Source organism: Bubalus bubalis, chromosome 8, assembly GCF_019923935.1.
Source record: "Bubalus bubalis isolate 160015118507 breed Murrah chromosome 8, NDDB_SH_1, whole genome shotgun sequence".
Classification (NCBI taxonomy): Eukaryota; Metazoa; Chordata; class Mammalia; order Artiodactyla; family Bovidae; genus Bubalus; species Bubalus bubalis.
Window position 1 is genome coordinate 63,366,875 of NC_059164.1, and position 104,772 is coordinate 63,471,646.

General features: G+C 40.5%; 2 protein-coding genes and 3 long non-coding RNA genes across 9 annotated transcripts; 3 read left to right on the top strand and 2 right to left on the bottom strand.

Annotated features, from left to right (window-relative positions):
• The first annotated feature begins 2,182 nt into the window (after window positions 1-2,182).
• On the top strand, window positions 2,183-42,599 carry NT5C3A (5'-nucleotidase, cytosolic IIIA). Of its 5 annotated transcripts, none has more exons than XM_006066288.4 (10): window positions 2,304-2,436; window positions 27,536-27,590; window positions 33,396-33,494; window positions 34,480-34,549; window positions 35,534-35,580; window positions 36,543-36,628; window positions 39,224-39,313; window positions 40,426-40,588; window positions 41,126-41,326; window positions 41,890-42,599. In XM_006066288.4, the coding sequence occupies exons 2-10, from the start codon at window positions 27,555-27,557 to the stop codon at window positions 41,989-41,991; spliced, it is 894 nt and encodes a 297-aa protein (XP_006066350.1). In that variant the 5' UTR covers window positions 2,304-2,436; window positions 27,536-27,554; the 3' UTR covers window positions 41,992-42,599. The 5 variants fall into 5 exon arrangements, with proteins under 5 accessions (XP_006066347.1, XP_006066350.1, XP_044802616.1 ...); XM_044946681.2 differs by lacking the exon at window positions 2,304-2,436 and adding an exon at window positions 21,862-21,901; XM_006066286.4 differs by lacking the exon at window positions 2,304-2,436 and adding an exon at window positions 23,440-23,576.
• On the bottom strand, window positions 15,128-23,110 carry LOC123334731. Its single transcript, XR_006552805.1, has 2 exons — window positions 22,879-23,110; window positions 15,128-15,380 (listed from the first exon to the last, which is right to left on the bottom strand). It is a non-coding gene; the product is annotated as an uncharacterized LOC123334731 (long non-coding RNA).
• Window positions 42,600-44,342: 1,743 nt separating the features above from the next.
• LOC123334732 lies at window positions 44,343-47,127 on the top strand. The gene is made up of 2 exons (XR_006641325.1): window positions 44,343-47,029; window positions 47,080-47,127. It is a non-coding gene; the product is annotated as an uncharacterized LOC123334732 (long non-coding RNA).
• FKBP9 (FKBP prolyl isomerase 9) lies at window positions 46,360-90,068 on the bottom strand. The gene is made up of 10 exons (XM_006066290.3): window positions 89,641-90,068; window positions 75,767-75,912; window positions 75,060-75,249; window positions 74,625-74,770; window positions 69,598-69,787; window positions 65,368-65,513; window positions 57,044-57,230; window positions 53,083-53,228; window positions 51,412-51,575; window positions 46,360-48,050 (listed from the first exon to the last, which is right to left on the bottom strand). Exons 1-10 carry the CDS (start codon window positions 90,051-90,053, stop codon window positions 47,874-47,876), a joined length of 1,905 nt encoding a protein of 634 aa, XP_006066352.2. The 5' UTR covers window positions 90,054-90,068; the 3' UTR covers window positions 46,360-47,873.
• Window positions 58,820-61,278, top strand: LOC112586498. Its single transcript, XR_006552807.2, has 3 exons — window positions 58,820-59,040; window positions 60,856-60,958; window positions 61,056-61,278. It is a non-coding gene; the product is annotated as an uncharacterized LOC112586498 (long non-coding RNA).
• Window positions 90,069-104,772: the final 14,704 nt, after the last annotated feature.

Here is a 104,772-nt window from a genome sequence, read left to right on the forward strand (position 1 = left end):
TTTGCATTGATTGCTGAGGAAGGCTTTCTTGTCTCTTCTTGCTATTCTTTGGAACTCTGCATTCAGATGCTTATATCTTTCCTTTTGTCCTTTGCTTTTTGCTTCTTGCTTCTCTTATTTTCACAGCTATTTGTAAGGCCTCCCCAGACAGCCATTTTGCTCTTTTGCATTTCTTTTCCATGGGGATGGTCTTGATTCCTGTCTCCTGTACAATGTCACGAATCTCCATCCATAGTTCATCAGGCACTCTGTCTATCAGATCTATTCCCTTAAATATATTTCTCACTTCCACTGTATAATCATAAGGAATTTGATTTAGGTCATACCTGAATGGTCTAGTGGCTTTCCCTACTTTCTTCAATTTAAGTCTGAATTTGGCAATAAGGAGTTCATGGTCTGAGCCACAGTCAATTACCTGTCTTGTTTTTGCTGACTGTATAGAGCTTCTCCATCTTTGGCTGCAAAGAATAGAATCAATCTGATTTCGGTGTTGACCATCTGGTGATGTCCATGTGTAGAGTCTTCTCTTGTGTTGTTGGAAGAGGGTGTTTGCTATGACCAGTGCGGTCTCTTGGCAAAACTCTGTTAGCCTTTGCCCTGCTTCATTCTGTATTCCAAGGCCAAATTTGCCTGTTACTCCAGGTGTTTCTTGACTTCCTACTTTTGCATTCCAGTCCTCTATAATGAAAAGGACATCTTTTTTGGGTGTTAGTTCTAAAAGGTCTCGTAGATCTTCATAGAACCGTTCAACTTCAGCTTTTTCAGCGTTCCTGGTTGGGGCATAGACTTGGATTACTGTGATATTGAATGGTTTGCCTTGGAAACGAACAGAGATCATTCTGTCATTTTTGAGATTGCATCCAAGTACTGCATTTCAGACTCTTTTGTTGACCATGATGGCTACTCCATTTCTTCTAAGGGATTCCTGCCCACAGTAGTAGATATAATGGTCATCTGAGTTAAATTCACCCATTCCAGACCGTTTTAGTCCGCTGATTCCTAGAATGTCTACGTTCACTCTTGCCATCTCCTGTTTGACCACTTCCAATTTGCCTTGATTCATGGACCTGACATTCCAGGTTCCTATGCAATATTGCTCTTTAGAGCATTGGACCTTGCTTCTATCACCAGTCACATCCACAACTGGGTATTGTTTTGGCTTTGGCTCCATCCCTTCATTCTTTCTGGAGTTATTTCGCCACTGATCTCCAGTAGCATATTGGGCACCTACTGACCTGAATAGTATTACATTTGATGTATTCCCACATTTTCTTATCAGTTCATCTTTGATGGACATTTTGGTTGCTTCCACATCTTGGCTATTGTGAATAGTGCTGCAATGAACATGGAAGGGCTAAAATTTCTGTGTCTACTTTCGATTCTTTTGGATATATACCCTGACATAGGATTGCTGGATCATATGGTAATTCTATTTTTAATTTCTTGAGGAACTTCCACACTTTTCCCACAGTGGCTGCACAAATTTACATTTCCACCAACAGTGCACAAGAGTTCCAATTCTTCACATCCTCACCAACATTTTTAATTTTCTGGTCTTTTTGACAGTGGTTGTCCTAACTTGGGTGAAGTGATATCTCACTGTGGTTTTGATTTTCATTTTCCTGATGATTAATGATATTGATAAGCTTCATAAACTTCTTTACCAATTGTCTATTCAAGTCTTTTGCCTATTTTTAAATGGGTTTTGTTGTTGTTGACATTTTTAACATAAACTGGATATTAACCCCTTGTCAATTAAACAGTTTGCAAGTATTTTCTCATATTCTGCAGAGTGCTTTTTACTCCCTTGTTACCTTTGCTGCACCCTGCAGCTTGTCATAGCACTTTACAGCAAGCTACTGCGCAAGTCAGATAGCAACGCCCCAGATGCCTTCTGGGGGTTGTAGTCCTGAGTATCAGAGGCGGGTGGAAGGCCGAGGATTATTTTTGAGTGTGGTTGGCATCAGATTTCTAGTGGGCGGGGCTGGAATGAACCACTGCCTGGTCCTCATTAGCAGAGGGAGAGATTTCGATCAGTTCCCCTTTTCTGTCCTTGGGCAGTTCCTCGGACCCGGGTTCTGAGAAGACCCTCTTCCCCACCTTGGCTTCCGGTGCAGGCGAGTTCCTCCTGCTCCCTCCAGCTTCCCGCCCCTGGGCCCTCGTGGGTTGGGCCTCCCTGGGGGCGGGGCTCGTGCAGGAGGGGCGGGGCGTCCAGGCTTGTCCACCGGCCGGCGTTGCTGAGGCCGGTGGCTCTCCAGCGACCTCTTCTCGAACAGCTAGGCAAAAGAGGCCAGGTCCATGGATCGAGCGGCGGTGGCGAGGGTGGGCGCGGTAGCCAGCGCCAGCGTGTGCGCCCTGGTGGCGGGGGTGGTGCTGGCCCAGTACATATTTACCTTGAAGAGAAAGACAGGCCGGAAGACCAAGATCATCGAAATGGTGAGTGTGGGGGCTCGTCGTGCCGGGGCGCGTGAGGGGTCGGGGTGGTCCATCCAGCCTCGCCTTCCCGCGCCGACCGCTGCTGGAATGCTGGGGGCCCACTGGGGACCCGTTCGTCCCGCCTGGGGCGACCCCGCGGGCCCGATGACCTGGTCTGGACCCTTGACGGCAGCGCTCGGCTTCCCGTGGGCTTAGTTATGTCTCTATTTGAAACAAAAAGGCAGCAAATAGGTAATTCGGAAAAAAACTACCTCCCGCAGCAACACCCGCTTTTTCAAGAAATGGAACTTCCTGGGGATGTTTCGCCCTCCTCCTGGCATCCCGGGTCAAACCGTTGCAACAATCCAATTCTGACGGTGGTTTTTGCATCGTGGCCAGGATGAGCTCGGTTATGACAAGATGTAACTTGTCAGTGGTTAAAGAAATGACAGTTAATCCAGTTGGAGCTCAGAATAGTTTATTTTGTATTTGAAATGTTACTCCTTCCTGTCTCAAACTGCTGGGAAGTATCTTTGTGTTCATTTTTTCCCCCCACCAAACCTCTTACATAACGTTTTAGAAATTTATTTCCAATTTTATTGTAAGACAGTATTTGAAGAATTCCATTTGAGATGCATTATAGGCAATATTTGCTCCAAAGTTGGGGATGTTTTGTGTTTTAGTTAGAGCCCACTCATCAAGACAATTTTTCTCAGTGAGTTGCATTCTTTGGTACTTACTGGAGTGAATAATCCTGTGTATACTCCCAATAATGTACTACACAGTGAACGTCTAGGATCTAGTATTGTCAGGTCAGTTGACAGTTTACCACTGTACTAAATAATGTAATTTTAGGTTCATGTCTGAGAATACTTAGCTTCAACTTTATGTTCTAATTGAGCACAGAAACTATTTGTCCCAATCTTTGCTCTTGGCCTTGGGCTGAATACAAAAATATTCTTTCATAAATAAAAGTTTAAAAAATGTTAATTCCCCACATGTTTCTTATGCTAGGATTAAATTAGTCTTAGATTATTATTGCAGTCTTTTCTCCATTTCTGTACTCATAAGAGCAAATGTTGTTAATCTCAAAATTTTCATTTTGTTTATGTTGCTATCCTGCATAGAAAACATTGGTGGCTTCCTTTTGTTCCAGACCAAAAATGTATAATATATGTGTGGGGAAAAAAAACCCACATTACCATACCTTCTTGTATGTACTTGGACTGTGCATTGGTCTATCACTTCTCTTCTAAACCAAGTAGAGATAAAAAAAAGTCAATGCTTTCACAAAATCCACAATGAAGCCATAATCTTTAAATATACGTAATATGTAATATTAATTCAGGCATAAGGACAAGTTGTATTGTGGCTGCAGCATAATATACAGATGTGTATTTGGAAGGAAGAGATAGGGAATGTGGACAAGGAGACAAAATTGTAAAGGAATGTTGTAAAGCCATTCCAAACAGTTTGCCCTTTATTTTTTAGGCAGTGGGGAGCCATGAAAGGTAGTTGGACAGGATAATTGCATGTTCAAAAATTTATTTTATAAAGATCACTTAGGAGAAGTTGAAAGGGGAGTGCCTGGAAAGAAGGAAATAATTTAGGAGGATGTTGGCAGTATTCCTTGTGAAAGATGATTAGAGCCTAGACTAGAAAATGAGAACTCAGAGGATGAACATCTCAGAGATAAAATCAAAAGGACTTGGCAGTACAAACTCTGGACTCCTACAAACCTAGCGTTGAATCTAGGCTTTCTCATTTATCAAGCTATGTGATCTTGAGCCGGCTTTTTAACTTCTCTGACCCTGCTCACCTGTTAATTGGAAGATCATAATACTGCCTACTTCATGGGGTAGTTATGAAGTTACATCAAATAACACAGTGGGCATAATTGCTATCATTTGGGAGCTTATCATTATTTAGGATCATTAAAGAGATTAATCACATTGTGGGGATTGCAAACTAAATGGTAATAATGGCTACATTATTAGCCAAGATCAAAAGGGGGAGAGAGAGAGCAGACAGGGACAATGTGGAGCAAATTCACTTTGTCCTGTTTAGCCAAGTAGAAATGTCCATAAATTAGTTACATTAAGTAAAGAGCTTTGAAAAGCAATTATTGCCGTATAGTGGCTCATAGTAATATACAGTATATACTTTACCTGTTGCTATTATTAGCAACAGCAACTGAAAATATAGTGCTGGAGTTGAGAAGATAGATTGGGATTAGCACCAGTACTTTCTGAAATGTCTAACTTACTGGCAGTAATAGTGAAAATGGTTATGATTTCTCATCCATAACTTTGCAGCAGGATGAAAAGAGAAACCTTGAGAATACTGACAAATAACGGGTATTCAGTGAAGAAAACAGAGATCTCAGATGTGGGAAAAGAGAACACGTTACCAAAAACAAGGGGCAGTCAGCAGTGTCAGTCTGCACAGGTCACATGTTGAGCTCAAAGCCATGTGCGTTAGACAGCCACTAAAAGAACAACAAAGTGAAGAAAACCAGAAAGTGACTATTAAATGCAAAAATACTCATGCCTTCAGCGTATGTTGTTTTTTGCTTAGGTTTTGAGTGGTTGGCAATGTGACCATTTTGGCAGGCAGGACAGTGAGAATGCTTAATGAAGTGAGAGGAGGAAAGGGAATAATAATCAAGCTGAGTACTAGAGAAGACAGGAAGGCTGGGGATAGAGAACACAGGTGGACAGGTAACCTTTTAAAGAACTAAGGAACAGTCCTCTCTCTTTAAGAATGTGCAATAGTCACTCACTATCCTTGGGCGGCTGGTTCCCACTCCTTTGGATACCAAACTCCCAAGGATGTTCAAGGCCCTTTTATAAAATGGTAAATAGTTTTAATTATAACCTATGAACTATCTCCCGTATATTTTAAATAGTCTCTGCTGCTGCTACTGCTAAGTCGCTTCAGTCGTGTCCGACTCTGTGCGACCCCAGAGATGGCAGCCCACCAGGCTCCTCTGTCCCTGGGATTCTCCAGGCAAGAACACTGGAGTGGGTTGCCATTTCCTTCTCCAATGCATGAAAGTGAAAAGTGAAAGTGAAGTCGCTGAGTCGTGTCCTACTCTTTGCGACCCCAGGGACGGCAGCCTACCAGGCTCTTCTGTCCACGGGATTTTCCAGGCAAGAGTACTGGAGTGGGGTGCCACTGCCTGAGCCCAAGTCAAAAAAAACTTATATATGTATCTGTATAATCCCTTAGCCAGATTCAGTTTCATTGCTCAGAGTTAAGTGCGCTCTGAAAGAATTTTATTAACTTGCCTCAAACATAGTATAAAAAAGGTATACTTCTAATATCTAATACAGTGTAAATATTATGTAAACAGTTGTAAATACAATGTAAGTGGTGTGTAAATTGTTGCCAGGGAGGAGCAAATTCAAGTTTTGCTTTTTGAAAGTTTCTGGAATTTTTTTCCCACTTATTTTCAGTCCTTGGTTGATTGTATCACTGATGTGGAACATACTGAAAGGTTGTTGTTGATTCACGCGAATACACCGGGATTCTTGGCCCCCGGAGGAGAAGAATTCAATCCAGGGCCAGAGACGAGGCTTGATCGCTCAGAGCTTTTGTGTAATAAAGTTTTATTAAAGTATAAAGGAGATAGAGAAAGCTTCTGACATAGGCATCAGAAGGGGGCAGAAAGAGTACCCCCCTGCTAGTCTTCAGCTGGATGTTATATAGTCACTAGCAGTCTGTTAATGAAAGAAAGGAATGTCTTAAAATTCAGAATGGCACCAAATGGTTTATCCTGGGCCATAAAATAATTAACTTGAATCCTAAAGAAGGGCAGACCACTATACAAATAGTTTTATTTACATAGATTAGGGGAACAATATCTGAGTATAACATACTGGTTTGTCAAGTAGGTTCTGGGCCAAGAGGAGGAACCGACTTGAAGACAGAGTTTGGGGTAAAGGCATAGTACATTAGCATAGCTTAAGACAAACATTTCCATAAGAAAAAGGCATTGGTTATCTCTAGGCTCAAGAATAGCTAACTTCAGGCGAAACCAGGTGTCATTATGGCAACACAGTATTTTAAGAGAAACCTCCCTTTAAATTTGTATAGAAAAGGAAAAAAATATTGCTAGTTTGTTTCCTCCTGCGGCTTAAGAGATAAAAATGTCTGACACTTGGCAGGCTATTTCTTCCATTTGGAGACCCCTGGCCTTCCTGCCTGTTACCCTCTCAATATAGATATGGATGGCTGACTGTACCACTCACTGGTTTATAGGTGCTTATTTCAGCATATTTTAATTTACATTATGTCTTATTTTCAGCCTTATACCAACTGCGTCTACTTACTTCATTCTTTATTTCTGTCCAGTTGACTTAATTTCTCCTACTAAATGGCACCTCTTTCCAATTTTTATATATCAACTCTTTTCCTCTTTTCTTCATTAGCAGAGTATATTCTAGTCATACTTTTTACCAACAGATTAACACTTATTTTTCTCCAATAGGAAACTAATTCCAAAAAAGGAAATGAGATGGTTTAATGTCATTCAGGTTTTCTCATATCCTTTGTTGAATTCTCCCAAAGTAATTGGAAGGGGGGGAGGGTCAGAGGTACAAACTTACAGTTATAAATAAGCACTAGAGTTGTGATGTACAAGCCTAGCTAACACTGTGACTGTAGCTAACGCTGCAGTAGGTATATAGGAAGGTTAAGCGATTAAATCCTAAAAGATTTTATCACAAACTTTTTTTTCTTTTGCTTTCTTACTGTATAAGATGATGAATGCTGAGTAAACTGATTACGGTATTCATTTCACAATGTACATATGTCAAACCATTATGCTGTATACCTTAAATTTGTAATGATGTATGTTACTTATATCTATATAAATCTGGAGTGGGAAGATTCTCCCAAAGTAGGCATATCTAACCAATGAAATAAAATGGGAACACAAAACCAGAATAAATGTATAGTCTTAACACTATTCCCTAAAGAGCAACAGAGAAGGTGGAAATTGTTTGGACAGCAGGAATAAGGGAGATGGAACTGCCACTTGAAGCTCTCCAACCAGTTTAAACTGTCATTTCTAATTTAAACACATCTCAAGTATTTATGGCTTCCTCATGAACATCAGCAATTACTCCTTAAATAGCTGGTGCTGTTTTTGAAACCTTAGTGTGTTTCCTTCCTAGAGATAAACTTCTAACAAAATCTTCCTTTCTTCTTTCTTAAGATAATATCAGATGTTTTCTGAGTGCTAGTCTGTAAGTGGAAAGCCCACTACTGAATCTAAATTTAGATATATTTAGAATATATATATATATTTAGAATATATATATAGAATACATATATAATTTAGATATATTTAGAAAAAGGGCAGGGAAAAACCAAGATTTAAACAACTGCTTCAGGGGGTTAATACTATCACATAGCCTTTTAAAATATTTTGATAACTCAACTTTAATTTTTATCAGTACAGAAATTTATGACTTCTTAGCACATGTTTTACATTCTTGATTTGTTCTGTGAAGCGTATTCCCTGAATTCCTGTGGCATTTCCTGATGATTTCTCATAATTTAGCAATTTATGCACTCTCTTATATTGTTTACTAGAATGTATGTTCTGGTATGTCTGGATTGGTGCATGGTTTTTTTGTCATCCTTTTTTATTAGTTGCACTTGACTAAGAGAAACAGAGACCCAAAATCGGTGGCTTTATTAAACAATACAGATTTTATTTTTCTAGTGTAACAAGAAATCCAAAAGATAGCAGTTACTGGTGTTAACTAAGGGATATAAGGTATGAAGAGGCCTTTGAAATGTCCTTGGCTTTTCTCACGATCACAAGCTGTAGTAGTCCTGGCCAACATCTCCATCTTCCAGACAGCAGAAGGGAGGGAGCAAGGAGGAGAATACTTACTCCATAAGCAAAACTTTTTCCTTACATGTGCTTGGAGGGAACAGTGTCATATGGTCACCATAACTGTAAGTAAAGCTGAGGGATTTTGTCTGTTTGAGCAACTTAACCACCTTCTGACAAAATGGATATTCAGTTAGTAAGAAAGGAGAGGGCATGTATGAAGGTAATCAGCAGTCTACCAGGCTACCCTGTAGTACCTGTTCTTTTTTCATATCACTGACCATTCAGTAAGTATTCAATATTTGATCAAATGAAAGTACATATAATATTACAGGTGGTCAGTCAGCTGATAGAAAAATAGAGCATCCCAACTATTCCAAGTACTTGGTAATAATAGCAATAGAGGATATACATTCTGAATAGCTTTGATCTTCTGTCCACCCAAAGAGTAAAGATTTATTCATCCACACCTGAAGTAGCTAGATCTTAGTATTAATAGTTTCTGAGATATGGCCACTGCCTTCATAACATGCTAATGAGATTTAGAAGCTAACCACCCTAAATAGGTGTCACTGCTAAGTCGCTTCAGTCGTGTCTGACTCTGTGCGACCCCATAGACGACAGCCCCCCAGGCTCCCCCGTCCCTGGGATTCTCCAGGCAAGAACACTGGAGTGGGGTGCCATTTCCTTCTCCAATGTGTGAAAGTGAAAAGTGAAAGTGAAGTCGCTCAGTCGTGTCTGACCCTCAGTGACCCCATGGACTGCAGCCTACCAGGCTCCTCCGTCCATGGGATTTTCCAGGCAAGAGTACTGGAGTGGGGTGCCATTGCCTTCTCCGAAATAGGTGTCACTACTAGCTTAAAAGCTAAAGTCCTAACAGTATTTCTAGAATGAAAGAATATAAATGTTATGAGAGAGAGATCAACAGAAAGCTTTGTGGCGTTCAAAGGAATAGGAGGTAACATTGGGTAATGTTTGATAGACATGGTGATATTTGAGGGGTAGAAATCATGATGTGTCCAGTTTGCGTAAAATATATCTTCAAATAAGGAAAATACATTAAACTCTTAACTTTGTCAAAGAAAATATCCAAGGTCATCTTGAATCTCCAGATTTGCAAGTATGGAAATGTTTGTGCCAGGCATATGGTTTTTGTCTTCTCAAAGCACCTTTGTCATGTTTCCTGCGTGTTATCCTCATGTGGCAAGTTAACCACATTTTCAACTGCAGTGACAAGTTTGATATCTTATCTAGTGAGCTATTTTCATGTTAGCTAGAACAGTTCCTGAAAAAAGTTTTAGCTTTACAAACTGGGTTTTTTTGCTTATTCCTTTTGTTGTGAATTCATTTACATGACAGATGAAGCCATCCTTGGACCAGATATTAGGTTGACCAAAAACTTTGATCAGGTTTTCCATAAGGTCTTATATACTAATATTTTTAATTTATCCAATAATTTTGTTTTCTGGCTAAAAGGTATCATATCCTTAAATCCTTTTACTGTCTTCATTTAACAAGTCCCCCCCTCTTCACATGATTCTGAGGCTTACAAAAATTTGAGAACCATTGAAGTAAACAGTTCAAATTCCTGCCACCAGCATAATTACAAATTTTACAAGTCACAAAACTTCCAGGTTAATTGCTTACAAAGAGTGAAAATTGAGGCTGCCAGAATTTACTGTATGAAGAAGAGAAAGCAGAGTAATGAGAACATAGGAAAATGAGCACTTTCATTTACTCAGGAGGTGGTATACATTGGTTAAGTAAGTAATAGTGCATGATTAAATTATGGTACACATATATAATAAAATATTGTGCAGCTTTGAAAAAGCAAAAAGTAAATCTGTATGAGTTAACGTTTTAAAAAGCTCAAAAGATAGTAATTAGGGGAAAACAGCAAGGTGTGGGACAGTTGTAGTTCCAGAAAAGATATATGTGTATGTGCTTCTTGAGAAACTATACCAGAAGCTGTTGATGGTTGTTGCTGGTGACAGTTGAACTTGGGAGGGTGAGACTATGGAGGAAACCTTCAACTTTATCATCCTTTAATGTTTCATAATGTTTGAAGTAACATGAGCATGTATTTTATTAATTTTTTTAAAACTGGTTAATGAATAGCAATAACATTTTAAAAGGTGTGTGTTGGACCACATTTTAGAAACATCTCCATTATCAGGTATTTGTAAATAATTTGCTAAAGATCCCTTGAGCTTGTTTTTCTTTTAATTTTTTAATAAAATCTGGAATGTGTTTTAGTATGAATAATCTGGTAGCTGAGATACACTAAATTAGCATTGCTAGAATCAGAAGGAGAAGAGTGTGGGAGAAGAGAGAAATAATTTTCCCTCCACCTTTCTAAATTCTCCACTGGGGACCCCATAGCAAGACAAACTAACAAGAGGGAAACAAACAAGCTCACTAACATGTACAATACCAAGGGAAAGTGAGTAACTCCTGGATGGCTTAGAATTATACCATCTGAAGCTAAAGGCAAAAAGAAGAGTGTAGAAGAGGTGTGGAAGAAGCGAAGTTGATAAACCTGACCTAGGTTGATACTCAGATTGAAGTGCATTCTCCATTGATAGATTTCGTGTGCTTTAATCATCTTCTCTTCCTTGTTCAAAGGGCGATGCAGATGGAGATTTCTTTTATTAAAAAATATAAATTTCCCTTGAGGTTTAGTCGCTAACTTATGTCCGACTCTTGCAACCCCTTGGACTGTAGCCTGCCAGGCTCCTCTGTTCCTTGGGATCTCTAGGCAAGAATGCTGGATTGGGTTGCCATTTCCTTCTCCAGGGAATCTTTCCGACTCAGGAATTGAACCCAGGCCTCCTGCATTGCGGGTAGATTCTTTACCAACTGAGCTACAAGGGTAATGTCTACTCTGTTTTCTAAGCTTCTCTGTGTCTGCTGTTTCTCTGAAATAATCAGCTCAAAATAATCCTTATGCAAAAAAGGTACACCTTGGGGTGGCAAATCTGCCACCCAGGAGGAGCAGGAATTAAAATAAGCCTGGAGTAAAGAGAATGACTGTGCTCTCTAGACGGCCATGGGAGCAGCAGAAAGAGGAGGGCTGAAAGTTGACACGTTGCAGAAGTGAAATATATAGGATCTGAAAGGGAGCAGAGTTTGTAACCCCAAAATACGCCTCTGTGGTATCAGGGTTATTTTAGGCTGTTTCTCTGGTTTTTTTTTTTTTTTTTTTTAAAGGAAAAAGAACAGCTGATGCGAGAAAAACTCTGAGAAATAAGCAGAAGTTACCCTTTGATAAGAGCAATTTACACTTCTAAGGAAAATTTCCATTTGTAGGGTTGTCTCCCTTTCTGTACCAGGAAGAGGGCAATGACTGAGTCTGTTGAAACTCTTGGGCTTCCCAGGTGGCTCAGTAATTTAAAAAAAAAAATCCACCTGTTGATGTAGGAGAGGCAAGAGATGCGGGTTCGTTCCCTGGAAGATCCCTGGAGGAGGAAATGGCAACCCACTCCTGTATTCTTGCCTGAAAACTCCATGGACAAAGGAGCCTGGCAGGCTGCAGCCCGTGAAGTTGAAAAGAGTTGGACACAACTGAGCACATAAACACATAAAAACTCTTAAAAATCTCAACTCCACATAACCATACCCTTGTTTATTGAGCTTTGCCTGAAAACCTGGCTTTCCCTTCCCCCGCATCTTTTGTCTTTAGCTAAAGATGGTATGTAGGTGATGCACTGTGCTTAGTCACTCAGTCGTGTCCGACTCTTTGTGACCCCATGGACTGTAGCCCCCCAGGCTCCTCTGTCCATGGGGATTCACCAGGCAAGAATACTGGAGTGGGTTGCCATGCCCTCATCTAGGGTATCTTCCCAACCCAGGGATCAAACCCAGATCTCCTGCATTGCAGGTGGAGTCTTTGCCATCTGAGCCACTGATGGCTTGGGTCATTGTGGAAGTTAACTCAGTTTTCCTGGGTATCTCTGATGTATACAGGAAGTATACTGTATATGTTACTAAACTTGTTTTTCTCCTGCTAATCTGTCTTTCATTACAGTGGAGTCTCAGCCAGTAACCTAGAAGAGTAGAGGGAAAATTGATTTCCCTCCCCGACAGATTTTATAATTTTGCAAAGTGTTTTGGATTATCCTAAATTTTTCATAGCAGTTTAAATGTTCCCTATAATTTATTTAAAACATTTCCATGTATTCCTCTTTTACTTGTTTTAAAAATAATTATTGAATTAAGCATACAGAGAATCTGAAATCCTACTTCAATCTTTATTCTCCTTTTATAGGTTGTAATTTATGTCTTCACATAATAACTTATTTGAAATCTAATGTCGTGAACCTTACCTGATAGATCAGTGCAATTGCTCACATGGACTGCAGTACACCAGGCCTCCCTGTCCATCACCAGCTCCTGGAGTTTACCCAAACTCATGTCCATTGCATCGGTGATGCCGTCCAACCATCTCATCCTTTGTCGTCCCCTTCTCCTCCCGCCTTCAATCTTTCCCAGCATCAGGTTCTTTTCAAATGAGCCAGTTCTTCGCATCAGGTGGCCAAAGTATTGGTGTTTCAGCTTCAACATCAGTCCTTCCAGTGAACACTCAGGACTGATCTCCTTTAGGATGGACTGGTTGGATCTCCTTGCAGTCCAAGGGACTCTCAGGGGTCTTCTCCAACACTACAGTTCAAAAGCATCAATTCTTTGGCGCTCAGCTTTCTTTACAGTCCAACTCTCACATCCATACATGACTACTGGAAAAACCATAGCCTTGACTAGACAGACCTTTGTTGGCAAAGTAATGTCTCTGCTTTTTAATATGCTGTCTAGATGGTCCCCCCTTAAAAAAAAACAGCGATCAGGAAACTCATGCAATTCTGCTTTTCTGCCAGCAGGTGGCAGACTTCCCCTCTCATGGCACAGTGCTTCATTTCTAAATTCCCTTTCTTGTTAATGCACTTTTATGTTTACTCTTTGTTGCTTTAACCTGAAATGAAGCAGAAGTACCACCCCACAATGTGCCATTTTGGTGTATGAAATATTTGGCGTTGAAGGCAGTCAAGACGCAGCCGACTCAAGAAAAGCTTTTTACCTCCTCCCAGTGGAAACAGTGTTAGACTTTATTTTTGGGGGCTCCAAAATCACTGCAGATGGTGACTGCAGCCATGAAATTAAAAGACGCTTACTCCTTGGAAGGAAAGTTATGACCAACCTAAATAGCATATTCAAAAGCAGAGACATTACTTTGCCAACAAAGGTTCGTCTAGTCAAGGCTATGGTTTTTCCTGTGGTCATGTATGGATGTGAGAGTTGGACTGTGAAGAAGGCTGAGCACTGAAGAATTGATGCTTTTGAACTGTGGTGTTGGAGAAGACTCTTGAGAGTCCCTTGGACTGCAAGGAGATCCAACCAGTCCATTCTGAAGGAGATCAGCCCTGGGATTTCTTTGGAGGGAATGATACTGAAGCTGAAACTCCAGTACTTTGGCCACCTCATGCGAAGAGTTGACTCATTGGAAAAGACTCTGATGCTGGGAGGGATTGGGGGCAGGAGGAGAAGGGGACGACAGAGGATGAGATGGCTGGATGGCATCACTGACTCGATGGACGTGAGTCTGGGTGAACTCTGGGAGTTGGTGATGGACAGGGAGGCCTGGCGGGCTGCGATTCATGGGGTCGCGAAGAGTCGGACACGACTGAGCGACTGAACTGAACTGAAACTACCTGCCTAAAAATTTAGAAAGGGGTCCTCTACCATTAGAGAGCTAAAGAGCAGTTTTCATCTGGGACATTTCCCTACATAGAGGGACAAATGTTTGCTTACCAAACGTTTGATCTTCCCCTCTTCCTGGGAATTGCCTTCCTCCCCTTTGAAGCCCCAGACCCCTGCCTCTTTCTCCTTAGCTCAGCATTGTATAATATATAAGCCTTGATCAATTGCCTGGCTATCTTTGTGGAGGCTCTTGTAGCTACGAAATTAATTTTTTCTGTTAATCTTTCTTTCCAGTACGGGGGATCTCGCAGGAACCTAGAAGGGTAGAGAGAAAATTATTTTTCCTCTCCTAAAAACTATTAAGCTTTGAAATGTAAGCCAAGTAAGACAGTATTTTGCTATTACAGATGTAAATACCATTTGTCTCCTTTTTTCCGATATGTGTTCTTCGTTTTCAAGGTGCTAATAGGTTACAGAGTTGTTTAGCAGTTGATAGGAGAGTTGCTCAATGTGTTTGGCAAGTTCCTGCTTGTAATTAGGTGGAAGTAGATGATCACAGGTTTAACATGATGTGGGTTCCTGCAAGATCCTTCCTGCCTCTGTTGTATCTCCTTTGAAGACTTGTCATGGTACAGCCTTCTCATTTACCTTACCTCAGATGTCCTACTCGGAGTCTGGGTTCAAAGTAACACCATCAACAAAAATAATAATAGTTGTGTTATTATACAGTCTTCCCCCATGAACAGTTAGTCAGTTCATCTCAATTTCTTCAGTCACACTTTGAGCATTCAGAGGGAATGAGACAGGTGATTAATTTTAATATAGGGAGATAGGAAAAACTTGAGAACCTAGCCTAGCTTTATAGCATAGTGAAATGTTACAAGGAAGAAACCCACCGAAGTTCCCTAAGATAAAAAGGGACTACACCAGCATTAGAACTAGGAATGAGAGACTGAGCTGCATTTGGCTTAGTTTGGCACTGTCTTATGATCTTGTATGTCCAGATTATGCCAAACTATTTTTGCCACATGCTAGTTATTCAGTAAATGTTAATTCTTCTATCTTCTTCCTTCTATATTATAATAAAGCTATTCTTTTCCCATCTTGATTTTAGACATGATGTTTTCATGTAGTATGTTCATACTAAGTAATGCATTTAAAAATTATCTCTAATTTTATTTGATAACAGTATTTTATTTGAGACCTCAGATTTGGAGATTAAAAACTGAATGGTTTTATTATATCATACATCTTTCTCAGAGTTAAAAATATTAAAAAGAATGAGAGATACACAGCATTATGCCAAATTTTGAGCAACATTTTTTAATCTGCATTCCTGCTGTCATCTTTGTAGATGGTTCAGCTGGCCTGGGAAGCACATGTGGAGGATTGGCACACACCATCACGTCATTTTCAGTTAATTTCACTATAATTGTACAAGAAGCATGAGTTACTATAAAGGATAAAGCTACATGCGTTTGACTCACTTTTGAGTCCCCTCTAGTATACTTACAGCACGCACAGGTCTTGATCATTATAGATTTAATTAACTCATGGGGTCTACACCATGTGTGGATTTCCAGTCATTTGATTCAGCTTTAGGGGAGTTTTGATGATTGACTCATGAATACCTGAATTACGATTAAGCTTTTTATAAGGAATTTCTCCATTTTTAAATTATTTGCCTATTTTATACTTAATCTCCCATTGATTCTTCCTCATTTTATTTCTGAGATAGTATATGCTGATACAAAATTAGTATATCTAGATGAGGGGAAAAAAAAGTAATCTGCAATTTTCACCAACCAAAAAAACCCATATTTTAGTAAATGTACTCCTTTCTCTTTCTATGCATATAACTGTTAAGTATCATTTTTCCCATGGGGTCATACTATATAACATTGTTTTTTAAAAGATGATTCACTTGTTAATTTATGTCTTAATAACAAACTTACCCTTATTTTAATAACTATATTATGTTACTTCAGTATTATATATGAATATCATCAATTATTTAGCAAGTTCTTCATTGTTGAGCATTTAGCTTGTTTCTTGTTTTCTGTTATGATAAATAATGGATCAGTGAACATTCTTGTAGCATCTATGCATGTCCATGACTGTTTAAATGGAATTCCTGGAGCAAAGCCTTTTGAGTATGCTGCCAGGTTACCCTCTGGAAAGGTTGTACCAATTTATATTTTCACCAACAGTATATCCAAGTACCTAGCTCCATGTTTTCCTGGAAGTAGGTATCTTTTTTTTCCTCATCTTTGCCAAATGATAGCTTTTTAAAAAAAATGTTTCTATTACTTTTGAAATTAAACTTTTAAAATACTTGGCCATTTATTTTCTTCTTTGCTGAATCATCAGTTCTTTGTCTTGAGTTGCAAGAATTTTTATAAAATGCTTTTGGCCACGAGAGTATGTTAGAAATACATTTTTCCAGTTCTTTTTTTTCTTTTAATTTCACTTCCATTTTTGAGTAGCTAAATATGACCCTCCTTTTCATACCTTTGTACTAATTCTTTATAGAATGTTTTTCTGACCTCAATTTGCACATAACTCCTCATTTACACATTATGACTTCATTTTATAGCCAGGGTAGGAAAATATAGCATATTGTTTAGTTTGTATAGCTTACTCACTAATTTATCCTCCCACTCATGGAATGAGGAAGGCTACTGAAGAAAAAATAGTAAAACATTATGATTTTGTCCCAGTAGATAATTTTCATTTCACTTCATAAATATGACTTAACATATACTGCCCATTGCTTCTAAAGAGGTGTATAGTAACATTATATACACTTTCACTTTCATTTTGGAACATATAAGTTTTAAAAAATAATCTTTATTTTCTTCTAAGTATATTATTCATTACAGAAAATTTAGAAAATACCAAGAGTATGAAGAAGAAAATATAGTCATTTGTGACCCTGTCATTTCTCTTTGATAACTATTAATTGATTTTTGGAATATATTTGATTCAGTCACATTAGATGGTTATTATATTAAATTTAGTTTGTTACTGGTTTATTATTTAAACTTTTATATGTTTATTCAAAGTGAAATTAGGTATGTTTTCTCTTTTTGTCTCTTTTTGAGAGACTTTTGTCTTAGAGTTTTATACTAGTTAGTTCAGAAAAGAAATTGGGATAGTTATTTCATGTGTTATAGTTTATCTGGCATGGAGCTATCTGTTAAAGTTTGAAAGAGCTCACAAATACAAAACTGACCTTCAACAAAGCTTTTTAAAGGCCACTTTCTACCAAACTTATTTTTATAAGTTCTAATAAGCAAGTGTTCCACTGTTGGTTTGGTTTGGTTTGTTCAAGTATAGCTGACTTATAATGTGTTAGTTTCCGGTGTACAGCAAGGTGATTCAGATATATTTTTATGATACCCTTTTTCAGATTCTTTTCTATTATAGTTAATTACAAGATACTGAATGTAGTTCCCTGTACTATACAGTAGGACCTTGTTTATTTCATAAGTAGTGTATAAAATATGTACATTTTATACATAATATGGTATATATATAAAATATGTATATTTTATACATAATCCCAAACTTCTAATTTATCCCTTCTCCTACTCCTTTCCCTTTTGACAACCACAAGCTTGGTTTCTGTGTCATACATTTCATACTGAATGTAATATATGTTATCAAGAGGCTTCCCAGGTGGTGCAGTGGTAAAGAATTGCCTGCCAACGCAGGAGATGCAGGTTTGATCCCTGGGCTGGGAAGATCCCCTGGAGAAGGAAAAAGCAACGCACTCCAGTATTCTTGCCTGGAAAATTCCATGGACAGAGGAGCCTGTGGCCCTACAGTCCATGGCATGCAAAAGTCAGGCATGACTGAGCGACTGAGCACACATATGTTATCAAAACTTTTCTAAGTTATTTGGTTTGCTGTGTTATTACTATTCAAAGAAGTTTTCAAGGGGTTCTAGTTTATGTTTTCTTCTACTTGAAGAGAAGTTGCTCAGTCATGTCCAACTGTTTGCAACCCCATGGACTGTAGCCTACCAGGTTCCACCGTCCATGGGATTTTCCAGGCAAGAATACTGGAGTGGGTTGCCATTTTCTTCTACTTATAAACTTTTAAAAACTCAAGTTATCAACCACTGATATCATCCATTTAATTTTAAATAATTCTTTGTTATAAGTTATTAGTTTATAAACTTGAATCTCTTTCAATAATTTTCTTCATTGTTTTCTTACCTTATTATTTTTTGAGTGTGTTTAGCATAGCTAAAAGAAGGGATAGTAAGTCCAGTCTTTGTACTCTCCTTTTAGGTGTGCTGGATATAATACACCAATAATAAAAGCCATTAGTAGCATAACTGTTTCTTACCATTTTTAATATAACCCACACCAAACTAGTAATCCCAAGCAATACTGTTTCCTTTCAACATATAGAATACCAACTGTGTGATGTGGAAAGAGTCCAAAATTAAAACAAAAGTTTTTCTTGCTGTTACATTTCAGGCGCAGAAATTTAGACATAATAAACGGGAACATCAATTTCAGTGCTGAGCATCTTGAATGTTTACTACTATTAATAGTACAATTGAGAGGAGAGGAAGGAAGAAAGACTTCCTTCATTTATGGCATTGTCTTACACACAGTTTTCTTGAACTTGACCTACTTATTACAACATAATGTCATTTCCTCTAAAGGAGTTTACAGAATTTATTACTTTTTAAGTGAAAAAATAAAAAGATATAGACTATGTTCAAAAACTTCATTTGAGTTTCTGAAAATTAAGTTCCTCAATCCTAGATTGTTGCATAGAGTTTTTAAGAAATGCATTGAGACCAGACCCATGGGTTTTCCGCAGTTGGTGTATATGTGTGCGAATTCTTAAATGCAGCAATAAGCTGTGCTAACAGTCACCAAATAGGATATGTTTTTGAAATTACTTTAAATGAGAAAAAAACTTACAGGAAAATCTTTATTTACTGTTCATTTTCCCAGCATGTAATAGTTCATTATTTTCAGCTCTGTTTTTGCTCATTAAATATTTTAAGCCATATTCATATAAACATTTATATCATTTATTTCAGTTTTATTTTGACAGTCACCCTGTTGAAGTTAGTTGACTTGTTTTTTTCAGAGAAGTTTTGATAGAAGTCAGATACCTAGACAGGTGTTTTGCGTGTTTAAAAAAATGGTCTTGCTGTTTACATCATGCAACAATTATCAGGAACAAGTTTTGCAAGAGTCCTTATAGAGAGGATTACATCTCATCTATGAATTGTCTTCCTTATATGACTTTATTGCTTGGTTTGGAATAACTTCCTAGGGTGTCAGTCAAGTTCAGGTTGAAGTTTAAAAATACATTACATAGAGGAATGATAATTGGATTATGATTAACTTTAGTTAAGTCATAGGCTGGATTATTGAGAAATAACTGTATGCCACAGGTTTTATGTGGGATTATGAAGTGGTTTTTTTCATATAAACTGTTAATTAATGCAATACCTTTATTCTCTTTACTCCCTGACCAAATAATAAAAATAAAATCAATTAATAAGTTATTAAGATTTAAATGGATAGATTTTCTCTGGACTTTTTTTTTTATTATTTCAAAACTTTTGATGGCAAAGTATGCAGTGATCATTTTTAGCTTTTCAAGTTAATTGAAAATTGACAACATCTAAACATTGTAACAAGTTATTCAGAAGTACAAATGAATACCCCTTTCTATAGTGATAAAGACAGCCAGTTGCAGTGTTACAAGGGGAGAAAAATCTGCCAAATATTTGACTCCTGCATGATTCTTTGCTCTTTGATATATCAGTTTCAGGTTTAGAGTTTCATTAGGAGTGCTATGAGTAATTACTGTTTCTATGACAGTGAATAAAGAAACTCCCAGGCAACAAGGCCCAGTCATTGTGTCCAGAGATGAAAGTCCACTGTGTGCTGTTAAAAGAGTCTGCCTTTATGACTTTATGACTTTTTCCTGGATCTGTTAAATCTCCTCTCAAAAAAAAAAAAGATCCTAGAGCTATTTGAAACAAAATTCATTTTCTTTCATTCAGTATTTTGTGTCTATTCTTCTTCCTTTTTTCTGGCAAGTTTCAAAACATTGTTCTTATTGATACAAATCTTTAGTCCTCTCATGTAAGTGTTATGCAGATATTATTTCCTAGAAACAGTGCTGATGTAGTAAGAAAAAAAAGTCTTCCAGTTCATCTATGTAAGTAATAAGTGACTTCTCCCAGATCTTAGATTCCTTATCTATAATGAAAAGGGAAGTATTATCTTTCTGTTAGGGTTTTACTGATTAAATTACGCAGGCATACCTCGTTTTACATATTGCATTTTTTACAAATTCAAGGTTTGTGGCAATTCTACATCAAGCAAGTCTGTTGGCACCATTTTCCCAACAGCATTTACTCACTTTGTGTCTCACATTTTGGTAATTCTTGCAGTGTTTCCAACTTTTTCATTGTTACTGTATCTGTTAAGGTAGTCTGTAATCAGTGAACTTTGATGTTACTGTTGCAAAAAAATTCTGACTTGCTGGAGGCTCAGGTGATTAGCACTTTTTAGCAGTAAATTATTTTTAAATTAAGGTATATAAATTGTTTTTTTAGACATAGAGGGACACCTCACCAGACATACAATCCCATCTCCATGGCATATACTCACCTACTGGATGGAATTCAAAGGCAGACATTGTTTTCTACATACAGTCAGGAAACAATATGCATGTTTCGTCTCTTCTCTACTCTCCTTCGAGTAACAGGACAGAACACCAAAAGAGCCAAAGCCATCTATCCCTTAGAGACCAGAATACCCCTCTTGATAAGAAACTAGCCATCTTGGTTCTCATGATGTATTTTGTTTTGTTTTAGGGTCAACTGGCTGAATTCTCTGCTTTACAAATATTCTTCAAAATAATCCATCCATGTGATGTTGACTGGTTCTGATTTTTTTTTTAAACTTTCTTTTCTGATTATGGACATGATTGGGTCAACTACTATAACATTTTAATAAGCCATTTCCCCCCAAGGAACTCATTTATTTTATAAAGCTCAGAAAATAAAAATGGCCCTTTACTTCCATTACTGATACTGTCTTTTGTGTTCTACTTTAGATTTTCCTGTGCTTATTTAAAGATTTTCCCCCCAAAATTGGACTGTGGCTATCGATACTCTCACAACTCGTTTCACTCAATAATAGATCATGTATATCTCAGTTTATCTGTAAATATTGATCTCACAGAGCAGTACTGTGTATTGATTTACAGGCATGGATTCTGAAGTCACAGGAACCTGAGTTTGAATCCATTTCTGCCATTTGCCAGCTATGAGGATAATAGTAGCACACACCCTCTCGGGTTATGAGATGAGATGAGGTGAGGTGAGGTGAGGAATGTCAAGTGCTTAAAAGTGTCTGGCACTCAGTAAACATACAGTAGATTGTAACTATTTATAGTAATCATCTTTGAGAACTGTATAATTTTTATGTGTATGCCACAATTTATTCACCTCACCTATTCACCTCCCTTGTATCAATAAACATTTAGATACTGGGCATTTAAGGTGTTTACAGTTTCCCAGTATTATAAAGCAACTCTGCCATATACATCCTTACAACTAAATCTTCATACACTGCCCTATTTCCTTAGGGTAGAGTCCTTAGGACATAAAGTTGGTCTGTTCAAAGGGAATGTGTATTTCTAAAGCTTTTAATAGTATTTCTAAATTCCCCTCCTAAAAGGTTGTGGAACTCCAACTCCACCATTTTTTGTTGTTTTCCTTGGAGATGAAGAAGGAAATGGCAACCCACTCCAGTATTCTTGCCTAGAAAATCCCATGGATGGAGGAGCCTGGTGGGCTACAGTCCATGGGGTCGCAAGGAGTCGGACACGACTGAGTGACTTCACTTCACTTTCCCTTTGGAGATGATGCATTTGGAGTGATCTTTTAAAAAGGTATCTTTAAAATTCTTGTCAGTGCTAAGCATTTTAATCTATTAAAGGACAGTTTAGTCAACACATTCATACACAGTACAGAGGTGTTTTCAAAATGGATCACCTAGCTGCCCTTAAGCCTCCATTGTTGTTGTTGAGCCGCTTAAGTGTCTGACTCCTGCAACCACCTGGACTGTAGCCCACCAGGCTCCCCTGTCCATGGGATTTCCCAGACAAGAATACTGGCGTGGGTTGCCATTTCCTTCTCCAGGGGATCTTCCCAACCCAGGGATCAAACCTGTGTCTCCTGCATTGACAGGTGGGTTCTCCACCACTGAGCCACCAGGGAAGTCCTGAGACTCCATTACTAGAATATAAAAGATTTTCCTCTAAGAGGAATATTATGTTGTCAATCTTCTCATCTTACTAAAATAAGATAGTAATGCCAAATTTTTAACATTTGGTAGATATCAAGTTTGGGTAATTTGTTAGTGGCCTTTTTTAAAAAACACTTTTAAATTTTTTTGTATTATTTGTAGTACAGAGTGCTACTTCACAAAGTTTGATTACTGAAATGTTACGTTGGTTCAGTTTCCTTTGAGTATAGACGAGAAAAGGCTAGTATACAAACTTATTTACATGAGTGTAGCGTAGCCCTGTTCCTAATGATAAAGCTTCTCAGAGCCAGTAACATAACTTATCTATCAGGCCCTGCCACATGGTATTAGCATATTTAATCCTACGACTCAGGTTAAAAACAAGACTGATTTCTCTTTAAAGGTTAAAAATATTTATCTTCACAACGGTTTGCTTTCATTTCCAGTAGGAAAGGAGCTTTTTCAATTTTTTAACCATACAAATTAATTTTCATTCTGTTCAGATTTTTTAGTAGATCCGTGCATGGCCTTGTTGAAATGTACAGTGTAGGAAATATGAAGAAAAACATAAAAATCACTTTAAATCCCACTACCCTGCAATAAAGATTGTTAACAACTTACCACACTTTAATGCAGATACTCTTTTTCACATGTCTTACATGAGCTAATCGTTGTAAGACTGTAAAATACACATGACAGAGTTTACCCTTTTAACTGTTTTTAAGTGTACAGTTCAACGGCATTAAGTGTATTGACATTGTTATGAAACCCCCACCACCGCTGCCGTCCATCTCCAGACACTTTCCGTCTTCCAAATTGAAACTCTGTACCTGTTGAGCAATAGCTCCCCGCTCTCCCCTCCCCCAGCCCTGGCAAACAGGACCTGATCTTTTTCACTCTGTATTAAAATATAATATTCATACAGAGAAGTACACATACTACAAGTGCGCTGACAATTGAATCCCACGATGAGGAAGAGGGTGTTTTCAAGTCTTAAAACTACTGAGGTTCCTCTTTTCTTTGCAGAGCAAGTTGGCAGTGCTCTAATAGTACAGATTTACCTTCTCTTTCTTAACTGCCACATTATTTTATTTGATCCTGTTCTCTAGACTGACTGGTGACTAGTGCAGAGCTAGCAAGCCTGTCACCCAGAGCATAATAAAGCACTGTGTAGTAATGCGTCACAAGACTGATTTTGCATAGAGCATATTAGCCAAGGCTTCTGGGACCGCCCTCGGCTGCACCTTGTGCTATATTAGTACTCCTCAGACAGGAAGAATTTTCTTTTGCTGCTGTAGCTTGTCCGGTTACTTTACAGGGTAAGTGTCTACAGTTCATATAAACAGTGAGTTTCTCTTGTTGAACTACATCTGATTCTTAACTTGATTCTGTATCTTGTTGAAATTTTAGGCATTTAAAAATCCAAATTAAGTAAATTAAAGTAGAACGATCCTGTGTAACACAAAACTTCTTTATAGTTTGCAAAGATGTGAATATGGAGAACTTTGCAGTGTCTTGTGTCTCAGAAATTCTAATTTGTAGGATCTAATTTTAAGAGCATCTTGTTTCACACGTTGATGTTAAGAAAAAGCCATGTACCCTCAGAAATCTCTTTTCAGGGGGAAGAAAAAATCTAATTTTGTTGTTCATTTAGTTGTTGTGTGACTCAGTTTTGCTGATAGCCACATGATTTGTGTACCTAGGATTAGGAACTTTTTATTATTGCTAATAATAAAGATAATTAATTTTTATTTTGTTCCTATAAGCTTTATCCAGGATATCATGGAATGCTTTATATTAGTTATGTTTTATAAATTGATAAAAGCTGGATTACTGTCTGTAAGGATTACAACATACTGTATGATGAAAATTAAGATTCAAACATATACATTACCATTGATTCAAACATATGTATTACTATAACAGCCTAGAATGTTGTGGTTAACTGAGATTTAAATAATTGAATTGCCTTATTTTTTATAGTTAGCTAATGCAGCAGACCACTTCTTAAAGGCAGTTTACTTGGTTTTTGTTGGCAGCCTGTATCCAAGCCCTGCATCTCCAGATATTGTTTACTACCTATGCTTTTGTTGTAGGACAAATTCAAGGACAGAGTAACTCAAGAGTTTTCTGAGGGTAATCAGTATAAATTATCTATTTTCCCTGTGCCTTGGTTTTCTTATCTTGAAAAACACCATTAGGTAGTAGGGCAGAGGCGGTGTGGAGGATAGATGAATAAACTCTAAGCTCTGAAATTGGGTATTTTCATAAGTATCTATAATATTCTGAGAAGCCACGTTTTGCTATATAAGAAAATTGGTATAAATTTCCAATTTTTAAATAGCTAAGCTTTGAAATCTGTTTTCTTCTACCTTCTTTTACTCTCCCACCTTTTGCTATTCAGTTTCATTTTTGTTTTATGTTTGTATCAAGAGACAGTTTCACTTTCCAGTTGGTACTTTTTGTTGTTGCTATTTTTTTTACTGCTGCCTTGAAAATCTAATTAGGGAGAATTCTTTAAATACCCCCCAAGAAACTGATTTTATAATGTTTTACAAATAATGAATTTATAGTTCAATTTTCCATGTGCTGATCACCCTAAGTGTCATTATTAAAAACCCAAGCTTAGGACAAGTGATGTATATTGCCAGAGATATGCAGTAAGATTTTTAGTACTATTGCTGATACCCTGTCATATTGTAGTAATACATACCTTTTCTTATATAAGTAGTATATAGTTTATCATTCAGAATTTCATTACTTTATTGTATAGTTTAAATGTTTCTGAAAGTAGCAAACTTAAAGCAGAAATCACAGCTTTTTAAGCTAATAATATCAATAAATTTTAATATTTTTTCACTTTCCTATAAGACAGTCAAGAGGGGCTTTAAAAGTATTCAATTTACATTCAGATACTTTAAAACTGTATAAAGGCAAGTCAGATTTTTCACTTGATATAGACATTTTCACTCGTTGATTTATAAATAACTTCAAGGGCTAAAGATACTCATCTCAGAATGAAATACCACAATACCTAAAACTTGTCAGTTCTCAAGTTTATGCTATTCAAGTGAAGTTCTTACCTCTCGCTTCAGTCTTTAGCCTTGTCCTACATATTCCTCGTAACGAACACTGTTACAGTAGAGACCTTAAACTCATAGCAAAAGAACACAAAGTAATTATTTTTCCAGTTTCCACATTTTCCAGTCCACATTTAAAGATTCCAAATACTTTGAAACTTCAAAACTTTCTTTGGAGTTCATAGTTCAAGGGTAATATTTTCTATTTTTGAACAAGTCTTCTGCACTCGATTTGTTTTTTTTCAGCAACTCTTCTCTTGAAGCATCTGCAACAGATGACTGCTGGCAAAGTAAGCCAGAACTTTATATACTGAGTATAGGTTTACAAGCCTATTGGTTTAAAAATACTCTGCCCTCATTTTCAGTGTCGTCCTTAAAATACTGCCAGAATGCTGACATTTATACCTTAGTCTGTACACTTCTGTAATGATAGTGATTTTTCTATTAGGACTGTAGTATCACTTGTGTGAGATTATCTTTGAATAAGGATAAGTTCTGGTCAGATTGCCATTGAGGACTAGGAAGAATGAAATATTGTCACTTGAAATTTTTGTAGTATCTAGTAAGCTATTTAGGTTTGCTTAGTCCTGAAGTTGGCCTTTATTTATTATCAGATCAAATTTCTGATCACCCTTTGTTTACATTTGTATTTTGTTTAAATAAAATTAATGAAGAGATCATGAGAAAGATGATTAACTCTTTTACCTACTAACACTGGCTTTTTTTTTTCCCCCCTTTCCTTTTCTACTGAACATGAATGAAAGCTCCAAAAAGAGTCATAGTTGAGGATGGAGAGTGGAGAGGAACTGGGTCTGCTGGGCTACACATAACAAAAGATTTTAGATGCCCAGATAGTAAAATGTATTCTTCACTGCTTGAATTGTTTTGTTTTAGGTTTTTCAAATGTGTCAGAATACGTGATTTTTTTTTATATAAGCTTCACTTTGACTTTTTCACCTTCTCCTTCCTCTTTTTCAAGCTAATAAAATGGTTTTATTTAAATAGTGCCTTCTGAGAAATCTAGAAACCCTTTTCAGATATTAAACATTGAAGAAAAGCCATAAGCATTTCATAGTTTATATTTTGGATTCCATAAATGAAGAAACAGACTTGCCAGGTAATTTCAATGACAATATTTTTCACGTGTGAAAAAATGGAGGTATCCTACTATTTAAGTATTGTTTATCAATATTTAAGATATTTAAGATATCATCAATTATAAGATCATTTAAGATGCCATCAATTATAAGATCATCGACTTACTAGCAGCCCTTCTGAGAGGTGTGGGAAATACTTTTTCAGGAAAGATATTTCCCAGTTTTATGTACTTTAAATGGAATAGGAGGTGGGTTTTAGAATTTGAGAATTTTTTTTATATCTGCTACACATGTTTTAATTATAAAGAACATTCATCTAATGTTCAACTTCTGTTACCAGAGTCTAAGAAAAAGTCAGTTTTTCCTCTCAGCTAACTTACCCTTTTTAAGTAGTGCTTTCATTATAAAATTTTGCTTATCTAGAATAAAGTGAAAGTAGAGTCATTGAAGAGCAAAAATAAATAATCTTCCTTAAGATTTATACTGCAAAAATGAAACTTAGTATAATAAGATGTCTTATCCAAAACCCTTAAATGATCATTCAGTTAAACACTATCACTTACCTGTTTTGTGTCAGACACTATGCTAGATTCAAACACAAGTCAAATCTTAGTCACAGCATTTCACAAAATTAAAGATTTTAATATGAGAAAGTTGAAGAATAAATTTGACTTCCGTGGATTATGTTTCTCCTTACATTCTGTTTGTATATTTCTTCACTGATTCAGGATTAATAATGCATAATTTTCCCACAAACTTCATCCTTACATGTAGAGCAGATGTTGATAAAGTACTCATGCAATACAACATTTTTTTCCAAATATATACTTCACTTTAATTCTTTATTCAAATCTTATTAAACCATATAAGTTCTTATAGGAGAGCTGCAAGTTCTCCATACAAAATTTTTAGCCCCAAAGTTTGTCAGATAGAGTAAAATCTTTGCTGAGCTTCTTAGGAAAGAAAAAAGCTGCCTTCAATAACTTAGTATTGCTGTCAAACCAAAAGTGTATTAACGTACAGGAAGAGCCTGAAATGTATGTGTGTCACATGTACCTTTTTTCTCTCTCTTTTACTGTGACATCACCTGGGAAAATCCAGAAGATTGGATAATCAAGAAATGCTTAATCAAGATTCTGCTGTACATGTGAAAATGGTGGGTATTTGAATATTTCCAGTTCCATTTATTAATGGTGAATCTGCACCACTTTTACCTCTGTCTTTAACCAGATAATTAATTATGGGACTATAACTTTACACAGATCTTTCTTCACAATGTTAGACACACAACAGAATTTCAAATACTTGTTGAATTGAATTTCCTTGGAATTTTTTTTTGCTTGAAATATAATGTGCACTAAAATGTTTTTCAGCAGATAAAATGATTACCCCATTTCTTTTTGTGCTAAATTTTCCTTGCTCAGTAACAGCACAGTTATATCATACAACATGAGATCTTTCATCTTAGGCCTCTGAGTTAAAATTTTAACTAATTTAACTAAGCATTTAACTAATTTTTTAAAACTTTTTGAACAGCAGTAGCTTTCATTGCATTATAGACATTAGGATGAGGTAGGGAAAATAAAGGCTTTGGCTTCAGAACTGGCTTCAAATCTTAACTCAGTCCTTATTAGCTGTGACACCCTTGAATGCAGGCAACCATTTCACCTTTAAGAAATACGCATGAAACCACCAGCCTCCTGTTGTCCTTATTCATATCTTTTCCCAGCTTTATTAAGATGTAATTAACCAATAAAATTATAAGATATTTAAAGTGTCCAATGTGAATATTTGATATGCGTATACATTGTGAAAGTTTACCCCCTTTAGTTACAATATCCATGACTTCACAAACCTACCTTTTTTTTTTGGAGAATATTTGAGTTATACCTTTGGGGTAAATTTCAATTATATAATAATAATCACCATGTTATACATTATATCCTCAGACCTTATTTATCTTATAATTGACATGTCCTTATACATATTTAATGAAAAAGTATATATAAAGTACTTAAAAGCACACGGTAAGCACTCAGTGAATGTTAATCTCCTATATTATGTTAGTGTTTTATGTAAGTAGGATTTATTTGTAAATGTGGGGGAAATTATGTCTATCCTTATTCAGTCACAAAATTTTAAAAATCACTGTTTCTTTCTCTCTTTTAAAGAGGACAGCTGCCCCATGATCTCTTTCTTATTTTCTCTTTCTGTTCTTTTTGTTCTTCTTTTTCTCTATTTTTTCATGCTTTTTCTTTCTAATTTCCTTTTTCTGGTTTGAACCTATAAACCAGAACTTAGCATGCAAGCAGCTTTGTGTCAACATTAGTAAATCTCTTGTTTCATTTAACTTTCCTCATCCAATGTGTGATGGGAGGTTAAAATTTATTCAGAGTGCTGATTAAGCTTGTCAGCAGTGTACTTAGAGCTCTTAGGATGAAGCATATGAAATTGCTGGTTCTTTAATACATGAAATAACAGTCTAATGTTGGCAGTTTTATATAGTTCAGTCTAATACTTGAACATGATTGGCATTTGATTTATTGATACTGAGCATATATATCTCTGAATTAAGTCAGTCTAAACTCATTTTCTTGCTTGAGTTGATTTTTTTTTATGAAAATGAATACAAGTGATATAAAAAATCCTAATTTGTTGTTACCAGGATCCTAGGACCTTCTACCATGTGTCTCCTTTAGAAGCAAGTTGCAGTGTAATTGGGGCTTCCCTGGTAGCTCAGCTGGTAAAGAATCCACCTGCAATGCAGGAGACCCCAGTTCGATTCCTGGGTCAGGAAGATCCCCTGGAGGAGGGCATGGCAGCCTACTCCAGTATTCTTGCCTGGAGAGTCCCCATGGACAGAGGAGCTTGGCGGGCTACAGTCCATGGGGTCGCAGAGTGGAACACAACTGAGAGGCTAAGCACAGCACAGCAATGTAGGTAACTTACAAAAGCACTGTGGAAGGAAAACAAGCCTTTTGAGATGATGTTTAAATAATTTTTATTATAGTCTGGATTTATATAATTTTTACCTTTGGTGTGCTCTTCTAAAAAATTGATAACATCTTTTTAAGTTGCCAGCTGTACCCTCAAGTTCTAGAAAAACAGAGCTATTTATCCTTTTCCCACATTAGAACCTGTACACCTCCCCAGTCTCAGCACACCCAAATCCTGCTTCTCTCCAGAAGCCCAGCTCCATGGGTCTCCCTCCTTTAACCCCAGCAGAAGTAACCTTAGTTTCTTCTTTTTCTCTTGTATTGTATATGGACATCTTGACAATGTTTTTATTATTTGGATTATTTGTATTACAATCCATGTTAGAGAAGATGAATTTGAGTATAAGATGTATATCTTACTCAAATTTCTGTATCTCTTACAGGGTTGCTTAACAGAGTGCCTTACACTTAATGACTATATGGTAAATGAAGGAAAGAATTTGGCCTACACTACTTTAATGTGGAGACAGGCCAGATATGTGGTAGGCAGGAGAGACGGCTATCAGTCAAATTTTGCAGTGCTTAATCTTCAAAATAAAGCAAGAATCATCTAGGTGCATGAGTGAATAAATGTACCAGTCTGCATAGGTGGTTTTAAAAATCTATACTTTTTATGCCATCACACAAAAATTGTATTGCCCACTCCTTTGTACCCGTAATAAAGACTTCTGTTTGTACCATATTTGACCATTGGAAAACAAAGGAAAAATATTTTCATTGAGAGCTTCAGACAGAGATTAAGTAATTCAAACTCATTTTTATGTGAGCTATGTTTAGAAATACACAGGTAGACATCATTAGGACAGTTTTGTGACTACTGGGCCGTATATTGTCTCAGTGTAGCCACAAGATAGTATCAAATAATCACATTATTTGTTCACAATACTGTGAACAAAACTGTGTAACTTCGATATCAATTTCTTTAGAAATCATACCTTCTGAATATGGAAGTAGACTAATAATTAGGAGTTCATTTCATCTGTACAAGTACAGTATATTTAAGATTAGCCAGAATAAGTGTATTTTAGGTTTTCCTTAGTTATCTTTAGCATTGATTCAGCTTAGGCTCTCATCAGCCAGAATACCCTGATTCTTGTCAGGAAAGCTTTGCTCCTTCCCCAGCATTTTACATTATGACCTTATAAAATGAATTTGTTTTCTTTTGCTCATAAATGATGGAAATTTTTAGTCCCTTATTTATTTTTCATAGCATTGTATTATAATCAAACTGGGAAGTTTTCAAACAATTTAAAATAATTTGCCCTTCAAATTTCAAGTATCATTATTTTATGTACCACGAAACAGGTGGGTGTATTGTGTCCAAGAGGACTATGAGGGAGGAATTTGAGGGGGTAACAGAAGTATGTGACATGTGATGAAGTGCATACTCCTGTAGTCTGCTTCATAGTGTTCTGATATTCTGATATTCATTGATACATTTCATACAGTAAATTCTATTTCTTAGGCTGTATTCTAAAATATTTGAGTAAAATGTCTAAATGTCTAACATCTCAAGTTTTTGAGAAGTATTCATCATATATTTCAGTAATATATGTGTACTGTGAAAAGGGGAGATATGGTGTTTTACTGTATAATCCAAGGCAAATATAATTTTTATATTTCTTACACCTGTGTCCTCCGCCCTCTTGTGTTCTCTGGAAACAGTAGCTGCCCTTTCATCTGTCTTCACCACTCTTATTTCACTGTGGTACTGTTTGGGTATTCACTACTCATTTATCTGAAAATGAATGGTTTTATGTTGTGCAGAAGCAGGAATATGAACTCCTCTAGCCACTAGTTCTCTTTATTTTCACTGTAAAATAAACCAATCTAATAGTTGATAGCCTAGCAGAAACCAGCCTAATTAGAAGTCCTGTTTAAATATGGGTTTTTAAAATCAAATGTATTGTAGGATGTGATTTGCTTGAGGCAGGACATCTTCCTTAGTATGGACACACTGAAACAAAATTTCTCATTTTTTTGGTGAAAATAGAGTAAGTGACATATGCCCTCTGTTGCTTTCAGTAATGGGTTAGTTATTAAATAAAGCATATGCTGTTTATTATGCATCTTCCAGTTAAGGCAGATGTAAGAGCAGAATTTGATTAGGGGATCAATTTACTCGCTAAGGTATTTGTAAGGGAGCATCAGAAGTGACAGCACTAATTCCTAAAATTCAACAGGAAAAGAGTATGAGTATCATATCCCTAGTTTCTTACGTCTGATACAAAGTAGACACATGGTAAGTATTTATAAAACGAATGGGTGTTAATGAATGAAAAAAAAGGAATATAGGAGCAAGTGCCTATTGATTTTTCTCATGTTTAAAAAAATCACAATAAAATACGTAGTGATTTATTTCAGTTCAGTTCAGTCGCTCAGTTGTGTCCGACTCTTTACAACCCCATGGACTGCAGCACACCAGGCTTCCCTGTCCATCACCAACTCCCGGAGCTTGCTCAGACTTATGTTCATTGAGTCGGTGATGCCATCTAACCATTTCATCCTCTATCGTCCCCTTCTCCTCCTGCCTTCAATCTTTCCCAGGATCAGGGTCTTTTCCAAGGAGTCAGTTTTTCACATCAGGTGGCCAAAATTTTGGAGTTTCAGCTTCAGCATCAGTCCTTCCAATGAATATTCAGGACAGATTTCCTTTAGGATTGACTGGTTTGATCTCCTTGCATTTATTTAGATGATTTAAATAACCTCTATTCTTTTGAAACACTTTAAAGTCCATTTAAGTTAAAAGGATCACTGTATGAAGGTTAATTGTATTGCAGGTTACCCTCCTACCCTATTTAAATATGACTTTTTGAAATTAAGTGTATTATAAATTCAGGTCTTTCATTCATGAAGACAAATTTAATGTTCTTACTTCCGTTTCCTGTCTACTTCTGTATTCATCCTCCAATCTCAGGAAGACATGTTAACTTTTTTCTGATTTTCTGATTTTGTCCATTATGTAGGGACAGCTTGGAACCTAACAGATTTACCTGGTCAGATTCTCTTATAGCCGAGATACAAGGCCTGGGGAATTTTTCATAACTGTGTCCATAACACACATGGAATATGTTAATATTGGAGATAGCACACATATAATAAAGAATATAAAATAAAGTTTACTGGATACAAGCCACTGTAGAATCTTAATTTGAGGTTCAGTTATTGTCTTTTTGTACTTGGAGCTGACTATTAAATGATTCGTAGTTTCCTCCCCCGAGTCTTCTTGTGCTAATTTTACTCTGATCAGTTTCATTCTCTCTGTGACATGGTAGAAAAAATAAGCTATTTACATAATGTTAAACTGTTGAGCAAAACTAAAGCCTGCATAAACCAGCCTAAGTAGCAGCCTCAGCCTAGGTGGTCTAATATTTAGTAGTAATCTTAATTTGGAATAAGTCCATTATAAAATTTATGTCAATAACAATGAAGTTTGTGGGGGTATAGTATAATAAAGGAGTAAAGATCTTGAAGCAGCCTTTCAAATTAAATGCATTGATATTAATTTCAGAAAGCCAGATGCAAAAGTGTATAATGTGAATGAGATAAACTATGTGCATATACATGCATGTTGCAATCATAGAAATGAAATTAATGGAAAACATTAAAATGCTTACTTGTTTAGCTTTGGGCAGTAGAATTCCAAGCAATTTTTCTTTTTTATACTTCTGTTTTTTTCTGTTGTGAACATGCATGACTTTTATAATTAGAAAAATTGCATTTTCTGATAATGTATTTCAAATGTAGTTTTGTCTTAATCTTCTAGATAGAAATAACTGATGTGCTTTAAAATGTTTTGGCTAGATAAATGGCAATTTGTTATGGTGGTTTGCTTTTTTTAAAATAATGCCTCAACAGTTTTACATCTTTAAATAATATAAGCTTTTTATATTACTTTGTTTGGCATCAAAGAAACCTGGGGAAAAATAAATTAAAAATAGTTAATTCATTTATTTGATTATTAGATGCCGGAAATCCAGAAAAATTCAGTTCACATCAAGAACCCTACAAGAGTAGAAGAAATTATCTGTGGTCTTATCAAAGGAGGAGCTGCTAAACTTCAGGTGAATCATTATCAAAAAGCCTTTAGCATTAAACCTCTATTTTTCATTTTCAAGCAGACTCATTGATTTTATGTCTTGCTACAATCTGAATAAAGAAAGCTTAGATAGACAAGCTTTCCCTGTCCTTTTGGAATGTAAAATCTAAGACATGTATCTGGAATTGGTCTAAAATATGCAGAATACTCCGCTGGAAACAACAAAAGTTAATAACCTTGAAATAATTTTAGCTTTTCTTTAATATTAAGTGCTCAGCTAACTAGTACTATGCATTAAGTATTAAACCATCTTAAGTAAATTGATTAACTATGATTAATAATCTTTAAAATGTGGACAGTTTCAAAGTGTTCTTTTAATATAATAAATCATAGTAGTCAAAGTAATGTGTAACTATTAGGAGATAGCTAATTTTTCTAATTCTTTTTTTAAAGGAATGTTTTACATGTAAGTTAAATAATCTGGATATTCACTAAAAACGTATTCCCTTTTTAAACATTTCTGAAAAAAATATTTAGCCCAGTCTCCTAAGTTTCAAGAGCTGGTAAACTATTGCTGTGTCTCATTCATTCATTCATTGGTTTAGTTTATTTAAATAGACAAATCAAGAACGCACAGTTTCAATAACTAGAAGCATGGCATAGTTTATTTCCACTGCACTTCTGTACAGTGACCAAGGAGGTTGAAATTGTGCAATGTTTTATTGCTATCGGAAATAGTAACCGTATTGCCTGCAGTTTCAAATTCCTATACTGATTAGTCAGATTTTATTTGGGACTGTGCTGGGGTACTTAAGGTTCACCCTGTAGTTAAGGAAATTCTCAAGACTTGACATATGAACTCCTTTAGAAAACTCAGTGTAGACAGAATAGCCTCCAGTGGAGGGCAGGAACAGACACTCTAGAGGAGTCTCATTCTTCTAGAAAATGTGCATTAAGTGTCTGGCCTTGGTGGCTGTGATTTCATAATGCCTTTTCCCCTTTTCTTATAGATAATAACAGACTTTGATATGACACTGAGTCGATTTTCCTACAAAGGAAAAAGATGCCCATCATGTCATAGTAAGTGTGGCATTCATAAATAGATTCACAAAAGTAATCATTAAGTTCCTTGTTTAACCTGTGATATCTGAGATTGCTTGTGATTTTTTCTTCTTTATGGACATTGAAAGTGAGAGGGGCCTTCTTTTTTTATTATATTTTGAGGATTTGTTTTCCCCATGTTACATAAATGGCTATTTTCCTGTACAGTTTTGGTTGCAAGAGGAATGAAGACTTCTGAAATTTTCTCTCCAAATGTGGTCTATTTATTCAGGAAATATTTAAATGAATTTAAACTTTGAAATAGCCTAAAGAAACAGATTTATCAAATACTTTGTGTTTTCTAGGAATGTTATTAAATTTTTGTGTCATTGATAAATTAAGTAAAAGAGTGAGTTACTAAATAAATAGGAACTTAAAATGTGTTGCTGGAATAATATACCTTTTTTGTTTTCCAAACTTGGAAGTGAATTTTTAAAATAATACTCCTCAACCTGACAACCAGAGATATTAGCCTTCTCTTACTTACTGTTGGAACGTGTAATTTGAGAAATCATTGGTAAATTTATTTTAAAAACCACTAAAAATTACACCCTTTGGCCCAATAATTTTTCTCTGGAAAATTTCTAACTAAGTAATCCCAAATGTCGGGAAAAAGCTTTAGATCTAAGCTTTAGATTTTAAAATCATTAGATTTTCTGGGAATGCCATGTGGATTATAACACTAAGACCAGAAGTTGTAATGATCATGCTTCTTGACCGGGCATTTAACAATAGTAAGTTATTTATATTACTGGTAGCATCAATCAGAGTATTTCTTTTCTTATCTTTTAATTGAAGTACAGTTGATTTACAGTGTTATGTTAATTTCTCCTCCACAGCAAAGTACTCAGTTATACACATATATATATTCTTTTTAGTATTATTTTCCATTATGGTTTATCCCTGGATATTGCATATAGTTCAGAGTATTTTTTTAATGCCTAGTTTGCTTTCTTTCTTTAGATGTCATTGACAACTGTAAGCTAATCACAGATGAATGTCGAAAAAAGGTAAAGACTAACTGTAATCCAGGGTTACTCAAAGACGTCATTACCTTTTTGCTGAGAATTTTTTCAGGTTCATGCACACAAACAAGAATAGATGCAAAAGTTCTTATAGCCATATCTGGCACAGAGTAAACACTCAATAGATCTTAGGCTTATTGTATGGATTATATGCTCCCAACTTATTTTAACAAAAATAAGTAATAATAACTTTTTAACAATATAACTTTCATGAGAAACTTTTAAACTGATTACCAAAATAGTCTGATGTCCTTACATTACTGGAGAATTAAAACAAAAATATTGGGATGGAAATTCCCTGGTGGTCCAATGGTTAGGATTCTGTGCTTCCAATGGAAGGAGCACAGGTTTAGTCCCTGGTCGGGGAACTAAGATCCACAAGCCTTGCAAGCAAAAAAAGAAAAAAGTACTGTGGTTTTTTATGTATTTTGTTCCCTTAAATTGATAGGAAACTGCCTCAGTTCTCTGTTTTCCTTGAGTAGGTTTCTACCTATGTCTATTTTAACAAGTAAGACTCCAAATATGAATCAAATTTAATACCTTCATAGGAGAACAAAATATTTTTTTGTAGTGATAATTTGATTATTTCAGGTTACTGAATTACTGACCTGAAAGTAAGGTAACTTCTTGTAGATATGTTTGAAAGCAAAAGTGAAGTTGCTCAGTCATGTCTGACTCTTTGCAACCCCATGGACTGCAGCGTACCACGCTCCTCTGTCCATGGGATTTTCCAGGCAAGAGTACTGGAGTGGGTTGCCATTCAGTTACATGTAAACTAAGATCAACAGAGATCACTTCAGTGGATATATGCATTGGCTAGGCATGATCTTCACCATATAAAGCAGTGTGCGGAAAACATTTGTTTACATTGTTTTGTTTTCTATTAGACTAAGCAGCTTAATGACAACTCTGTAATCTTAATGATTAAATTATTTACTTATTTCTAGTTACTGCAACTAAAGGAAAAATATTATGCTATTGAAGTTGATCCTGTTCTTACTATAGAAGAGAAGTACCCTTATATAGTAGAATGGTAAGTGTGCATTAGGTGATGGGAGGGTTAAAAATATAAAATAACATTACAGTTACAACTGATGGTTTATTTTTCCCCTGTACTGTACATAAATAGATTCATAAATTAGCCAGTGAGTTAGAGCAGTGATTAAATATGACAGCATGAACTCTGATTCTCTAATCACTGCAGCAATCTAGAATTTGTTTTAAGATGAAGATCAGTGGGAATAAATTTAAAGTCATACCCTCAAGCCTTAAATTAAAAACAATTTTTTTTTAAGTATATGTGGCTGAATGTGCAAAGAAAAAGAATTAGGATTTAAGTTAACTCTGAACTCAGTTGGGGCCAGCAGATGACATAGTTACTGAGAAATGTGCCTCTGATGTTGGTCGTATTAATTGAAATTGCAGCATTCCAAGCAAATCACAGCGAAAGCATTGTGTTGAGTCCGGGGAGAATGCTATTAAAAGAAATGTTGACAAACTTAGTCTGTGTCATAGGAGTCCACTAAAATAATCACAGGAATTAAAGCCACCCCATTTGAGGAAGATTTCAAGGAATAGAGATGATGCTTTGATTTGAGAGGCAACAACTTATGGTTTTAGAGTCTTAAGAGAACAGGAATGATGTTACTGGTCTTCATAATCCCGTTACCTAACCTGAATACCTTGCACACTTAATCAGTGTCTATGGTATGAAGCACTGAAAAGAGATTAGACTTACTTTACTTACCTGTCCATAAAAGGAATTGAATCTAGACTTGGAAGGCTTATACCAACTTACTTCAACATGATGAAAGAAAGGACTGTTCCGCAATTAGACTTTTCTAGCAATGGTATAAGCTTCCTTGGGAGAATGAGCTCACTAAAAAGATGGGAGCTGATGCAGAGAAGAAGGTCACCTAGGAATATTATAGATGGATTTTTAGATATCAGCTAGAGAGCTTCTGAAGGCTTATTACACTGAGATGCTGTAATTATAGGTGGTTTTATGTAATTACAGAGCACCTATATATAAAACTTTCCATAGCAAGAATTTTCTCTTTCTCACTAGGCAATTTAGGCTACTCATGAAAATTTAGATTACAAACAGGTGGGAAAAAATGACTTTGCTATTCATTCTTACTGCCGTCAGAGAAGTGATTATGCCTTCCTAGCTTCAATTCAGTTCTTCTCTGTAGACTAAAGAAAGATTTACAACTAGTATCCTTTCATTATCTAATAACATATTAAAACTAAACCAGAGTTTGAGAACTGGGAAATATGATAAGAACATGCATATCACATTTTGAGACACATGGGGTATACGTTCATTAGTGATGAACTTAAATCTCTAAAATTTAAATTCAAAATTACAATGAATGAAGTACTTATTTTCTCATGCAGAAGAACATTTCTAATAAAGATAATAGTCTTCAGTTCAGTTCAGTTCAGTCGCTCAGTTGTGTCCGACTCTTTGCAACCCCATGAACCGCAGCACGCCAGGCCTCCCTGTCCATCACCAACTCCCGGAGTTTACCCAAACTCTTGTCCGTTGAGTTGGTGATGCCATTCAGCCATCTCATCCTCTGTCGTCCCCTTCTCCTGCCCTCAACCCTTCCCAGCATCAGGATATTTTCAGATGAATCAGCTCTTCGCATCAGGTGGCCAAAGTAATGGAGTTTCAGCTTCAACATCAGTCCTTCCAATGAACACCCAGGACTGATCTCCTTTAGGATGGACTGGTTGGATCTCCTTGCAGTCCAAGGGACTCTCAAGAGTCTTCTCCAACACCACAGTTCAAAAGCATCAATTCTTCGGTGCTCAGCTTTCCTTATAGTCCAACTCTCACATCCATACATGACCACTGGAAAAACCACAGCCTTGACTAGATGGACCTTTGTTGACAAAGTAATATCTCTGCTTTTTAATATGCTGTCTAGGTTGGTCAAAACTTTCCTTCCAAGGAGTAAGTGTCTTTTAATTTCATGGCTGCAATCACCATCTGCAGTGATTTTGGAGCCCCCAAAAATAAAGTCAGCCACCGTTTCCCCATCTATTTGCCATGAAGTGATGGGACCGGATGCCATGATGTTAGTTTTCTGACTGTTGAGCTTTAAGCCAACTTTTTCACTCTTCTCTTTCACTTTCATCAAGAGGCTCTTTAGTTCTTCACTTTCTGCTATAAGGGTGGTATCATCTGCATATCTGTGGTTACTGATATTTCTCCCGGCAATCTTGATTCCAACTTGTGCTTCTTCCAGTCCAGCGCTTCTCATGATGTACTCTGCATATAAGTTAAATAAGCAGAGTGACAATATACAGCCTTGACGTACTCCTTTTCCTATTTGGAACCAGTCTGTTGTTCCATGTCCAGTTCTAACTGTTGCTTCCTGACCTGCATATAGGTTTCTCAAGAGGCAGGTCAGGTGGTCTGGTATTCCCATCTCTTTCAGAATTTTCCACAGTTTATTGTGATCCACACAGTCAAAGGCTTTGGCATAGTCAATAAAGCAGAAATAGATGTTTTTCTGGAACTCTCTTGCTTTTTCGATGATCCAATAATAGTCTTACTTTGCTTTAACTGATATTCTCCTTTTCTTTGATAATTTGACATTCTCTTTATACTTTCCAGGTATACTAAATCACATAGTTTGCTTGTTGAACAGGCTTTACCAAAAGCCAAACTTAAAGAAATTGTGGAAGAATCTGACATTATGCTCAAGTAAGTTTCTCAGATGTTTTGTTGTTAATTGTCTACAGACTTGAACTACTGTCATATATTCACATGTGTTTTTTAATTAAGGTAATCTATAGCAATGTTATGTATAAAAACATATCCAAAATATGCCACTTGGTGAGATAAAGAATTTAGAATAACAGATAATTTCAAGACTAAAAATTTATGAAACCAAGATCATTTTGAAATATTTTATCAAAATACTTTTGAAAGACATGATTATGAAAGGAGAGTTTATAAATCAACTTGAAAAGGATTTTAAACTTATAATTGTTTCTGTTACATGATCTGTTTTCTGAATTCTCAGACTCCCTCGAAAACTGCTATTTCCAGGAAGGGTGAATATGTTTTAGCAGATAATAAAAACATTTGTAATCATGAATTATGTAAACATTTTTAAGTTAATTTCAATACTCTTGACCACCTCTTAAATTTTTCAACTCGATAGGCAAATATGATGATGCTTTTTTTTTTTTTTGATGATACTACATTTTAAGGTGATCTGCTTCTAAGGAGGAAAGCATTAAATTGTCATAAAGAGTGTGAGGATGGCTAGTAAGTATTCCTTTGTAGGCAGCTTAATTCTATAGTCCATTAAGAGTGAAATAAGTTTTGATTTTAAGATCAAGACATTACCTGTAGCTGCCAGATCTTAGGTAAGAGAGATGCCAGATGTAAAGAGAATACAGCTGAGTTCCTGCAGCTCTGCTTTTCCTATGATAGGGAATAGATGAACAAGATGGCAAGCAGGAGCTCTTCTAGCTCACCATTTGTGGGTTTTTCAAGGTGTGGTTCATCTATTTGCTGTTAAATGGTATACATAGTGAACTGTAGATTTATGTCCATATTCCAAGTAAGTCTAAAATCATCTAATTTGTACTTAGAATTTATTGAAAGTAGGATAAAAAGTTAACCAGATTGAAAAACTTGTATTAGTATCATCATAGACATCAATAACAGCCCTCTTGGGTAGTATTTTGAAATGAGAATATAAATGAGCCATGGAACCAAGTATAACTATTTCACTTTTTTAACATCTAGGTGAAAAGGAGATATATCTTGCTTTTTAACACTCAATTCCCACCTCCATCTTACAGGGAAGGATATGAGAATTTCTTTGATAAGCTGCAACAATACGGTATTCCTGTGTTCATATTTTCGGCTGGTATCGGTGATGTGCTGGAGGAAGTTATCCGTCAAGCTGGTGTATATTACCCAAATGTCAAAGTAGTGTCCAACTTCATGGATTTTGATGACAATGTAAGAAAATCAAATCATTCTTATAATTTTAATATCAGAAAATATTTTAATCATGTAAATACATTTTAATTTACTCTTTAGTGTATTATATATTTGTTAAATTAGGCCAACTTGGTGGGCCTTCTATGGGACTTATATCTCCACGGGTATGTCTGTGTCTGTGTTTTAAAAGTAATATACCCTTCTTAAACTTTGTTCCTGAAGCTGCAATCTAGTAAGTAGTAAAACTTCTTTAAATTTAATGCAGCAATTCTGAACATTTAACGTCTATAGATAGAGAAAAAGTGAATTAGAACTGATGATATTGAATGAGTTCTAAGAAAGACAATATATTATGATAAACCTAAAATGAAACCGTTTGGGTTGGAAACAAATGAAAAGTAAAAACTGGGTTTTCGGCACATTGTTTTTAACATTTGAAGTGGTCTCTAGAAAGTCACTAACTTCTCAGAGCCCTTCTTACCTATCATGAATGTGAAAATACAGAAAGTAGAACTTGCAGAACCTATTCTTTCAAAGGATTTATATTTTTCACAGGGGCTGCTCAAAGGATTTAAAGGAGAACTAATTCATGTGTTTAACAAACATGATGGTTCCTTGAAGAATACAGAATATTTCAATCAACTAAAAGACAATAGCAACATAATTCTCCTGGGAGACTCCCAAGGGGACTTAAAAATGGCAGATGGAGTAGCCAATGTGGAACACATCCTGAAAATTGGGTATCTAAATGATAGAGTAAGTATACAGATCTGTCATTTAATTTTAAGAAAAAAAAATTTAGGATGAAACTTGTAGAAAGTTGTTACCACAGGTACCTGAGAAAGTAGTTATTTTAAAGACATTTCAGTTGCTCTTTACCCCTTCACTTTGATGATGATTAAAGGACTTGACATGCACATATGCATGCTGTAGGTTTTGGTGGGGAGGGAGAGTATACCTTCTCAGTGAGGCATCTCTGGCCTTTCCCCACTGAAAACTGGTATCATTCCCTAATCAGGAGAATCAAAAATGTCTCTAGATATTGCCAAATATTCCTTGGGCACTCTCTCCCCAGTTGAGAACCATTGGGCTAGAGAGAAATTATTTTGGAAGAAAAACCAAAGTTTAGAAACTTTCTATGTCAATGAATTTAAATTTTTTTTTAAGTATTTCTTCATATCAAAGCTTTTATGAAAACAAATTAAGTTACTACATTTTACCCAAAAGATTTGATGTAAATAGTGAGATTTATAATGAGATTATTTACTTCTCCTCCCTGCATGTTAATTTTTGTGACTTTTTTTTTGATTGTTGATTAGGTGGATGAGCTTTTAGAAAAGTACATGGACTCTTATGATATTGTTCTAGTAAAAGATGAATCACTGGAAGTAGCCAACTCTATCTTACAGAAGATTCTATAAACAACCATTCTTCAAGAAGACCTCTCGCCCGTGGGTGCAATTGATGAAAGAGCTGCTCATCTGTTCATCTGGCTAAAAGACTTTTTTTATTTATAATATATTCTTGCTCTTGAAGTTTTTCCTCTGTATTACTGAAGTATTTTCAGATTTGTTGAATCCATCAACTGGAAGTTCCTATTTCTCCACCTCTCTCAACACACTCCTCACTATATTTTTTAACAGATTTTAAAAAATTCTTAGAGCTAAAATTGGAAAAATAACTCCCTAAATTTCCAGAGTGACTTTTGTAGCTTAATGTTATTATGACATTTTCGAGGAATCTTTTTACATTGGGAAAGTTTGTAGAAGTTTTAAAAGTTTTATGAAATGATGAAATAATGTGCATGATTTTAAGTGTTGTCATTTTTATAATTTGGGTGAATTATGCTGATGGTATTAATCATCTCCTAAAACTTACGTTTAGTTCTTTTGTTTGGTAAAAATCAGTATTTACCAAAAAATATTGGCACTTGATGTTTGAAAAATATCCATTGGTATCAACATGTCACTAATCATTACAGAATGTTCTGTATCAAAGCACTGACGATAAACATGAAATGAAAAACCTTTGTAATTCTGTCAAGACTATTATTATTCATTAGCAAAGCCTGCCATGATTTTCTTGCATATATGTGTGATATATGAATCCTGATGTCTTTGTCATAGTGCCTACTTAGGTTATTTTCAGATTTATACACTATAAGAATAAAAAAGATTTTTACAGAGAAAATTTAATTTGCCCTTCAGAAAATAGTGGGGCCTGGGAAAATTGTTTTCCCCCTGTGAAAATATTAGTAAAAGAGGTACTTTATTGTATGTCTCAGTGTTTCAGAAACAGCCATAGGCAGAAAAAATGTCGCTGGGTCTCATGGTGACTAAAATAGCGTACTTCAGCATTAGGAACCAGTATGCTTCTCTGCAGCCTGACTTTCCATTCCAAATCTTGGCTGCCCTGTAATTGGTTTACACAAGGCTAAGTCTTGCCATTGTGATAAATTTGATCCTGACCCTAGCCCTTGAACTGCAGTCTGTGAGCAACTAGTTGGTGTTCTTAGCATCTGAGCCATGATACAGATAAAGCATGTCCAGCTAATTCTGATATCCAGTATGGGCAGTAATGTCTAATCCAGTCATATGTGGTAGAGAGGCAAGGTCTTGTGATGCAAACCTTTTTCCTGCATCTCATCTGTATTCTCCATCACTGCTTCTCTTTTTTATAATAAACAATGAAACAAAGTACACAGTGGCAGAAAGTAGACTGTCCCCACGTAGGTATTTCCAGAATGGAACTCAACACCAAGCTTCTTGCTTTAAAGCAGATAGCATGGCATGTGCGTGCATGCTAAGTCGCTTCAGTCGTGTCCTACTCTGTGACTCCATGGACCGTAGCCCACCAGGTTCCTTGGTCCATGAGATTCTCCAGGCAAAAATACTGGAGTGGGTTACCAGGCCCTCTTCCAGGTAATCTTCTGCGCCCAGGGATCGAATCCCAGTCTCTTCTGTCTCCTGCATTGGCAGGCAGGTTCTTTACCACTAGTGCCACCTGGGAAGCCCATGGCATGGAGGCAGACTGGGGTGTCAATTACCTGGAGGACTTTTTCACATAGAAAAAATTGGGACTCCCTTATCAAATGATAGCTCTTTACTCCTGTGTTTGCTATTAGAGCTTGCCATACTGGCTGTTTTCCAAAGGAGTTTATAATATGCGTCCACAAACAAGCACACTGTGGTGTAAGTGTAAAGAATACTAAAGTTCTGACCTGCTTTCTTGTCACTGCTCAGTCAGTCACCTCCCTTTAAAATAAGGGAGAACAGTCTCTACAGCTTCTTCTAGCCACTACCAATTTAGAAATGTCAAGACTTGCTGTGGGATTAAATGTGTAGGTGAGAGAACAGGGTGCTCCCAAGTATCTGGTTTGAGCAAATGGGTACAAGAGAATGAGAGAGGAGCACTGGCTTGGATGGACGGTGCTGGGAAGGAAGTGGGAATATACACTCTATTTTGGACACACTAAGTTTGGGATGCCTATGAAATGTACAGATGATACCGTAAGTGGACTAGAGCTCAGAGAAGAAAATTTGAGTACTGTAAATCTTGTCTGCATTTAAATGATATTTAAATAGGGCCACTGTAAGCTGCTAGGAACTCCCCTGCTGCTGCTGCTGCTGCTAAGTCACTTCAGTCGTGTCCGACTCTGTGCGATCCCAGAGACGGCAGCCCACTAGGCTCCTCTGTCCCTGGGATTCTCCAGGCAAGAACACTGGAGTGGGTTGCCATTTCCTTCTCCAATGCATGAAAACGAAAAGTGAAAGTGAAGTTGCTCAGTCATGTCCGACCCTCAGCGACCCCATGGACTGCAGCCTACCAGGCTCCTCCGTCCATGGGATTTTCCAGGCAAGAATACTGGAGTGGGGTGCCATTGCCTTCTCCAGGAACTCCCCTAAACTACTGAAATTCCAACATGAAGGATGACCACACAGTATCAAACACTATTTTGATAATATCCAAAAATAGGAGTAAATAATTGGGAGTAGTATTCGTATTTTATAAAAAGACTTCAGAGATCCAAGAGAAGAAGGCTTCAAAGAAAGCCACTCTGTTCCTAGAAACCTGATATTAAAGTGCTTACATATAATTTTGCAGTCAGGCCAACTTCCCTGACAAAATGACGTATGTTCCGTTAGCAATGGAAAGAATGGAAGTGCCAGGTGGCACTCAATAAGCTAGATTTAGAAAGCTAAATACTGCATGGTATCATTTATATATGTAGATACAAAAAAATTAAAAAGTTGAAGTCAGAGGGGAAAAAAGGTGATTACCAGGGCCTAGGGGGTGGGGGAAATAAAAGGATACAAACTTTCATCTGTAAGATAAATAAGGTCTGTGAATCCAGTGTCTATCATGGTGACTATAGTTGATAGCACTATCATATAGTTGAAATTTGCTGACAGTAGAAGTTAAATGTTCTCTAAAAAATGTGATGTATATGTTTTTAAGTTGATGGGAATCCTTTCACAATGTATATTTATGTCAAATCATCACACACCCTTGAAATGTCTTAAACAGTTTTTTAAATTACACCTCAATAAAGCTAAAAAGTAAAAGCCAATAAGACAAAGACCCAAGAAGAGCCAGTATTTCAGTCTGAATCTAAAGGCCAGAAAAGACCAGTGTTGCAGGTCAGCAGTCAGGCAGGCAGTTTAAATACAAAAACAAATACCAGCTAAAGTTTCCTTCCATTCTTGAAGCTCTAAGGCTCACAGTCCTTAACTTCCCCAGAGAAACTTATTTTTTATTCAGCCAACCTGCTACTGTAGAAAATAGCCAGTGAAGAAATTCAAACAGGACCAGCTAGAGATCTAGGGTAGAGAATAAGCACAAGATATTCATCTCCATGAACATGTGAGTATAAAGACGTTACAAATCAAATGCATTCCAAAGGGCAATTCAATTCAACAGATCATTAACCTGTCTAGTGCACTCAGGGAATTCTGTTAAATGAAAAAGCTGCGTGACTACACAGGAGAGGGTTTAAGGAACACTAGTGACAAAGGCGGCGGCAGCCGGGAAGGCCATGGGCACCTCTTTCCCCTCCCAAAAGCACACACAGTCCCTGAAGTTGCCTCTGCAAAGAGTAAACCAGGGACTTCCCTGGTGGTCCAGTAGTTGCAAGTCTACCATGCAATGCAGGGGACGCAGCTTTGATCCCTAGTCGGGGAACTAAGATCCCACATGCCACAGAGCAACTGAATTATGTGCCATAACTAGAGAGGCCGTGGGCTGCCACTAAGACCTGATGCAGCCAAATATTTTTTTTTTAAAGAGTAAATCAGAACACCAGCCCCTGAGCTCCTTGCCCTCTGGCTTCAGACTGGCTTCAGCTGATGGGAGCAGGACGGAGAAGATGAGTGTTTCCTCTCTCACCACTCTGCCCACTGCCAGCCACAGTTCTGGGGGTGGCTGTGTCCCTCCACCCACTCCTACCAGGCAGCCCCGCCCAGGCTCCCCCTGACCCTTCAGTCCCAGCATTAGAATGGCTTCCTACTGTTGATGCCCAACAGCGGTCATGGGTACCTCAGCATCCTTACTGCACTGCCCCGCCCCAACCCCACCACACTCGTGTAAAGAGTCCTTTCATTCGCTTCTCTTCAGAAGTCCCACTTGAGTGTATGTTTCCAGCCAAGACCCTGACAGATACACCCCCTTTCTACTGTACAGTGATCTTCCACTTCTTTCAACTCAGTCCTGCTGAGTTTTTAACCAAGGGGATTCTGGGGGCATGGAGTATTCTTAGGGGAGAAATGAACCTTCAAATAAAACACAAAACCTGATAATTCAATATTTTATATATGAAAAATTCATTTTCCAACATTTGTTCCACTGAATGAGTGCACAGCATTTTCAGGAACTATCTCAGGGCTACATCAGTACAAAATAGTTTAAATTAGTCAAACAAAGTCGCTTCAAAAGGAAAATCATTGGTTACTTCAGGGTGAGTGCCACCACCATGAGGGGACATAGGCAGCAAGGTGGTTACTGCATAACATGACAGGTCAGCAGGCACAGTGTCCCACACAGAGAGGCCCCAGGCCTTAGGGCACTTCCTTCTCCGGGACAGAGGGGTGACAGAAATACATCACTTCGTTTATGCTCAACTGTTGGGATGACATTTCTGTCTTGGCTACAGTGAGATAACTCGAGTGTGGCTGAGCCATCAGCCCTACTTATATCTATCTGATCAAAGGATTCAGGGCGGGAAGAGAGGGTGCTATGGGATAGAGTGATGAGAATAAGAAATAGTAAAGCAGACAATCTTACATGACAAATGCAGAATCAATTTCTCTGCTCATGGTACAACATGCCTTATGTCTGGTCCACTGATTTTCTTTGTAACCTCCAAGTTACCCGGCCAATAGAAGGACCACAACAAGGTGGGATGTGATTAACCAGAAAAGTGTGTGTGTGTGTGTAGGCATGGTGGAGACCAGGCATTACCAGGTGTGTGTGTGTGTGTGTGTGTAGGCATGGTGGAGACCAGGCATTACCAGGTCTTATACAGGCTGCTAAGATGTTTCGTGTGTGTGTGTGTGTGTGTGTGTGTGTGTAGGCATGGTGGAGACCAGGCATTACCAGGTCTTATACAGGCTGCTAAGATGTTTCGTGTGTGTGTCTGTGTGTGTGTGTGTGTAGGCATGGTGGAGACTGGGCATTACCAGGTGTGTGTGTGTGTGTGTAGGCATCGCGGAGACTGGGAATTACAGGTGTGTGCGTGTGTTTAGGCGTGGTGGAGACTGGGAATTACCAAGTGTGTATGTGTGTGTTTAGGCGTGGTGGAGACTGGGCATTACCAGGTCTTGTACAGGCTGCTAAGAAGTTTCCTGGAGCTGTCTGGGAATGCTGCTGGGACCTGCCCTCTCTTTTCTAGCCACCTGGAGAACACTTTGAAGACATCAGCAAGTTAACATTTTTAATCCTCTTTATGTAGATATCCCAGACACATTTTCCTCTGTTCCCTCCAAGATGATTACAACTTCTGTATGATGCTGTTTTCCTTTAATAACAAAACCACCCACCCAGAAGGCTCACAAAACAATAGCTGACAATGCAGCACTTTCACTATTCTACACCACCCATGCTAAGGCCCCCGCACTGATTTTAGTTAGTGTCACTGGCATCAGCCTAAAATTCTCACCATGAATATCAGCCCACCCTGATGTATGTCCCAGGTGCCATGTGATCGTCGACTGCTTGCTGACCATCCCCTTCTGAGAGACCCGCACGCCCTCAGTGCACATTCCGCCACAACAGGGGCTTGGTATCACGCGAGTGGCTCATGGCAGGTTTAGAGTTCATCGTGTTTTGTCTCCTGGTCTTTGAGTTTAAATTCCTCAGCCGTGACCTTCCCATCTCCATTTCGGTCCTGGTTGGTGAACATATTCTTCACGATCATCTCAGCATCGAATCCAGGAGCGAGTTTCCCTTTTCCAGATGCCACCTGGGCATGAATGTACTCTGAGAACTGGAGAGAAAGGGGCAGTACAGACCATGAGACAGGGTAGCTGAAGACACCAAGCTGGAGCCTGAACAAGGCGGTCCTAGGACAGTGGGGTTGGAATTTGAGTCTGAGCCAGCACAACAGACAAAATCTTCCGAGCTATACGATCTCGATTTTTTTCCTCCAGCACGCATGCTCAGTCGCTTCAGTTGTGTCCAATTCTGTGACCCCATGGACTGTAGCCCACCAGGTTCCTCTGTCCATGGGATCCTCTAGGCCAGAATACTGGAGTGGGTTGCCATGCCCTCCTCCAGGGGAGCTTCCTGACCCAGAGGTAGAACCCGTATCTCCTGCATCACCTGCACTGCAAGCCGATTCTTCACCTCTGAGCCACCGGGGATGGCTTTAACCTCTGGATGCAGGTTAAAAGCCTTGGACAAATTGACTATAGGAGTGCTTAGGTTCCAGGCAGCCAGTACCTAGCAGTCACTGGAACTATCCTGTTTCCCTAAATCAACACTTAGTTCTCCACCTACAACTGATCCCCTAATCATCCTTGCCTCTGAAAATTCATTCATTTATACAATAAAACCCTTACTGTCTACTGTATGCTGAGCAGCATTCTAGAGCCTAAAGATTCATCAATAAACAAAACATCCTGCTCTTGTAATTCTAGCATACACTAGTGGAAAAGATACACTATTAAAAAGGAACATAGGTAAGTAAACTACATATTAAGTTAGAAAATAAAATGCTCCACAGAAAGGAAAGAGTCAGCCAAGTCAGGAAGATCAAGAGTACAGCCAGGGGAATTGGTTTAAGTATCAATTCGGTGGTCAGGGTAAATGCACAGTGCTAAAGAGAAGTGTGTATGGAGGCTTAAAGGAAGTGAGGAACAAGCCCAACAGGTACCTAGGGGAAATGTCTGCTGAGCAGAGAACAGCCGGTGCAAAGGCCCCGGGTGGACACATGCCCAGTGTGTTTACAGCATAGCAAAGCGAGAGTCGATGGAAGGAGGGGACAGCAAGCAGGTGGTAGAGGGCCTTGTGGGGCCCTTGGGGATCACTGCAAAGACTTTGAATATAAAGGCATGTATGGTTAGGCCAACAAATACAGCTGTTCTCTTACTGCTCGGCCAGCCCTTGCTTCACCTACACCCTACTCACAAGAAACCCTGCCCCAGCTAGTGATTGCTCTCCTCTTTATGCCAAAACAGCTCCACCTGCTAGTTTATTAAAGGGAAATATCTGCCCTCATGATGGTCTTAACCTGAGGGCCCGTGAGGGTCATGTCCTAGCTGCTGGTTTCATTGGTAACTAATGAGCCAACCTGACATTAATTCCCCTATTAATGGTAGCCTCCTTCACCTCCAGGAGAAGGCAATGACACCCCACTCCAGTACTCTTGCCTGGAAAATCCCATGGACAGAGGAGCCTGGTAGGCTGCAGTCCATGGGGTCACTGAGCGTTGGACATGACTGAGCGACTTCCCTTTCACTTTTCACTTTCATGCATTGGAGAAGGAAATGGCAACCCACCCCAGTGGTCTTGCCTGGAGAATCCCAGGGATGGGGAGCCTGGTGGGCTGCCGTCTCTGGGGTCGCACAGAGTCGGACACAACTGAAGCGACTTAGCAGCAGCAGCAGCCTTCTCCCCCGGGTAGTAAAGGTTCCTGCTATGTCCCATCTGCCATATACTGTGGGGGTGTCACTCCAGGACCTTTGCTGCAGACATGGAAGATCCCTCTTCAATAAGTTGTCAATGTCTCTGTCACCATCTCCAGGCTCTTTCTGCAGTCTCCAGGCTGGACAACTACAAGGCTTTGGGGCCTGCGGGATGCTGCCTGACGGGAGGCTTCTGCAGAGTTCTGAGATGAAGCGGGCCCTGCTCCAACTCACGTTTTAGAAGGACCACTCTGGCTGCTGTGAGGGGCAAGGGTGTGAGCAGGAAGACCTCTGCAGAGGTCCAAGCGGGAGGTGACGGACACTGGATTGAGGTGCTATGGAGCGGAGGTGGTGAGAAGTGGTCAGGTTCTGGGTATATTTTCAAGAAAGAGCTAGAACAATTTCCTGATGGATTTAATCTAGCCTGTGAGAGGAAGAGGAGAGATGACTGGGTGCTCTCACCTGAGCAACTGGAAGGGAAGTGCTGTCATCGAATGAGATGGGAAAGGCTTTGGGTGAAGCAAGGTTTTGTGGGGATATTGGGGGTTCAGTGAATGACGATGTCAAGTGGGCAGCTGATACCTTAGTGTGAAGAGGACAGAAGACAGGCCCAGAGCTGCCAATCTAGAAGCCATCAGGATGAAGACAATAAAGCCTTAGGATGGGAGGGGGTCACCAAGGGATGACGTCAAGGGGGAGGAGAGCAAAGTTCAGGACTTAGCCTGGGGCCCTCCACTCTGAAAAGCCCTGGGAGAAGCAGCTACCAGTTAGGCAGAAGGAACCTGGGGAAACTGAGGTGGAAGCCAGGAAAAGAAAGCGTCTCAAAAAGGAAACAGCTGTGCTAAAGCAAGCTTGCGAACTGACCATTGGGTTCAGTGCCTGAGCAAGAAACCAAGTTCAGTGGCGTGGAGGATAAAAACCCAACAGGACTGGGTGTAAAAGAGATTAGGAGGAAAAGAACTGGAGGCAGGAAGGACAGACAACTCTTGAGGCTTCTGCTGTAAAGAAAGCAAAAAAAATAAAAGAAATGGAAAGATGTATTAATAAGGGAAAACAGAAGCATGCTCTTAAGCTAATGGGAATAGTCCAGAAGTTGGGAAAATGTGGATGATAGAAGAGAGAAGGGGAGAAGGCTGGAGCCACGTCCTTAAACAAGGAGATGGGAACAGGCAGAGACCTGAAACTCCCCTGAGCTGCGACAAGACAAAGGCTCTCTTGCCCAGCTCCACAAAGGGGTGTCTCATTCAGGAGAAACAACACAGGATCTAGATGATCAAGATATCTACAAACCACTGGATGGCTGTGCAAACTTGGGCAAGCCATTTACCTTCTCTGTGCACAGCTGTTTTCTTCTGAAAAATAGGGGTGATTACCTGGCTGTCATGAGGGCTAAGCAAGATAATATATGTGAAAAACACTTAGCACCATGCAGGCCACAGTGAGCACCCAGGAACGAAGAACTGAGTCCAGATTTGTGAGCCTTGGAATCAACCCCTGAACTTCTCAGGGCCTCAGTTTCTTAAAAGAGAAACTGTGAGCTTCGTCTTAGAGGACTTAGTGTGTGCACGCAAGCGCCTGACACACGAGCGTGCAGTTTACAGATCACAGGAGCAAGCAGCGGTATCCTCACTCTGAGTGGATTCACATTCAGGATAGGTGCCCCAGCCCAGGGAGCTTCCCTGAGCTCCTTGGGCCCTACTTGTATTCAACAAGGTCAGTTACCTCTTCCAGGAGGACTTCTCCATCACCATCCTTGTCGATCTCTTCAAAGAGGTTGGCTGACACCTCGCCGTTCCATACGAACATGTACCCCTCTGGCAGGCCAGCCACGAGCTCCAGCAGCTCGATGTCAAACACCAGCACGGCACTGCCGGGCACTTCTCCATCTGCCACAGGACAGGGGTGAAGGTGGCATTAACGACAAGGCAGCGAGCATGCCCCTCTGCCCCCCACTCGAACACCCAGGCTCTGGCTGCCTCACGGATGGAGGCATCTCTTGGAACAGCAAAAAGTTCAGCCTCAGCAAGTGGTTTTTCCAAACTGTAGGTAGTGAGTCTCAAATCAATTTCAAGAATGGTGACCAACGTTTTTTTAAATTAGTGAGAGAATAAAATCAGAGTACATTATACATAGAAAGGATAGATACTATTTTATGAAACTTAGTTTTAATCATATAAAACTAAATCTATACATATTATTGTTGTTGCTCAGTCACTAAGTCGTGTCCAAGTCTTTGTGACCCCATGGACTGTAGCCCACCAGATTCTTGTATCCGTGGGGTTCTCTAGGTAAGAATACTGGAGTGGTTTGCCTTTCCTTTCTCCGGAGGATCTTCCCGGAGCAGGGATGAAACCCTCAGCTGCTGCATTGGCTGGCAGGTTCTTTACCACTGAGCCACGAGGGAAGCGCATATGTATACATATACGAAGTATAAATTGTATGCTTATGCATAACACTAATTGGGAGATAAAATGTAATTCTTACTGTGATTTGGTGAAAAGAAGTTTAAAAGCAACCAGCAGAGACTACAATGGTACAACTTTTGAAAAACTTTAACCACAGAACTTTAAGAATAACACATTATGCCTTAAAATCATGAGCCATGATGTGATTTGTAAACACAAATTCTAGAACAGTATATATAGTATGGGCCCAAAATAACTTAGAAGTATGTGACTATAATAAATGTAATATGTATTATTTTAAATTATATATTGTAATTAATTATATCTCATGGGAGTATAGTCTTACAGGATACATTTTTTTTAAGTGTTTTTTCTCAGATTGGGGAAAATAGCAGAGTATATCTTCTCCAATTATTTAAAAATTTTGAAAAAATCAATCCAAAGTGCCTATCACTTCTGTAAATTAGCACTTCCCATCTACTCCATCTCCAAACAGCAAAAGTACAAGAACTGAAAAAGAAGGGGTTCCCGCCAAACCCCATGAGGAGGGTTCATTTTGGCCAAAATCATGAATCAAACCATAATAGCTGTGAGGGCAACATACCACCAGTATTTCCAGAATTTGACACCAATCTTTTCCACAAGGAAATCTTCTTAGATAGCATTCCACTGTCCCAGGAAACAGTTTCCCAACGAAGCGCCTAGCTCATCTGGGAAGCCCTTTCAGTGACATTTCCCACACGTGGGTTTGAAGAGTTAAGGGTTTGTTTTTTTTTTTTCCCACAGAAACCCCTGCTTAATCCCATTAACATGGCACTCACACCAAATTCATGAGGTTTTGAAATAAAAATGCTAAAGACTTGAATAAAAACCACAGATTTTCTGGGTTGGGGTTTTAAATGGAAGAAGCATATTGTTTTAGAACATCAAAAAACACAAAATACAAACAATGACCATGTCCCAGATGCCTTTTCTACTACAGACTCACCCACGCCAGCCTCGCCGTAGCCCAGGTGGGGCGGAATGATCACAGTCCGCTTCTCTCCAACGCACATCTCTCTGAGACCCATATCCATTCCCAACACGACCTGTCCAAATCCTAAAACGATGTTATACGTTTTGCCTAAATTCCACCTGAAAATGAAACAAAAGAATCTCTGGTTAGACCATCAACCCACTGGTACTTGAGCATGTCTTCCTGAGAACATGTCACTTCTGTGATCTTTCTGCCAAAGATACAGAACTACTGTGGAATCATAAGGACACAAACCCACACTGAGGGACAGTCCGCAAAACAACCAGCCTGTAATCACCAAAACTTTCAAGGTGAAAATCAAGGGACGACTGAGGAACTGGTTGCGAGTTTGGGGCATACTGCAATGAATCCTCTTGCTATAAAAGAACTTACAGGAACATTTGGCAAAACAAGTGGGATATGCGTAAATACCTGCCAAGTCACTAAGTTTTAGTCAGTATTCTGAAATTTTAGTCAGAAATTTTCATGAAAATTTCAAAAATATGTAATGTAGTTAAGACCCAGATTTGCATTCAGACCTGAGTCTGAATCCTGGTTCTGCCGCTTAATTTGACAGAAATATAGTTCTACAGTTTCCTCATCTATAAAACAGAGATAATAACAGCTATTGCACAGGATATTCTAAATAGCAAATAATATGCTTGGCATGGAGGAGAGCAAGCATCAAGAGCTCAATAAATGGACAGCCTTGAGAGTGCGACATGCTTGTGCCTATAACACTCTATGACTCCAGAATAATAACAGTTAACATGGGCCATGCTTTTAATGAGCCTTGATGCCCAAAATCCCAAGGGAATCCAAATAAACGTCACCTCAATCAGTACTGAAAGTAAATCTATTTTCAAATTGATGCATTCCTATCACTTCCTAAAAGCAAACAATGGGAATATTCTTCAAATCCAAAGAAGAAACATCTCCTGGCTATCTTGGTGCCCCCTTGATATCCATCACCAGGTGGTGACAGGAAGGTACCGCCCCTTTGGTCACCTCCCCTTCTCAGGCTTCCTAGCCTCCTGCAGGCAAAGGGCCAAAACAGCGTTTGCATCTGTCCTACCTGGGGTGAAAGGGAAACAAAGCCCGTCCCAGAACACTGGATGTCTTGGCCCCAGGCCTGAGGGAGGGCTCGTCCTCTGCCCTACCCCAACACAACCCCTCCTTTGTCAGCAACACAGAGGCGCCCTCACACTGCCTCTCTCCAGGGACCCTGGGCAACTTCCCATGGGACAATTGGGTTTCAAAATCTTACAGAATATCCAAGAACTCATTGAGTTATCAAATAACAAGTGTTTATTCTTTTCTGAGGCCAGTTTCAACACACATGAAGAGAACCCTGTAAGCAAGCAACTTGTTTTTACATGTCATCTCTGAAAACCCAGCTCATTCTTTTCCCTCAAGTCATCCTTTTATTTTTGATTTGCCAGTTTTTGTCTCAGACATTCTCCTCATTCCTTCTGTGTATTCCCGGCTTCCCATTCGCCGCAAGCTTCCTGCTTCCTGCCTACAGGCAGCCCTCTCTGGCTCTCCACCCACGTTCCCCTCTCTCCCTTCCATCACAGACTCTCCCAGTCGCGATCAATGAGCAACAACAGCCGCACCTGCCAAGCTGTTAATAGCGCCCACGTGGGCTTGGGGTGGGGCCAGACCCCATCCTCCAGAAGAAGCTCCTCCCACACACAGGTAAGCCTTCTCCTGCCGCACTTCCCACGACCCTGGTACTCTGAAACTTCCACCCAGGAGAGAACCCGCAGGGCCGCCCAGACACTGCTCTTTCGTGTCAATGTACACGTGACACAAATGACTCCCGTGGTTCAGGATGGAGTCTCTGGGAAGAGGAAGGAGCGTCACGTGGCTCCTGCATGCTCTGTAAGAATATTGTGCATCCGCCAAACAGGCCTCAGAAGCAGGAAGTCGGATTCCCCCACCCCACAAGAGACGCATATCCTGATCCACCAGAGAAGAAATTCCTTTGTTCATTTCCCACCCCCACTTCCCCTTTCCAAAGCTGTAGGAGGACCAACAAGAATAGGAATGTCAGCCCCAGCAATGACAGCTGGCCATCGGCCTTACAGGCTGTCCTAACCTTGTTTTCCCATGCACAAGTTCACTGAACCCAGAACAAATGCAAGCCATGCTTCTTCCCCACTGTCCTCCACAAGTTTCTAATCATTAGTGCAGTGAAGTTTGTTGTAAGCTAGATTCTCCTGTAAATCTGGGCCCCAGGAGCTAGAGCATATTTCATTGATTCTGTAATGCACATTTTTTCACATTTTAATTTCTCTTGATTTGGGATACATCTTACAACAGACATCATGTTGTTATTTTTTGACAGCGTTCTTAGTTTCTTGAGATATATAAAATGATGCTTCTAACAACCAATACATTTTAGATCTGATGAAATACATTAAATGCTTTAGGTCTCACAGCACCAGAGAGAACGCTCTGAGCAGTATGTCCCTCAAGCTCTCCACACCTGGCCACACTCTGTCACCTGAGGCTAGAAGACAAAGGGATGGGTGAGAAGGAGATAAGACCCTCTCCATCTAGAATAAATGCAGTAGCACATATTTATATGAAGCTGTTCTTTCTCCTTAAGACTAAACGTAGGATTCTAAGCCAGGCTCAGTACAAAAATGGATGTACTTATATGGAGACACAAAGAAAGGCTGAAAATGTTTCCTTCCCCAAGAGAATAGCATGTTACCTTGGCTCAGATGGTAAAGAATCCGCCTGTAATGCAGGAGACCTGGGTTCGATCCCTGGGCTGGGAAGATCCCCTGGAGAAGGGAACAGCTACCTCCTCCAGTATTCAAGCCTGGAGAATTCCATGGACAGAGGAGTCTGGCAGGCTGCAGTCCATGGGGTCGCAGAGTTGGACATGACTGAGTGACTTTTACTTTCATAGATAATCTAAAGATTCAGATACATAAGGAGCAAAGCTCCTTTTATCTGCATGATACTAGTATATACTGTTGATTCCTAGTAATATGGTTTTAGATTCATCTCAATTAACATTTATAAAATACTTCCTTTGCGTTATGTTCTGGGCTAAGTGTAAAGAGTAAAAAGATGAATAAACATGTTGAGTATCTAAGGTGTTCAGACCAGCAACAGTGATAGAAACAAAAACAACTACAAAGTGTGTATGCAGCTCAATCTCTCAGTCATGGCCGACTCTAGTGACTCCATGGACTGTAGCCCACCAGGCTCCTCTGTCCATGGGATTTCCCAGGTGAGAATACTGGAGTGCGTTGCCATTTCCTCCTCCAGGGGATCTTCCTGACCCAGGGATCAAAGCCACGTCTCCTGTGTCTCATGCATTGGCAGGTGGATTCTTTACCACTGAGCCACCTGGGAAGCCCCCAACTAAAAGGCAGGTAATACATAAAACATTATGAGACTACAGAAGTGAGAACAGTTGATTCTTCCTAGGAATTAGGCAAAGACCTTGCGAAAAGGGAAGGCACTTAGACCAGGGCAGAGGTTGGCCAGAAGGAAGGGTGAACGTGGTGCACATCCTGCACCACGGCACACGGCACCTCTGGAAGGCGGAAGATGGACCTCAGCAGAAGATGAGACTGCTGAGGCAGAACTGAGCCGACAAGAGAGCCTCACGTGCCTCCAGAGAGGCTCTGGAGCTTGGATTTTATCTGTGGGTTAATTTTTAAAGACAGTAGTTACGAGATCTTTTCAGACAGTTTCAAGGGGACAAGATGAGACCGTTCAGAGGGAACTCTTAGAACAATGTACTGGAGTAGTGATGTACACTTAAGATACACAAAGGCATGTGCAAAGATGTGCAAAGGCATGGAAATAAAAGCCCTCGATGAGTATCTGGGGAAAAGAAAAGCGGGGCCACGGGAATACCGACTATTATCTGCCAGGCTCACACCCCACCGATCCCTGCTGCCCTTACGTGGAATCCAGCAGGGTCCCGTCCAGAAGTGAGGCATTGTAGTGATACTTGAGGTAATCCCCTTTCTTACTCAGCACTGAGCAGTCAGGGGGTTTGTAGTGGGAGGTGATGCTGATGGAGTCTGACGGGTTGTGAAAGTCAATCACGTGGATGTCAAACACCAGCACGGCCGAGCCAGGGATGTTCCCTAGAGGACAGACACAGACAATTAGAATAGTAGCAGCACACCTGATGCCCCGTGTCACCAGGTACTCGTCACAGACCTCAGTGAGAAACGCAGGGACCCAGCTATGTAATCCGAGGGATGCTGGAAGAACAAAGCTAGAAGGGCTGTTAAAATGTAAACTAACTCAGTTTTATAGATGGGGAAGCTGAGGCGCAGGTTTGTCAGGGTTCACAGCCAGGAGCACAGTTTGGACTAAAAGTCAAGACCGTGCACCACTGCCCCGTGGAATGGTTAAGCCTGAAAGACTTACAGCTAAGTTCATCAGAGATGAGAAAACGAAAGCTCAGCAAATTAACACTTGCCCCGCTCCTGCTAGAAGAGGTGAGATAAGAAAATCAGTTAGAGAATTAAAATCACTTTAGTGCCCTACCACTGCTCAAGAGAAGCAAAACAACAGTAACTTCATGGGGGAAAGTTCAGTTCAGTCGCTGAGCTGTGTCCAACTCTTTGCGACCCCACGGACTGCAGCACGCCAGGCTTCCCTGTCCATTACCAACTCCCGGAACTTGCTCACACTCATGTCCATTGAGTCGGTGATGCTATCCAACCATCTCATCCTCTGTCATCCCCTTCTCCTCCTGCCCTCAATCTTTCCCAGCATCAGGGTCTTTCCCAGCATCAGCATCATGGGGGAAAATACCTAGCTAAAACTGGCCCATATACACCCCTTAAGATATACACCTAACAGTTCACAAAGTGCTTTATGACACATCCTGTTCTACACAAAGTTATTGCACTTCCACTTTTGAGAACATTATCTCACATCTGTGAATAATGTTTTACACTGTGTGTGTGTGTGTGTGTGTGTGCGTGCTAAGTCACTTCAGTTGTGTCTGACTCTTTGTGACCCAGTGAACCATAGCCTGCCAGGCTGCTCTGTCCATGGGATACTCCAGGCATGGATCCTGGAGTGGGTAGCCATGCTCTTCTCCAGGGGATCTTCCGACCCCTGCAATGGGGGGCATCTCCTGCAATGGCAAGCAGGTCCTTTACCACTAGAGCCACCTGGGAAGCCTATTTTACACTTTGCAAAGCATTTTTCACATACATTCTCTTATTAAATCTCTGCAGCAACCTTGTTGGGTAAATATTATCATAAATTCAGGAACAGCAATTCCTGCATGAATTTAATGACCGCTTCTAGGGAGGCATCAGTTGTTAACCACACTTGCCAAATCATTTCAGAATTTAAATGTAAAAGATTTGTAAACAGTAATACTTAGAATCAAGAATGTATAATATTTTCATTAGCATTTTGCAGACAAGCAAACCAACTCATATATAACTTGTTCAAGAAAATAACACAGCTATCAACAGAATTCAGTAGAGATACGTGAACATCAACAGCCCCTCCTCACCCCGCAGATCTTCCAACTCCCACCATGTACTTTTCTGTTTTTTGTCTGCTTTCTCTCTAACACATACTTAATGGATAGGTGCTTATTAAGTACCAAGCACTCTTGTAAGTGCTTTAGACGTATTAGTTTATTTAATCTCATTATAGTCATATTCCCAACCTACAGATGAGGAAACCGAGGCACAGGTTTAGACACCTGCCCGAAGTTACCAAGGTGTGATTAGAGAAGCTTGTGCATCCACAGCAGAACACAGGTGCCTGATATTCACTAGTGATGGGGAGTTGCTGATGTGAGCAGTAACAAGATGCAAGATCTTTTCCATAGAAACCAGGTACTGCAAACTGCCATAGGAAGGTGCTCAGAAACCAGAGTCAAGGGCCACTCTCTGCAGGAAACAGGACATGCTAACAGGGGTGAGTGGCTGTGGAGCCATCTCAGTGGTTTCTCAATCTTGGTCACCCCTTACACTCGACTGGGAATGAACCTTGAAAAAATTATGCTCTGACACAGAAAGACAAATATCGTATGTTTTCAATTATATGAGACACTTGGAATAGGCAAACTCGTGGAGACAGAAAGTAGGATGACGGTTCACATGGGCTGGAGGGAGAGAGGGTAATGGAGAGTTTGGGATGATGGAAAAGTTCTGGGTATGTTGATGGTTATACCACATTGTGAATAAATTCAATGGCACTGAACTGTAAACTTTAAAAAGTGTTTAAATGGTAAATATGTACATTTTACCACAATAAAAATTAATTTACCACATTCACAGAATAAAAGGAAAAATCATGATGACCTGAAAAAAAAAATCACCTGGGTGCCCTCTAAGATTCAGATTTAGCTTATCTAGTGCAGTGGTCTGTCTCAGTCTTGGGTGCTATCAGGACGTCCTGGAGAACTTGGTGAAAATACAAAGGGCCAGGGCTTTTCCCAGGCAGCACCTTTGGTTCTGTAATCTTTTAGCTCTCAGGTGATTCTCTTCTGTGATATGCACCAACATTTGAGAACAGTTGAACTAGAGTGCTGCCAGGCATAGTATTGTTCTGTTTTGTTTCCCAGGGGTTTTGTGTTGCTTTGTTTTGCCCCTCTAAGGGGCAGCCAAGTTTAAGGAACACTGTGCTAAATGGTCTGTAAGTGAGCAGCTGATGCTATTTAGGAAGCCCTTGAATCGTGGTGCTGGAGAAGACTCTTGAGAGTCCCTTGGACAGCAAGGAGATCAAACCAGTCCATCCTAAAGGAAATCAACCCTGAATATTCATTGGAAGGGCTGATGCTGAAGCTGAAGCTCCAGTACTTTGACGACCTGATGCAAAGAGTCAACCAGGGAACAGAACCTGATGCTGGGAAAGATTGAAGGCAAAAGGAGAAGAGGGCAGCAGAGGATGAAATGGTTAGATAGCATCACTGACTCAAGAGACATGAATTTGAGCAAACTCCAAGAGATACTGAAGGACAGGGAAGCCTGGCATGCTGCAGTTCATGGGGTCGTGAAGAGTTGGACACGACTGAGCAACTGAACATCTCCATGAAGAGGACCAGGCTGCAGGCCATGGTTGGTATAGGAGATTGGTGGGAAAGAAAGCTGCATCTTGAGCAGTTCCATTAACTTCTCTGAAGAAAGCATGTGGATGAAGCCCAGAAAGGGACAAGGACCTGATGGCATTGGGTCAATGCAAATTTAACCTCCCTGTGCCAACTGTATGACTGAACTACATTCAAGATGGCTGTTCTCTTGCTCTCTGTACTGCCCCTGCTTGAACACTCACATCACTGTCCAATTCTCTTAATCACAGTGCTTAATCAGTAACTGCCTACATGTGTGGCCTGTGCCAGATGCTGGTTCCCCTAGTAACTGATGATGAGCCAACTTGATGACAGTTCCCCCTATAAATGGTGGCCCCTTCTCCCCAGTGTAGGGAAGCAAAATTTACCACCCCAAAACATCTCTTTGACATGTGGATTATTTCAAGTTGAGAGCAAGACCCAAAAGACTCAAACAAAAACCCTCCTTTTTATCTCCTACTTAACTGCCTAAAGAATGTAGATAGAGGACCTGTTCGGGGGTAGGGGAGGTGGGGAGCTATACCATAGATAACTACAGTGTGAATTAGGCGTGTAGACAGGGAGGAAACTAGCAGTCTGTTAGTTAAAATTTCTCTCAGGTCCCAATGTTTGTGTGGCCCAACAAATATCTGTATACCTAACACTTGCTTTACCTTCTCCAGGTCAATCACCTTCCTCCCTTTTGAAGTCTGAAAACACTACACCCAACATCCTCTTCTGTCTTTAGCTAAAGGTGATGTTAAGGCGAGGGCTTCAAACATTTTGGTGAGTTACTCAGTTTCCTTAGATTCCTCCCATATATACATGTCCTTAAACTTTGATTTTCTCCTGTTAATCTGTCTCATATCAATTTAATTCTTAGACCAGCCAGAAGAACCTAGAAGTGTAGAGGAAATGATTTTCCTCCCCATTACCAGCAAGCTTGAAATCCAGCTTTTCATCATGGAACCAGCCTCCTCTTTGAATAAACCCATAACCAATGCAGAAAAGTAGTCGTCAATTTTCTCCACTAGATAAGCCTCCTCAAGAAGAGACACAGATGACAAAAAAATAAAGCCGACTGGCACTTTGGGTCAGAAGGAAGCTTGGCGACTCCTTGGAAGCATGGGTTTCCTCTGAGAGCTCTGGGACTTCTGGTTGGAGTCCTCAGTTCTCCATATATGGGTATCAACAAGTCACAGCCTAATGGAAAGGCATTCTTCCCCTCCGCGTGCGACACAGGCAGCAAGAGCCCTGGGTCCAATTCAGCTCCATACTAATTAGCTATTGTGGCCTCCGGCAAATGACTCAACCTCTTTGGGCCTCATGTTCTTAACTGAGAACTGTTTTGAAGTTTGAACGAGCTCATATATGAGAAGTCTTTGAGAGTATGGGTCAAACATTAGCTTCTCTTTTAACTTTTGAAAAAGAGTGCTTAAAAGAAAATGTGCTCAAGAGAAGGGGAGACATATGTATACTAATAGCTGATTCATGCTGTTGTACAGCAGAAACTAACAAACATTATAAAACAATTATCCTCCAATTTAAAAAAGGTAATGTGGAAGTTGGGGGGCAGAAAACCATTGAGGAAGTGACGCTTCCACAACCCTGCAGTAGAATTTATTCTCCACTTCAGGGTTGGGAACATATCCAGGTGCTCTAAAGTTAGGGCTGAACCCCATTGAACAAAGCAGACAGCAAAAAGGGCCAGAGCCTTTACAGAAGGCCTCTCCCCTCCCCTCCGTCAACTCTGTAAGAGAACATAACTGCAACAAAATGAAATGCTGATGAGTTGGAGAACCCATGAAGAGCCCAGCATTTCTTCCTTCCGCAAATATTCCCGACCCTGTGGTATGTGGTAAGGAAGCTACAGACTTCCTCTGTGTCCTGACACCCTTCTAAGGTCATTCCCTCCATGATTAAAGTTAGGTCCTGTGCAAATCCTGCAGAAGGCTGCTGCTGCTGCTAAATCACTTCAATTGTGGACACAATTGACTCTGTGCAACCCCATAGACGGCAGCCCACCAGGCTCCCCGGTCCCTGGGATTCTCCAGGCAAGAACACTGGAGTGGGTTGCCATTTCCTTCTCCAGTGCATGAAAGTGAAAAGTCAAAGTGAAGTCGCTCAGTCGTGTCCGACTCTTAGCGACCCCATGGACTGCAACCTACCAGGCTCCTCCATCCATGAGATTTTCCAGGCAAGAGTACTGGAGTGGGGTGCCATTGCCTGCAGAAGGCTAGAGGCACTTGTTAACCAACAGGTCAGAGACAGATCCTGTGCAAGAGCAAGCACCTGGGTGTTACTTGCCAGGGTGCCCCTCCCTCCGTGGCAACACATGATTTAGGGTGAAGCAGCCTCATGCCCAGAAAATTTATGAGACTTCAAATGCTTCCCAGAACTTTATATAATTCTTTGCAAAACTATCTTATACTTAAGAGAAAGCCAAAAGGAGAAAAATAATTTAACCAAATGTTTTCCATCAGCATATTCTTCTTAGGGAAAGGAAGAATTAGTTCTAAGGGCATAACAAAACAGGGTACTCTGAAAGTATTTGTTTATTCCTGTATGTATTTGTTTAGAAGTAGATATTTGCATGGGGCTTCCTGGTGGCTCAGCAGTAAAGAATCTACCTGCAGTGCAGGAGGTGTAGGAGCTGCGGGTTCAATCCCTAGGTCGGAAAGATCCCAGAAGAGGGCATAGCAACCCACTCAAGTGTTCTTGCCTGGAGAGTCCCACAGACAGAGAAGCCTGGAAGGCTGCAGTCCACAGGGTTGCACAGATTTGGACACGACTGAAGTGACTTAGTACAGCACAGACATTTACATAATACAAAAAAATAGACCATCAAGACACTAGACAAACAGGACAGGAAGTAAGGCCTGTTGAATGATCTTAAGATCGTAAGCTGTGATTTCTTGTGGCTTTATAACAGAAATTTAAGTCAGGGAAGAAAATACAACAAACCTGGGGCTTCTTAGACCTCTCAAACAAATCCTACTGGGAAAATTCTGAAATCCATATGATAGATACAGTAGTAGAAGTCAGAAGAGGGTTAACGAAATGAATATGTACAGCCAGCTAGGCCAGCCAAAAGAACACAAAAGCAAAATAATACTGCATCAACTATTCCTAAGTTAGCAAAATTCCTGGTATATTAGAAAAAAGAAAGGAAATATGGTTTGGAATAGATATGCATATTTGCATAAATATGGTTTATGCAACCATTAAAATTCTATGCAACCTGTTGGCATAAAACATTGTTCACAACAAATTAGGTAAAGAGAAATTACAAAGTAATATGTGTAAATGATCACAATTTTGTCAGTATTTATTAGTGTAAATGGATATGTATTTCCATTTACTGATACAGATTCACATATACTCAAGATATAGAAGTATACAACCACTTTATGGCTGTATTAGTTTCCTAATGCTGCTGTAACAAATTAGCACAAACTCGGTGGCTTAAAACAACAGAAATGTATTCTTATAACTCAGGGGTCAAAGTCTAAACTAAAGTTATTGGCAGGGATGCATTTCTTTTGGAGGTTTCAGGGGAGAATCTGTTTTCCCATCTTTCAAGCTTCTCAAGGTCACCCTCCTTCCTCGGCTTGTGGCCCCTTCCTCCAGCTTCTCAGTCAGCAGCCTAGCATTTTCTCCTCTCTCTGGTCTCTTATAAAGATCCTGCTGCTGCTGCTAAGTCGCTTCAGTCATGTCTGACTCTGTGCAACCCCATAGAGGGCAGCCCACCAGGCTCCCCCGTCTCTGGGATTCCCCAGGCAAGAACACTGGAGTGGGTTGCCATTTCCTTCTCCAATGAAGGAAAGTGAAAAGTGAAAGTGAAGTTGCTCAGTCGTGTCCGACTTTTAGCGACCCCATGGACTGCAGCCTATCCGGCTCCTCCGTATATGAGATTTTCCAGCCAAGAGTACTGGAGTGGGGTGCCATTGCCTTCTCCGTATAAAGATCCTAGAAAGTACATTAAGGCCATCTGGATGATCCAGGAAAACCTCCTGATCTCAAGACCCTCACCTTAATTATATCTGCAAAGTCTCTTTTACCATATAAAGTAGCATATTCACATGTTCTGCAGATTAGGACATGGACGTCTTTGTGGCCACTATTCCATCTACCACATTAATAATGCTTATTCCTGGCTGGTGAGATTATGGGAAATTTTTATTGTTGATTTCTAAAGTCAACACATATTATCTGTGTGATTTTTTTTTAAAAGTTTGCTATTTGGGTGACAAATATTCTAAAACTGGATTAATATGATAACTGTACATCTCAGTTCATTTACTAAAAGTCATTGAGTTGTATACCTAAAAATAGGTGAATTTTATGGCATATCTCAATAAAGTTGTTAAAAACAAAAACCAAAATACAATGCACAGTATAGCAAATACAGACAACAATATTATAATCATCAAACTTGCTCATTATCAATTATCCCAACCCCCCCAAAAAATGGTAACTGTGTACCATAACAGAAGGGCTTCCCAGATGGTTCAGTGGTAAAGAATCTCCCTGCTAATGCAGGAGACTCAGGTTCGATCCCTGTGTCAGGTTCGATCCCTAGGTCAGGAAGATCCCCTGGAGTAGGAAATGGGAACCCATTCCAGTATTCTTGCCTGGGAAATCCCATGGCCAGAGGAACCTGGCAGGCTATTCAGTCCATGGGGTTGCAAAGAGTCGGACACAACTGAGCGACTGAACACACACCATGATAGAGGTGCTAATTATCACTACGATGGCAATCACATTACAATATATAAACATATCAAAATAGCATGTACACCTTAAATGCACACATGTTATATGTCAAATATACTTCAACAAAAGAAGTGGAAGTTGGCATTTACTTTCAAATAGCTCAAGAAAGAGAAAATATAGTTTTACACATACAGAAAAAATAAATACATAGCAAGATGTTAACAACTGGTGAATCTAAGTGGAGTTCATTGCACAGTTCTTTCAACTCTGATGTAGTTTTAAATTTTTCAAAAGGAAGACGGGCAGGGGTAACAAGGAGAAACGGCAGAGCACCTCTAGAAACTAGAGTTATATTTGAGCATTCAAGTCTGAGGCTGGACTTTAGTTTCTATGCTTTGGCTCTCAAGAGGCCCTATTCCAAGCATTGTGGAAGCAGCAATTAGTGCTCTCAGTTTATCCTAGAAGCACCCAGAGCTCACCTCTTCCTTCCTCACCGTACCCCAGGTGAGGGGGGACCACGATCCTCCGCTTCTCTCCGATGCAGACGCCAAGTAAACCTTCATCAATCCCAGGAATCACGTAGCCCTGCCCAATGTACGTGTCAAAAGTGCGGTTCCGCGAGTAGCTGGGAAAGAGGAAAAGAGCTTGGTCACAAGGGACGCCGCAGCCGCTGTGGAACAGGTTCCGTGAAGTAGCCAGAGCGTGGAGGCCTCCAGACCAGAGGTGCGGTGCACCCTAGAGCCGGAGGACAAGCCAGGAAACATGCTCCCCTGAAATGGTGAACAAGGCTCCACACGGCATGGCAGCAGCTTCCAGCAGAAATGCTCACATAAAGAAGCCCTCCAGCACTTGGCTTTAGTCAGGTTATGAATTGGATGCAGGTTACAAGAAGCAACCAGGCAGGAATGTAGCTAATGGAAACAGGACTGTACTCTTGGGGACCAAGTTTAGTCAATGCAAAAAGCATCAAGAGGTCTTTAACAGAAACCAAGAATTTCTCTGTTAGCTCTTGTAAACAGTTTTATTTAGAAGTTTTAAAGTTTCTTATTACTCTATTATATAGTTTCAAAGGAAAGCCAAAAAAGGGAAAAAAATTAGAAAGAAATTAAGAATTTCTCTAAAGAGGAGAACGCCTGTTTATGTGAGACATGAATATTTGGACTGCCAGAAAAGTAGTATATGTACTGAGAGCAGTTTAACTCTCCAGTCTCCACCAGGGCCTGGATGAACCCGCCCTGCTGTAACTGCTGCTCATCAAGCCACCTCCGGTTGAGTACCTGCCTTTCTCAATGTCTCTGGCAGGAGATCCAAGCATTCCGCTCAGTGGAGGGATCGAACCTCCCTGGTTCTGATTACACTATGAGTTTGGAGAGAATAGGGATAAATTTCCCAAAGCCTGATGATTCCAGAATAAAATAATAAAACTTCATATGTCAGGTCTGCTACCAAACTGAACTGCAATGATCTGCGCCCATTACCCACCCTTACATGGCGCAGATGTGGCAAAAAGCCTGTCCTGATATCAGTGTCACTTCATCAAACACAGCCCAAGGATGATGGCCTCAGAGAGAATGGCCAGCAATGGGGCCAGGGAGATGAAAAGGCAGAGCTGTGAGGGGCTCTTCCTTCTCAACACCCCTCAGGGACCACAGAGCCACAGGGCATGAAGAAATGACGGTATCAAGTGACTCTCCTCAGCCAGGAAGCAGATTATCTACATAATTATCTGCATTTCATTGTATATGAATGGAAGACCTATTAAATCATCACACTAGTTCCCTGTGAAGAGGGGAACTAGGAGGTTAATGGTCAAGGAGAGGGGGAAAATTCTTCATTGTTTATCCTTTTATACTTCTAGAATTTTAAATCATGTCAATGTATCACTTAATAGGAAAAAAATGATGGTTAAAGAGAAAAAGAATATTCTCTATCATACAAATTAAAAAGTTACCATAGCTAAAGGTGTGATAGTGAACCAGGAATAATAGCTAGATCACTGGAAAGGGATAACAATTCTAGACCAAGACTCAAAGTGTATATAAGAATTTAGTACATAATAAATGTCAGATTTTGGATGAGTGAGGAAAAGACAGTTATTCAATAGTGCTGGAAAAACTAGCTAACCATCTGGGAAAAAACATTTAGATCCTTATGGTCATACTGAACACCACAATAAATTCCAGATGGATTACAGATTTAAACATGAAAGAGTTTACAAGCATGGAGAGAGTCTGTGGAAGGTTTTTAATATTTGCCTCAAGTGGTGAAAATGGAAGGGGTTGATGTGAAATTATTACATTTTACTAAATATCTTTGCATTGTTTCACTTATACAATAAGAACATAAGAGTTTCTCAAATAAAAATTCTAATAGAGAATATTTTAAAGGATAAAAAAAAAACAATGAGAAAGGCATGAGGAAAATACAGGTAAATATTTATATACCCTAGGCAAGGGGAGAGACTTTTAGCAAGTTATCCAAAACAGAATATATATGTGTAAGAATTTACATAAGAATAAAGGAAGCCATAAAGTAGATGGGGAATGCATTTAACAACATAAAAGGTTATATTTAAAACAGATCAAAAATCACATAACCAAAATTAAAATGCAAATAAATAAGCAATATGCCTTCAACAATATGCAACCATAAAAGAGTTAATATCTTTAATGTATCAAGATCTAAATTAATAAGAAAAGGACAAATGCCAATATCCTCAATATAAAAACAGGCAAAAGACACAACCAGGGAAATCACAAAAGAAAACATCCAAATAGTCAATAAACATTTGAAAGAATTTCAACCTTAATAGCAATCAAATAAATTCCAAATAAAATGATAAAATTCTATTTTTCTCCTATAAATTAGCAAAAATAATTTATAAATGATACCTAATGTTGCTGAGTTTGCAGGGAATGGGGTACTCTTAGTGATGTAAAACCTTCCTTAAGGATAGCTTGGTAGTTATATCAAAAGCTGTAAAAATACACATAACCTTAGATCTAGAGATTCTTCTAGACATTTATCCTAAGGAAACAATTATATTATTTAAGATTTTACTACAAAAGTAAGTACTGCAGCTCTACTTAGAACATCAAAAGGTAGAAAATAATGAGGACTGATTACTAAATTAAGGCAAATCTTTATAATGGAATATTACTTAGCTCTTAGGATAAGTTAGATCCAAGTATACTAAAATGGAAATCTGTTTGAAACCTAAGAAAACTGTGGTTCCAATAATAAGGGAAGAAATCTGGTATCTACTTGGAAAATGGCCTTTCAACTAGAAATATAATTCCATGGAATAAAAGACAGAACGAAGCTCATATGTGACTAATCACACACATGTGCACAAACACACACATACAGACACACTGAATTTTTTTGATAGAAAAAGAATAAAAACAACTCAGTGTCATCAGTGGGGAATGGTTAAATAAATATGGTATGGTCACCCAATTCACTACACAGACAAAAAAATGAGTTCTCTCGATGCATTAATATGGAAAAAGTCCCCAAGTGAAAAAAAGCAAGGGGCAGAATAGTGCATATAGTACATAGCATTATGTTACGTATGGATATATAATACATAATGTTATATATGTGTGCATATAGTATTCTATATGCTATATTCTATAAAGGGAGAAGATATTAATAATATAACAATTGTATTTGATTATATCTGCATTAGAAAAAAATCCACACACTTGAAGAATAAGAAAAGAAACTTATTAATAAAAGTGGTTAAGTGGCTTGTGGAGAAGGGGATGTAACGTTGGCAGGGGTGATTAATACAACATATCTTAATGTATATTTTGTTTTAATTTTGAACAATGTAACTATTGCCTTTTTCCAAACAATCAAATGAAAAATTTAAAAGAAGGGATCCTAGGAGCAGGAAAAATGAATTATGCAAATAAAATTATACCATATAAAAATTCTTCTGTAATGTTTCCAGATGACTAATTAAACAGGAAGTCTCTTACCTCAGAGAGACAAGAAGACTGCTGTCACTACTTGTTTGCTCTCTAGGAAGCTAAAGGAGTGTCTCCCAAACAACACAAACCAAATGCCTGTTGCCTGATCAAGACTGCAAGCTAAGTGTGATAAACAATACAAAACTGAGTAATGACAGGCTCAGTAATTAGCCTCCTAATTAGTATCAGGATGGGAGGAGCATAATGCAGTCAAACAGTTCCTGCAGCAGATAAGTCATCAGTTTGCAAAGCGCTTCCACCCACCTTCTCTCTTTAATCTAACCATCTCTTTGAGAAAGGAGCTAACAACAGGCAAAACACTGAAGCTCAGCGAGGTTAAATGCCTCAGTGCGTCACATACAGGGCCTGGAATCCAGGTCTCCTGATACCAGCTCTGTTCTCTTTCCATCCTACGGCCTGGACTTCACTTCCAGTCACTTCCCGTCTCAGACTCGAGAGCTGGGTTTGTATTGGGATAGTTGAGCACGGTCTACAGGGGTGGTGGGAGTTAGCATGAGCCCTCCTGCTTTCCTGCAGACCCATCTCCTACAGAGCCCAGGGAGACTGTTCTAACAGCCTCTGAAGGAATTCAGTATCAAACAATACAAACCTATATGGAAGATGAAAATACTAACTTCAGATCAGCACTGACAAGCATACAGATCATGGTCCCGCCAGCTGTAAACTGTAGTTAATAGATGTTCTGGTCAGTGAAGGACCCTGTTTGCTCACCTGGAATCAAAGAATGTGCCGTCCAGGAGCGTGCCGTTGTAATGATACCTGAGAAAGTCCCCGCTTTGACTTCGCCGCTCACAGTTTTCAGGCACTACTTTATTCTCAATGGAAATGCCATCCTTAGGGTTATGGAGGTCCAATAATGCAACATCAAACACCAGAGATGCCTGACCAGGAATGTCTTTCCCTAGAGTGGAATGAAGTAAGATGATGAAATCAGGATACAAGATTTAGGAAGTACTGTAACTACAATTCAACACCCACAGCATTGGTGTTACACATTCCTTGAAGTTTTCAAGCCAAGGAAATAAATGTTCTTTCACGTCTTGGGTGGTTCCCCATGGAACATTCTGTCTCACTATGGTGTCCAATCGTGGGCTGACAGGTATAATTTGAAGCCTGGCTTCCTCAGAAACAGGAGCAAACCGATATTAATGACATGGAGACCACTGTGACCACATTTTCTATGCTTGTGCTTGCAAATCAAGGCCTTGTGTGGGTGGTCATGCACCCACATGCAAACCCAAATACATACCTCTGTGGGCTTCTATTTGTGTACAGATGCAAATCGCAGACATTCCAAAGCTCAGATATGGTTCTGGAGAACACTACCTAGACTTGTTCTTTGGAACTCAGTCAATTTTCAAAAAATTTATTTTATTGAAGTATAGTTGTTTTATAATGTGTTAATTTTTGCTGTATAGCAAAGTGATTCAGTCATATATATATTCTTTTTCATATTCTTTTCCATTATGGTTTACTGCAGGACACTGATTGTAGTTCCCTGTTCTATACAGTAGAAGCATGTTGCCCCTTCATTCCATACACAATAGTTTCCATCTGCTAATTCCAAACTCCCCATCCATTCCTTTCCCACCGCGTCCCCCACCCCCGCCCCGCCCCTTGGCAACCACAAGTCTGTTCTCTGTCTGGGAACTCGCAGCTAATTTTTTAAAGAGGCAAAAATTCACTCCTTTAAATGCATCCAAAACAACATATAAACAAAACTAAAGTTAGCTAAGAGGGGGAAAAAAAAAATGCCACCCACAATCCAAAATAGAAATAGTCCTCAAATCATGTCTATCTCATTTCAGGGTGGTACTGCTTCTCTTGGATATTCCTGGCAGTGAGGATTTATTGAATATGTGCAATGGGATAATCCACATGAAGAGATTATTGGGCACTAACTCTTCTTGCAGAGGTCAACATCCACCAATACCTAACTCTAAACCCAGGACTCGGGGATAAAAGGAAGTTAGTGACCTGACAAACCACCTCCGTCAACACTCTTACTTGCCATTTGTTATGCCATAAAAGGAGAAGGCCTGGGCAAGTGAACCACTGGGCATCCCAAGCCTGTGCTCCTTCAGCTGTCTCTGTTGCAGAACCATCCCCCCATCTCCTTCCCTTCAGAGGAATGGTGAAATATGCTGAAAGTGGGCTGCCAAGTTGGCCTCTGGAATGCCAGGTGTGATCAATCCCTCAATTGCAGGTGTGGGTATGGGAGGGTGTGTGTAGAATGTTAATCTTTTGTACTTTTCTCTATCTTTTAATTTAATAGAAAATAGAACCCCTTACAGTTTCACTTAACCCTGAAAGTGAAATGAAAATGTTTGTCATTCAGTCGTGTTCGACTCTTTCTGATCCCATGGACTGTAGCCCGCCAGGCTCCTCTGTCCATGGAATTTTCCAGGCAAGAATACTGGAGCGGGTTGCCCTTTCCTTCTCCAGGGGATTTTCCTAGCCAGGGATCAAACCCACATTGCAGGCAGATTCTTTACCGTCTGAGCTACCAGGGAAGCCCTTGTGTTTAAATTTTTCTAGCATTATTAGGTACTACCTTAATGTTTGCTTTTTTATAACAACTTTCAATTCAGTTCAGTCACTCAATCGTGTCCAACTCTTTGCAACCCCATGGACTGCAGCAGGCCAGGTCTCCCTGCCCATCATCAACTCCCAGAGTTTACTCAAACTCATGTCCATTGAGTTGGTGATGCCATCCATCTATCTCATCTTCTGTCATCCCCTTCTCCTCCAGCCTTCAGTCTTTTCCAGCATCAGGGTCTTTTCCAACAAGTCAGTTCTTCAAATCAGGTGGCCAAAGTATTGGAGTTTCAGCTTCAGTATCACTCCTTCCAATGAATATTCAGGACTGATTTCCTTTAGGATGGACTGGTTGGATCTCCAGTCCCTGGTTGCTGTCCAAGGGACTCTCAAGAGTCTTCTCCAACACCACAGTTCAAAAGCATCGATTCTTTGGTGCTCAGCTTTCTTTATAGTCCAACTCTCACATCCATACATGACTACTGGAAAAACCATAGCTTTGACTAGATGGACCTTTGTTGGTAAAGTAATGTCTCTGTTTTTTAATATGCTGTCTAGGTCAGAAACAATTGAAGTGACTTAGCAGCAGGAGAAGGCAATGGCAACCCACTCCTGTACTCTTGCCTGGAAAATCCCATGGACGGAGGAGCCTGTTAGGCTGCAGTCCATGGGGTCGCTAGAGTCGGACACGACTGAGCGACTTCACTTTCACTTTTCACTTTATCCACTGGAGGAGGAAATGGCAACCCACTCCAGTGTTCTTGCCTGGAGAATCCCAGGGACGGTGGGGCCTGGTGGGCTGCCGTCTATGGGGTCGCACAGAGTCGGACACGACTGAAGTGACTTAGCACCAGCAGCAGCAGCAGCTAGGTTGATCATAACTTTTCTGCCAAGGAGCAAGTGTCTTTTAATTTCATGGCTGGAGTCACCATCTGCAGTGATTTTGGAGCCCAAAAAATAAAGTTGGTCACTGTTTCCATTGTTTCCCCATCTATTTGCCATGAAGTGATGGGACCAGATGCCATGATCTTAGTTTTCTGAATGTTGAGTTTTAAGCCAACTTTCTCACTCTCCTCTTTCACTTTCAAGAGGCTCTTTAATTATTCTTCACTTTCTGCCATAAGGGTGATGTCATCTGCATATCTGAGGTTATTGGCAATCCTGATTCCAGCTTGTGCTTCTCCATTCCAACATTTCTCATGATGTACTCTGCATAGAAGTTAAATAAGTAGGGTGACAATATACAGCCTTGACATACTCCTTTCCCAATTTAGAACCAGTCTGTTGTTGCATATCCAATTCTAACTGTTGCTTCCTGACCTGCATACAGATTTCTCAGGAGGCAGGTCAAGTGGTCTGGTATTCCCATCTCTTTCAGAATTTTCCACAGTTTGTTGTGATCCACACAGTCAAAGGCTTTGGCATAGTCAATAAAACAAAAGTAGATGTTTTTCTGGAACTCTCTTGCTTTTTTGATGATCCAGCAAATGTTGGCAATTTGATCTCTGTTGCCTCTGCCTGTTCTAAATCCAGCTTGAACACCGGAAGTTCATGGTTCACATACTGTGGAAGCCTGGCTTGTAGAGTTTTGAGCATTACTTTGCTAGCATGAGAGATGAGTACAATTGTGCGGTAGTTTGAGCTTTCTTTGGTATTGCCTTTCTTTGGGATTGGAATGAAAACTGACCTTTACAACTTTATTGAGATTTAATTTCCATACAATTCACCTACTTAAATTTATGCCTGGATAGCTGAGCAGAATGTCAAAGTATAAAGCATTTAAAAATAACTATTTTAAATAAACTATTTATTTTAAATATTTAAATTAGCAATTATTTGTTTAAAATAAATGAATAACATTCCTCACATCAGTCTAGGCATCTTGTTTTATCCCGTACATCGTATGCATGTGGATGAAGACAAAAGGATTTGAGAGTCAAGGGGAACAAACTTCTACTAGCCAAGGATGACACAATGTGAGTATCAATAAGATAATAACATATTTTGAGGAGGGGAGAATTAAGATATATTTACAGTAGCTGTTTTCAAGCTGCTTTATTTTTCTTTTAGAAGGTTTTTAAAGAAACTTCCTGCAGATCCTAAGTACCTAAAGTGGAAGTCAACAGGATAGAAGGCGCCCCTCTCCTGCTCTGTATACAGACCTAGGGCCAGGAAACATAGCTTGGAAAACATTATATTAGGGGGTTATTAGAAGTTGGGTACCACTATCAGTAAACTTCTTAAATAGCATCACATTTTCGTTTCTTTCTTTCTTTTTTTTTTCCTTGGCCACACTGCTCGGAGGCTTGTGGAATCTTAGTTCCCTGATGAGGGATGGAACCTATGCCTCCTACAGTGGAGGCTTGAAGCCCTAACCATTGGAATGCCTCCAGGAATGCCTCATTTCTATTCTTAACTACATATATCAGTTTGTTTAAATGCCTGAAGGTCTCATTGTTGTGTCAGCTTGTCAGTGTGATTAAATGTGCCTGAAATTCAAACATGGGTAAGAAATTCTATCAGCTAGTAAATAGTTTACCACTTGCCTCCATAGTGAAACTACAAACTGGACACGAATTCAAATTAATGTATCCTCTAAAATTATATCAGTACTTTGCATGTTTCACATGGAGCTAATGCCACAGGTAAAACCCATTAAGGAGGTACAAATCAGTGAAAAAAAATGACAATTTTGCAACATAAGCTGAATTTCTACCTTGATGGCTACAACCTTTAGACTATCTAATTCAAATCTCATTTCACAGAAGGGAAAACATAGGTTGGAGAGGTTGGTGCCTAAGGTTACAGCTTCTGAGGCAATGATAGACGGCTTACTTAAGAACAAAAATGACCGTGAATAGATGGAGATTTCTGCATCTTAACCATCAGTCAGCAGATGACCTAGACTAGCACTGTCCATCAGAACTTCCTGCAGTGATTGGAGTGCCTGTCCAGTACAGTAGCTCTCAGCAACAAGTAGCTTTTAAGTACCTGAACTGTGGCAGTGTGACCAAGGTAGAGAATTTAAATTTTTATTTAACTTAATTTAAATGTAAATAGCTAAATATAGCTGGTGACTACCCTATTGGACACTGCAAGTCTAGACCAAAAGTTCTGGTGGGTTTCACACAGTAAGTTAAACCAACCACTGCAAAAGAAATAGACAGATGAGAGTAGCTTGAAGAATGGGAAGGACTTACCGTCTCCATCTTCTCCATAGGCCAGAAAAGGAGGAATGGTGATGATGCGTTTTTCTCCCACACACATCCCCAACAGCCCTTTATCCATTCCAGGGATCAGCCAGCCAATTCCCACATAGGTGTCATATGTTTTCATGCGATTGTGACTGAAAACCAATGAGAAAAGGGAGAAGTTCCATACCATGAGGGCACCTCTAACTCATCCTTCAAAAGATTTTTGTTAAAATTTGAGCTGATTTTTGGTCAGCTCAAACTCAGCTGACCAATGGATTCATACCCATCCCTGGAGAAAAGGCAGGTATGCACCTTTGTTCCCAATCACAGAGCAGCTGGGAACGAGTCCCTTTCCTGGTTTTTCCAAGGCCATAAAAAGTGGATTCAACAGAAGGAACTAAGGGGCATTTCAATGGTACTAGTACAAATGGCAGGGCTTACCTCGAATCAAACAGTGTCCCGTCCAGGAATGTCCCGTTGTAGTGGTATCTTACAAAATCAGATACCTGGATGGTCCGAGGGCAACTGGGAGGCTTGAAGTAAGTGTGAATCTGAACCTGATCTTCCGAATTCCAAATATCCATCAGAAGTACATCAAAATGAAGCACTGAATCTGGGGGGATCACACCAGCTAGAAAATAAAGACAGCTCACACTGAGAAGCTGCCGCCTTTCAAAGAAACACCAAGGATGCTGCCAAAGTGAATGGAAGCCAGAAGGGCTCAAGAGGTCACATACAATTCCAAAATGAGTGATGTTCCCTCCAAATGAAAAAAAAAAAAAAAATTTTTTTTTTGGCCACACCCTGCAGCTTGTAGGATCTCAGTCCCCCAACCAGGGATTTAACCTGGACCATAGTAGTCAAAGTCCATTATTCCAACCACTACTCCCTCCCAGTGAAACTTAAAGAAAAAACAAAAATTTCCTCTCAACAAGAATAACATTCAGTATACCTGTGTTAATAACACTTCTTTCATATCTAGAATAAATAAACTGCAGATGAAATTTCAGCTGTGTGTGAGTGTTTACTGCTTCTCATTTTCCGCTACCTGAAGCTTCCAAAGACTCTCTATTCTGCCTGACTGAAGAGCCAGCAAATGTTCTGGTTGTTTCAGCAAATGTTTTCACAAGTACAGAACAAACACTTACAAATGCCGTCACTTCCATAGGCCAGCTTTGGAGGGATCTTCACAAACCGCCTCTCATTTACACACATCCCAACCAGAGCTTGATCCATCCCTGCTATCAGCTGTCCTTTTCCCACGAACACGTTGAAAGTGGAGTCTCTGTCGTAGCTGGAGACCCAAAGGGGAAGGAGAGAGAAGAAGAGTATAAATAAGCCAACCTTAGTGAAGCCAACCTGTCAAAAAGTACCCATGGACACAGTGAGGTCCCTGCCAAGCAACAGACCCACAGATCTATTACTGATGCAGGCAACGTCTTCACTGGACAGTACTTGCAGGGTTGGGATTTTTAAATTACCTTGAATATTGCCAGCAAATCTAGTCAGTTAAGCATCAGCATAACTCTCTCTAGAAAAAAAAACAGAGAGTAGGAAACGGCAACCCACTCCAGTATTCTTGCCTGAAAAATTACATGGATGGAGGAGCCTGATGAACTACAATCCAGGGGGGTCACAAAAGAGTTGGACATGACTTAGTGATTGAACTTGCACACACACAATGTATATCATTTTTACCGCTGTGTAAAGCAAATAAAGATCGTTCTCAAAATGTTATGGCTTAAATAATATATATGTCAAGTTTGTGGCAAAATAGCTTACCAATTCTTCTATTAAAAAAAGAATCATTTACTCCATTTCTATGCGATTGGTACCTAAGAGCAACATCATAGATACTAATGTGCAAATTTATACTTTCTTTTTCAAATTTTTTTTTATTGAAGCAGAGTTGAATTACAATGCTGTGTTAATTACTTCTGTAATTAACAAAGTGATTAGCAAAGTGACTTAGTTATACACACAAGTGTGCATGCTCAGTCGCTCAGTCATGTCCGACTCTTTGCGACCCCATGGACTGCACCCTGTCAGGCTCCTGGAATTTTGCCTATGGAATTTTCCAGGCAAGAATACTGGAGCAGGTTGCCATTTCCTACTCCAGAGGATCTTCCCAACAGAGGGATCGAATCCACATCTTCTGTGTCTCCTGCACTGGCAGGCAGATTCTTTACCACTGAGCTACCTGGGAAGCCCATATATCTGTATGTGGATATATATTCTTTTTCATATTTCTTTTCCATTATGGTTTATCACAGGATACTGAATCTAGTTCCCTGTACTACACAGTAGGACCTTGTTGTTTATCCATCCTATATATACACCAGTTTACATCTGCTAATTCCAAACTCCCACTCCTATCCTGTCCCACCCCCTTCCCCTTAGCAACCACCAGTCTATTTTCTAGGTCCCTGATTTTGTTTCTGTTACTAATTTGCCTTTCTTTTCTTTTAAGTCACTAAATTAAACAAAGACGCGGTGTGGTGTAGCATGAAGGGCACTTGAACTCTCTCAATCTCAGTTTCTTCCACTGCAAAATGTGAGTGACAATGACAGCCATCACAAGATCCGTATAATATAAGAATGTGAAAAGGGCTCTGAAAACCTCAGGATTATGCCAGTGTTACTAGACATAATTATTGCAGGTGACTGAAAGTCTGAAGTAATCTTTAAATCACTAATAAATGTGTTTTAAAGGCCAACCGGTGATGACCTGAAGCAGGAAAATAAATAATGGAATCATGGCTACAATCCAAGTTCTCATCCTCTTCAATGCCAAACTTAGCAGCAACAAGGGGGTGCCAATTAGGAGACTTTACTAGGGGCTTTGGGGAATATAAAAAATTCCAAGGCATGAATTTTGCCTATAGGGAGGCCTGGCATGCTGCAATTCATAGGGTCGAAAAGAGTCGGACATGACTGAGCAACTGAATTGAACTGAACTGAACCTTATAAACTGGCAGAGACACCCACAGGGTTTTAGACACTGTGTTTAAGAAAATAACTACAGAGCTTGGTTTATAATAACGAAATGCTGGAAATAACTTAGAAGTCCAAGAGTGTGGCACTGGTTGGATATAAGACAAATACATATAATAAATTCTCTATGGTCATTAAAAAAAAAAAGATTTCTGCTATAATTATGTAATGTATAGCATTATAATACATGACTACAGTTAATAAAATACTGTATAGTGAATATAGTTAATGGTGACTATAGCTAATAATACTGTATTGCATTATTCAAAGCTGCTAAGAAAGTAAAATCCTAAAAGTTATCATAAGAAAAAAAATTTTGTAACTATGCATGGTGATGGATGTTAACTACACTTAGTGTGGTGATCCTTTTGCAATACATACGAATATAAAATCATTATGTTGTTTACCTAAAACTAACATAATGCTACATGTTAATTATACATCAATGAAAAGTTTTTTAAGATTTTATTCATTGCCACAGAAGGACATACACGTGAAAAGAGCAGGTTACAGAGCCACATATAAAATAATCCAATTTTGAATTTACATATATAGATGCATATGAAAAATCCACAAGGTGAAACATGAAAATATTATCTATAGTAATCTATGAGTACGAGATTTCAAGTGGTTTAATGTGTCTTCTCTTTAATTCTCTCAATTTCAAAATGTTCATGGAATACAGTCAGCCCTCTGTATCCTCAATTTTCACTTCATAGATTCAACCAACTGGAAATTGAAAAAAAATTTTTTTCATTTCTGAAAGTTCCAAAAAGCAAACACTTGAATTTGTTGAACACTGGCAACCATTTACATAGCATTTACATTGTATTAGGTATTAGAAGATGGAGAAGGCAATGGCACCCCACTCCAGTACTCTTGCCTGGAAAATCCCATGGGCAGAGGAGCCTGGTAGGCTGCAGTCCATGGGGTTGCTAAGAGTCAGACACGACTGAGCGACTTAGCAGCAGCAGCAGGTATTAGAAGTAATCTAGAAATGATTTAAAGTACACAGGAGGACGTGCCTTGGTTACATGCAAATACTACACCATTTTATATAAGGGACTTGAGCATCTGAGGCTTTTGGTATCCAAAGGGGTCCTGGAACCTGACCCCCGCAGATACCGAGGGACAACTGTGCTTGTATAATAAATCTTAAGAGCTGTTGGAATTCACCTCATTAGGACGTGCTGCTCTTCTTTGTAAATTATTTCTACATTTTTCTTATTTTCCCCAATGATCAGCTTGGGAGAGCAGCATGGTCCACCTCACCACCCATCAGAGCAGCTTTGTCAGATCTGTCCCCTCCTTCCCTTTCTCCTCCTAGCTTTATAGTCCATTTTACCACCTTCTTTTCTCAAAGGTCGGTGAACAGAAAGCAAATGTCCAAGTTCTGGCTAACAAGCCAGAGGACAAAAGCGCATGATCAGCTTTGTGACCAAGTGGCTCTACATCTCCACCCTCTATTTCCAGGGGAAACAAACAACCACCCTCAGAATGCCAGCTCTCCAATTTCACTTGGCTGGGATCTTGCCACACCCTGAACCGTCATCAAACTGGAGGGTTTAGGTTAACAATGGACCAGAATTTAGGCTTCAAAAGCTTCCCAGGCACAGAACATGTGCAAACAGCAACAATGCACAAGCTGGAAACTTTATATTTTTCATTCACAGAACCCAAAAGTAATGAGAGTTTTTAATAATAACTACTATTTAGAGAGTATTTATTGTGTGTCTGGCACAGGGGCAACTAAGCTTTTCTATATGTGCTAAGTCGCTTCAGTTGTGTCCAACTGTTTGTGACCCCATGGACTGTAACCCACTCGGCTCCTCTGTCCGTGGGATTCTCCAGGCAAGAACACTGGAGTGGGTTGCCATTCCCTTCTCCAGGGGATCTTCCCGACCCAGAGATTGAACCGGCATCTCTTGTGTCTTCTGCATTGGCAGGGCAATTCTTTATCACTAGTGCCACCTGAGAAGCCCAAGCTTTTCTATACACTACCTCATTTAATCCTCATACAACACTTTAAGTATCAGGAAGTACTGATACTCAGGTCCCCTGAAGTTGAAAAAATTTCTCAAGCTCACAAAATTAGCCAAATGAGAAAAAAAGTTAGAACCCAGGACTGTCCAAGTTTCACCCTCCAGGCACAGAGCCTCCCTAGATGGTGTATAAAAACTAGTGTGGCCTTACGGCATTAATTTACTCATTTGATAACAGTCAAGAAGATCCCTGGAGAAGGAAATGGCAACCCACTCCAGTATTCTTGCTTAGAGAATCCCATGGACAGAGGAGCCTGCCAGCCTACAGTCCATGGGGTCTAAAAAAGTCAGACACGACTTAGCGACTAAACAATAACAGCCTAAGCAACGTGCCCAAAACAAAAAACACCTTTCCAAAAGAAAATATATAACTTACATACATTAGAAAGTAACAAACAATGCAAGGCCAGTTTTGTCTACTGCTGAAAACTCTGACCATCTGGAAAAATAAATCGTTCTGAGCAAGTCTGTGCTGATCACTTCAACTAGCACAAAGTCATGTGCAGGGTCCTGCCAGGAGTTGGTCATGAAAATTATTTCTGCAACCACTGGAATTAGCACTTATTCAGCCTGTCCCAGTATCTGGCTGTTTTGCAGATGCCCCAGTCAAGGTCCTGCAGGAAACAGATGATATGCCTAAAGTAGACAGCTCCAGGGCGCTGTGTGCAGGATGCAGAGAAACGTCAGGGGACAAGTAGGGAGTGCAGTTGGCACGCCCAGGCCTGAAGGATCCAGGGACAGACAGGGAGCTCGGAGCACCTGACAGAAGCTAAGCTAGGACCTTTGGTTTAGGAACACAGCCCATGTGATGACTGTACAGGCAGGAAGTCAGAGGAATAAATATCTCCACCTCACCCTCCCTGCTCCCTCTGATCTGCTGATGTCCCATTGGCTGAACCCAACTAGAAGCCAGACTACAAGGGGGTCACTGATATAACCCATATTATGCACACGTGGTCCATACAGGTCAACCTCCCAGAGCAAAAAGAAGTGGGACTGGGGGAACGGGGACCTAGAAAGGCAAATGGAAATTATCCAGAATGGGACTTCCCTGATGGTTAAGACTCCACCTTCCAATGCAGGAGACATGGACTCAATCCCTGATAGGGGAACTAAGACCCCACATGCTACAGGATGTGGCCCCAAAAAAAGTTATTTAAAAATGGAAATGATCCAGCACATCCAATACCCCCTTTCCTCTCCACCAGCTTATTTTTTCTGCCCTGATCATTCACTCCTGTAGACCCTTTGATTGCTGACACTTCTACCTTCCTCTGCCCCCAGTGGGGATTGGGGTGGCTGCAGCACCCTCCAGTGATGCTCTTCAAGATGATTAGCCCAAGGACCACTAAGACAGAAGCCATCACCTAACACCCATCATCTTCAACTCACTCAGCTGCTGCACACAAGCACATAGCGTCCTGTGCTTATTCTTCAGGACAGGTAACTAACTACCCCTGTGGCTGAGTTCTTAAAGCTCCCACACTGGAGCTCAATTTCTGAATGTAGGTTTCAATCTGTAGTGAGGATGAACTTTAAAAAGAACACACAGCAAACTGAACACCCTCCTCAGCTTCTCTTTTTTAAAAAGAACATAGAAAACCAGTGCAGGGACTCTTGCTGTCAAAAGGTGGCAACATTTCGGAATATGGAAAGGGAACGAAAGAGCAGAAACTGATGTAGAAGGGAAGAAACAGAATCTAGGTGTATACAAAAGAGGATCTGGCCAAAGGTAGATGCCGCGTGCTGCCCAGAGGTTGCAGAGTGAAAGACGAGCAAGAGGGCAGAAGGAAACGTGAAGTTTCAAAGTCGGAATTCAGAACAGCTACACCTCACTGTGAGCCCCTTCCCAAATCCTGTAGATTAGCAATCATAATTTTAAGCTTTACGGAAATTATTTAACTGCTTTTAAAACTCAGTATATGTGCCTTGATTTAAAAATTAATTTTAAAACTTTTTACCAAAAATTGACATACACACACACTACCTGTGGTTGAGATGATTCTGATCTCAGATGCAGAAGCAAAGTTCAAATGGCCATTACAAAAGGGAAGAGAATATGGCCCTACGGTTAGCAGAGCTGAAGCCCTGATTAATAATAAAAGGAAAAGACAGCTTGCTCTAAATGCCAATTTTAGATTTAGTTTAGACAAATGACAACTGGATACATTGCTCCTCTCACATCTTTACTGAGGTATAATTGACAAAAAGTGTACATATTTAAGTTGTGTACACTGAAATCATTGCCACAATTAAACTAATTAACATATCCATCACCTCACATAGTTACCATTTTCTTTTTTAAAATTTCATTTATTTGACTGTGCCAGGTCTTAGTTTTGGCATGCAGGATCTAGTTCCCCAACCAGGGATTGAACACAGGCCCCCTGCATCAGGAATTCAAAGTATTATCCACTGTACCACCAGGGAAGTCCCTTCTTTTTCTTTTTGTGGTAAGAACATTTAGTTTTACCTTTTTAGTAAAAGGTATACTTACGTCGAGTATACAATACAGTGTTATTAACTATATTCACATAGCTTCACATTAGACTGAATAAATTTGTCTTGAACATTAAAGAGACTGCCATATTTTGAGAATTCAAAACAGGAGGGAAACAAGTTAATAAAGAGCCAGTCCACTGGGCACAGGAACCACCTGCTGGTATTTCAGAATCTATCAGATGGGTGGTCACCTGGGATACAAGGACTGTGGTCCTTGCCCAAGCCCTGGGTGAATAAGACCCATGAAATGCTCAAAAGCAGAAACTCATCTCCTAGCTGGATGCCTAATCCTGGGATGACGCAGGTGCGATTCAACACCCTCCCCAGGCTGAATTCCACCACTGAGCTTGGGCCCAACTCAGAAGTGAGGAGGTCAAATCTGATGTTTCTGCCTCCCACCCCTGCTCCCCACACTTCTTACTCCTAAAGGTGACTCTGGGCTTCCTAGACGCTCCAACAAGAGTATCTCCCTCAAACAACCATCTCTACCCACAGCTAATGAGCCCTGGCAGAGGAGAAAGGCAAGCTATTAATGATCTACCCAGATGGAAAAATGAGAGGAAGAGAGAGAAGATGAAAGAGAAAAGAGGAGCGACTAGGAACAGAAATAGCACACCTATTCACACCTCCATGGAGGGTCAGACCTTGACCTGTGAGCAGTTGGCTTTGACAGTCTTTGGTGTATTAAAATATCATTAAAAGAAAAACTTCGCAAAGGAAAGTAAAATCATTACACTGCTATTGTAGATTTTTGTTTTTAAGTAACTGCACAAGTTCAAATGTCAGATCTCTAGAAATAATTCTTATTTCACACAAGTTCTCAGCCCAGTAAAATGTGGTAGTAGTTGGTGGTTTAGTCATTAAGTCATGTCCAACTCTTATGACCCCATGGACTGGGGCCCACCAGGCTCCTCTGTCTAGTCCACAGGATTTCCCCGGCAAGAATACTTGAGTGGGTTGCCATTTGCTTCTCCAGGGGAATCTTCCCAGCTCAGCAATGGAATCCATGTCTCTTGTATTGGCAGGCAGATTCTTTACCATTGAGCCACCTGGGAAGCCCTTCAGTAAAATATAGCCAACTTCAGTAATCAATATGAATGTATCACTGCTTGCAATGATGCACAAATGAAATTAAAAGCAATGCCATTAAGTCTTAAAAAGAAAACACATTTATTTATTTATCTGGCTGCACCAGGTCTTAGTTGTGGCACTTGGGATCTTTGATCTTAGTTGTACACAGAATATTTAGTTGCAGCATGTGGGATCTAGTTCTCTGACCAGGGATCAAACCCAGGTTGAGCAGAGTCTTAGCCACTGGACCACCAGGCAAGTCCTAATGCCACAGAGGACATTAAGTCAGGCTACCAATGACTGCATACGACTCTAGTTAAGAAGAATGAAAAAGAAGAGCTTTACCTCAAGTTATTAAAACTGCACTGGGCAGCTTCTCTTTCTTTATGTGGCTTTTCCATAGGAAGGTTTCCTATATAGATCCACACTTTATTTTTTTTTGTAATGATTTTATTTTTTATTTATTTTTGACCGTGCTGGGTCTTCATTGCTGCATAGGTTTTTCTCTAGTCGCAGAGAGCTGGGGCGACTCTTCATTACAGTTTGAGGGTTTCTCATTGCAGTGGTTTCTCTGTTCCAGAGCACGGGCTCTACAGGGTGCGGGTTTCAGGAACTGCGGGACATGGGCTCAGTAGTTGTGGCTCCCAGGCTCTAGAACACAAACTCAGTAGTTGTGGTGCTCAGGCTTAGTTGTTCTGAGGCATGTGAGATCTTCCTAGATTCAGGATCAAACCCATATCTCCTGCATCCGCAGGCAGATTCTTTACCACTGGGTCAACCAGAGAAGCCCCAGATCCACACTTTAAATGCTTCCCACCTAAGAGAGGGTGCCCTGACCTGACCAGTCTCCCTGCCAACACTTAGCCCCTTATATCCATCCTGACACCATCCAAGGTACTGCCCAGCCCTCTGGCTCCTCTGTGAGATCCAATCCTGCCGAAAGGATAAGATAACACTCTTTCACTTAACACCTAACTTTATACCCACAGCCAGGGTGAGGGAGTTGAGGGTGAGAACAGGTTCCCGATGGGACCAATGAAATGGGAGAGATGCTGGGAATGTGGAATTGAGACAGATTCCAGTTAGTCAGCATTACTGGACCCAAGAGGCCCTGTATGTGGCACAGAAAGCCTGCTGGAGCTCTCTCGGGGAGGAGGCGGCATGGAATCAGCCCCTCTGCAGTCCATCAGAGAGATGCAGAAAGTCACCTCTGCTCACAATTCTGGATCCTCAGGAGGAATGGATGATCCTTCCAATAAATTCCCTCCTTTTCTCCTTATGCCAGCTAGAATGGGTTTCTGGGCCCTCCCCACTCCTTGACTTGAGGGTAGGGATTTTTAATAGATTTTGTTCTTTTAGGGCAGTTTTTCATTTTTGTTTTGCTTTAGAGCAGTTTTGAGTTCACAGAAAAATTGAGCGGAAGATACAGAGATTTCCCATATACCCCCTGCCTGCACCCAATGCCACATACACATACATAGCCTCCTGCATTATCAGCAGAGTGTATCACTAGAGTGGTACATTTGTTATAATCAGTGACCTGCACGGACATGTCATTATCACTGAAAGTCCATAGCTTTTACTTCAGGGTTCACTCTTGGTGATATATATTCTATGCGTTTGGATAAATGTAAAATAACATGTATCCACCATCGGAAGCAGGGACTTTTGTCTGTTTTCTCTCTCCTACATCTTAGCAACTAGAATAGTAGGTATTCAATAAATATTTGTTGAATAATGAATATATAAAATGAAGCTGACTTCCATTATGAGTTTATGATTCTTTTAGAGCAATGGTTCTCAAAATGTGGTCCTAGACCACACCATCAGCATCATCTAAGGACTTGTTAAATATACAGATTCTCAGGCCCCATCCCAGACCTACCTAATCAGAAACTGTGTATAATAAGCTCTCCAGGTGATTCTGATGCATGTACAGTTTGAACACCACTGGGTCCAAGCATCTACAACTCTATAATACCCAACAGGGCATGTAGTGGGCACACAGTAATATGTATTATTACTTTTTAAAAAATATTTATTTATTTGTCTGCACCAGGTCTTAGCTGCAGCACTTGGGATCTTGAATCTTCATTGCAGCATGCACAATCTTTAGTTGTGGCATGTGAACTCTTAGCTGCAGATTGCGGTATCTACCTCCCCACACAGGGATCGAACCCAGGCCCCCTGCATTGGGAGCATGGAGTCTTAACCACTGGACTGCCAGGGAAGTTCCTACAGTAATATTTACTGAATGAATAGACTTTAGGGGCCTGTAGACAGGCCTGAAGGCTGTGACCAGGATGCTGGTTTTGCATGCTAAGGATAACAGGAACATGTTAAACTTTAGTCCCTGACTACTCGGAATGCTATGGAACTCTTCAAAAGCTGACTCAAGAGTGGTGGACAAGGAGCTCCCAAGGACTGAAGGGTGAGAGCAGGAGTCCCCCCCGGAAACCTGCTGGCGGGAAGCTGCTGTCTTCCCCTTCAATCTAGAGCAGCAGCCATAGAGCAAGCTAACAAGCCCAAGGAGGCTCCAAAATAAAATGAAACCATGCCCAAGCCAGCGACCAAGGGCTGAAGGGCTGGGCCTCCTGGCAACTGCAAATGCCCATAAGCTGAAAAGACACCAACTGCCCCCAAGTGCCAGGCACAGATGCAGGAAGAATGCTCTGTGGAAAGAAAGGCCCTTTGTGTTTTATGACTCTGGTCAGACTGACAGCCATCATTTTCTTCTGGGCCAAACCTCCAAATTAACAGCCAAAGCCCAAAGCTCCTAGATTTCTCCTTCCCTAAGCTCTTTGTGATGTCCTGTCCATCTTCCCTGATAATGCACAGGGGAGGTACAGGGTGATGAACAGGGAAGGTACCGCATCTTCCCTTGGTGACGGACAGGGAAGCCTGGCGTGCTGCAGTCCATGGGGTTGCAAAGAGTCAGACACGACTGAGCAACTGAACTGAACTGAAGCTCTTTGTGAAGGAATAGCTCTAATATACTTCATAAATTCCCAAAGGAATGGAGGCCCTAGAAGGAAACACAATAATCAGTCACCTACTGTGTACCCTGCTTCCACCATTCCATTGTCTGCGCTGCAACCACTGCGACTTTTGTACAATAAAATGCAGTTCTGGTCTCTCACGCCCATGATTAACTCTTCAATGGCTTCCCATTGTCCCTAGACAAAGACCAAACTCCACAGCCAGGCAGAGGAGAGCTCTCAAAAGTTGACCCTGTCTCTCTGACCTCCTTTCACCTCCTCTTTTTCCCTCCCTGTCAACCCCTCTACTCCCACTCCAAGCTCGGGCCATACTAAGCAGCTTTCACATGCCCCCTCTTCCAGGCCTCTGCATGTGCTCTTCCCTCCACCACTCACGCCTTTTCTTCCCCACCCGCACCCCCACCCCTCATCCCTCAGTTCCTCCTGGTAAATTTTAATCCTCCTCAGATTTTATTCCTGCTGTCCCAGAACTTCATCTTGACCAGCCCCCGACCAGGCACACATACAGACACACACACCAACTTCCCAGGTGGCACTAGTGGTAAGGAACCCACCTGCTAATACAGGAGATGCAGGAGACACAGATTGATCCCTGGCTCTGAAAGATCCCCTGGAGAAGGGAATGGCACCCCACTCCAATATTTTTTCCTGGGAAATCCCAAAGACAGAGGAGCCTGGTGGGCTATAATCCATGGGGTCGCAAAGAGTCGGACACAACTGAAGTGACTTAACACACATCCTAGAACTCTATCTTGACCAGTCCCCCGACCAGACACAAACACACCAATACACACAACATACAGTTAAACTTTCTGGGTGGTTCCAAAGCTCCTTGCCATTCTTCCATCATACACGAGTGGACTACAGACTATAAACGTGAGACTCTGGCACTAAACTGCCTAGATTCAAGGCCCCACTCCACCACTTAGTAGTTATCGTCTTGGGTAAATTACTTGAACTTTCTGAGCCCCGATTTCTTCATGTGTAATGAGATGGTATTGTATTGTGAGGTTAAAAGAATTCAGTGTAGTTCATATATGTAAAGGCACAAGGTAAGAACTATCTGTGAATTCTATGTGAGAGACAGAAGTGTGTGCTATTATTCTTTCTGTACTTAACACAGTGTACAATCGTCTGGACAACAGCCAGAGTGCAGGGAGGGAACACCATCTTCAGAGGCAGACACTGCATACACATTTGCAGAATGGATGACAGCTCATCTGTATTTCCACTGTCCGTGGGTCAGGAAGATCCCCTGGAGAAGGGAATGGCAACCCATTCTAGCATTCTTGCCTGGGGAACTCCATGGACAGTGGAGTTTGGCAGGCTACAATCCATGGGGTTGCAAAGAGTCGGACATGACTGAGCAACTCTTTCTCTTTTCACTTTTACATTGCCTCACAGTGGCTGCCATTCTAGCGGGTGGAAAGTATTAGATGATTTGTTCCAGTGGGAATTATTAATTAACATCAGCATAAGAAGGAAAGCCTTAACTATTTTCTAACTAGTGAATCAAAAGAAGATATACAAATGGCCAATAAACTCATGAAAAGATGTGCAGCATCATTGACCATTGGAGATTCAGGAATCAAAACCATAATGACCTACTATTTCATATCCACTAGGATGGCTATAATCAAAAAGGCATAAAATTACAAGTGTTGGTGAGAACATGGTGAACCAGGAACTCTCATATACTGCTGTGGGATTGTAAAATGGTGCAGCCACGTTTGAAAACAAGTTTGGCAGTTCCTAAAAAAGTTAAACATAGCTACCATAGGACCCAGCAGTTCCACTTCTAGGCATATAGCCATAAAAGATGAAAACATACGTGCACACAAAACCTTGTATGTGAATGTTCATAACATCATTATTCATAATAATCAAAAAGTGTAAATAACTCAAAAGCCCATCAGCTAATTAATAGATAAAATATGATATGGAATATTATACAGCCATAAACAGCAATAAAGAGCTGATACACGCTACAGCATAAATGAACCGACCTTATGTGAAAGAAACCAAACCCAAAGGCTGCAAATGGCAAGATTCCATAAAAAGACAGAAAGTAGATTAGTGGTTACCTAGACCTGGAGGGGAAGAGAGTGATTGCTGATGGGTTTCTTTTTTTGGAGTGTGGAAAATATTCTAGAATTAGAGAGTTGTGACGATTTCACAACTCTGTGAATATACTAAAAAAAAAAATTGAATCATACATTTTAAATGGGTGAATTGTATGGAACGTAAATTATATCTCAATAAACCTGTTTTAAAAAGAAGCAACTGAAACAATATGAGAATGAATATTTCTCAGTGCTTGCTATGTGCCACATCAAATACTAACCAGCTTTTGTATATACACTCACTGGAATTTTTTAAAAGGCAAGACTAAGAGTACCTTTTAAAAGATAACCTCAGGAATGAGCTTAGCCCCGCCTCAAGCACAAAGCAGATGCTAACAAATTGTTCTCTTTTCTTAGCCTGGTGATTCACGAAGAGAAGTGTGGACACAGACCTAGGACCGTAACAAAGTCTGGGGAAGGAGAGCAGCTTGAAGCTGGAAAAGGGGCCTGTTAACCCTAATGCTAAACTGGGGAAGCTGGGAGAGGTGCTGTGATCTCGCTGCAGATTCAAGGGCAGGAACTGTGGACACCGGCCATGGGGCAAAGCTGAGTGACTTGCTCTGGACGACCTCCTGCCCAGTGAGTTTTTTGTAAGGCCATAAGGGGAGGTTGGTAGTTAATGGGCACAAATCCTGGACTTGGATTGTTCGGGTTTCAAAACGATCTCGCTTAAACAAGTTTCTCAGCCTCCATGGACTCAAGTTATCTCACTGGCAAAATAATGGTAATGATAATACCTACACAGAAAACTGTAGTTAAGAATTAAATAAATTCGTTCTATGGAAACCACTGAGAACTATCCTGTAACAACTGTAACAATCCATAAATGTTAGCGGCTGTCGCCACCTCCATCATCATCATCATCGAGAGGCATGAATGACTTGACACTCAAGGGCCTTGCCGGAAGGAACAGTCAAGGGAGACAGACAGGCGGACACTAACATTTACTCTCGGGGGTCGGCTAGGGGGCTAGCTCTTTACGAAGATTTCGCGCGTGTTACTGCGCAGGGCGGAGGAGTGGGTGGTCTGCGCCAACCCCGCTGCGCAAGGTCCCAGGAAGATTCCAGCCCACCAGGCGAGCAAAAGGGCCGGCAGGCTCCAGGGCCCCCGCAGCCCCCGGGCTGAAGGGTCGGGGAAGCTTTGGGGTGAGAATAGGGAAAGGGAGGAGCGCGGGTTCGAGGGGCGGAGCTGGGGGAGGTCCGTCGGGAGGGAAAGGCCTGTCCGGAGACCGGGAAGCGGGAAAACGGGCGCTGCAGCCTCAGAGGTCCGGCTGGCTCCCGGGGCGCGGTACCTGGAGTCGAACTTTTGGCCGTCAGGGAACGTCCCCACGTAGTGGTAGCGCACGAAGTCGCCGCTGCGCACGGTGCGCGGACACTCCTCGGGCACGAAGCGCCGCTCGATCTGCAGCTCCGAGTCCGAACCCAGCCCCAGGCCCGCCACAGGAGCCGCCTGCCCGGTCACCCAGAGAAGCAGCAGGAGCAGCGGCGGCGGCGGGGGCCGCCAACTCCGGGCCCTGATAGCCATCGGGGGCGAGGAGAGGAGGGGGCGCGGCGGGGAGCCGCGAGGGCGCACGGAGCTCGGGCGGCGCGGGTCGGGCCTGGATGTGCGGCGGCCTTTGCAAACGTGGAAAAGACTCCCGGCTCTCCCCGGGCGGCAGCAGCCACCCCTCTCTCCCGCCCCCCGGCCCCCGCCCCCCGGCCACATCCGAGGGAGGGGAGGAGCCGCGGCCGCGCGCCAGGCCAGCCCTGCTGCGCCCTGCGCAGCCCGAGCGGGTCCTGTCCCGTGAGCTGGCCCGCCCGGGGAAGAGGCGGGCCTTCTGGAAGTTCAAAGGGACCAGTCCCCGAGGGAGAAATCAAGAACTCTTTGGGATTGGGCTGCGATCTACAGTTAAAAGAGACTATTCTGGCCCAGGCAAACCCGCGGATCTCTGCCTACCCCTAGAGACTCCGGATTTAGGGCCCCTAGAGGCTCCTACGTGGCCGCGGATCCAGTTACCCTTTGCTGATTTGGGAAGGGAGGAAAACTTCTTTTTAAAGAAACTTAGTTTCAAGGCTGGATTCTACGTTGAAACAGACTGAAGCCATCTTCGAGATTTCTTTCCCCAGGATTTTCTTTTAATACTTAGAGAAAGGGGAGACTCCTTGACAGTTACTCAGACAAACGTTTTAAGATGTTGTGAGTGATAATTATTAGCAAACATCCCACATGGTCCCACCCCTGTGACTAAGCTAGTTAAGACTTCACATTACAGACCCAGATTCTGCGGGAAAATTTATTAGAGTAGTTAAATGCATTCTTAGTTTTGAATTGTTTGTTCTTATTTATTGAAACTTGGACTAATGAAAGCAAATCACCAAAGGTTTGTCAACCTGTTTGGGAAGCAAACAATCCCAATACCAAAACCTGGCAAAGATAGCAAGGGAGAGAAAAGCTGGTTACCAACCTAATCTCTAACTAGAAATGCAAAAATGCTAACAAATGGTGAGTAGATTGAATCCACCTTATTAAAGGAAAAAAATATGTGGACTATCTAGGTGACCTGCAAATTAAGTCAGTGTCCTCTGTAAGATAAAGATAAAATGTGATAATTTTTTTAAAATTAAAGAGTATTATAGATTTTATTAGATCCAGGATCTAATGAGAAGCTACATGTAGCACTAAAGAAACGTCCATTATTCCTAATAGAGCTTATTTTATTGAAATAGAAAACCTGCTAATACAATTCAAGCACCGGTAGGTTGAATTTGGGGTGATGACTTGCTTCCTTCTATGTACTTTGCATTAGTCCCTTATGGTTTTTAATCACTCTGCCAGGTTTTACACAGAAACAAACCAAAAGTCAGCCTGGTTCCAGTCAGGAATCTTGCACTCCCTTGTTGTGACTGTGGGCAACACATGCCACCTAGCTGGGCCTCAGTTTCCTCATCTGCAAAATGAAGGGGCTGATTTCTAAGACTTCCAATCCTAAAACTCTGTGATCCTGTAGGAGAGGAGACACTCAGCATGGAAAAGAAGACAGACGCAGGAAGAAGCAGGTCAGGCAGTGATTGCCTCTTCCACTTTGCCTTGTAGTGCTTCCCAGTGGCGTGATTTCTAGTCATTCCTTTTATTTTATTTATTTATTTATTGGCCATGTTGCACAGCCAGGGATTGACCTTGGGCCCACAGCAATGCAAGCAGTGTCCCCAACTACTGCACCACCAGGGAATTCCCTTGTTATTCCTTTTTAAATGTTAATTATCGATCAAACAGAATGTGTGCTCTACAATGTCTCTTTAAATCCTAACCAACATTCTTTGAACTGGATTTCTGTAGCAATCTACCAAAAAGAAAATTTACCTCTTGGCATTCCTGATAATATCAACCGAAGAACTGATAAAGTCAAGCTGAAATTTAAAAAAAAAGAAAAAAGATTTCCATTAAACTTCTGGGGGTGACATTGTGAGAACTGGCCAAGTTTAAAAACTGTGAATCCAGTCAAGAAGAGTGAACAGTAGACTAAAAGCTCCGAAAGGTAAAGATAGGGGGAAGAGGCAGGTTGGTGAGAGACAGGAACCAGAAAGAAGGGAAAGGTACTGGAATTTTTTAAAAGGGTAGGGGGAGAAGCGAGAAAGGTAGCAAGAAGGGAAAAATAGAAGATGAGAATCAGTGAGAGAACAGAGCCAAGGAACAAGAGGATGTGTGACACAATCAGAGGCAAGGACACAAGAGGAGAAATATACAAAAGGTCTGAGGCCGGGATGGAGGTGTGGAGCATCCTGGAGGAAGAACTGAAGGGGGATTTGAAACAGGATGGGTCTGAATGAGTATCAGAAAACTAGGTTCTTTCTCAGTTCAGTTCAGTCACTCAGTCATATCTGACTTTTTGCAACCCCATGGACTGACCGCAGCACGCCAGGCTTCCCTGTCCATCACCAAATCCCAGAGCTTGCTCAAACTCATGTCCATCGAGTCAGTGATGCCATCCAACCATCTCATCCTCTGTTGTCCCCTTCTCCTCCTGTCCTCAATCTTTCCCAGCATCAGGGTCTTTTCCAATGAGTCAGCTCTTCACATCAGGGGGCCAGAGTGTTGGAGCTTCAAAGGTTCTTTCAATCCAGCTCCATACAAGAAGTTAGTGGGAAAATTACAAACATAATCTGGCAAGTAAAGCAGGTCACTAAAGAAAGAATTCTGCTTTTCATTGAGCCTGAAATAAAGAAGGATTCATGCATGAATCAGATCTTCCAAAAGCAGTAAACCCTGGAGGCCAAGCTATGTAAGCTATTAACTTTAGCTTGGTACACACTGAGCTGGGGATAAAGAGAAGGCCAGTATTCATCTGAACTGACCTGAGGCAAATGTGAAGTAGCAGTGTCTTCTCTCCCTTCCCAGGATTTTCCAAAAAATTCTCCCACCTTCAGTATTGGACAACACACCTGGAGTTGCCATGTGGTTTGATGGAAAATCCTGGACTAGAAATCAGACCAACCTGCTTGTAGGGCCACCCATCCCCCTATTCTCTGAGCATCACACTCCTTATTTGTAAGATGTCTTGCCTATCTCCATAGAGTTTCTGTGAGGATCAAGTGAAGAAGTTTAGGAAGGGTAGGAATCTGCAAAGTAATATGGAAATGTAAGGAATAACATATATCTATGAGTAATAGAAAACTCAACTCAAAAATCACTTAACCCATATGTACTATCTCTCAGAAGAGGAGGTCTGGATGGGAAGTAACTGCAGGAGTGGTTAATGAAGTGTCTCTAGAACAACCTCAGGTGCTCTGATGCCTTCTTTTCCTTTCCTCCTCAGGGGGTTTGCTGCTGCTGCTTGTGATTACAAGATGCCTGCCCTAGATCCAACTACCACCTATAGGGAACACCATCCTGAGGCAGAAAGGGGACCTTTTATCTTTCCAAGTGCAAGGACAGCATTTCCAGAAACCCTCCCTCCTACAGCCCTCCCATCATGCCTCATTGACTGAAATTACATCCCATGCCCATTGCTAATCTATCAGTGGAAGAGAAACTGCATTACTATGATTGGTTTAAGACTAATTAAGATTCATTTCCAGAGGAATGAATCAGAGAGGAGGGAAAGGGCCTCCACTGAAGTAGATGGCCACCTAAGCTTCTTGTACAAACCAGAGTGGTGTGAGCAAGGAAATGAAGGGGGAATGGCAATTGGTTTGTCAACTAGTTTTTTTTTTGCCACAGATTGCTAATTATGTTAGCTGTCTCCCTTTTCCCTTCCAAGCACCTTCCAAGAAAACACATTGTCTTCAATTTTTCCTCCAATCCTATTGGTGACTAAATAGAATGCCAGTTGAAATGATTAGAAATAGGACTTGCCTGGTGGTTCAGTGGTTAAAAATACACCTGTCAGTGTGGGGGGACGTAGGTTTGATCCCTGGTCCGGGAAGATTCCATATGCGGTGGGGCATCTAAAGCCCATGCACCATAACTACCGAACCCACGTGCTGCAACTACTGAAGCCTAATCACCCTAGAGCCCGTGCTCTGCAAGAGGAGCCACCACAGTGAGAAGCTCGGGCACCACAAGAGAGTAGCCCCCGCTGGCCACAACTAGAGAAAAGTCCAAGCACCAACAAAGACCCAGCACAGCCAGAAATAAATAAACATTTAGGGGGGGAAAAAAGGCTTCAAATCTATCCAGTAACACAGTCAGGACTAGATACAGACACCCCTCTACAATTAGACAAACACCAAGAGCCGCTTGTTGGATTTGAGGGTGAATCTGCTATCTTAGGATGAAGGAGAGGGGTAGAAAAGACTGAAGCTGAGGCTAGAATAGGGAGGGACAACAAAGAAAGCGTCTCTCACTCACTGGGCTAGGTGCCCTGGTACAAACTGAAGGGTGACTCCATGTATATTCACAGTTGGGTAATAATCACTTTACTCTCTATTTCTGGAAACGAACTGTACCTGCACGCCCCTCCAGATGCTATAAGCATAAACAAAGGATGATAGGTAACAATAATGATTCAGAATCATAACCACCAGGGTAAGAATTCCCGTCTCACTGCTTACTAGATGTTATTATACTGAGTTTATCACAATCAGAAAATGGGGCTGAATGTGAGAGATGGCCCTGGGTAATAAAGAATTGCTAAGGCAATGAGTATAATACATGGAATTCTTACTGAAACTGAGAAAGGGAAAGTTCCTTCCATCTAGGACTGCTAATTTTTTGGCCATCTTTGGCTTCCAATGGCCATCTTCTTTCCCACATGGGAGAAACTGTAAAGAATGAAGCAATACAAAGGAAAGTAAAGCTGAGAGAGAACTTGCCAACTATAACATTTTAGCACCTAGATCCAGCCATTCCTGAAGTTTTATCCAATGACATTTCACATATGTAAGTCAATAAATTCCTGAATTTTATTTTCTTAGAACAGTCTCATTTGGGGACTTTCCTGGCAGTCCAATGGTCAAGACTCAGAGTCTCCAGTGCAGGGGGCACAGTTTCCATCCCTGGTCAGGGAATTAAGATCCCACATATGGGGAGGTACTGCAGGAAAAAAAAAAGAACAATTTGATTTGGATTTTGGTCCACTGTTGTCTTCAAAAGAATTTTTACTAATATTTGCTAAAATGTAATTATCAATCCCTGGGTCTTCCTGCTGAGAGATCAAATCACTGTGTTAGGCAGACTGACTTTGAATTTACTTTTATCAATTGCAAGTGAGAAAAATCCAACACAATTGCTTTCTGCATAGAAGTATATACTAAAGTTTTCAGATTATTTGCTTGCCTGCTATAAGGTCACCTGTGATGTTTAAATACTGTTTGTTGTCTTTTTCTTTTTTCCTTCTTCCATTTTCTTTTCTTTTACTTTAGGCACATAACTGGCCGGCCACAAAGCCTCCCCAAGATGGGGAGAACAGTTCTGTTCTAGCTTAGTTGCTGTGAGCCACTTAAGATTTATCTCTGGCATGCACCAAGGAGTCCTCTCACTAGGGGTAGGGTGTGGTTAGGCAGTGGGGTCTGACCTGACATCTCATTTTTTATTGAGTCTTAGGGCCTCTTTACGTGATATCGCCCCACTTGTTCAGTTCAGTTCCGTCGCTCAGTCGTATCCGACGTTTTGCGACCCCATGGACTACATACAGCACGCCAGGCTTCCCTGGCCATCACCAACTCCCGGAGCCTACTCAAACTCATGTCCATCGCCTCGGTGATGCCATCCAACCATCTGATCCTCTGTCGTCCCCTTCTCCTTCTGCCTTCTATCTTTCCCGCTTGTTAGTTTGGGCTTCTTAGCATGGTGGCTTCAGTGCAACCGACAGCTTACATCCCTGAAGGCTTCAGGAGAAATACTTCCAGAGAACCACGTGGGAGTTCAAGCTCCCTCCGCAACACATTAGGCTCCGAGGCTCCCGGCCGTCGCCAGAGGGCGCGCTTCGGACTGCGGCACCCGCGACCCCACCGCAGGGTTTTGGCGCTCCGAGTGCGGACTTAAGGCTGCGTCGCCCGGAGGCAGTCTGTCCGGCTGGGCTGCCGGAGGATGCGGGGGACCGGCGGCCTCGGCGATGAAATCGGGCGTGGGGCGGCGGGAGGAGGGGCCGCTGCGAGGCCCGGCGGACGCGTCAGGGAGGAAGTGCCGTCTTCGCGACTCCGCGAAGCCGGTTTTGATCCCGGGCGGCGGGACCCTAGACTCCCAGCGGCTGGCTGGAAGGAGGGAGGCTCCTCCCCAGAGCCTCGTCCGGGGACGCGAGCTGCGGCGGCGGGCTCCTCCCCGGCAGAAAGCGGCGGTGCTTGGTCAAGATTGAATCCAGAAGTGCGGCTGAGCGCCCTGGTCCTTCCCGCTCTCAGGTCCGGGGGGGCACTGTAAACGGGTTAAAATCCCCATCCTTTTCATCTTCTGCTGTTAATAAGGTTAGAGAAAGCCCAGTCCTGTTACGTTCGTGCGGTGACGAAGAGAAGTAAAGTGGGGTGAGGGCCTGGCTCCTAACTACTAGGGAGGAGCTGTCAGGTAGAAGAGAGCGTAGACTTGTTCTCTCTGGTCCTTACGATTTTTTTTTTTTACCAGGGATAAGGATGAAAGCTAGATAGCATATTCAAAAGCAGAGACACTACTTTGCCAACAAAGGTCCGTCTAGTCAAGGCTATGGTTTTTCCTGTGGTCATGTATGGATGAGAGAGTTGGACTGTGAAGAAAGCTGAGCGCCGAAGAATTTTTGCTTTTGAACTGTGGTGTTGGAGAAGACTCTTGAGAGTCCCTTGGACTGCAAGGAGATCCAACCAGTCCATTCTGAAGGAGATCAGCCCTGGGATTTCTTTGGAAGGAATGATGCTAAAGCTGAAACTCCAGTACTTTGGCCACCTCATGCGAAGAGCTGACTCATTGGGAAAGACTCTGATGCTGGGAGGGATTGGGGGCAGGAGGAGAAGGGGACGACAGATGATGAGATGGCTGGATGGCATCACTGACTCGATGGATGTGAGTCTGAGTGAACTCCGGGAGTTGGTGATGGACAGGGAGGCCTGGTGTGCTGCGATTCATGGGGTTGCAAAGAGGTGGACACGACTGAGCGACTGAATTGAACTGCACTGAAGGATGAAAGCTACTAGGAGGCCAGTTCCAGCTCAAGAAGAAGAATTAGGACCCGTGTCAGCCTGACAAGAGGCAGTGTGCTCCCCCAGCTCCCAAGGATTGGAGGAGAGTCCAGATGACCACTGAGAGAAGGGTGGGTTGTAAAGGAGATTTAAATAAACATCAGGTGGAAAGTTGGATTAACGACCCTTTTGGTTCTTTTCTGTGTTTCTGTCATCCTGTAATCAGCTTTAGAAGTCGAACTTTCCTAAGTTTGATTTTCAGTTAGTTATTTGAATTATTTCAGGCACTTCTCATTGCCTGCTTTCTCATGATTGCTGAGACAGACATGTCAGGAAAGGTCCTCAAAGGGTTAATCCTTCTCCTTCACCTCTGGGAGCTTTGATACAAAATTCGGGGCTCCTTGAAGCCTGACCTGTACTTTCCAGTGTGGCTTTTGAGCTGAATTTCGCCTCAATGAACAATGGTTGTGGATACAGGAGCTGCATTGCTAGCAGCCACAGTCCTGGCTCCTTCTAGACACCCCGGGCTCAGGCAGGACTGAGCCCACTCAGCGCTCAGTATCTTTAACTATAGGATGCCAGATGGTGGTTAATACTCTATATGTTTATTTTGAAGCTCACAGAACTTTTTCACAGACAGGAGAAAGATGATAACATTTTATAGGTGAGAAAATGCAGGCTCAGTGATTAAGTCACTGACCTGTTTAGCCAACAAAGCTACAGCAGAATTGAGGTGTCCTCAATTCTCAGACCAATGGGATTTTTCCAGTTTCACATGTTTAAAACTGGCTAGGCGATGAACATGTTTGCTTTTTCTAGTTCAGAGTTGTGTTTGATTGTCATAAAGTTTAATTTATATCAGAGTAATACTTGTATATAGCTTAAAAACTCAAATATTAATCAGATCAGATCAGTCGCTCAGTCGTGTCCGACTCTTTGCGACCCCATGAATCGCAGCACGCCAGGCCTCCCTGTCCATCACCAACTCCCGGAGTTCACCCAGACTCACGTCCATCGAGTCAGTAATGCCATCCAGCCATCTCATTCTCTGTCGTCCCCTTCTCCTCTTGCCCCCAATCCCTCCCAGCATCAGAGTCTTTTCCAATGAGTCAACTCTTCACATGAAGTGGCCAAGATACTGGAGTTTCAGCTTTAGCATCATTCCTTCCAAAGAAATCCCAGGGCTGATCTCCTTCAGAATGGACTGGTTGGATCTCCTTGCAGTCCAAGGGACTCTCAAGAGTCTTCTCCAACACCACAGTTCAAAAGCATCAATTCTTCGGCATTCAGCCTTCTTCACAGTCCAACTCTCATATCCATACATGACCACAGGAAAAACCATAGCCTTGACTAGACGGACCTTTGTTGGCAAAGTAATGTCTCTGCTTTTGAATATGCTATCTAGGTTGGTCATAACTTTCCTTCCAAGGAGTAAGCGTCTTTTAATTTCATGGCTGCAGTCACCATCTGTAGTGATTTTGGAGCCCCCAAAAATAAAGTCTGACACTGTTTACACTGTTTCCCCATCTATTTCCCATGAAGTGATGGGACCGGATGCCATGATCTTCGTTTTCTGAATGTTGAGCTTTAAGCCAACTTTTTCACTCTCCACTTTCACTTTCATCAAGAGGCTTTTTAGTTCCTCTTCACTTTCTGCCATAAGGGTGGTGTCATCTGCATATCTGAGGTTATTGATATTTCTCCCGGCAATCTTGATTCCAGTTTGTGTTTCTTCCAGTCCAGCGTTTCTCATGATGTACTCTGCATATAAGTTAAATAAAGGTGACAATATACAGCCTTGACGAACTCCTTTTCCTATTTGGAACCAGTCTGTTGTTCCATGTCCAGTTCTAACTGTTGCTTCCTGACCTGCTATTTACTAAAAATCATACAAAAAAATAGTGGTGAGTTGCCACGCTCCTCATTTGCCTCCATAGTTCCCCGCACAACCCTCTACCCCCAGTTCTCACCTAACAGGGCCAAGACTTCCATGTGCAACTCTTTTAGGTTTCACTTCTTGGATTTAACTGCACATTTCTAAATTGTATGCTTATACTGCTTTTGTTGATTCAACACTTTTAGACATTATCTATTAACTTCTTATAAAGATTTAGTTCTCCTGTTTGCCCTTTTTGTTTCCATCCTTCCAATTGAGCTCCGTTATGATATAATAACTTCCCTAATCAATGTGAGTACTAACATTGTTATAATTATGCAGTGTTGCTTGCTTTTGAGTCAAACGGTATGATTTGTTTGTTTTCTAGTATAACTGTTGTCTTTTGAATAGTAATAGCCTCAATTTTTCATTTGCTTCATATACTATTCAGTTCAGTTCAGTTCAGTCGCTCAATTGTTTCCAACTCTTTGCAACCCCATGGACTGCAACATGCTAGGCCTCCCTGTCCATCACCAACTCCCGGAGTTTACTCAAACTCATGTCCATTGAGTCGGTGATGCCATCCAACAATCTCATCCCTTCTCCTCCTGCCTTCAATCTTTCCCAGCATCAGGGTCTTTTCAAATGAGTCAGCTCTTTGCATCAGGTGGCCAAAATATTGGAATTTCAGCTTCAACATCAGTCCTTCCAATGAAGTCCTTCCAATGAATATTCCAATGAATATTCAGGACTGATTTCCTTTAGGATGGACTGGTTGGATCTCCTTGCAGTCCAAGGGACTCTCAAGAGTCTTCTCCAACACCACAGTTCAAAAGCATCAATTCTTCGGCGCTCAGCTTTCTTTATATAGTCCAACTGTCACATCCATACATGACTATTGGAAAAACTATAGCTTTGACTAGATGGACCTTTGTTGGCAAAGTAACGTCTCTGCTTTTTATATGCTGTCTAGGTTGGTCATAAGGAGTAAGCGTCTCTTAATTTCATGGCTGCAGTCACCATCTGCAGTGATTTTGTAGCCCCCAAAAATAAAGTTTGCCACGATTTCCACTGTTTCTCCATCTATTTGCCATGAAGTGATAGGACCGGATGCCATAATCTTAGTTTTCTGAATATTGAGCTTTAAGCCAACTTTTTCATTCTCCTCTTTCACTTTTAGCAAGAAGCTCTTTAGTTCTTCTTCACTTTCTGCCATAAGGGTGGTGTCATCTGCATATCTGAGATTATTGATATTCCTCCCGGCAATCTTGATTCCAGCTTGTGCCCAGCATTTCTCATGATGTACTCTGTACATAAGTTAAATAAGCACAGTAACAATATACAGCCTTGACGTACTACTTTTCCTATATGGAACCAGTCTGTTGTTCCATGTCCAATTCTAACTATTGCTTCCTGACCTGCATACAGATTTCTCAAGAGGCAGGTCAGGTGGTCTGGTATTCCCGTGTCTTTCAGAATTTTCAAGAGTTTATTGTGATCCACACAGTCAAAGGCTTTGACATAGTCATTAAGGCAGAAATAGATGTTTTTCTGGAACTCTCTTGCTTTTTCAATGATCCAGTGGATGTTGGCAATTTGATCTCTGATTCCTCTGCCTTTTTAAAAACCAGCTTGAATATCTGGAAGTTCACAGTTCACATATTGTTGAAGCCTGGCCTGGAGAATTTTGAGCATTACTTTACTAGCGTGTCAGATGAGTGCAATTGTGTGGTGATATGAGCATTCTTTGGCATTGCCTTTCTTTGGGATTAGAATGAAAACTGACCTTTTCCAGTTCTGTGGCCACTGCTGCGTTTTCTAAATTTGCTGGCATATCGAGTGCAGCACTTTCACAGCATCATCTTTTAGCATTTGAAATAGCTCAACTGGAATTCCATCACCTCCACTAGCTTTGTTCGTAGTGATGCTTCCTAAGGCCCACTTGACTTCACATTCCAGGATGTCTGGCTCTAGGTGAGTGATCACACCACCGTGATTATCTTGGTTGTGAAGATCTTTTTTGTACAGTTCTTCTGTGTATTCTTGCCACCTCTTCTTAATATCTTCTGCTTCTGTTAGATCCATACCATTTCGGTCCTTTACTGAGCCCATCTTTGCATGAAATGTTCCCTTGGTATCTCTAATTATCTTGATGAGAACCCTAGTCTTTCCCATTGTACTGTTTTCCTCTATTTCTTTGCATTGATCACTGAGGGAGGCTTTCTTTTCTTGTTCTTCTTTGGAACTTTGCATTCAAATGGGTATATCTTGCCTTTTCTCCTTTGCTTTTTGCTTCTCTTCTTTTCACACCAGGGACTTCCCTTGTGGCTCAGATGGTAAAAGTGTCTGCCTACAATGCGGAAGACCAGGGTTCAATCTCTGGGTCGGGAAGATCCCCCCTGCAGAAGGAAATGGCCATCCACTCCAGTACTCTTGTCTGGAAAATCCCATGGACAGACGAGGAGCCTGATAGACTACAGTCCATGGGGTCACAAAGAGTTGGACACAACTAAGCGACTTCATATACTATTATCAAGTGCTATTTTTCCCCCTGAGGCTTCAAAAGCTGAAAATACTTTCCCCATGTATGCCTATCTAGATAATCAACCATTTTATTTTTCAATTGGATCTTTCATCTTTTATCCTCCAGTAATCCTTCATTACTTTCTAGACCTGGAGTACAACCATTATCCTGGAATTTCTTTCACTAATATCCTGTCTTATATCCCATTCCTGGATTGCATCTGTTCCTCCTTCTGTCTTTACTCCCATATTTTGCTGAAGCACATTCTGTAACTTCCCATGAAAGAGTGTATTGGAGGTAAATTTTTTGATGCCTTGCATATCTGAAAATGTCTTTATTCTGTCTTGAAACTTCATAATTTGGTGAGGTATAGAATTCTAGGTCAAAAATTATTTTCACTCAGTTTTGAAGGTGGCATGTCATTTCCACAATTGCTAAGGAGTCTGATGGCACTGTGAGTCCCTTTCTTTTATAGGTTACCTGCTCAGCCTTAACTCTACTCTTAAAGCTTTGGCAACTTTACTTTCATTTATTTTTGCCATTCTGAAGCTTATGATGATGTGTGTCTTTTTTACAACAGTTTCTTATCATTTTTTGACATTTCATGGGTACATTAAATAAATGTACTGTTTTGATTTGTTTTCTCCTTTTCTTTTTCTTTCTGTTGGATTTCTGTCGATCCTGTAATTATCTTTTTTCTCCAGTTGTTTATCCCTTTGACTTTTCAATCTATTTTGTAGATTTATCTTCTGTTTCTTCTACTGCACATATTTTAAAAATTCTGTTCTCATATTTCTCAATTCAAGAACTTTTTCTCATTCTGCACATTATTTTTCCATAGCATCCTTTCTTGTTTCTTCTTCAAGGATACTAATTTTTCTTTGTTTTCTGCTCCCTCCATTGCCTTTGTATTTACCTTTTCTTTTGATCTGTCTTCCATTTAGAGTTTTTCCCCCCTAATGCCTGGGATATCTGGGTGTCTACTCATATTTAAGAGTGAGGCCCTGTAACACCCTTGAGAAGCGTCCATGTATGAGACAGAGAGAGAAGGTGCTTGTTCATTGACTGCACAGCCTCACTAGAGGAAGATCAGGCTGTGGGTAGAGATTTTTTTTAGGGCTCTTCAGCTTCTCTAGAGAAGACCCTTCAGTCTGGGGATCTATGCTTGGATGCAAGCATTCTGGGTGGGTTGGAAAGGAGAAGGCTGAGTGTCTCGAGTTCATACAAACTTCCATTCAGCATCGATTTTCAGCCCATGCTCACTATCACTCCCATCCTCAGCTATGCTCAGAGGGCACTAATCTGCAGTCGCCTTCACAGGTTGGGTGGGCAGTTTCCTGGATATAAGGAAGGAGGAAAAAACTGGTGGCTTCAGCCACTCCATGTCCACATTCCCTAACCCCATCTCCTGAAGACTAACTTCCTACACAGACAGAAATCAGTTCTTTCTTCCTTCCACTTGCCCAGATTTGTTGAAATCTTCCTCTGATATTGTCTCTGCTCAAGATTCCTTTGTAGCTTTCTACCTTTTAAATTTGTTTATTGTTGTTATAACAAAAAACAAAAAATAAAGCATGTTGTTCAGTCTACCATATTAAATGGCAAGCCCCACAGTTTGTTTGTTTTTTCAGAAATTGAATTGCAATCCTTTGTCCCTGATGTACCCACTTCAATCTCCACTGGCCATTTTCTTACACTTTACCTTGCTTCTCTCTTTGCCCATACCTGCCAGGCCCTCAAAGACATCTGAGTCTCCCACCTAGGCTCCAGTCCATGTTCCCACTCTGTCACTTAAGAGCTCCTGGGCTACTTGGCATAGCAGAATGGACATTCTGAGTCTATGTGCCAATTCTGCCTCTGTTTTCCAGTCTCAGATAAGACAAGCTGTTGCAGGAACAATTGTTTGGGGTGAAATATGCTTACATGAAGGATCTTTTTGAAAGAAAGCCCACGCAAGTACTCAGAATCACAAGGAGTAATTTGAAATACTAGGCTCAATAAAGATTTTTTTCCCTCAGACCCAGTTGGGAAGACATTCCTTCTTAATTTAGTCTTATTACACAGAATAAATTATCATCATCTGAATGATTTAATGGTAAGCTTCTTAGATGGGACAGAATAATGGGCCTTGATGAACTTTTTTAAATATTAAGAATTAACTACAGGGACTCCCCTGGCAGTCCAGTGGTTTTAGACTCCAATGCAGGGGGCACGGGTTTGATCCCTGGTTGGGGAACTAAGATCCCATGGGCCATGCAAAAAATAAAAAAGAATTTAACTACAAAGATAAATGTAGATTCCTTGATTGTTATGGCATAGAAGCTAAACTTAACATAAACATACTACCATTTCTAAATTATTCTCTGTTATGTGTACTAGTTATATATTACTTCAGACATTGAGAACTATCTTTTTTTAATATGTTAAATTAATGAATTCTTTAGCCCGAGGAAAAACCATCAACCACCTTCCTTTAAACTTATGAAAACAGTTGTAAAATGGACTTTTTAGGGAAGCCATTGCTAATAATAGATTTCAAAATGTCTAGTCCCTTCACACTCCTTTTCATTTTGGCATCAGTAGTTACATATTTTTTCAGTAATTTGGATTTCAGTTTGTTGGCCATATGTTGTTGTTTGTATAACTCTTGTGGCTCAAAGGATGTATTCTTGGATCAGTTGATTGATGATGGTACCAGCAGTCTCCTTTTGGTCTCTATGCATAAGGCATAGCATTAATGTTCCTAATGAATGGATGCTGATGAACTGTTATCATCTCCCCACTTTCTGTTAGAAAATATTTTAAGCATTTACTTTGGAAAAGCAGTGTCCCACACATAAAAAGCTAAGTCTCTTCATGCCTGGTTGTTTACTTTGTAGTCTTCAGGGGCAGAGCTTCCTCTATCTGAGGCTCCATTTTTCTTAGTCCCTGTTACCTTCAGTTTTCTTTCAGAAGTATATTAACCTGGGCTTACACCAACATAGCTGTAATGAAGATACCACTGATTTTGCTTTTATGTTGTAATTAGAAAACATTTTGCAAGTTAATATATGTGCATGCAAATGCAAGTAGAATGAATAATAAAGTCTCCCCATTTATATGATCCTTAGTTCCCCTCCTTAGAGACAAGCCAGTTTTTTAGATATCCTTCCAGAGACAGTCTATATATATAATAACAAAGGTGGGTGTGTTATGGCCATACGATGACTTCTTTTACCCATATACACAAATACCAACGGAACTCCCTGGCAGTCCAGTAGTTATGACTCAGGGATCTTACTGCTGGGACCCTGGGTTTGATCACTGGTTGGAGAACTAAGATCCCACAAGCTGCCTAGTGTGGCCAAAAAAAAAAATCACACTAAATATAATGGTTTGCTCTTCACTCCCCTTTTTTAAAAATTTAAACTTATGGAGATTGTCCCATATGTATATCTAGTTCACATTTTAAACATTTTCCCCCTG

Bases quoted from the DNA above. Each gene is read 5' to 3' on its own strand.
- FKBP9 (XM_006066290.3), bottom strand. From the start codon at position 90,053: ATGTGGCCGGGGGGCGGGGGCCGGGGGGCGGGAGAGAGGGGTGGCTGC. The intron at 57,231-65,367 runs GTGAGCTCTGGG...TCTGTCCTCTAG, and splicing joins GTACGGTGAGGAAGGAAGAG to GGAACATCCCTGGCTCGGCC. The intron at 51,576-53,082 runs GTGAGTCTGTAG...GTCCTGTGGCAG, and splicing joins CTACGGCGAGGCTGGCGTGG to ATGGAGAAGTGCCCGGCAGT.
- NT5C3A (XM_006066285.4), top strand. From the start codon at position 2,299: ATGGATCGAGCGGCGGTGGCGAGGGTGGGCGCGGTAGCCAGCGCCAGC. The intron at 34,550-35,533 runs GTAAGTGTGGCA...TTCTTTCTTTAG, and splicing joins AAGATGCCCATCATGTCATA to ATGTCATTGACAACTGTAAG. The intron at 35,581-36,542 runs GTAAAGACTAAC...ACTTATTTCTAG, and splicing joins CAGATGAATGTCGAAAAAAG to TTACTGCAACTAAAGGAAAA.